At 41.7% G+C, this 101,034-nt stretch overlaps 1 protein-coding gene across 1 annotated transcript; it reads left to right on the plus strand.

The window, feature by feature from the left end:
- Window positions 1–4,643: 4,643 nt before the first annotated feature.
- cacng2a (calcium channel, voltage-dependent, gamma subunit 2a) lies at window positions 4,644–86,177 on the plus strand. The gene is made up of 4 exons (XM_031751176.2): window positions 4,644–6,392; window positions 55,185–55,268; window positions 76,905–77,045; window positions 85,359–86,177. The coding sequence occupies exons 1-4, from the start codon at window positions 6,167–6,169 to the stop codon at window positions 85,892–85,894; spliced, it is 987 nt and encodes a 328-aa protein (XP_031607036.1). The 5' UTR covers window positions 4,644–6,166; the 3' UTR covers window positions 85,895–86,177.
- The last annotated feature ends 14,857 nt before the right edge of the window (window positions 86,178–101,034 follow it).

The following is a 101,034-nucleotide window of genomic DNA, read 5'->3' on the forward strand; positions in this document are numbered from 1 at the left end:
CTTTTTAATGTTGCTTCTGCTCATTGAGGTTTGTGTGTATTCACGCATACACACCTCTCTGAAGGTCGTATCACAGCATTTAAATCTAGTTGATGTCTTGACTGAGCCAATGAAGAACTTAGATTCTTTCCTTTTCAGCCCTTCTGTTGCAAATATGTTGTTGTGCTTGCGATCGTTGTCCTGTTGACGATCCATGCTAAGCTTTAGCTGTTGGACAGATGGCCTCACATTTTACTCTAGAATACTGCTGATTTGCTCTGTTATAGATTGCATCTATAATCCAGTTTTGAGATCCCTTCCCAGACTGGAATTTAGATGAGATTCATTCCCAGGTGCCTTAATGCCCACTCGCATCTTGGATCATTTGATCTCAGTAAATCACATGATAGGTTTGGGCTTTCACAATGGGTTCACCTGAAACCTTGGCTGATTGTGACCCACACCCATTTTCACGCCTTGGCTCGTGTAATTGGGTAGTGGATCAACAGGGGGTCCATGACTCCCACAGGGCTTAAAATCTGGGACTTTCCACCAGTTTCTCGTAGAACTGAAGAAGCTTCTCGGATGAGAGGTGAAACGTCTTCAAGGAAACGTAAAGAAGTCCAGACACTTTTATTTCAAAGCTCCTTAGACTACAATGACCTGGATGACTGAGAACCTTCACAGGTAGCTGTTGGGTTGTTTGCACTTTCTGTGAGTCAAATTTTGGCGAATCTGCTGGGACATCCACTCTTGTGAAAATAGAGAGAATACAAAAGTCTTTGAGAATTAATTACCAGGAAAAAATGCACTTCAAATACCAACAATTTATTACTCTATTATTTTTAAATACCCTAGGACTTAAAAGTATATACACACACATACACCTAGAGATGAATACAAATAAAATGAACTCCTAACCATGTACAGTAACTCTTAAAAATACAGCTGATATATAAAAGAAGAAAACAACTAATTACATAACTAATCACGTTACTTAGAATAATTAATTACATATTCATTAGAGGGAAAAATCTAATTAAAATACATTTTTGTGGCCTGGTATGGCTATAGTTATAAAGTCCTAATTCCAGCTCTATTAAATGTGATTGTACAGAAATAAAGCATGGCAGTACTGCATCATTTTGCATTGTAACTGTTAAATGCAACATTAAATGTTCTTCAATCTGAACCTTTAAAAAGGTGCTTGTTTGTGTTTGCCTAATCTAACAGGTGCTGACACCTTCCAGTTGAAAAAAGGTGGAGGAACCATATGCAGTTACGTTGCACCATTGTCAGCTACTTAGTGAAACCGGTGTTCATTCTGCAGGGCGGTAAACTCTCAAGGATCTCTGCAGCACTTTTCCCTGCAAACAGACCTCGAGCTCTCATTTGCCCTCTCTGCCAGGATTTGGGTCGCTGTTCACTTTCATTAAGCAATTATCCTTGACAGGCGAGGAGGACTCGCAAATTTAGGCCTTCAGAACCACACTCGCACTGGTCCCATGTGCACTCTTTATGCCAATCTGACAGTAACTCAGCAAGCTGCAAATCCAGCCCTAATCGGGAGCTTGTTAGAGCCTCCCTGGAGCTTTGGGTCCAGGACGGCCTTTGGGAAATTGTGCTCTGGGGTAAAATAAGATTTAAAAAAACAGAGGCTGTCTTAAGGGTGGTCAGACTTTGAACATTTGTTTCCATCCTCAGTAATTAAATCTGATTAGATTGAATGTCTGGGTAAAGAAGCACCCATGGGTCAGCAAATTAGATAGCACAGTGAGTACTTTGAAGGGGGTGAATTTTTTTTTACAATATATAAAGTCAAGGCTTTGCAATTTCAGAGGCTGTCTTTGTATTTTTTCAAAGATACGTTCTTGGGCAATCCTATATCAAAGTTTTTAAAATATCATTATTGCAAATAATGCAATGGGAAAATTCCCAAAAAACCCAAAAGCTTTAGAATAACAAATGATAGTTAGGAGTAAAACTGCAAATTTCAATTCATTTTCAGCGGAAATGACACACATTTGAGCTTAACTATGGAGTCGAGCTCACACAGATATTTTTCTTTGTTTCTGGCGAATTTATAGCAGGTGATAATGCACACTGGCAAACAGCCCTTAACAATTAAAACTGAAATATACATTTATGCTTGCAGAATGAAGATGCTCCAGTCAGAAACCTTCAACATGTTATTGTTTTATTTTAGAAGAAACTTGTCTTTATTTGTATATTTGATGACAACTTTTTATAATTAACTATTTCTTTTTTTGAGTAATGGATGTAGAGTCTGTACCTACAAATACATTCTTCCTTGAATATTGTGTGTGTGGCTTTTCAAAAGCCAAAAGATACATATGTGTAATTAAAAGTAGCCTTTTTGCAGTTTCTTCTATATTTTTAAGGGGGGACAACAGAAGACAGCCTATGCTAAACTTTTTTTCTTTGAAATTTTTTTTGTCTGTTAGATTTTCACATTTACACATTTGATACATTCCTATAAGTCCCATTATTTCTGTACTGTATATGTGCAGCGAATTGGTGTTGGGTTTAGCCCTGTCACTTAAAGCAGATTCAAACCTTCCTGAGATCTTGTTGATTTTAAGCTGGCTCTAGGTGAAAATGAGACACAGACAAAGATGTATTAACATGAACAATAATAAAAGCATAAAGAATAAACAAAAAATTCCCCAGTTTAGCATTGTTTTAAGGCCTTTTTTCCCCTACTTCTACCTAAAGACCTAAAACGACCTTAGCAATCTCAAAATCAACTGTCTTAAACGATGTGTTTCAGGAACATACTGACAGAACTCTGTGGCCTACTTAAAGAATTTTATATAGCTAATTAATTTCATAATCACTAGTCATTATATCTGCACTGATAATCTCAGTTCGTAAAGTGACTGAAGTGGTCAGTAATCGTGCAAAACTTGAAAACAATAAAGAGGCCAAGGTATAAAATGACATAAAACAAAAATACTGAAATAATACCACAACATGACTTATATTTTTATTCACTTTTTTAATTTTTTTGTTATTTCATGACAGTACACACTCAGTTAACTTACATCCTTAAAATGTTTCACTTACTAGCTGTAAATCACAGAAGTACATTTTTATTACTGTCTGTTGCTTCAGTAATGTGAAAAAGTACAGTGTTATCACATATAACTATTTTCCTTTTTTCAAATAGCATGTTCACATCAACTAAGTGATCAAATAAATGCATTTTATTCGAGTTTGAAAGGTTCGAAGAGAAAATACAAGGGCAACGAGACACATGAAACATGGACATTAAAATACTATATGATTTTAAAGGAAAAGTAAAAGGACAAATTCATGGTAGGAAATATTGGCACAAGTAAATAATATTCATTTTCAGCGCAAACCTTCCCAGAGCTATAGGGCTACATATGGAAACTGGGGATCAAAATTTTAGGAAAAAGGAAAATCTAAGGAGTCCGAAATGAATCCACCTCGTGGCTTGAAGATTAAGTGACGTTAAAGTTAAGTATGATGATTCTTGTATACTTTTAATTTAAGTTACAACTTAGAGCTTTAATTTATAGTGTGTTATTTTGAAAATAAGGTGAGCACCTCTACTTAACTGAGAAAATAATTTCATGGGGCCTCAGACGTTCGATGTCTTTGGATTAAACGTTTTATCAATTGTAATACACACGTTTGAACTCCAGGGGGCGACAAACTCCACGAAGGGACAGCAGCGCTTCAGGGAGCTGTTCTTTCAGCACCAAAGCCTCTCTCACAACACTCACACAACATCGCTGTGCTAATGCCGCACATTAATTACACAGGAGCCCGTCATTATGAAAATAAATAAATAAATAAAAATAAAATAATAATTGAATGTACCGCTGGGTTCATATCTTCAAACCCTCAATGTCAGCCAAGCCTCATTCACTCTCGCTACTAAGCATCATTAATAAAAAAAATCGCGTAATCAGACCACGGATGTCTGCCTGTAACGCTGTGCGCTGTAGCTGAAAAATCGACGCTTTTAGTGACAAAAAACAAAACAAAAAACAACAAAGAAGCGAGAAAAGTGACATTTAGTGTGGCTACTTCACAGAAGAGTGCGAGAGCTGCAACGATTGGATCTGGCGATAATCATCACAATAAAGCCATTAAATGCGTAAATCTCAGCATGTGTGCACAAATGCAACCCACCATTGAAGGAGAGAGAGCGAGAGAGAGGTAGAAAGAGAGAGCGCGAGGGGGGAGAGAGAGTCCACCATCGCAACACCCCCTCCTTCCGTCCCCTCCACCACTCACAGAAACGGAATTAAAAAATCTTTAATATCTTTCCAGCAACTGGCCTCCATTGCTGCAGCGCTGAGCGCGCGCACAGACGCCGACACTGTGGGCCTTTAAAGCGTCGCCAGAGCGGAAGGAGGAGGAAAGTGACCCTCCGATTCAAGAGCGGCTTCTTTACACTGACATCACTCAGCGTCCGAGGAAAAAGGGGGGAAACGGCTGGAGTGGATATGTTGAATGTATAGCGCTGCTCACACTGACATCGTGACAACACCGGCGCTGTCCGTGGATCTGTGCGAGTCGCTCTCCTGATTGTGTAATATCATTTTTTCACCCCCTTCCTGCAAAAGCGGCCGAACCTGCACCCGAGAGCGCAGGAGAGAGAGCAGCGGCAGAAGCAGCAGAAGAAGAAGAAGAAGAAGAAGAGGAGGAGGGGGAGGCGAGAGCAGAGGGATCGCAGCCTTCATCAGAATTTATTTTTTCTTGTTATTACATGGCGCAAGGGCTATACAAACGGGACCGTCCTGGGTGTGATACTGCCACGGTGAATTTGGATATCCACGCAGCAGCAGCAGCAGCAGCAGCAGCACCATCCTCCTCCATCCGCCGAAGAAGCACCGTGGGTTGCGGCGGCGCCCACACCGACTCCTCATCCTCCTCCTGCCGGCTCCATGTCGAGTGATGGTCGGCTTGCCTTGCTGGATGCTCCCCGCTCTCTCCGGATCGTCGACCACCGAACCTCCTCTGACCGCAGACCCCCATTTTCGGCGGAAACCTTCCCAGAGCTATAGGGCTACATATGGAAACTGGGGATCAAAATTTTAGGAAAAAGGAAAATCTAAGCGGTTAATTTAATTTTTTAAAATTAATTTATTACTATTTTTGTTAGGTTTACGTAGGTTTCGATCTGGTTTTGAGCGTGTGTTTCTTTGCGCCGGCTACTGAATTAATTTAGTCGTTGAGCCTTGATTTCCTCATTCCACCGGGTTGATTTGTGAGAAGCCAGATTTGCTTTTAACCTCACAACAGGCTGTTATAAAACACGCAGGGAATCGCTTTTATTTCCTCTCGACAGGACTCGAAACGGTCCGTTTCTTTACTCTTCGCTGTCACCACTAATATGATAGATTTAGATTTTGTCCTTCGTTTCCTTCCCCAGTTTATTTTTACTAATAAAAGCCACTAGAATAACACTATTAATAACAACAATAGTCTTTAGAATAGCTCTATTTCTGAATTCTTACTAGTAAACGCAATGTTATAGCCTTTGACTAAAGTAACTTGTTGTAACAGACGTATTGAACTGTTGTACTTCAAACCTGCCATTACTCCAACACCGCCCCCCTCCACCAGCCGTCTCTTTGCTCCATTTGAGCTCGTGTAAATTCAGCTCAGTGCTTATAGCTGTGATCTCTACAAGTCAACGAACAGGTTGTTTTTTGACCGGCCTGTACAGAATAAGCCTCGCTTTTGTTTTTAGGCTCCTCACAGCTATTCTAGGCTTTAATTAACCCGTCATAGATCTGTGTTAATAATCACATTTGTAGCTTTTTTTTTCTTGCTGCAAGTGGCTCCAGTGCTGGGCTCCATCTGCAGCTCCAGGCCTGCTGAGGTGCTGTCATCCTCTGCATACCTAATTTTCCCCCCATCTTTTTGGGTGTGAAAGTTAAAAACAAACAGAGAGGAGAGACTTCACCGCCTCTTTCTCTCTCTCCCCCCTCTCTCTGCCATCCTTAGTTTTTTCTCTTGTTTTGGTCCTCACCCAAACGCAACCATAAGGTTCCTACCGCATCCTCCGCCTCCTTCTTCCCTCTCCTTCCGCTCGAGTATATCCCGTTTTTTCGGTTTGATTTGGTCCCGCAAATTTTCAAATATTTACTTCCTATACATCAAGAGGAAAGGGGGTCCCCCTTTCATGGAATGCGGAAACATGGGTCTGTTCGACCGCGGAGTCCAGATGCTGCTGACCACGGTGGGCGCCTTCGCGGCCTTCAGCCTCATGACCATCGCGGTCGGCACGGACTACTGGCTGTACTCCCGCGGCGTCTGCAGGACCAAGTCCATGAGCGAGAACGAGACCAGCAAGAAGAACGAGGAGGTGATGACCCACTCGGGCCTGTGGAGGACGTGTTGCTTGGAAGGTAAGAGGAAAGTCGGTTCTTCTGTGGTGCTGTAGTGCAGCATAAACTTTCCCAACGTGTTCATTTGCGTGCATTTGAAGCCGCCCGCCTAAGAGGCCTCAGCACTGCCACGACACAAGTGTACTGTGGGCATTGAACCCATTCTCTCTCTTTTTCTATGCTACTCAATGCAAATGAGATCCACTGCAGAGTTTGACTGCAAAGGGTGTTTAAATGTGTGTCAAAGGCCAAAAGTTCTCTTAGGATACTGAATACATCACTGACCTTCTTGGTGCCTCAAATGATACAATCTGATAGAAGGAAAATAAAAATGCAACATGTGACCTGGCTGCTGCTTATGAGCTTTTATGTGTTCAGCTCCTGCATTCACGAGGAAGGAGATTTCTACCTTATACCAAACAAATCAAAGAGCTGGAAAGATCTGACACCATCATTTAGGTTTCATGTTCTAAATCTGTTTGAAATGAAATTCACTTTTTGCACTTTTCGGGTATTAGTTATGTTTTGCTTGAAAAAGAAACAGAGAAATTTCACGTTTAGCCGACATGACAATGCCATTTTCCAGCAGGGTGAAACAGGTTTCTGTGAGGTAAACCCAAAGGACTAAACAGATGAGAATGAGTTTTTCTGAATTTGTGGATGGTTTTAGTTTTCATCTTTTTAATGAACAAATCAAAACTTATATCGGTAGAAATGGCATCTGCATCTTGCCATGGATCACAAGGTCAAGAAAAGTTAGCTTGGATTCCAAAAAGTAGGCTTTCCACATAAATTCTGACTAAAACTAATGTAACTCATTAAATCTCAGCAGTTTCGAGCTTTGGAAGAAGCTGTTGTAACCTTTACCTGGTTTAAAATAAGCCCTTCCAAAAATACTTATATAAAAATCACGAAAACTGAAATGCTGCACTTCAACGGTTAATTTTGGTGTTTAGCTCCTGCAGGCAGGCTGAATCAGGTTTCCGGTTGCATAAAAGTCACCCACACCAGTCTGGAATTGTTTATTCAGTCCGGCTTTAGAGTTTAAATAATAAATTAACAACACATTCACAGGCTGTAGGTGGAGATGAACCTTCATCATATATCATGGTCTAACCCTAATTAAAGGAAGCTGCAGGAGATCTGTACCTTTAAAGAGGATGTGACACCGGGGCAGCACATTGGACAGAGTGTGAGGACCCAAAAGTCGAGATGCAGTCGCATCTGTCAGCAGGCCTGACCTGCCTGACAACCCTGATGATGGCAGAGCTGCCTGTCATGTAACCTTCGACCTCCCTGTGCCCGGTACTTTCTGAGATGTCAAACTGCCTCACGTCCTGAGTGCAGGTTTTCAGACGACCTCGAGTGTCTGCCCTGTCAGACGGCGGCGGCGTGTTTCCTGTCATGCCCCGGTAGACGCGGTCGGTGCTGACTTGGAGTGAGGTGCTGTAACCTTGTGAGGGCACAGAGCGTTACAAATCTGTTCATCGTCTTAGCTGTGAGCTCCTGAAAGGCCTCAGTGGCTGACTTCATGCTCTTCTGGCCCCTGTGATAAGCAGCACCCTCTGTTCAAAGTTTAAGAAGAAGAAAAATTTAAAGCCGCTATAATCAATATCTTTAAAATAACTATGATAAAATGGCAGTGTGAAAGAGGTGGCTTGTGGAGTAGGGATGAATTATTGACCAAGTCTACAGCTTTCCTTGGCTTACAGAGCTTTAAGGAGAGTTTAAGGTCATTATTTAACTGTGGAGCCAGTGCACCTCAGTGCTCACTACGAAACAGCAGGTTGTAAGAGACTAAACAGAGGACGAAGGTGGAGGAGACCAAAAACAGAGCAAAAAACAAGAGTGGAAATTGGAAATGTATCAGCTGGATACAAACTCGGATCCAAGTGATTTGGAGCTGGATGTGAAAATAAGACTCATAATATATTCAAAGAAAAAACAAATATGTTGGCGTTTTAAATGTTTAGACACAAAAATGACATTTGAATGATGTGTGAAACTATGTGCTTTCACTTTAAAATGTAAAAGAAGTATTAAGATTTGTCATGTTTAAAAATTCTCCCTAGTTGTGTAAAATTGACATTTCTTTCATTTTTAGTAATTATGACAGGAACAAATGAGGAAGTCAGGGGACATTGCTATAATGCCACAGAGTCCCTGTAGGGAGGAGGTTGGGGTGAACGAATATCCAAACAAAACATTTAAGCTAAATATGGCTGAACGTTTCCTGCTTTAAAACTATTGTAAAGTGCCTTGAGGCAACCATTGTTGTGATTTGGCACTCAATTTTAGTTTTCCGTGATTTATTTAGTTTCATGTCGATGTCAGTGAGTTTAAGATGCTGAACGTTTCCTTGTTGAGTCCGATGATTTGCTGCTTTTTTGTCATAACTATTAAATGTCTGAATATCTTTGGATTCTGACAGGTTTTTTTTGAAAAGCAAATCTGGAGCACAAAAATAATCAGGTCTGCTAAAAAAAAAATTAGATATGCCCGATATGCAATAACTGAAATATTTCATTCTGAAAATGAAAAGAACAAGGAGTTTAATGGTATTCAAGTTATGCCCCTGTTCCTGTTAATGAGATTCAATACAGTTACCCTTAAAAACACCTTTATTTGGTGCACAGCCCTTCTCCCGATCACAGCATTGACACCTCAGCTGTTCCCGAGAAGCTGCTCAGGTGCTGCAGTCTCACCAACACAGCTCGAGATGTGAGGGAAAAGAGCTCAGCCGGCCTTCGCCTGATAAATAAGAGGAATAACACTAAACCCTGATACAATGATTATATTAGTCGACATAGGATCACAGTTACAGCTGGAGTGTAATTGTGGCAGTGACTGGCCTTTATCCCTGCCAGGCCATTATTTAATTGGCAAACAGAACAGCACGGAGTCAAGATGAGAGCAAAAAACATCACACTTTAGACTCGCTGTGCGCGCATGTGTGTGTGTGTGTTCCTTTTGTATTAGCACAATGTGCTTCTTCCTTTGAATCCAGGATCAAAATGGCAGGAAATAAACCCAGATTTGTCATTTGTGATTCATGAATGATCCCCGGCCCAGAAGAGGCAGGGGAGTGGAAAAATGGGGCCACTGCATTTACTCAGCGGGGTCAGATTCATTTAAATTCTAATTCAAATGACTTCCTGCTCAGGAAATTGGGTCTTAAAAAGCGAGTACATTTAATTATAGGTAGTTTGAGCAATTTTATACCAAAAATTGTGAGGGGGAAATTGAAAAATAGGAAAGTATAGAGCGGATGCAGCTGGAGAGAGGCAGCGATAAGCACCAAACCCTGCCTTGTTTCAGCACATAGAGAGTCAGGAGGAGAGATATCAAGTTTACATTTCAGATGTTAATTAGGCTTCAATTTGTAGCTCTGCTCTATTAAATCAAAGTGCCAAGACGGATAGTATTCACGGTTCCCCGACTCCTCTAAAGTGAACTGGTGATCAGGCAGCGGCTGAGGCTGCAAATAGTTGAAGCGGTCGCTCCGTCCTCCTCGCAGCAGTGAATGCAGACTGTGTGTTTGGCAGCTCGGTATCCCACACATTCTGCTTACTGAGTGGACGCAGGTAGGCGACCGTTTGTGTTTGTATAACAGCTACAGAAGAAGAGAACCTGTGAAAAAGCAAAATGGGAATACCCACACTGGGTGCACCTCGACCTCTGCTCCGCTCACTGCTTGTCAGAGAAACAGAAAAATCTTTCTCCTGTGGATCTACAGAAAACTGATCATTTACTTTCCCTCAGTATAAAACTGTGCAAGTGTGCTTTGGAGGTTTGCGCTGGGTAAAACGCAGAATATCTCATATTGATTTAGCAGATGTTCACTTTTCTTTTCTAAAGCTGAAATAACTGATCAGTCGATGTTGTTTGTTGCACATTTTAGGATTTGCTGCTTTTCTTTCCCAGAAATTGATTTGAACTGTTGTTTCGACAAATCAGCTTCATATGAAAATTGAAAAAAATGTCACAACTTTCTCTCAATGAGCAAAAGTGAAGCCAAAATGAGGCAGAAATGGAAGCTGCCATCTTGCACTGATGACGGGAAGACATTGTTCAGACTTTGGTGTGTTCAGGGGCATTTAAAGAAATGCGGAAATCACATGGATAACAGTTATAACAGGATACCATATGTGATTTTTCATCACTAAATCTTTCTCAAAAACTCAGCAAGTTGTGCAACAACATTTAAAATGATTTTTTTTTTTTTATTTCTGTGGGAACTAATTTTTCCGTTTATTATGACACCGCATAATTTGCATCCAGAGCTTTTGCAGTAGCAACTTGGGACGCATTGAGCTAAGAGTGACAGAAAGCAGTTATTGCTAATAGTTTTCTAGATGCCTGGCATTTACTGAGTTTTACAATATCTATAAAATAAATGTACATATAAATCTATAAACATTTCTATAAAACAGTTACTTCTTGGGCTACATGTGTTGTGAAGGTTTTGTGTTGTTGGTTTAAAGCTTTGACTTTTGTGTTGGCTTTAGTTCAGGATTCCTGTTTTGGTGTATTCATCACTGAGTTTGAGTTTGTGCAGCATTATCTGAGCGCAGGTTTCTGTTTAGGCTTATGCCTCTAGTGTTCAGCTGTACCTCCCTCCCTCAGTTACATCTTTGTGGTCCCGTGTTCCTTTGAGTCAGTCTTGTTAAGTGTGAGTTTTCTTGTTTCTGTGTTTAGTCGTGTGTGTTTTGCTTCAGTATTTTTGGCTTCCTGTTCTACTTTTCTTTTCTCTGATGTCTTGTTTTGGTTTTAACTTCTTGCCTGTCTGATCATGTTGATTACATCCACCTGTGTCTTGTTCTCCTCCTGTTTCTGATCCTGTCTGTTGTCCTCTTTGGTTTTGTCCCTTCAGTTTCTTTGTTCCTTACCACTGTTCCCACCAACGGGTCTGTACTTCAGTTTGGAATTGCTCACCTTTGGATTCTGTTTTTTGTACTTAACTTTGACTGTGTAGCTTTACTTACTGCTTGAATAAAACCTTTATATATATTTGGATTCACCTTTAAACTGACTCTTAACAACATAAAGTTCAAGAGGCTGAGGGCAAAAACACATCTGCAGGGTCTATTTCACTACTGCTCACGAGCATTTATGTCAGCCTTACTTACAAATGATCTCATCATATCAGGAACGTGATGTGAATCATTTTCATGATTTATCTTCATAGTTAATGATTTATATTTTGGACCTAATATCAATTGAGTGAATAAATAGATTGGTAATCAATAAGTAAGGCAAATTTAGTCAAATCGTGCAGGTGCATTTATCAATATGCAGGCTCAACAGAAGTTTTTGATCATGTGGCCAACAATTTCTCAAACATGTCTGCATGTAGAAGAACTTTTGTGTGTTTCTGTGCTTTTGCAAGAACATGCACAGAATACAAAACTTTCCTAGATGTAGGACTCTTATTGTCAACTGCAGAATTCCTCATGGTTATGACTAAAGTCCAAACGGGACAGTTTGGGATGCGTCACTCTGTTCAAAGCTCTCTGGGGATGGATCACTTGCCGTCACATTCCTGAGATGTGATTGGTTCCAGAGACATCAGATGATTTCTGTTGGACCCCCTGAGGAGATCATTTTAACTGGAACAATGTCATAATCAGCCAGCACATTACAGCACAGTTACCAGTTATGTCATCGCATGGATAACACAAGCTGCAATGATGAGTAATAATTGATCAGTTGTTTGAGCCTCTAACTCTTTTTTTTAAGCAAACCGTCACTTTTTCCAGCTTTCCTATTCAGTAAATCATCTGCTTTCATGCTTTTAGGATAAAGCAGCTCTAGAAACAGGACCATCATCGTGCTTTAGGACGTTTCTAGGACTAAAAAGTGCCTTTGATGGCTTTATTTTGAGAGAAACATCAGATTCATTTTCTTTTATATTTTATGCACTGTAAGTCTAGAAAACTTTCAGTATTAGTGTGAAAATACTAATCTGAAAATACTAAGTACTATTTCTTAATATAGCTCTTGATCACTTATATGAAAACACATTAATGTGGCACATTTTTAGGAGTTTCCTTGCAAAGGTTTGGATTTTTATTTATTCTGTGTCCATCTTCCTTCAGTTTTTTGATCCTCTTGTCAAATTTTAAATTAGTTTAGGTGAACCTGGGGCTTTAATCAGTGCACACTGAACAGTGACTTACTTTTCTTTTTAGTTGTTTGATTTTATCCAGACACTGCTTTAGTTCTTTTTGGTCCTCTGCCGTTCAGCCTTAAACCAGCATTAAAAGTCCAATGACTGCGGTTGCACACACACACACACAGATGTGGTTGCACACAGTGTGGGTGCAGAGATTCAGCTGGTGAAGCATGAACGGTGCAGAGTAAACATGTGTGATGCGGATGAATTGGTCCCTGGAGGCTGCTGCTCCTCCGTCCTATCTGGGACGTCTGTAAAAAAGCCGCCTCTGCTCCCCCCTCCTCGTGCACGTCGCTCGTAATCTGAGGCATTCGTCTTCATTACAGCGCCACCCTCAGGCTCTACTGTGGCTTCAGGATGAGGACACAGTTTAGGAAGAGACGTTGGAGAGAAATGGTGGACTTCATGATGAAAGAGGGCCACATTTTTCTTTTGTGCCTGGACCTAAAGTAGTGAGAGTAATCTAAGTCTTTCTAGCTGTGTCCAAACCACAAAAGCTAAAATACAATAACTAACTAAGCTGCAAGTGAAAGATTTTTCACTTAATGTTCGCTTCTTCCAGGGTTTACACTGCCTCTCACCCTTTGACAGCTGGGACAGGCTCCAACCTGCTACAACCCTTAAACTGGATAAGCAGAAGAGGATGGATGGATGGATGGATGCTTTTTCATCTAATCATTTGATCTATAATTTAGGAAATTTCAAAGAAATACCCTTTATATTCTAAAGTCCCAGATGGTGTCCTTAAATTTCCTGTTTTGTCTGAATCACAGTCCAAATCCAAAAGAGATCAAGTTCATTCTTGTTGCATAATGTTGCAGGTGAAGAAAATGTATTTAGAATATTTGTAGCATTTTTAAACAAGACTCTGAACCCATGTTGTTTGTGAGTCTGTACATGCTCGCAACATTAATATCTTTAGCAGGTAAAATATCAACCTGTTCATCATTCTAGCACAGCCTATGTTGAACCTATTTCATCAGGGAAACATAAATATGTTTCACAAAAGCGTTTTTGTGCCAATTCACCCAGCATCTGTTGAGATCAAGTAGCATCCTCTGGGGATGAAAGCCATCGCAGAGGTGCAAAAACACTGCTGTTGAGGCTGGCTCCGAAAGTGAGTCATCCCTAAAGACCGTGTTAAAATGTCCAACTTTATAGTAGAGATACGCATGTGTACAAAAACAGGGCGTTTTTTTGTATTTTGTTCTTCATGGCAGCTCTGTGAGGGCAATTTCTTTAAATTCACTGACACAGGCAGCTGTAGAGTATAGCTGCTGGCTAGGCTTCAGTTTAACACACACTTTGCTAACATGTTTGCTACTAACAGTCAATCCAAAAATTATCACATCTGTCTGCAGAAAAGCACCAGAGCAACATCTGTAAAGCCAGGTTAGCCATAAAGCTATGCAGAGTTATCAAATCAGGGAGGTGACATTTTTACAGCCGTTTATAGTCGAGGTATCAACAAACTGATCTCCGTCAGTGGATATTAAAATGTATCCAGTGACTGATCATTCAAATGGGTGCATATTAAGTTGGCTGTGGCTCAAATGGTAGAGAAGGGCATCCTCTGATCACAGAGTTTATTGTTCTATCATCTCCAGGTGTTAAATTGGCCCTTAAATATCTGTGCTGCCAGATGTGTATGCACTTGTGTGTACTCATATTGCTAAGGTGCTACATATATGCTACCCAGCATGCTTGAATTTTGTGTTGCTACTCAGGTTTTCTTCATAAGAGCTCTAAAGAGTCAAAGGCAACATGTGGGTGTGTCTTTTTGTTGTTTTGTTAAGAGGTGACTTATTATAGGAGACTTACACAGCTCCTGTCCATCACCCCAGATCACAGTTCACCCTTCCTGCCTCATGATTTTATGTATTTGCATGTGGGAGTATCTGTGTACTGCACACTGGTGCATCTGAAAACACATGTGGGAGTCATTTGTGTGCATATTGTGCATGTTTGAATAGTGATGTTTGTGCTCAGTGCATAACAGAGAGGCAGGATGAGATAAAAGGAGATAGCAGTGCAGAGTGGCAGAAAAGAGCAGGATTAGTCTCATAGTCCAATCAGATAAGGATTACCCAGCTGGAGCATGCCCACCCAGGCTAATGCTCCGGCCCTAAAGTGGCATTACACTGTATTATGACACCGATCCACTGTACGTACAGCTGCATGGGCCGGATTACAGTTACAAGTCAAGGGCAGCGTAGATGGAAGCGAATATGGCCACTTGTTGGAGTAAAAACTGAGCCCCCTCTCCTCTGACAGTATCGCTGCTCTGGGCTGCCTCCCCCCTTCATCTGATAACACACTGTGTAAAGTGACTGAGCTCTATTGCACTGCACTGTCAATGCTGTGCAGCTGGCGATGGATGGGCTTCATTTTGCCCTCACCGGAGCTCCGCTGAGACAGCACACAGTCACTGACGAACATGACTATTTTATTGGTCTTCACCTTGCCCTCTCTATTGCCCACTAAGGCCAAATTACAGACCAGACATTATCAGATTAAGCCTGCAGACAGTCTAAGAACAGTGCAGGACTCTGGCCTTTGGCTGTGATGCCGTTAAGGCTGTCGTTTATAATTCTCACAGCTACAACCAACAGACTCAGATATCAGTGTAGAGTTTATTGATTACTTGTCTGGTTGAGATCATTAGACAAATACAGTCTGTCTTCAGTTTATATTAAATCCGATATCTTTATCTTTTGTTTCAGATTGCTTTAAGTCTGCTTGGTTTGCCCTTACTTCTGGGACCAACATTTTTAAGTTTGCTTTACTCCCGGGGTCAAAAACTCATAACAGTGCAACAACTTTACAGAAATGGGCCCAAAATGGGATCCAAATAAACACAAAGTAGCATCCAGAGAAGTTTTCTTCCAAACAACATTTGGAACAGATTCTTGTTGCTAGCAGCGGTCCTTTAACTCCTTACACCATGGAGGTCACTGCACCGAGACCAGGCTGATGAGAATTAAAGAGGCTGCCTACTACTACTAAGAAATTGTTCTCCAGCGAATGAACCCTTGTACATTTGTAAGACTTTTGTTTTTGTTTTGTTTTTAATGGATATATTTCCACATTTTGCCTCATTTAGTAATAAAAAAGAATTCCTGATTCGCGGCTATTAATAATTAATATTTAAGGTGGTATTTTAGCTGTCAAGTACTTTGTCACAGTTATGTAAAGGAGCTGTGTAATCACTTACCTTTCCAGTAAGTCTCTGGTATAGCACCAGAACCAGTTCTTCACCTGCTGCAGGTTCTGGTTAGAGCAATCGTCTAGCATGCAACTCCAGAGCAGAATAAACACTTCAATCCACAGCTGTAGTCTGAGATGATGGATTTCAAGTTCAGCTGAGTGACTGTGTGGAAAGGGTGCTCAATGATTGAAGGCTGCCACAATCGACTGTGGTCAGCGAGACACCCAGCAGGGACACACAAGACAGCAAAGGCGTAGACTAGTCCCTTGGTAGTGACTGAATTTTCAAAATATGACAGAGGGTGGCAAATCAGTTGGAGTTTCAATCACTGTCCTGGACCAACGAAAGAAAGCTGTAAATGAATAACGCTAACACGAGCAGCCAATTATGCTTTGGCAGCAGGTAGAGACTGTCCCCACCTTACACTACTGCCTGAACTCTTTCTGCACTGACTCCACTCACTCACAAGTTCTCCTGCTTCATGGAGGTGAACACTGCATCTGTCCATGTTTTGTTAACCAAGAGAAGAGAACCAGAAACATAACCACACACAAAGCATTTAGATAGCTTAACACTTGTAGGAAAGTTTTATTCCATTTACAGTGCTGAAAATACGCAAGCCAACTTAGTTTTATGTATAAGTATGCATGTATCATATAAACTGTATGTGATATATGAGGATATATTTCTGTTGTGCTTTGGAGAGCCATGAAAAAAATACAATCGTAGAACAGAAAAAACTGAATTTTACATGCTAGTAACAGTAAATAAATCATATGTTATAAATATTAATTTCCTGAAATACAAAACAATTTGAAAACAAATGTGTTGAATAAATAAGTAATGGGTTAAAAGTTAGTTAAGCATTTTCTAAGAATGAACAAAATGTGGTTAGACTGAGGTTTAAAGCTACATTTTAGACACCTCAACTTTAAAAAGCTAGCTTAAAAAAATAAATTTAATTCCCAGTAAATCAAAGTTTGAAAAAGCATTAGTGCTGAACAACGATAGAACCAAACACATCCATCATCAGTCTTATTATTAGCCATGTCGATCATTACATATCCCCTCTCATTCTCAGACAGATCCCTCGTAATGAGAAAAACATTTATCCTGAATTATAGCAATCTCGAGAGAACCACAGAGGTTTAAGGCACGCAGCAGACATCATTATGATTCCCTCCTTGTACATTAATAGTCATGGCTCTTTGTGAAGCAGCATTCGGCTGTCCTGATGAAGTCTCTGAGATTAGATGGACAGCCAGAGGAGTGTGATGGCACGGTAATTGGTTTAGTGTATGATTAATGCCTTGGATGGCTTTGATCGATGAGAGAGGGGCTGTAAACTTCGGTAGCACTCTCCCATAAATGCTGTCGCCATGGAGATGCACCCCACCCACCTACCCACCCGTACTCCAGATATGCGCTTCAGTTATAAATTAGGAAAAAAGTAAACTACAAAGCATTAATGACAGGACATGCTTTGAGGAGGAGAAACATCAGTTATTATCCGCTCTGACCCCCAACACCTCCTCGTCCTCACAGCCAGAAGGGCTGCATGTGTGTTTCTGTGTGTTGTTGCCACGTGATATTTTTAGCTGCAGTTGGTCCTGTTGGGTGGGGTCTATCTTTATCCTACATGACCAGAGAACAAATCGATATGAAACATACCCAGGGCCAATCTTTGTGTAAGCAAACTGTGTGGCACCACAACTCAGCAGAGCACGAGATACAGGGACTGCTGGCCGCCTGCTCCTAACTCCACATATTTCCATGACAATTGCATAGGACATATGGATTTGAAACAGAAGGCATCTCAAATCTATATTTTTAATAAAGATTCTGATCAACATCTGCTGGTATAAGAATTGTGCTGTTACCACAACATTGCATTGATGTGCTCTCTGATTAAAAGCACTTTATGCAGAGATGTATAAAGAACTGCTGATTATAATCTGAGCCCCTGTTTTTATTATAAAAACCAGGCAGTGTTTCAAACTCTAAGTAAAAACTTTAAATTCGAGGAATTTACAGTGGCTTACAAAAGTATTCGGCCCCCTTGAACTTTTCCACATTTTGTCACATTACAGCCACAAACATGAATCAATGTTATTGGAATTCCAGGTGAAAAACCAATACAAAGTGGTGTACACGTGAGAAGTGGAACGAAAATCATACATGATTCCAAACATTTTTTACAAATAAATAACTGAAAAGTGGGGTGTGCGTAATTATTCAGCCCCCTGAGTCAATACTTTGTAGAACCACCTTTTGCTGCAATTACAGCTGCCAGTCTTTTAGGGTATGTCTCTACCAGCTTTGCACATCTACAGACTGAATCCTTGCCCATTCTTTGCAAAACAGCTCCAGCTCAGTCAGCGTTTGTGAACAGCAGTTTTCAGATCTTGCCACAGATTCTCGATTGGATTTAGATCTGGACTTTGACTGGGCCATTCTAACACATGGATATGTTTTGTTTTAAACCATTCCATTGTTGCCCTGGCTTTAAGTTTAGGGTCGTTGTCCTGCTGGAAGGTGAACCTCCGCCCCAGTCTCAAGTCTTTTGCAGACTCCAAGAGGTTTTCTTCCAAGATCGCCCTGTATTTGGCTCCATCCATCTTCCCATCAACTCTGACCAGCTTCCCTGTCCCTGCTGAAGAGAAGCACCCCCAGAGCATGATGCTGCCACCACCATATTTGACAGTGGGGATGGTGTGTTCAGAGTGATGTGCAGTGTTAGTTTTCCACCACACATAGCGTTTTGCATTTTGGTCTCATCTGACCAGAGCACCTTCTTCCACATGTTTGCTGTGTCCCCACATGGCTTGTGGCAAACTGCAAACGGGACTTCTTATGGTTTTCTGTTAACAATGGCTTTCTTCTTGCCACTCTTCCATAAAGGCCAACTTTGTGCAGTGCACGACTAATAGTTGTCCTATGGACAGATTCCCCCACCTGAGCTGTAGATCTCTGCAGCTCGTCCAGAGTCACCATGGGCCTCTTGGCTGCATTTCTGATCAGCGCTCTCCTTGTTCGGCCTGTGAGTTTAGGTGGACGGCCTTGTCTTGGTAGGTTTACAGTTGTGCCATACTCCTTCCATTTCTGAATGATCGCTTGAACAGTGCTCCGTGGGATGTTCAAGGCTTGGGAAATCTTTTTGTAGCCTAAGCCTGCTTTAAATTTCTCAATAACTTTATCCCTGACCTGTCTGCTGTGTTCTTTGGACTTCATGGTGTTGTTGCTCCCAATATTCTCTTAGACAACCTCTGAGGCCGTCACAGAGCAGCTGTATTTGTACTGACATTAGATTACACACAGGTGCACTCTATTTAGTCATTAGCACTCATCAGGCAATGTCTATGGGCAACTGACTGCACTCAGACCAAAGGGGCTGAATAATACACACACACCCACTTTTCAGTTATTTATTTGTAAAAATGTTTGGAATCATGTATGATTTTCGTTCCACTTCTCACGTGTACACCTTTGTATTGGTCTTTCACCTGGAATTCCAATAAAATTGATTCATGTTTGTGGCTGTAATGTGACAAAATGTGGAAAAGTTCAAGGGGGCCGAATACTTTTGCAAGCCACTGTATTTCAGTGTGAGATGAGAAAACTGATGCCACGCTCATGTGAGTGGAGCTTGCTTTTAGTCTCCAACAGCATCAAATACTAATGTTTTGTCAGAAGTTCACAGAATCACAGAGAAACACTAAAGGTGAGCTTGGTGTGAGAGCTGTGATCAATCAGCTGCGGCAGCAGGGAAACAGATAGGGTGTTCCTTCCACCTCGTCATGTATGGATGCTTCTTTGGTACCCCTGACTTTTAAACTCACCGGGTACATCTAAACATCATTTTTTAACATGCACGAGTACGGCTGCTCCCAAAGAATGCATCCTGGTAAACAAACAAGTGATTAAAATATAAGCAGGCTTTGCTGCTTTTTCCAGCAACATGACCGTTGGTGATGTTCAGCATTGCTCTGTCCAGTGAATTAGGATAACTTGTGCATATCACACTTTTCTAAACAAACAGCAGTATTTTACACGCTGTGATGTGAAAGCATGAGTCAGTATGGTAAATATGACACTATAGCCATTTGTCAGCTAGCTTAGCTTAGCATAAAGACAGTAAACATTGGGAAACTGGATATGTTCAAGGCAGCAAAATGACTCTGAATGCATCATAGCTTCATTTTGTTTCTGCACAAGAGCTGCAAGGTAAAAGAAACAGGTATGTCTGACTAAGTGTTTGCAAAGTGCAACAGTTTCATTATTTTTTTTCATTGTTTTTTTGCTAAGCTAAACTACCTGTAATTTGGCTCCAACTACAGATGTACACAAAAGATATCAAAGTGTTTTCAGTTTGTAAAAAATTATTTGTGTTTTCATTTGCTGCAGCTTTTTAGAGTTGAATCTATTTGCTTCAACTAATCATTGGGTTTTTTTATGTGTCCATTTGGGTATGTTTTGGATATTTTACAAGAAATTATGCCAAAAATCCAACATTTAATGCTTTGTTGTGTTTTGGATTCATAAACTGAATTTCTGTGGATTGCAGGGATTTTGAAGACAGAATAACATGAGTAAAAAGATTTTTTTAAATTTTCCTTCCAAACAGAAACACTCTGCAGTGTTTGGATATCGAGCACCAGCACAGTCAGACTTCTCAGCCATCATGTTTTATTTGCTCTCAGCTGCTGTTTATTAAAGACATGTTATCCCCTCGAAAATGTAAAGTTTGCATGTTAAAGTGGCTTGAATAACCACTCGATTTTCAGTAGGATTGCACTCTGATTACGTAGAATTGATCCTCTTACACTGGAAGTGTAATTACCAGCAGGCCTATCTCTGACTCCATCGCAGTAGAGCTGCTCTCTGTTCCACCTCGCCGGCCATATCCTTAAGCTGTGGAAACATCCCAAAGAGACCCTGTAGTAACTGATAATTAACTGCAGATACAATCCATTCATTTAAAGGAGGCACAATTCACTCTTTTTTCCTGCAATAGCACAGAGAAAGCAATCTTCCTTTTGATTAATTGGTGGTGTCCGTGGTGCAGTTCATTTGCAATCTATTACAGTGTATTTGCTTTGTGTCAGAACACAGCCCAAACACACTGCATCATCTCCGAGTTGGTTGAAGGTCTGAAGCAGAGTTGGTCTGTTTGGAGGTTTTACCCCAGCTCAGTTTAATACTGCCTGCTGATATTGATACTAATGTGATAACAATAATAATAATAGTGGCCATGACTGTGTAATGTAATTGTGTAATGGATATGCAGCATGAGGTAAGCATTCTGTTTTACCCACACTTGCACTGTAAGAGCTCGTGTTCAAAGAAGTTCTCGTAAAGGTTTGGCTACTTCTTTACATGTACGTCGGCCTTTATGAGAATATTAGCATTCAGTTTAGTAGTTTTGAGTTCATTTAATCTTTTTACCGTACAGCTCTACATCTATATATCTTTATATGTCTATGTAGATAACTAGACATATAAATTATTATGATTTTTATCATTTTCATCATCTTTCACATAGAAATACCAAATATAAATTCCAAAAGTGTCTCTGATGCTCAAAGCTGAAGATTTGCTGACTCCTAATTTACTGTGAGTTTTGTACTGGCTAAAAAGAGATAAATATGGACCCTGGAAATCTCTATTTTAAAAAAAAAAAAAAAAAAATTAATGTAGACTAATTTTTTGAAAAATCACCCAAAGATTTTAAACAAGCGACTGAGACCAAAAACAATTAAAGATACTTACAGAGATCATAAATCACATGAACAGGGATATTCTATATGATCTGGCAATTAGAAGAATCCAGGTTTAAGATACTTCTGTAGAGGTATCACTTTGACCCCCAGATTTAAAAAGTTATTCATTTAGAAAATGTCACGATTAGTAGTCATGTTCACAAAAGACCCAAAGACAGACAAAGCTGAGACAGACAGGCAGGTGGATAAATAAAGGAGCTTTAGTCGGGAACTTCTGGATTAACAGAAAGTGCTTCACAGTGTGGGAGGAAAAGCCGATAAACTAACAAAATCCAAAAGAACTAAACAAATGTAGGGAGCCAGTAGGAGAAAACAAGGGATGACTCCCCAACAGGAGGATGATGAGACAGAAGGAGAACTCACAGACTGTATACACACCGGGAAGAAGACGCAGGTGAACTTTCAACAGGATTTTTTTACTAATAAGAAACTATAACTAGATTCCTGTAAATGTTACGTGTTCTCGTATCACCGCAGTATAAAGTTTCTGCTGGTTCTCCTGAAAAAGTAGCTGCTAGGATGCTGTGTTTAAAATGAATCATTATATACAAACAAACAAAGCAGCACTGAAGAAAGCAGACAGAGATGTTCCCACCTCTGCAAAGCCCTCTTAACACCCAGTGGGAGAGCTGCTGACACCTCTGCGACTATCACGGAAGTCTTGGACTGAGGTGATGGGAGGTCTGGGTCAGAGGAGGACGTACGGAGGTAACGCCAGCAGCGCAGTGCATGACAGATGGAGGCGCGAACACAGGGCAAACAAAGAGGGCAAGGAGGAAGTGAAAAGACAACGTGATGCAGTTTCATAAGGTTACACAGCCAGAGAGGGCGAAGATGATCCAGTCCAAGTGGCCCAGCATAGTATTCAAAGTGTATATACAAGGCTTTATAGTGTATTTAGATATCAAATGTCTTTGGCATTTGACTGTGATTGATTTGTTTTCTGTGCAACAATGCAAAGAGACCAGACAGAGTTGTAATTTCAGACAGACAGTTGAGCCAATGGGATTGATTTCTATTTTGTTTTTTATACTGCAGGACAGAGGCAGTAACAGGTTGCTCGTTCTCACCCCTGGCCTCGTTTTTTAGGTCACTTCAGTTCTCAAACAACCCTATAACCCTAACTCTGTATCTTAGAGAAAAGTAAAATGGACCAAAAAGTTTTCGATGTATCGAAATGTTGGTTTTCTTTGTTCTGTGACTGACGAGAAACAATAACGACAACCAAAAAAACTTAAATTGATATGTTCTGATTGGATAGGGTTGAGGTTGTCACCGAAAATGATAAGTCTAGCTAACAGTATGACACAGTAAGATACTGAGACAAACTGAGGGCTTAAATACACAGTTAATCAAGAAAAGTGGACACAGGAGAGTGACGAGACACAGCTGAAACTAATTAAATGAGACAAGGAAGTAAAAATGAATACAAGGCACAAGAGACAGAAGCTACGGAAATAAAACAGGAATCAACTGAAACATGAGAGCCAGAGGATGGAACTAAAGAAACCAACCTTGAATATCTGCAGTAAATACAAATAGAAAACTCAAAACCTCATAAACTATAACAGAAACCTGAAACTTGTAACTCAAACTCAGAGCACTAAACAACCCAGGCCCATGACAACTGTATTCAATTTGATTGTCTCAGTATCTCCAATCCCTTTAAGCCACCTTTCTTCTGGGTGGCCCTTTAACACCATAAGGATATCCAAACTCACTGACATCATTCATAGCCAAGAGTAAAGCTCTTGTCTTTAATTTTCACACAGTCCGAACGTATTGTTTTATATATATATATAATGGTATATATCTGACAGAGAAACAGGAAAAGCGCTGTATGTTCATCGTCATCCTGGATGTTTGGGATGATGATCTGCCTGGAAGAAATATTCTCAAATCTTCAGTAGCAGCACCTCAGCATTGAGGACAACATGAACAGTGTTTATCTCGGTGCATAAGCAGTAATTGGAAGAATTTTGAAATGGTAATCGGAACATTGTGACATGTGCAAAAAGTGAAAACTATGTCCTGCTTTCATCTACTTCAGTAACTAGCTGACCTCTGGCACATCTGTTCAGTGCTTGTTCAGTGATTGTTTTAAACACAATCTTTCCGCAGCTTGAAAAAAGCCATTTATTTCTTTTCACATTAATACAGCAGGCATGAACAAGAACAGCACAGAAATTAACCAGCTTGAAGAGTTTACACGGTAGCATTTGCACCCCTCTGAAATCAGGTTGCTACTGCACATACTAAGACCTCAATAAGAATAAACAGGGTCGTTATTATTCCACGTGGGTTTTAAAAATGATTATAATGGGATTGCAGGGTTTTCATGTTAACCTGTTCAATCACACCTCTGCTCTCAGTCAGAGAAATAAAGCACAAATACTAAATATTCCACTTTGTGTCAAAAAATGTAGAAAGTTATCTCTCCTGCAGCTGTAAAACAATAAAAACAGTTTTCTGCTCGCTTTATACTCGCTTTATTTTTTTACCCCCAAAAAATATATAGTTATTTTATTCATTTTTAACCAATTTTCACTTTTTTAGGATTAAAAAAAACTTCTCTTAAGCAGCCACTCTTACACAGTAGGTTTGGGTCCTTCGTGCCCTTTGGTGGCCATGTTGGAGCGAAGCCCCCCGAGGCTGCCCGCCTGCCTTAGAGGACATCAGAGCTGCCTGTCAGTGTGACACTGCTCAGATGGCCATGTTTACTGCACTCCAGAGTGAGTATTTACTGCAGTCGACAGGGCTGGCAGACCCCACTGTCACAGCAAATGGTGCTGTTGGGAAAACAAACATTTGTAATGAGACTGTGTCTGTCAATTGAGGCTGCGGAAAACCACTTCAGTCCAAAACACGAAGGAGAAGTTACGCTTCAAGTTTAAACTGGGAGCAGGTCACGTTCGACATCCTTGGTTTCGTTTGGGTGCATTTTGGGCCGATGCTGAACGTGACCTGACTCTCATTAATTTAGATGCTGTTGGTTCTACCAATCGCATGTCGAGCCGGAGCAGCTTGACGGAGTGACTTGGGTCCTTAACCTGAAGGATGATGATTTAATATGCTTCCCACATGAAATGATGTAAACCTGGTGTCTGGGAAAGGCTGACACATGATTATTCATGTCTGTGGCGGTATGTACTGTGACTCCAACGCTTCCACAAAGCCTCAGCTGAACTGCTGACGATGCTGCTGATTTTTGCTGGGATAAAAAAGACCGTGCCTCACTAATCTGCAGATCAGAGCGAGTCAGGGAATTTGTCAAAATGAAGCTGCTGCTGTTATCATCGCTACATCCTGATGTGGGCAAGGATAAGGTGTTGCTAAGTCCACTGAAGAAGATGATGTAATTTCCAGTCGAGCACGCTTATTTTCTCCTCCCCCCTCTCGTCTGGCCTATGCTCGTACGTGTGTGTGTGCGTGTAGGCATGTATGTGAGCGATCACCTTCATGTCTCTGTTTCCCTCAGAGCAGTAAGAAACAGAATGAATATTTAATGAGGAGCAGCGTGGCTTCTCTTTGCTGTGTCAGATCACTTTCCAGGACAGGGAGTCTCTCATGATCATAGCAGCGTGCATACAGGCAGCCCAGAGTGTGAAAAGTCACACACACATACACACATGCACACACATGCATGCACACAAAATCAGACTTTCACCTGGAAATAACTGCAGTTGTCATGTAGAGTCTGACTGCACATGCATGTTTTGCTCCCTTCTTTATGAGTGACACTGCGTCTTACAGTTCTGTAACCAGCCTTTTTATTGTGTGTGTCACGCCATTACATCATCACAGCCAGGGCCGACGCTGTGCCGGTCTTTAGGATGACGGCATGAACAAGTTGTGAAAATGAATCTATTATTTACCCACAGTGCTCTTCATACCGCTCGCTGCGGGGCAGCTTGGCCTGTGAAGTCATCTCACAATGCCTTAGTATTACCACACATCTGGAAATAAAATGAAAGTAAGAGCCTAAAGGGCTCCTCTTTTCAACCCACATGAATGAACTGATCATTGAACAAAATCAAATCGTCTTTGCCATCATTGGTAGCGTGCATATTTCAGTCAAATTAAGACTATAGGCCACAGAAATGTACACAGCCACTGAAATGCTTTTACATGTTGTAGGTGTGCGGTCAGCAGGAATAAGACATGAACAGTCTTACTCTGTATTTTTTATTTAATTTCAGGTTTAAGTATGGCCCTCAAAAGTGTAGCTGCACAATCTTCAGCTTTTTAGTTTTAAGCAGGACATAGCAGATAATTTTTCAAAATTCTTACGTGTTTCAGCTTTTTATCTCATTTGGTACACAAATAAGCCACTACAGGCAAAACACATTCCTTCATATAACTCCCACTGTCTGTTATTTTTAGTATTTTATTCAGATTAACCTCTTCAAACTATGCTGTTGTTCTTTGAAGGCCTCATTCTGAATGCAATTGTCCACCATTTGAAAGCATAAAACTATGTGATCCGACACTTAAGACAGAGCACAACGTTTTGTTGTATGTCATATTGAATTGTAGCCTCAGTTTCCTGTTCTTAGTTGAGAGGAGTGGCACCCGGTATGTATGTTTCGAGATGCCCTTCTGCTTACCTTGGCACGAGTGGTTGTTTGAGTTGCTGTTGCCTTCTTGTTTGGCCCATCCTCCTGTCAGACCAGTCCATTTCCATGTTCATTCACTTAAATCACCTTTCTTCCTCATTCTGATGTTTAGTATGAACCTTACAAGGTCATCTTGACCTTATCTACACTCTTAAATAGAGTGAGTTGCTCCCATTTCATTGGTTGATTAGATATTTTCATTCATGGGCAGCTGAACAGGTGTACCTAATGTCATGGGCCGGTGACTGTATGGGGGTTAAATAATGTGATGCAGACTTACTTTTACGTAGATATTGCAATACTGCTTCCAGTTTTGTGCTAAGCTAAGCTAACTGGCTGCGCTCTCCAGCCTCATATTTACAGAGTGATATTGATCTTCTCATCGAACGCTCCATTTGCTGAGTAAAAATGCAAACTTTGCTCACAGAAGACAACAGGATCCCCTTAAGGCAACGCCGGCACAAAACATGACTGCAGCCATGTGACTTGGACACACATCCATCTTCCATGTCTTTTTGTGTCACATTACAGTTAATTCAGTTTTATTCTTTAGAAAAGTCAGATTCCTAATTTTACTGAATTTAAAATGCCAACTATTTATCAGTTGGTTCTCGTGGACTTTTTAGGGCATCCTTTTAGTAGATTTCAACCATAAACACTCCTGTAAAAGGATCATTTGACATCGTCTTGCACTTACATTTTGGTTTCTACGTTGTCAGAGCTGCATTCTTCATCTGGAGGATTTTTCTTTGTGCACCTTTCCATCTACTTTAATTTCATCGCCCGTCGCTGCTGCTGAGTATGTGCCCTTGAAAGGTCATTTGACAAACACGACATTTGCTGATTGTTCTACACATTTAATTTCTCTCATTTACTATGTAGAGTCAGACATGCTCTGTGTGTGATTGTCAGCCAGCAAATGTAGGTCATACTCCTCTCCCAACGCCATCCGTCAGAAATGTGCTTGTAGTACACAGAGAGACAGGCTCGTCAGTGCAAACACTAACCACATACAGGCTTAATTAAACTGATTACCCAACAGAATTAAGTGCCGATCAGACAGCCTGTCATCTTCTCTAACCCGACCACCTTCCATTGCTTCTCAGAGGCCACAATATTAAATTTCCTTAGCAGCTGTGTGCAGATTTAACTGAAGAAAAAAAAAAAGAAAAGACACAGAGGAAAGATGGGAAGAGAAATGAAAAGAGGCAGTGAAGAATTGGTGGCGGTGAAAACGGTGCACAAGACGATGTTTGTCTTATATCAGGGGAGGGGAGAGGGAAGATGGAGGGTGTGGAGGTGAGGGGGTGGGTGAAGGATGGAGATGGGCTGTAAGCACACACACACACACTGTAGCTATAGCATTTACATAGATGTAATGAAACAGGGAATTGGATGAATGCATGCCTCCATCCATCTAGCCATCTTGCCTCCCTCCTTTTTTTCCCTCCGTTCCTCCTCCCAGCATGCCGCGCTGCTCGCCGCTGCAGCAGGGCAAGAGATGACATGTGGACACTCAGTGAATTGCCAATCTCCACCGAGAGAGAGGGGTGGAGGGGGGAGGTGAGGTTTGGGGGGGGGGGGACTGAAGGGAGGTGGTTTGACGCATCCAGACTGCAACCATTGGCTTCTTTTTTCCTACATTAAAGATTAGAAGGGAAAAAGAACTGCAGAGAAGCATTACACTGAATACTGGATGTGTCCCCCCCACCCAGCCAACCCCTCTCCACACACTCCTCTCCCTCTCTCCCACAACCTCACCCCTTTCCCCCCTCACACACTACCTCCCCCTCCCCTCCCCCCATACATACTTTTAGTTCAGGAAGAGAAATCAATAGCCACAAATTAATCATTCTGCCTTGGGCCGACCAAAGGAGGAGGCAGTTCGGGGGTGTAGAGGGTGGGGTGGGGTGGGGTGGAGGGGCAGAGGACACTAGAGAGGGGTGTTTAGAGAACTACAGAAAGGTATAACGAGTGCTTTCTCAAGATTGTAAGAGTTTGTGGAATTTGGGACCACACAGACACACGCATACACCCACGCACACATACAACTAAACAAAGAGAGCTAAAACTCTGTGGCAGGTGCAAGTAAGACATTGCTGCAGATGGCCACTCGTCCCTGAGCCTGGTTCTGCCGGAGGTTTCTTCCTGTTAAAAGGGAGTTTTTCCTTCCCTCTGTCGCCAAGTGTTTGCTCACAGGCGGTCGTCTGATTGTTGATCTTTTCTCTGTATTATTATAGGATCTTTACCATATATATAAAGCGCCTGTAAATAAATAAATAAAATAAAAGTTAATTGAACTGAATTGAACTGAACTGAATTTGTGGGGGGCATTTGTCTGTCATCAGTTTCCTTGTTTCACAGGAGAATTACATTATATGGACAAGATATTGGGACACACCTCTTGATCTTTGAATTCAGGTGTATCACTCACATTGCCACAGAAAGAATGGGTCATGGGTCTTCACAGTGAGCCAGGTTACTTGTCAAATTTAAAAGATCCAAAGGGCATTAACAACACAGACACGATCAAGAGATCCAGCTGAAACAGTGAGGCTTAGCACACGGCTGCTCTGCTCCTTGTGACGCCTGTCAAAGTAGCTACGTCCACAACTTTAAACCTTACCTTACATAATCTCAGTTATAGTTATAAGAGTTATAAAAAATAATCCGCCTTACAGTCAACAACAAGTGAAAGATCCCTGATTCAGTCCCAGAAAGTGACACAAATACCTTCAGGGGATTGCTGCAATCGGACATGTGGAGGTACCTGCTGCGGTAACCCTTGTTCAAGGCAGCTTTTTTTGTGGAGATTATTTTAACTTTTTACTTAACTCTGTTGTGTTATAGTTGCTGAGAACAAACTCAATATGATTTAAGCATATGCAATAAGATTGCGGGTCAGCAACAACACAGTGTGACACAGCTTTCCTTGACTCGAGTGATGATGAAAGAGTAACCATTCCTCAGTGATGTATCATACTGAGTCACCACACTCAGGATGAAGGTACAGGGTCCCGCCTTTGCAGGCTTCTCATTTACACCTTCTAGTATGACACTGCTAAACACATCCAGGTGATATGAGATTTGTGTTGCTTGTTCTTTGTGGTGCTTTGATCGTTGGTGGCAGTGTTTTGGTGTTAAATTCATAAAGTGTCTGTAATTATGAAGTCTTTTTTGTTCTGTTGTTGTGGGTCCAACAGTTATCTCAGATACAAAGAAAATTTATAAAAGTCAGTTAAGTATGTCGGTAGACGCTAGGTAGAAAGGTTTTATCATACCTGTCTGTAAACATGCTTTTTAATGCAGTTTAAGTCTGCGTTCTTTTTAATGGCCACCAGGGGGCAATATATCTGGTTGTAAATTACTCTTGGCTTACTCACACTGTGACGTTTGTAAGCACTTTATAGGCTCAGTAGCCCGTAAAGTTAACCCAATATAGATCATTTTGAAAAGCACATGAAATTAATTTTGCAAAGTATGCTCATTATTAGAGTCACAAAGAAGAGTTATTAAGGGTAGGCTCATTGGTCAATGACTAGTGATTCATTAGCCAGAGTCTCCCTTGGTTTCACAGTTAGATCCACTCCCTCACACTTCATGTCTGGTTTCAAGACCTGGACTTCACTAACCAGTGGGGCACGATTTGATATCCCTGTGTTGGTGTTTTCCCTACATCATCATAACATCGGCATTGCATCTGACCAATCAAGTTGTCCGGGTACTCAGTTAGCGTCAGCTTAGTTAATGCTATTAAAAATGCACAACATGAACTCCAAGCCTCGAGGGCCGGTGTCCTGCAGGTTTTAGATGTGTCATTAATCCAACACAGCTGATTTAAATGGCTAAATTACCTCCTCAACATTTCTTGAAGTTCTTCAGAGGCCTGGGAATGAACATGTGATTCAGGTGTGTTGACCCAGGGTGAGATCTAAAACCTGCAGGACACCGGCTCTCAAGGCCTGGAGTTCGACACCCCTGAACACCAGCCAGTAGGTGTCATCTTTTATGAAGTCTGTGGTGGGGATTATCTTCTCCATGGAGCCTGCCAGGAGGCCATTTAGGGAACTGCACATTTTTTTGCACTAAGGCGTTGACATTTTTAAGCTGTGCAGGTAATCACTTGTCCCTAGTATGGAGAACAGGTTTGTAGTCCTCTGTTCAACGCAGATGAAAGGCAGTTGGGATCATTTTGGGTCTTTGAGAACATGTAAAAATAAGAAACCATCTTGCACGGTGCCTGGTGGGTGCTCAGAAGTCACTTTTCATTTTTGTTTTTCTAAAGCACTTCCATTTACGACACAGCACTTGATATATTTTAAAATGAGGGTTGAGACTTCATAAAAGTGAACAACTCTGCATTTTAGTGTTCTGATATATTGTACTTCCTCAGACAATTCAATTTGCGATGCCGAGCATAAAGCAGCTGTCTCGCAGCGCTGGAATTTGTCTCTCCTGCTGATGTGTGATGTCGGGCTGAGCTACAGAATTGCACCTCAGAGAACTTACTGTAATTGGCAGAGATGGGAAAGGTGACTTTGACAGTGTGAGCATGCATTTTCTGATTCCTAACTGTTATCTCTGCTTTTAAAATGGAGCTTGGCTTCACTGGAAAAGCTTATATCCTTTGGAAAGATCCACAAAGTCAGTGTGCCGTTTGCTGTCGATAGAGCAGCTGCAGCTTTGATGACATCAGACTCTGAGGCTGAGAGAGTGAGAGAGGTTCACGATCACAAATATTGATCAGCATGTCCAAAGCCATATGAATCATGTGAATTTGTAAACTGAGTAATGCTTTCACTTGAGAGACATCCAATAGCATAAAAGATTTTTTTTTATGTTGGCATGAGATATTGTGTTTACAGTAAACCACCATTACTCACTCCCTCGAGCTGTCCGAACTCCTGCTGTCATATTCATCACTGCTTGCATCTAACTGCATCTCCCCACATCACCTTTACTGGAAATGAGTTTGCCTTTTATGCCTCTCTGTGCATTTGTATCTCTGCGAAGACTGTGTTATCTTTCCGTAATAACCTTATCTGCTAAACTGCACAGGTGTTGCTGAGGTCTGCACTTTTCAAGAACAAGGAGAAGCTGATCGAATTATTTAAATTCACTGAAAACTCTTTTTAAATCATTTTCTGGCAAGAGACTGAAATCCACATTTCATGCACCTGTAATCAGGGCTTATTGTCTTTTTTAAAGGTTAGCACTATTACCCCCCAACAGTAGAATATATACCAATGGGTGGCATTACTGTAATGCATGGTATACATATTCAGGATGTTACTGGAAAAATGGAAAGTTGCACTTTTTTATAATAAATTTAGGATTTGAATGGAAAAAATACACATAGTTGGCACAAACACACACACACACACCATATAGCTTGACAAAAGAAATTGGTAAACTGTTTAAATTTAGCCTAAGGTTATAAATCCATCCTTTTTCTGCAACTTATCCGTGTCGGGTTAAAGGGGCAGCAGCCTAAGCAGAGAAGCCCAAACCTCTTGCTGCCCAGTCAGCTCCTCCAGCTTGTCTGGGGGACCGTCGACAAAAGAAAGAAAACCAAGGGACCAGTTCACCCTGCCCAGAATAGGGTTATGGTGGCCCCACCTTGGACCTCGAGGGAAACCACCTTGTGGCTGGGCTTTGTACCATGTACAGCATAGCCCTGCTCTCTAAATAGCTAGATAAATAGCAAAAATAACTAGCTAAAGGTATCCAATAGCTAAAGGTATCTGACAAATAATTACCTAAAATAGTCATATGGGCAGCTGTATAAAGGCACTTTTGTGTCAGCATCCTCTACACTGTACAATAGTGTTAAACTGCTCAGTTCATAAGTCATGGATTGGTCTTACGGGTATGCTGCCGGTAATTTTGCAGAGAGCAAGGCAAGAAGCATCACTTGATAGAGGTTTCAGAAACTAAAGGAAGAAAGGAGCCCACAATATTTTAAGTATACAAAAGTGGGCTGAAAATTTCCACAACTCAACCTGAAGCTTGTCTTAAAGAGGAACTATGTTCCCGATCTGCCAGTTCTCGCCGCATTCAAAACGACAAGTACTTTGTTTGCCTGAGGAAAAGCCTCTCGCTCGCACACACTCACAGTGGTGGTAGTGGTGGGAGTGATTTTTCACTAGATGCTTTTAAGAAGAGAGGAAACAGAAAGGGAGATGAGGGCATTGTGAGAAAGAAAGGAGAGCGAGGGTGTTAAGATTAATATCATATGCTGGGTGGAATCAGGGTGGTATCAGGCACCAGGCAAAAGCAAAGAGAGCACAGGCACCTCAGTATGAGCATAACGTACAAAAATGAAATGTGGCAGAGGAAGCCAGATGAACACAAAGGAAGGCCGTAATTTGTGTAAAATTGTACAATTTAAAACATTTAGTAACTGATAATTTGTCAACACAGCCATCATACTGTTGCAGGGAAGCTGCTCCTGATGTAGCAGAACACGAGGTAGATTTCATGACATTTCTCAAACAGTAAGAAATCTTTTCCATTGCTGCAGATTTCTTCCAGGCACTGAAATCCTCCCCAACTGTGTTCTAACTGTGTTGTGACTAATATCTCTGTTTACTTCCTCCACCTCTGAGCCCATAAAAGGACTCCAAGTTCATTCTTGATCCTTAAAAATCTTGCATAAGATGCTGATCGCACTGTTGTGGACTTATCTCTCCACATCACAAACAGTTGGCAGAGAGCGACTCAACCTCTTTTGGAGGATGTGGTATAACTGAGCCTTTTCCGGATGATGGTGACTTATCGGCCCGTGTGTTATTAGCCAGCGATGGAATCCAAAACATCCTGTTTTCACTGCAAAGAAAGACTGACATATGAACATAGACTGAGTCATAATCACTGTAAATGTAGCCAACTGTAAAAAGTATGTCTCACTCCCCCTTTCAGGGAATATGATTGGGGCTCTATTATTCAGGACTGATGCTCGGACAGGCTGCAGAACATTCACACTTTTCAACACACATCAGTGCTGCAGCAGAGTGGCTGGCTTTGAGCTTTTCTTGCTATTTTATGTTAATTTTTATGCTTTTAAACAGCTTGAGAGCTATATTATTCAACTTTGTCGTCATCCACAGAAACAGCACAAACCATCAGTGACGTGTAGTCCTGGTTTAGCTCTAGATGTTGTGTCCTTCTACTCAGCAAGTCTTTCTACTCAGCAGCGATCATGAAACATTTTTGGACACTTATTTGTAAGGTCATTGTGAACTATTATATCATAAGGATATAAATACTAAATGCATCTCGAGTCAAATATGTGAAACTGGTTATCTTCCTGTATCTTCCAATACACTGTTGGTGGAGTTCTGAATATATTTATGCTCCACTTTGTACCGGATCACTTCTGTGTATGTTTACAGTTCAGGGATGCAGCTGAAAATCGCATCCAGTGACCACAAAAACCATTTCTGGTCTGCTGGTACAGTGAAATACTTTCACAGTATTTCTTTTGAAAGTCTCTGAACATCATTGTCTTATCGTCCAACCACCAAGCTCCAGATAAGTGAGGTTAAAAGTGAAAAAGGTTGATAGGCTTGAATTTTGCAGCAGTCTTAAAATTGACTTACTCTGCCCTGAGTTTCACCTCTCAGAATACCTTGCTACACCTTCTTATGACTTTGCTACACTTTACGAGGGACCAAACACAACTTGTGCTGTATTGCTATCTCGTTTTCTAATTAAAAAGCCTATATATTTATTTTTAATTTACAGTACTTTATATATGTTCATAAAAAGGCAAAAGGATACGGTATCCATTAAAGATAAGACAGTAGAGGTGTGTCTGTGTGCTAAAGACATCATTATTATTTTGTAGATAGATATGCAGATCCCAGTAACTCAATTTATTATAATATGTAATGAGACAATGTAACTACGAGTTTCCCAACTGGTTACATAGTGACTGCTTAGTCAGACACATTGGATTAGAGGCACAGAAACAGACAAATAGCTGTTTAGCATGTTTTTTATGCTGTGAACCCAAATCACACTTTCCCCCCAAACCTAACCGCTTCATTTTATGCCCAAATCTAAACATGCAGTTTAACGTCTTAACACCTAAGCCTAACCAAACAATTAGAAAAAAGCGAAAAAAAGAAAAAGAAAAGTGATACCAGACAAAACTAGAACTTTCCTGTTTGGAGGGTGTGCGACTTTTACTGTTCCTAACATTAGAAATCGATGTTAAAATGGTATCTTTCACTTACACAACGGCACTGTGTTAAAACATAACACAGTGAGGGGGTTCCTGACCGAGCGTCAGTGTGGGACGAGTTACAAGTCAGAACTTTAACAGGAAGTGCATTTTCTTTCATAACTGATTTTTATGCCTGTGTGAGATGGTGAGTGGGCAGGTGGCTGGATACACAACATTTTTTGGGCAGAGATTGTGTGTTTGTGCATGCGTGTGTGTGCGTGTGTGTGTTGCTAAGAGCAGCTCTGAAGAGCATTTAACAAGCCGGGATGGTGATCAGGACCCCCAGTGCCCTGCAAACACAACCGTGAGTCAGCCTGGACCACAGGCCTGTAGTCCCGATCATTTCAGCACAGATCACACAAACAGTACAAAATACTAGCTGGATGGAATCATACACACTGGTGCTGCTTTTAAATTATTTCAGCATCTACTGAATGGACTGCTATAAACCTTTCCACAGACATTAATAGATGTTGAATTTTATGTGCCTTTAACATTAGTTAGCACTGTCAGTGGTCTGGCAGAGCTGTTTTCATGACCTCACCACCCTCGTGACAGTCTTGTAACTTTTTTATTCCGGGAGCTTTAACAATGCTGGTTTTTACTTTGTTTGTGGTCTTGTAAATAGTTTATATTTTATTTACCATACACTGACAGTGGGCGGTGAGCACTGTGCCTGAGTTCCAGTTTCCTCCCACACATGCGTTTCTGTTTATCCGTTAGCCCTGTGGTGAACTGACAACCTTTCCAGAGTGTAGCCAGCCTCACACGCTGGTCAGATAGGCACTTGAGAGAATTGATGGATAGATGGGTGGGTGACTGGGTGAATGATGTGAAACTGGGTGATTGCTTCTTGTGCTGGTGATATAATTTGAAACCACAGTTTGTGCATTAGTTATGGGGTGTAGACACATAGTACTGCAGTCCTACCTCCTGCTGGGCCAAAATACCTAATCATATTCTACATAAAAGGTGATTAGCTCATTAGCTATCAATTATAATGACTCCCCACCCTAACCTCCACCCCATATGGTAGCAGAATGAGGGGGAAGTTTTTGGCTGACTGCAGCCAGCTACTGTAACTAGGAGTCATTGATTTTGGCTTAATTTCTGGCAACTTTCATTCACCAGATCACAACAACAGTCAACTCAAGGTGCTATATTTCACTCATAAAGTGACTTTATCTCACTATACTTGCATGTCATTCATACAGTCCATGCACTTATTTATCCTACAGACCAGTGCTGTTGTGCGCTATGTGCACCGTGTAACAGGGCCGTGCTCTTTACCCAGCATGCCCTGGGAGCATCACTGACTTTCTTTCTCTTTATTTACATTTAAATTACATTTTAATTGACACCTTATTCAAAGTGACTTCTCTGGGTGAACGGGTTGATGGTTCAGTGTCTTGCCCAAGGAGACACAGACAGAAGGTCTCCATTAATCTGCAGAATAATGTTTACATGTTTACAGTATTAAAATAAAAGAAACTTAATTGACACAGAACTGAATTGTAGCTGAAAAAGTAGATTTTTATGTTACTATAATACAGTAGTGTTTTATTTTCTTTGGTTGTGGATGATCAGGTAATATATTAAATTCACATAAAATAGAATTTTAATCTCTGTTCCTGTATTTAACCATCTGCTGAGACATAAAGTAAAACTCATGCTACCTTTTTGAGTACCATACTTTAGTGCAGAGGCTTAGTTACTCGAGTAATTGATTAGTCATCTCTTTTATATAATTGTTTGGGTAATTTTAAGGATTGTCTGCTCTTATAGGATCATAAATTCAGCAGCTGCATTGATTTGGACTGATGATGTGGCAAACAAGGAATTTGGAGGCATCAGTTCCTATTTAACTGAGCAAACGATCAATCTCTTAATTAAGAAAATAATCAGCACATTAATCAGTTAGTAAAATAGCCATTAGTTGAGGCCGATTCCTCCAAACAAAGGAATTCTAAAATAAATTCTGAAAAGCACAAATCATGATGAAATGCACAGATCTTTCTTTTTCCAATTAAAGATATTTTAATAAGATTAACCACTAAATTTGTTCGTCTTTGGTAATAATAGTAGCAGGCCTGTTTCATTTCCCCTGTCTTGCTGCTCATACAGTGATGGTTATAATCCAGAGAAACAGCTGCATCGACTGCCTTTGATTTGTGATCTTTTACAGTCGGCAGTAAAAGTAACCACACCCCCACCCTGCAGATTTGTCCGCAAGTGTTCCTGCTGTTATTAATGGTGGTCAGGAGTCCAGTTGATTTAAATAAGAGTGTGGCACGTTCATAAGATCAATGGGCAGCTGTTTTAAGAGGGAATTTATAACGACCACGGACTGTCCTGCTGTGCTCACTGTGCACATTTTGCGCTGATACCGTGAGCTCACTTGCAGGGGATGTGATGTAAATCATAGAAAAAGGCCAGCAGCGGAGGTCAGATCATTTAGGATTTCATCACAGCCAAAAGAGCATCAGCAACTACTTCATCATCACCAGCGCAGAGAGGTGAACAATTCGCGGCGCAGATACCTCAGCGCTGCTGCCAGTTTATTAAACTGAGCGGAATTGAGTGTGATGTTTTCCAGGCTGTGGATATAAACCCGAGGTGAGAAAGTTTAAAGGACGCTTTGTTCTCCTGCTCAGATGCAAAAGCACAGCTGCAAGCTTCACCGAGAACACAGAGAGATTAGAGCTCAACACACACAAAGAGCGTTACATCACCCTCGTTTCTGCGCAACAAAAAGTTTGACAAGTTGATCTGATTAGCTTCAGCTGACCTAAAGCGATAAAAGCGAAGACGCGTGAGTTAAAAATGGACAAGGGAAAATATCGATCGCTACTTGTTTGTGAGGAGGATGAAGTGTTGCTTCAGAAATGATGTGGGCCTGAACTTGAAATACACTTACAGCAACTTTCTAAAAGTTCTTCTGAGCTGAGATGTGTGTAAACTGTATTAATTAGATCTAGTGTGGAGTTTGTGCTGCTCAGATTTAATTAGTCTTTTTTTAGCAGAAAATATGAGCATCAGATGGTTTTAAATAAAATTTCATTGAAAAAAATCCAGGATAAATTTAGTTTAGATACCTAAAAGTGCCTCAATGTGGACTTAAAAGATACATTAGAATGCTGATACTAAGGTGGCTGCATTGGTGGGTCCAAATTTCAAGGTTGTGGACCAATCAGTGCAGTAAGTGAATGGATTAAGGGACTTGTTCTCAAGAAAAATGCAAAATAATGACCACTTCTGATGACCCAGTGTGAGTGTTTCTGCTGTTTTCTTTGTCTTCTAAGCTCATAGATGGATGACTTGGAGTTTTTTGGAGCAAATTTGAGTATTTAGTCTTGGGCTTTAGGAGCATTTTCTGGCAATTAACAGACCAGACAGAAGAATTGATTACACAATTTTGAGAAACTGAGTAGTCTGTATCTAAGGCTGGAACTACAATTGTTTTCATTGATTTATCGATTCATTTATGTGGTGTTAAAAAAAGCCCAAGATCAGTTGCTGAGCTCTAAGAGCAAAAATCTGCATTATTCAACATATTACTTATTTCATCTGCTCCCTTTAGGGGTCACCACTGGGGCTGATCTACCTCCATCTCCCCTGATCTCAAACAGCCTCTCCTGTCACACCAACGCATGCCCTGCATGCCCTGCATGAACTGCCTGGCAGCTCCACATTAAATGCCCTTTGTCCAGTGTAGCCAGTATCTCTCCTCTGCATATGTCCAAACCATCTCTAACTTTGTCTTTCGTGACAAAAAAACAATAGCAAAGTAAAGGAGACCAGGGAAGGTTTTTTTCTGGAGAAATAGCTGAAATTATGGGTGATTAATATTTAATAATGTAAATAATGTCTTAATTGGTCTGCCTCTTCTCCATTTGTTGCCCCTCATTATACTGGCCACAGTCAGGGGTGCTGTCAGAGTTTTTATAAGAACTAACACTATTCTTTTTTTTTCATTTTGTTATTTTTTTCAATCAGTGATGAAGCCCATTAAATAATAAGCAACTGTTATGTGTGGGTGATAATCCCTAGCCAATCCCTTGGCTCTGGGATAGCTAATAAATTCATGAAAAGCCCTGAAAAAATTATTTTAAAAACAATAATAATTAATTTTTGCATTGACCCATCAGTCACACATTTGCAGGGCAAGCCTTGGTTGTTTAATTGAAAATGACTCATGCAGTTCTAGAATGTGTGTTGTACAGTAAATGGTGGGTTTTTAGGTTGTTGTTGTTGCCCTGGACTGCCGGACAAAGCTTTTAAATTCATGCCACTCCATTAATTCAGGTCTAAGGGATTAAGAGTCGGTTTGTTGGAGTGCGGCACTGTGCAGCAGGCAGGAGGCATCTCAGTCATGCAGAGAAGATGTTTTATGTCCTGTAGCAGCATGGCATGTATCCTGTACCTGCCCAGTTACTATTCTTTTCTTTTTCCTTTTTTTTCATGTTGGCCAACAGCTATTAGAGTATTCTGCCCATTTACACAGCACCTGCACTTAAAACAGGGGCATGTCTTTTGTCTTCTGTCCGTAATTTAGTTCCTCCACCAAAGCCTTTCTCACAAATGGAGTTTGGAGGAGAGATTTCATAGAATTAGAAGACTGTCTTATTCAAGCTTTATTCCCCACATTTAAGTAACGATGACCATCACTATCTGATGAGGCGTTGTACTGGACGAGTTCTGGCGTCCTCAGAAGAGCTGTTAGAATCATGTAACAGAAACATGAAACAATAATTAGTGACACTGTGGTATTAGCAACATTCATGTTACAATTAAACTGATCCCTGTTGCAGAGTATAAAAATGGAGGAAGCATCCATGCAGCTCTTATTAAGACTAAGCTGTTTTAAAAGTTCTGTGAATAAACGTGCACTGGTTCCATCAATTTCCATCAATTTTAGATGGTGTGGAGACATCAGCCCTGGTTATGTCAGGTCTTGTGTGTGGAGGCGTGGAAGAGATGACCCAAACGCTGGACTCACGGTGCAGAAATGATGAGGGTTTATTGGGAGCAGGTGAACGAACAAAGCAGAACGGTAGGAGTGACTGGCTAACTGAATAACTGAGAACTAACGGGAACAACAACATAACATCAATGACACGACAAAGACCAGGAGAGAACTGAGGACTTAAATATGCTGGCTGAATAATGACTGATAGATGACAGGTGAGTGAACAGCTGAACATAAAGAACTACTGATAAATGGGAAGAGGGCTGAACATAATGAACACAGACCAAGGTTAACACAATAAAACAGGAAGTGGAACCGGCAGTAGAGAAACGGTGAACGTGAACTGAAAATACTGGGTCAACGACCCAGAAACCCTGACAGTACCCCCCCCTTCAAAGGCCGGCACCCGACGGCCAAAAGAAAGAAAGCCAGAACAGGGCGGGCGGAGGGGGCCCAGGACGGAGGGACGGAGTCCAAAACAAAGACAGTTCCGGTGGGCGGCCACGTGGCCAGTGGCTGAGCTGGAACAGTTCCGGTGGGCGGCCACGAGGAAGACGGCGGCGGCCACTGAGCCGGTCCGGTGGGCGGCCGCGAGGAAGACGGCGGCGGCCACTGAGAAGGTCCGGTGGGCGGCCGCGAGGAAGATGGCGGCGGCGTCCAGAACGTGGCTTGGGCGATGGCATGGCAGCCGCAGGACCAGGCGAGGCTAACGCAGAGGCAGAAGCTGGACTGTGCGAAGCCGAGGCTGGACCAGGCGAAGCAGAAACCGGAGCCGAGGCTGGACCAGGCGAAGCAGAAGCCGAGGCCGAGGCTGGACCAGGCGACGGCATGGAAGCCGGCGGTGACGGAGCAACAGCTTCGGAGGCTGGGCCAGTAGGAGCAGAGGCCTCTGGCTGGAGACAGGCTGGGCCAGCGGGCGCGGAGGCCTTTGGCTGGAGACAGGCTGGGCCAGCGGGCGCGGAGGCCTCTGGCTGGATGACAGACTGGACTGGCTGGAGAGGACAAGACTGGATGACAGACTGGACAGGCTGGAGAGGACAAGACTGGAGGACAGGAGACTGAGCTATAGGGGCCTGAGGAACAGGAGACTGAGCTATAGGGGCCTGAGGAACAGGAGGAGACTGGACTACGGGGGCCTGGAGGACAGGAGCAGACTGGACTACGGGGGCCTGGAGGACAGGAGCAGACTGGACTACAGGTGACTGGACAGGAACAGACTGGGGAGCAGGCGAGTGAACTGACTGAACTGGAAGCTGAACAGCAGGCAAGTGAACTGACTGGAGTGGAGGCTGAACAGCAGGCAAGTGAACTGACTGAAGTGGAGGCTGAACAGCAGGCGAGTGAACTGACTGAACTGGAAGCTGAACAGCAGGCAAGTGAACTGACTGGAGTGGAGGCTGAACAGCAGGCAAGTGAACTGACTGAAGTGGAGGCTGAACAGCAGGCAAGTGAACTGACTGGAGTGGAGGCTGAACAGCAGGCGAGTGAACTGACTGGAGTGGAGATGCTAAGGGACGAACAGAGGGGGGTGTGGCTGACGACGGAGCTGAGGCGAGTGTGGCTAATGGCTGAGCTACAGACTGAGCTAGTGACGGAGATAAAGCTACAGCCTGGGCTAGTAAAGCTGGTGCCTGAGCAGGAGAAACCTCAGCTAGCCTAACCAGGGATAGTGCAAGGGCGTGAAAGGCTGGATCAGGAGGTGGATGAAGTGGTGGACTGACGGGCGGAGAGGCTAACTCTTCTGAGCCCTTGGGGAGGTCAGGGTGAGTTCTGGCTGCCCTCAGCCTGGGCGCTGGGACAGGCACGGGAGGTGGCTGGACACCAGTCACCCCCACCCGAGAAACAGGAGCGGGTGTGGAGGTAGACTGGGTCGTAGCTGCCCTCCTCCTGGTAGCTGGCACTGGTGTGGGTGTGGAAATAGTGACTGGGTGTGTGATGCTGGTGGGTTTATCAGGGATTGTTCTGGTCTTTCTGCCACCACTATTTACAGTCTTTGGGGATGCAGAGCAGAAAAAATCTTCCCAGTCCACAGAATCCTCCAGGAGGGAAACATCCCGTGAATCAGAGATAGGTTTATTAATGGTTTTAAGTGGAGGATCAAATGAGGAGGGTGGAAAACAGTCACTGGAGCTCACCAGCGGGAGTTGCTTAAAACAGTCCATTTTAGGGCGGCGTGTGCGCCGCTTTCTCCGTGAAGAGGAAGCGGCCGGGGTAAACAACGAAGCCTCTGGCGCGGTAGCCTCTGTTGAGCCGAGGTGGGAGGCGTAGCCGCTGTGCCATGGCGAGGTTGGAGGTTCGGCGAATGAGGCGGCGGGTGTGTGAGCGAGGAGCGGAGAGGCGAGAAAGGAAGCGGCCGCAGCGCGGCGTGAAACGTCCACTCTCCGCGGCGAATGATCCGGTGCAGGTGAGGCAGCAGGTGGGGGAACGCGGCGTCTCCGAGGCCCGCCCAGAGCCAGGCGAGTTCCCTCGAAGATGTGCTCTCGCTCCGCGAAGAGCCGCTGTTTCTCCTTGAGCTTCTCCGTCCAAATGGAGAGCGCTGCCTCCTGCCGCTCAAAAAGGTCCGAGTCCGCTGGGTCAAAAGCGGGTCGTGTCATTCTGTCAGAAACCAGAAACCCAGAAATCAGATCCAGAAACCCTGACAGGTTAACTATGAAAATGTCACTTTTTAAGTTTTGTTATGACTGTAAAATGCTACATTTTATCTAAAAATCATTTCTGATACTTAAGCACACACACAGGTAAATTTAGCCTCTGTCTTGAGCACTTCAGTCATTCCCATCTTGGTCTTTGAAAAGCAGCTTGCTCTGCAGCATGTCAAGCTTTATCATTAGGGTTAACCCTAACCCCTAACCCATTAGATAGAAGGCAGGTTTAAGGGAAATTCAGTCAATGGCCAAGACCTAATCAAACAGTGTGAAAACTAAAAATGTTTGCAGAAAACTGCCAAATGTCAGCCTCTTTGTCAATAGTTTTGTGTGCCTGTAACTCCTTCACCCTTTTCAATTTTCAGACTGCAGGAACAAATATCCTTTATAATCGTCCTGTTGGAAATAACTTCACCTGAAATCTTAATTCTCTGTGTTAATGAGTCTACTTTAACTGCAGATCATTTTTGTCTTTTGAGAAAACCTCATCCATGAGCATGTTTATGTTTACATGTTCTCATCGTACTTGGGAATCTAACAAGGCTGAGTTGTGCATTCGATTGGCTGATGTGATGCTGTGATGTCATAACACGAGAAGTGAAATACTCATACACAACAACAAGTACAGAGCAAACACCAAGCCCTTAGGACTGGTTGTTGTGATTGACTCTTCGTTTTCCCTGCATAATGAGTGATTTGGGTTGACATCACCCCATTTATGAGTCAGTGTAAGTTACTTCAGAGCATCCTAATTTTCATTCTAACGCTGAATTCTCATGATTTTACACCAAGTTTGGCAGACTGATGCTGAATGCTGTTGGTCAGTGTTGCCGCTGAGGAACAAATTATCCTGTTTACCACTCTATTTATATAAATTTGCCTCTTTTTTTCTGTTTCCCGGTTGCCTCACACTTTCCACCTGCAGCAAAACTGCATCCACCTCATTGCAGGGATATTGTTGTATCACCTGTGCTTGTGTGCATGCTGTGCTTAAATGTGTTTTTTCATTCAAATAAACACTTAAATAAGTGATTTTACTGGTCGGCGACATCCCTAAAACTCTAAAACTACTGTACTGCTGAGCACATGCGAAACAGCTTTTTAAAGCATGCTTTATGCTTTAAGTTTCTAAGGAGGACCAAAAAGATTCAAACCCGTTTTTCCCCCCTATGGAGATCATTATATGATTGTGATTGGCGTAGGTGAGGTGTTGCTTTTCCAATTGTTGTTATTCGTGTGAAGTGTTTACTTGGCCTGTGTTCTGGGAATGCCTCTCCCTGTGGGTGCTGCTGAGGGACTCTTCTAAGAACTGGACAGCTTTCACCCCGTCTGACCAGAAGGCTGTGACGCACTCGGCTGCAGCTCCAGTGACTCACTGGTACTCCTGTTCCTGGATCTGTGAAAGCTCGTTCTCTCCTTCACGGCGGTTCCTGCCCTCCCTGACCTAACAGGTCCTGGTGTTTCCACACGTCTCGGCTGTGATGCACAGATGGACCACAGGCAGGAGAAATCCTTCCCACTTCCTCTGACATGAGGGTGATGGTGCTCATCTTGTCTTCACTTATAATACAGCAGGAAGCCAAACAGTCCACATTGAAAGCAAATAAATTGCATTTAGCAGAAATTCATCAAAATATGAGCTCAAAGCTGATGACTGACAGCTTTCAGCTTTTTCTAAGCCTGTTTTAATTTATATGCCTGCCAGACGCACCTTAATCATTGGCCTCAGCTTCTTAAACAAGAGCCAATCAGTTCCCAGATTGCTGTGTAGTACCATAGTGTAATGGCCACATAGTTTACTTGAGGGACAGACAACAGTATCTTGGCCACAGATACTTTGACGTGCAGAAAGGAGCAGTCACAGAATCAATCCACTGACTTTCTGGCTGGTAAATGACCCGTTCTACCTCCTGAGCCACAGCTGCCATGATTAAGTTTTAGACTTTTTGATATCACTTTAATTTCACTAAACCAGCAACTGTTTGACCTCTGAAAACTATCCAAAATGTCTAACAAAACGTCAGATTTTTCTGGTGTTCCTTTATAGAAATCCACTTCAAATCAGCAGCACCTCCAGCAGCTCCAACAGTAATACTGCACAGCGATGGTTCAATATTAATAATCTAATGATGTCATCTCATATAGAGGGATAAAACTAGCACTTTGATTTTTCATGCAAGGCATTTGCTTCTGGAGTGTTTTACATTGCTCTTTATTATTTGTAATGTCATACTCCAACTGTTATCTATTATGCTCCTACTGTTCTGCCAGACCAATAATATTCTAATCTAATAAAATACTGTGCAGTTTACATAGCCAAATAATGAGTGAATGAGTTGTTAAATATAAATGGCATGTTTTCTGATCAAAAGCCCCTTCCTGTTGTCGCAGCTACCATTAATCTGTGATTCCAGTGCTGGAAAATAAGAGAACTTCTAGATTAGATACGATTAATCTACACCGTGCCTGAAAATGATCCTCCCACTCATTTCACAGCTCCTTACTGGCCAGAGTTCGCATCACATTCATTTTTGTGAAATCAATTCTAAACTATGAAAGGTGATATATATATATATATATATATATATATATATCGCAAGGACAGATAGTGGTGTCTGTTGTGAGTGGTCAGATCTGCTGTTTGTCTACATTCATACTGAAAGAGCAGTATGAGAGAGCGCATTTAATTAGAGAATACGAATGTCTTTGCTCTTGTCAATTTTCCTTTTGCAAAAAATGTTTTTAAGTGAAAAAAAGAAAAAACATAACAAAACAAAACACTGTGTAGGTTGAACGTGGAAAACAAACAACACTTTCCACTAAACACCAATGTTTTGTTGATCCATCCACCACCTCGACCTCCCCACAGACTACATGCTTTATGAAAGCATCACCTGTCTTCCATGTAATGTCCCAATATCATCTCCCAATATAATTTCTATAAAAAGCAGAGGGTGGTGACACTTGCAAAAGGCAACTACATGCTTTCCTGTTGCATAAAACAGCTTCTTTTTTTTTAACCATCGAACTGGCAACTGGCCCATTTTACAAGCTCTCTTTAAATGGCTGTAACTCCATCACCATTTGTGTTAGAAACAAAATTCAAATGGTTTCAGAAAGAAGAGACAATGAGCATTTAGGGCATATTTGGTGTATCACAGTAGTACAAAGCATTCACAAGGTACTGTTGTCTGAACACAGACAACTCTTGCTCTCTGTGCACGTGGTAAAATCTGCTCTTTCTAGATTTTACCATGGCCTACAATAGCCTGTATAATATCTGGGTGATAAAGGGTTAACATAAGACACATTCATTTCAAATTTTGAGCAGTATTGAAAGTTAATAAATTTACTCCTGAAGATGGTTGAGATGATAAAAACTAAACAGAACCTGTGACAGTGGCTACATGTTGAGCTCTTCTTGTGCAATAGGGCAGCAAGCAGAATATAAAAGTAGAACACTATAAATAAGGATGGCTTGAAGAGAGGAGTCAAGAAAGCAGTGAGGAGAAACAAGTATGACGGAGAGGGTCTGGCCTCACTGAGGGTTCGCAGTTCCTTTGGTAGTGTATCACAGGTGATCTCCTCCCTATTTCTTTTCCATCAACACATCAACTCAGGAGTAAACAGACACACAGTGCTGCAGCGGCTCACAGACAGACGCAGATGTGGCGTTTCAGATCAAAAGCAGTAGACAACTCAGCCATTCAGGGCAGAGAAGAACGCCTTTGTTGGGCAATCGCTCGGAGTCGAGCTGTGGGAGGTCAAATGACTGTCTAACATCTGTCAGTCATCCTCCAACGAGCTGAAACCTGACGGCACCTTGCTGCCTCCATTAGTCTGCCTCCCACATCACCTGCAGCTACAGCTGCTGCGTTACATACCTGCCAACCTCTCAGCCTGCAAGATGCATCTTTATTTGCCAGGCTGCCAATATTGTATTCCTTTTGCTTTCTGGTTAACTTTTCACAGCTAAGACTCCAAATGTCCATGACAAATGTCTTAAAGGGCCATTTCCAACTCCATATTGTTCATTTGTAACGTCTACTAGAGCACCTTTGCATTCAGTGACTATAAGATAATGGTCTCTTTCTAATCACCTGCTCACAGGTTATTAGCAGCTCAGTTTCACTTACAATCTAGAAAGCAAAGATCAGAAACTATGATTACAGTTTATAAAAAGAATGATGAAAGACAAACTGAATGAGGAGTTAGTGACTATATAGGAATTGATATCAGTGGCATTCTATAAAAAAAAAAAACCTAAACATTTTACATTAATTATTTGTACTGTGGTTGATTGGAGCTTAGATGCCAGCTTACAAAATACCAATTTTGCACTTCTAAAATGGAATGTGTGTGATTTAAGTGCCATTTGAGCCTCTTCCTCTGCCTCCTTGATTCACCAACACAGGTGAGGGTGGTGTGGGTGGAGGCAAAAAAGCCTTCACTGTATCCAGATCTGAAGCCAGGCCCCGTTTTGCAGTTATCAAATGAAATCTCTTGATGGCTGATCCTCACTGCAGTGATACCTTATCTGCATATTTCAAATCCGTTACAAAAGTGCATAAAGTGTCATTTAACTGTGTCTTTAAGTGTTAGCAACAGTTCTGCTCCAGTGCTGACATGAAAAAAGCCCCAGTATTGTGTGTGTGTGTTCATATTGGGAGCGATGGTGCACATGAGCCTCCCAGCCTTAGCAGGGTCATTACCAAGATGAATATAGTGATTATAAGGATGAATAAGGTGTGATTATGATGATGAATAAGACGATTAGGGATCTTGTCACTGCTGCTAGGATGGCTGTTCATTAGGAGGGAGATGATGTCAATGTGTAACATGCATGAACCCATTACCTTTTCATCCACAGGGGATTTATTTGCTCATACCTGTGCATGCATCCACATGGGAATGCCGCAATAGTGTAACTGCAGACCAGAGGAGACCATTTGTGTTCATTTGTGAGGTTAAATGACCCATATAAGCAATATATCTCTTTCCATCCATGGTGTAATCCAACAGTAAGTTTATATGTTTGACCCGAAAGGACACAAGCATACCTGACTGCCTTTGCAGGCTTCTGTGTGGAGTCAGCGCTAGCTTACAGGCTGCCGTGCTGGTACTATAACAGCTGCTGACTAATGCTGCATGCTGTGTCACTGAAGCCGCTTTGTGTCCAGGGGTTAAAGACACCTCACCGGCTCCAACCATGTGATACCAGATAGCTATATCCATGGCAACCGCAGCGAATGGTTCTGATGTCCACATGGCAACGGCTGCTGTAGGGACTGAGGATGGAGGTGGGAGGAGGAGGATATGGAGGAGGGGAAGGAGGGGTTTCTGGATGCTGACGCACTCAGTGGCTGCCTGGAAAGTTTTCGAGAATGCCACCCACTGGCAAATCAGAAGTGGGCTTGAATCTCCCTGTCTCTAACTCTTTCTCTTTAAACTGCACCTCCTACTCAGTCAAGTCCTCCTGACCCCCCCTGCAGCCCCCCAACCCCCCACCCTCCCCTTCCCATCATGCACCTCCTACGTGTTTGTGTCTCATCAGACCTTTGTCTCAGTTTGCAGCAATGTGGCAGCAGTTATCATGCTTGATCACTGTTAGAGGGTTTCATGTGTGGGCAGGCGTGACCCGGACGTCTCTCTCCTCTGCCATCCAGGAAAGATTTGTCCAGTTCTGTGTAATTGTTAAGATACTGCTGGTACCACCACTTACTGCAGACACTGATGAAAGTTTGTGACAGTCTGTTAATTTAGGTTTAATCTTAACCCACGTTACATTTGATTATTACTAATTTGATCATCACATCATTAGATATCAATCAACATTAGCTAACTGGAGCCTTATGTTTGCTTTTCATGTTGCTCAATAACCAGCCCACATACCAGTAAAAAAAATGTTACCTCAGTAAAGGTCCAAATATATATTATTTTAGCTTTAAATTTTATTTACCTTCAAAGTGAAGAACTCTAGACTGCTGTAAAGTTTCCAAAGCAAGACAAAACGGAGCAGCCATTTTTTCCTGCAAAGTCCGCTCTAGGGGGCGGAGCTTCCGGAGATAAAACATGACTACTCCGTTTCATTTCAGCATAATTCATTCTGATAAATTGATAAGCCTTGGTTCCTTAAACAATATATAACAAGACAGGGAAGTCCTTACATGCAAATTCAACAACTGCCTTATTGCACTTTTTTCAGTGTGCAGTGTTAAAGTTTTCAGTGCATTATGGCAGCAAGCAGAGGTCCAATTACATCAACAGTTAGTAATGCCCTGTCTCAAGCATTTTGGCCACTTTTAATTTGAAACCAGATATGAATGATGAGTGAGGGTTGAAACTGACTGCACGTTTGTGCAGTAGAACTTGTCAATCTCAAGTTAAAACAGACTATAAATCATGACCTGCTTTATCCCCTGTTTCACTCTTTATAGGAACCAGATTTTAAAAACTAGCATCATGGTGTATTGGATCAGACTTGCAACAACGTGTTGAGACCATAATCTCATCAGGAGCTCATATAGATCAAAAGAGAAGCAAGGCCATTTTTCCACAGATTGGATCATAAACAGCGTTTTCAGCCAGAGCAGTTTCCTCCTGCTGGCCATTAGAAAGAACGCAGGTTGTATCTTTCATATATCATATATCATCTATGCTTCTTTGTTATTAGAAACACTTGATTTAAACAGAGCTTAGTTTGAAGTTAGACAGTACTTTAGGAAATAATGCTCTTTGAATAACACAGCGATAGGGAGGCTTTTCAGTCAGCTTGATAGATGAGATGGATTTATATTTAAACAGCTACTCTAGCAAAATAGTGTTGGGGGACTCGTTAGGTTAACGTGTTACTCTAAATTGGCCGATATGATTGCAAATGGATGTCTGCATCTCTGTAATAGACCTAACTGATCACCTGTCCAGTGTGTCCCCTGTCCCTCGCCCACTGTAAGCAGGGTAGACTCCATCCCATAAGCATCCCTATTTGTGTAAACAGCTAAGAGGGATAGGGTGGAGTCATCTTGGGTGTGCAGAAAGTGTAACCAAGCTTTTTGTTCTTTTATATCACATAAATTAATCAGCTACTCAATGAAGATAATTGTTAGCACAAATTAGTTTGATTAAACTTAGTAAATCAATGATGAGGAATTTCTGCAAGTTTTAAAACAGCTTTCACTCATTTCTTCCCCACCTTTCACTGAGGTATGAAAGTCCAACTCAACCTTCTTTATTTAGACCAATGATAAGTGATCCCCCTTGAGTCGCTTTCTCAGATTAAACTTCTCCAAAGATACACAAGTAAACTGATCTTCATGTGTCAAATAACTGGAAAGCTCAAGCAGGAATATTGATGCTCTTCTGCACTGGATATAAAACCAGATAGATGAATCATACGTGGTCATGGTCCTTGTCACTGTTATTTCATCTGCATTTGTGGATCTCACCTACTGCTGATGAAACTGTTGTGTGATATGTTGGTTTAATCACTCAGAAAAAGAAGGAAAAGTAAGCTAAAATGCCTCTGTGTGTGTTCTGTCAGGCTTTATGCAGTGACTTCGATCATACTATGTGCAGCAAAATGGAGATTAACTCACAGTCGAGGAGGAAGAAATGACTCAAAGCTGCCTTAAAACTTGAAGAAATTTCTCAGCAGCAGGCCAGAAAACTGCCTGCGAGAATGATGGCAAGAGAGAAAATAGGAGTTAGTGTTTCCTGTTCTTGTAATAACCAGGAGCCAGGGCCCATGCTTGTGCTATCAGTAGCATTAGAAAAACTTTCTCAGCTTCGTCACGGACCTTTTTTAACCAGTCAACACCTAAACTTTGGAACAGATCCACATTGGGTTGAGCTCTGCCTCAGCTGGAGCTGGTCCAATATCCTGCACCTAAATGTGAACATCACCCTGGGGAAAGCTTGAATAAAGAGTAACATGGCAACATCACCAGACCAACAAGAGCTCCTCCTTGTTGCTATGTGTATGTGCCAAAGGGCCGTGAAAATGAGCCTGATGCTGGCTGGATAAGCTCCGGTCCCTCAGGACTAGACTCTGAGCCTTGCTGCTGTGGGCAACTGTAAATCTGTACGTTCACCTTCCTACCCCCTCTCATTGCCACACACACACACACACTGTACTTCACTCCTGAGTGTTTCTGCCTCTCCAGGCTCTGTGGTAATGAGGTGCTTTATGACTGCAGGGGACAGGAGGGGACACAGAGGACATGGGGTTAGCCCATAGCTCATTCCCAGTATAGGAGGAAACGGCGGTCAGTGGTGTCTGGGCTGATTGAGTTAGTCAGGATAACACCCTCTCTGGACAACCCTCAAAGACTTCCCTCAACCACAGCTAAGGGTCCATGGAGGGACTGGTGATGGCTCACTCCCAGCAAGAGATCACAGATAAACCTGCTCTATCGTTTTATGGCGGCAGCTCAATAAATCATGGTCACTTGCTGCTTTTCAGTCCGGCTGAGCAGGCTGTGGTTATTTTAATACTCAGAAGTCTCAGAGAGTTTCATTTTTCATCTATTCTGTTAAGTTATCTGAAGTCCTTTGAGGATTTTTATTTCATTTTATCTGTTCATCCTTCATGTTATAATGCTTCTCTGCAGAGAAATTGGTTTTTATATTAAAATTCCTCTAATTTTACTCCTTGTTAAACACACTGACATGCACCGGACAACACACATTAAACCTCCAGCGTGTTTTACAGTGAAAGATCAGTTCCCATTTTAATTTTAGCTTGTTTTTAGCATAGCTTGAGGCCTGACTTTGAGCTGCTAACATGGCTAAAATCAGGCTGCTCAGCTTGTTGAACCATAAGTAGAGTCATTTTGGTCCAGGATGAAAAAATACTAAACGGCTCGTCATTTAATTCAGTACAACAATTCATGGATGACTTGTTAATTGTCGGTTTTAGAAAAGGGTATCATTTCAGTCCCACATACTTTCTGCTGTACTTTACAGAGCTAATAGCTAGATCTTTATACTCTAACAAGCTAAATAAAGCTAAATAAATTTCATACACACTGGAATGCTCATGATATTCAGGATACATGCTAAAAACTTGGCAAACAAGTTAGATTCAACTAGTGAAGTGTAACTGTACATTCTCGTGGTTTCGTCCGCTAGTGTGTGTTTGATTCGTGGCGCTGCAGCATATAAGAGGCCTGCAGCAGGCCCTGCCCCTCACACATAGGCTTCTATAGAAGGAAGCTTTTTTTGATTGGGGAATAAATCTTTTTCATCTTATTGAATTCGCGGTCAATATTATTAAGTAACGTGTTATTGCTATTTTTTTCCACTTACTTTGACTTCATGAAGTTTAGACTTGAGCCATACTGAAATTTTCTAAAGTCCTTGAGTCTTTAGAAAATGTTTGTACCTTCATCCTGGCTCAGTGGGGAAAAAAATGAAAATCCAGCCGCCTTGTGATTTTAAACACAGAGCTCTTCGGTTACTCGGCATACTGTGCTGAAAGTACAAGAGCTTCTCAGTGCACACAGGTGTTTCTCTTCAAAGTGATAAGTGTTTTGACCCACTGAACACCTGAGTCTTCAGTAACACCTTCCCATTCACCAGCAGTCCCCCTGCCAAAGCTCCTAATGGCCAAACGGATCTCTGCCCATCGTGCCCCTGCATTCACACTCACGTGGGGAGGCCTCTGAAATGAAAATGCCATTATAAAACATTTACCAGCCTGCTGAGTTTACATGTCTTACAAGAAAAGGACCGTTTGGAGCGGTTAAGTGTCACATAAATCTTTCAGCACACTAATTGAAGTGGTTCCCCCAATAGGCCACTCTCCACAGCTGGTATTACAAATCGCACAACTGTGGATGGGCCAGCCAGCTGCAAACCAAATCTTACACCCACTTGATAACGCTGTTAAGACACACACATGGTGCTCTGTGGGTTGCTGCTGCTGCTGCTAGTTTGCTCAGACAGCTCCACTGGGAGTGTGTAATGTAGTCGTATGTAAACACAAGTCATCTTTCAGTGAAATATGCTCTGAGAGGAGGCACAAGTGTGTCCCTCCTCCCCTCTCTTCTCCTAGAATGGCATCTTATTTAAAGCTTATTTAGGCAGGTATGTTGAAGAGGAGGGTTGGTGGGGTTACACCTGCAGTAGTCACCAACTCACTACTGAAACTAGCATGCTACAGAAGCTACAGAAGCTTTGGCGGATTATTTTCCTTCAGCTTCAGTTATCTTTAGTGAAAAGAAATCACCCAGCAGCTGACTGGAAATTTGGTCATCCAAAGAGGAGCTTCACATCATATATCAGAGCATCAAGTGCAAAACTGTGGAGGACCGTTAAACTCTGGAGGCCCTATTCATGGCTCAGCAATTACACTGACACTCAGACTTGATGTATTCCACCTCCTGCTCCATCTTCCCTCGCTGTCCTTCAAAACCTCTCTGTTACCTGCCCTTCCTATATTTATCTCTCCTCCTCCTTCCCATTAATTGTCTTTCTGCCTGCTTTTCTCTCTTTTCGTCTTCCCCCCTCTTTGCCACAGAGCCTGTTGATGAAAATCCTTTTTATTTTGTTGTTTATTAATGGGTTAGAAGCGATAAATGAGTGGTACACTATTTCACACCTTTTGATTGTCTGAATTTATTAGAGTAGTTTTGTATGAGCAGTGCAGCCCCTCAGTTCATCCAGCGTATGAAATGTGATCGTTAGCTCCTCTTCCATTAAGCTGACTTTATTCTGATAAACACCAGGTGGGTGGAGCTTCTGTACTTCTGTCTAAATGATCCACATAGGTGACCATATTCAGAAATCCTGCAGATCCTAGAATAGAAAAATGAAAGTTTAGAGCTGAGAACAGGAATTGACTGACGACTCTTAATTTGTACTTTGAATTTGGCGTAAACAGCATAAAATCATCCTTCCTTGCATCAGTGGGTCAGGCAGCTGCTGGTGGTGGTGGTGATATAATGGTGTACGGGATATTTTCGTAGCACACTTTGACCACCTTAGTGCCTGAGCATTCCTGTTGACTATGTAAATCCCTTTATGACCAGTTACTGATCTTCTGATTAACAGGGAACCATGTCACGAAGATCAAACGAGTTTCAGTTTCAGTTATAAAGACTCTCTTCACCTCACTGCAGTTGCATCTTGATTGTAACTTTTTAGTCAAAGAAGGACTAAATATTAGGACTACATGAATGTTTTAAGGAGTTCACCTCATTCTTTAGCAACTTTTTATAGCCTCTTCTTTTCTTAGTAATCAGACCTCTTTCACAACTCTGAAGGGGAAGCTGAAGGTGAATATGGCGCGTGCCAAATGGCTGACTGCAAATTTTCCATAGATATTTATAAAAATTATATTTATAGATATTTAAATTAAATGATTTTATAATCCTTTAGAGAAAACCTGATATATAAAAGCTTATATATAAAAATTCTTTAGGGGGAACAGTGCAAAATAGTTTCAGTTTTGGCTGAAATGAAAGAAACGTGGCAGAGTGACTAAATATGACACAATTTAAAAGCAATATTAATGTTCTTATTGAGCTTTATTTTGAACACTGGTACCCAGACTTCCTTAAAGAGAACATCTGTGTGAACTGGTGATTCTCACATATATCCCATGTTTTTCACCATTCAGGTCTGACCTGTGCTTTTTTAATTGCATCAGCTCATTTTTATTTTTACTGAATTATGGTAGCATTTGTGCTACATCTGTAGACAAACTTTATAAGTGACAGTGAGACGATCAGAGGAACATTTCTCCATTCAATGCTCGTACCAGACAACAGCTGGCGCTAAGCCACAGGTCGTGATGAGAGAGTCGATCGAGGGCGCTTTGATGGCTTGTTTTGTCAGGTGACGCTCTCTTTAATATCTGAGTGGTCATCACCAGGGGGTCCCCTTCCCACCGCTGCATGTGGGCCATTCACAGAGCAATAACCGCATCCCGCTGTGCCCATCATGCCTCGCTGCCAAGACCTCCTCAGCACCATGGTAACCAACACCTGTTCCCCTAATTAGAGGGACACTGTAGGGAAAGGAGATGAAGAAGTTAATGAAACGCTAATCTGGTCCAATCAAACGGCCAGGCATCTGCCTCCTCGCTGCAGCAGCAGGTGACCATAATGGATGCCTTATGGGCGCCTCCCCCGCCACATCACCCTGAGTGACCTCATCAATGCCAGATCTCTGCACGGAGCAGACAGGCAGGGAAGAGCTGGGGGGAGGGGAGAGGAGAGGGATGCTGTTTCCTGGATGGACAGCATACCTGAACGGCGAGGTGTCAGCCAAAAAGAGATGAGGTTCTCTCTGCACGGCAGTTGGAGCAGCTCCAGGTCGCACCAGCTGCACAGCTCTTGTTTACAAGCTGCCAACTGCTGCCAGAGAGGCCTGATGCTCAGGTGTGCTTTCTAAAGTCCACTCATATGAGCTGTTATGACACTGTCTGTGTTGACCATTAAAGGAACAAAAGTGTTGTGCATGATCATACACCAGTTTGTGTTTAATTATTAGTTAGTATTGAACTCTGGCTCTTTTCCACAGTGGGACTTTTGTCCTGTCTCACTCCCCTCAGCCCCATCCAGTTGCAACAGATAACAGCCCCTTCCCAAGCCTGGATCTGCCAGAGGCTTCCTTCCTGTTAAAAGGGAGTTTTTCCTTCCCACTGTCGCCAAGTGCTTGTTCATTGGGGGTTGTCTGATTGTTGGATTTTCTCTTTATTACTGTAGGATCTTTACCTTACAGAATAAAACACCTTTAGGTACATATACTGTTTGAAACCTAAAATATTCAAAGACCAAAAAAAACCAACCATGACTTGGTCAGGACCTTTGAACCTGTCCTCCAAGTTGTGGAGCTGTGAAAATGATATTTTAAACAGTCAGACTGAGAAAAGCTAAAGAACAAAAACATGAACATGCAAAACAGTTTTTACCCTTATCTACTTCACTTATAAAACGCAACAAAACAAGTATGTTGGCATGGCCCACGTGTTAGATTCAATCTGGTACACCAGTAGTAACTGGTTGAGGAAAGTCAAATTCCTTCCTCTATAGAAATTCTTTTGGACTGAGGATACATAGTGTGTTGATGATATGGAGTGTAAAAGGTCGACGTGTCTGTCTGATATCAAACTGGCTCCAGTTGTAGATTTTTGCAGTGTTTCATTTAGAGCTCTCCTGAACCCTTTTTCTGTTTTCACTCAACAGGAAACTTCAAAGGCATGTGTAAACAGATAGACCACTTTCCCGAGGAAACAGATTATGAAGCAGACCCATCTGAGTACTTCTTACGTAAGTATATATTCAGTCTTTACTTTCACATACAGAAAAATTGTGACTTTTTTCTGTTTGTCTTTAAAGTGACTACACGAGAAAAAAAAATCACTTCAGGAATTTTGGTTCTCCTTCTAAAATTTCTTTTTGAAATTTGTCCCACTTTTTGCTCAGACTGGAGCACGGTGCCAGTCGCCGCTCTTGGCCCGTGTGTCAGCGCCGTCTCTTCCTGCCTTTAGCGTGAGGCTGGCCAGGCTGAGCCCTGCCAAGCAGCTCGTCTGTTTTTACTGCTTGGCTGTGTGTAACATAACGTGCAGTGTTACAGTCGGCTGTGTACCCTGTAAACACAGCCCATTGATTTCTGCTCTCTTTTTCTTTGTGGAAGCAAGACAGAGATGCTTGTCGAACTCATTTGCCTGCTAATCCTAAAAATCACAACACTGACTCTGAGCTCATGAGGTGCTGTTACTATCACTAGGTCAATAGTCCAATTAATCTTTGTATTTGTTTAAAAGATAAGAAATTCAATTTAGAGGTTTCTCCCCTCTTTTGTAACACTGTATAATAATCAGTAACTAATTGTTAATACTTTTATGAGCACACTTAAGCATTAAATCCTTTTTTCTTTGAGTGGATTTAATTTGGTTTGTTTTTTTTGGAAGGACAGAGGAGAAATTTTTATGGGCTGCCTTCTTTCTTGTAATGCAATCTGTTAACACAGCTTTCATAGAGAAACTTTTTTGGAGTGTAATACTGATTTTGGAAACGCATTGGCTGGAGTCCTCATATCTACACTGAAAAGTTTATAGGGACACTTGTAACTTTGTGACTGCTCCAGGCCTGCTGATAGCAGTGACTGTACATGTTTCTGTTCTGCTGAAGTGTGTGGTGCAGTTGTCACTCATGAACTGTAGATACGGGGGTACAGTTCTTCATTGCACAGCAGGAACTATTCGCACTACTCAAACTTCTCCGTGTGTATTCTGTGTGCAAAAGTGCCCCAGTGCATCCACTTGGTTCTGAATATCATTACCCCTGAGACACTCACGGCGATTCAAGAAAAAAATCATAATTTTGGCATCAATGTTGATATGAGAAAACACTAACAGACTACTAGAAAATCATAAGACAGATTGAGGGGGAAAAAAGCATGTGATCATTTGACCCAAAATGAGAAACTTGTGCCAAGAAATGAGACTTTAAGTCATAATATCCAGCAACAATTTGTCATTTTTTTAACTAAAGACAAGATAATTTTTAAGTAAGTAAGACTGGAATATGTTTAAATATAAAGCTTAACGTAAAAGGAAAGGTGTAGGACCTTTCCTTTTACTTTTTTGTTTTCTTTACAAATCTTTACATACATCTCATAGTGTTGTGGAAAACTCTAAATCATGAACAAATGACAATATTAATAAAAAATAAAAATTCTTAATAGTAATAGAAGTAGTAGAAGGAGTAGTAGTATTCATTTTTATAGTATTCAAGGTTTGTGTTTAAACTTCCTAAGAAAGCCAGGACCTTCATCATTTTTTCGTACATATGGTTTGAACTTCTAACGTGCAAACAAATTCAGGTACAGAAATATTGATAAATGACTGATTTACATGCAGACTTGTGTATATGCACCGCTAGTAAATGAGGCCTAATAGCTTGATACAGAAGGCGGGTGTGAGCTTCATCCGAGTTAAAAATATTTGAACTCTACTCTCTAAAGCTTGCCACAAATTGATGTGTAGATGACTTGGTCATATAACTATATTTTTCTGTAAGTACTGACATGTGGAATTTTTACGTTTCATTAACACTGATCATAATTAAACATAGGTGCCAGCTTTAACACTCTGTCATACTTCATAAAAACGCCAATGTCCCGAGCCCCGGTTGACCTCGTTCCCCCTGCAGCCTGCAGTGCGTTGAAACTGTAAGTCAGAAAGTGTCCATCCTCTCGTCTTCGTCTGCAGGGATTGTAATCGAGGCCTGACAGACAGCCGAACGGTGTGTGCCAGTGCTGGAGATTAAGCCCGGCCAATTAGGCTGCATTTGACTCAGCGCTCTGAGCGGTTGTTCCCGCCCGTATGCACTGCGATTACGATAACAGCTCTGGTAATGATTCTAACAATGCCACAGCCCTGGCAAAAGCAGATCACACTCATAACAAGGCATCTCTCAGGCTGAGGATGACAGTCATGGGGTAGAAGCAGCGGCCTGGCCCTCAGACCACTGATGCTCTGTGCACGCGCAGGTTAACCTCTTCCCAGGCTGTGACTGGAGGAGAAGGCCGCATTGCTCCCAGTAGCTTGCCAATTAGGACACTCACATCCATAAATATTTCAGCCTCCTTCTTATATAGGTCAGGCCTCTCTCGGTCGTTGTCTCGCTCACTCTCTCTGCATCTCTTCACCCTCACACCTCACACTCATAGTTTTACATGTCCGGAGTTGCACAGTGTCTCATGTCATCTCAGTCACGATGATTTGCAGCATTGCATGTTTTTTTTTCTCCTGTATGCACGATAAGGTCATGTGGGATGCAGTATGCGTGTCTTTCGTGTTAAACCCCAGTGATGTTTTTATACATCGGCGCTTTTCCCTTTCACGGACACACCTGGCATTTCCATAATGAGGAGTTTCACGGTGCCTCTGGGTGGCCAAAGATGGAGAAAAGCTGCCTTTGCTCTCACATGCAGCTGAGGGAAAGAGGGGATAGTTATGCAACAGGAATGATGTCACTTCAGGTGAAGGCCCGACGGAAGTGACATCACCGGCGAGCACGGCGTCCAAAATCAAGGGGACACACTGGTGATGTCATCAGACAGCATAGTGAGGAGGAGGGAGGGAGAAATTCGGTGATGTGGCTGCCGAGCATAAAACAGACAAATCTGACTTTACTGTGCTCAACATACACCCCCGCTCCACCGCACATGCACAGATCTGCTGTCCTCATGCCGACATCCACGCATGTACAAATACATACGAGCACGCCACATGTCAGTAGCTTCTCTGTGTGCGTGTTTGTGAGTGCGTGTGTGTCTGCTCCGTGAGTCCAGCTCTCCCAATAGCAAGGCAGTTTGCGCATCCACACGGGGTTATATAAGCCAGCTGAGGCACACTAAAGCGCCAGTGGGTTTTTAGATCATGCCGTGTTGGAGCTCCCATCATCCTCTGCTCTACTGGGCGCTAAGCAGCTGAGAGAGAAGAAACAGAGGAAGAAAACGCCTAGTTATGCAATCTGCTAATACTAAAAACTGAACAACGTGTAGCAATGAGAGGGAAAAATCATGTACGGGGAGGAGATGTGGATGCCCATGGATCCACGCTGGAGCAGGAAATTAACTGTTAGTCACAGGCAGGCATTTTAGTCTCTTGATATTATTTTTAGCAGTATTTAGCCTCTTCAACTTTTGAATTAGTCAAACTGTTGATTAAATGATCCAAACAAATTTCCCACGTGTGGGACTAATAAAGGTTATCTTATCTTATCTTATCTTATCTTATCAAACCTTTGTTATTTTCTGCAGTAGCAGTTTTGGGAATGTTTTACTAGCCTCGATTTAATCATCACAAAACCAAGTGATGATTGAAATTTGGACAGATAAATATACAGTGCTGTGCAAAAGTCTTGAGCCATCCCACAATAGGTGAAGCGATTTATTGAATATAACATATAAGCAAAAATAAGAGTTCATACAACATGCTCGAAGGACACAGTCTGAACCCACTCGGGCAAGCTGTCTTCTAATTTCTTTAAGTAGTCTTCAAAAAATGTTCTCCAGACTTCTTGAAGAGCATTAAAAAAATTTGGTGGCTGCCTTTTAGTCAGTTCTCTGCTGAGATGATGCCACACTGCTTCAATGATGTTGAGGTCTTTTGTTCCTCATACTTCTTATCTACAAGTTGACCAAATTTCAGGTAAAAGTATGACTTTTTTAAGAAAGCAATAAGCATTTAATAATTTTCAAATGTCTTTCATTGTACTTCTTTACTTATAATATAAATTTAAGGTCGTTGCATGCATAGCTTTGAATTTCAGCATTAGCTTACTTAGTTAAGTAGTTACATATCCATGTTAGTACTTTGATTGTAGAATAGTCATAGCTATTTGGATCTATTAACCTATAAATCATTGAAAACATGCAAAACATTAAGCGTTGTAAAATAATTTTAAAGCAGACTAGATGCAAATGTTAATACTGACACGTTTTTAGCTCTAGATTAGACATTGATTTTGCTTTATTCACAAATCATGTCAATTTACATATTTTAGAATGTCAATAATTAAAAGTGACTAAAATCAATGTCTTTATAGTACAAATGAACCATAGAGTCAGACCGAGTTTATTTATTTATGAGGTTGATATAAATATGACAGCAGTTAACTTAGAAGTCATATCACATTTTAAAAATGAGTTTATGAATCAGTGTTGTGTTTATACCATTTTACAAAAATCAGTTATTGTAAGTTTACCTAAGAACAATAATACTATTTGTATTTCTGTTTTTTTTTTCTTGTATTGTTTCTTCAAAGATCAATCCCACATTCAATTCAAGTTTGTTTTTTTTTCTGTGTGAATGTATTAGTCTGATAAGTGTACACTGTAGAACGAGGGCACAGCTGTGAGCGCCCACTATTTATTTACAGTGGCCCACAGGCGAGTAGTTTCAGCATGTGAAGTCAATGAAAGACAATATCACATGCAAAATGTTTTCCATTTCCATTTCCACTTTAATCGCAGATTTTTTGTTTGTCCAGATCCAGCCTTGAGTCTGCTGCTTGCATGCGTTGATCTGGAAGTATTCGCTGACATTGATGACAGAAGGACAGGCTTCTCATGGCCTATGTCACTCTAAGGCCTTGCGGCAGACTGGACGCTGGCCTGAACTGGCTTTGGTGTCGCCCGATAAAATCAATGGGTCTGGGGGAGGACACACAGGGGCTTGTAGGGCACAGGCAGGGGGTAGCAATCACACCAGCTTGCAGAGCAGTGCAGTGAGTCTCTAGTATGAGATTTGATAGTGTCTGTGTATGTGTGTGTGTAGAGATAGATAGGGGAGGGATGGGACCCAACAAGCTATCAAACGGGTATAAAATATGTTAATAGGTGGTGGTAGTTAGTATCCAGCCTGAGTGTTTGCTTCAGCAGGTTCCTAGTTGGTCGCTCTGACCTTGAGCATCCTGTACTTTTTGCAGTATCCAAGGCAACAAATAAGGAATCCGTTGCCTGATACATAAAACATACTGTGCTTAGACACGGGCCAATAAATTAATAGCCAATCATTTTTGTCCTGGATGACCAAGTGAATGTTAGCCCTCTAACTTTATATCTTATTAAGGGAGAATACAGAGGAAACTCAGCTTGTAAAACACAGAGGTGAGGGAGTGCGTCCTCACATTAAAATGAGATTAGCGTATACGGGACGAGCCACGGTGTTCCGCTGTCACCGGGACATTTGAAAAGACGGCCGCACCCTCTCAGATCAGTTTTACACATTTATTCATCAGTTGTGAGTCGTAACAGGCTGAAATTTCCCATCACTTGATAGAAAATTATATATGCGCGTTCTTTTTATCTTCAAACATTGAGCGGTAAAAGAGTCAGTTTTGACAGTTTGTGGGCTTTTTGTGCAGTACATAACCAAAGTGAAAATGTTTCACGCAGTGATGCAAGACAGAGGGGAAGCTGATCCATATGCAATCAAAAGAGAAAAAAATACCTCTGGGTACTAAAGAAGAAACTGGTTCAATACATGAATTCCGTATGAGATAAATTTGTGGAAATGAGCTTCCAAGTAAAAAGTAATTTATGTTGAAAGTATTTAGTTTTTCTGTAGTTTAGATAATAATTAGAATGATTTTATTCAATTCAATTTGACTTGCGTTTAGCAGGAGGTTCTTATGTGGCCCTTAGCCTGTTGTCTCTGTCATGGAGTCATGGAGGGCTTTGAAAGGGACGAGCAGACTCTTGTATTGGATGTGCTGGAGAATGGGGAGCCAGTGAAGCTGGATGAGGAGAGGTTCTGTCAAATTTGAATCTTTTTTAAGAAGACCAAAATGGCACTACAGCAATCTTACGTGAGAACTTCAGAATCAGAATCTTTACTGCCATTATACAAAAAGCACAACAAAATTGTATGCAGGCTCTTTCAGTGCAAAGAGAGCAATATAACTATCTTAATAAACATTTTTCTCTATATAGGGATTGGATATTTTTACTTGAGTTCTATGATGTTTGGGTATGAGAAAGAAAGGGGCGGAGTCTTGTTGGACTAAAGTAAGCTTAACATGAGGCATTAGTGATGTTGGCAGTTGTAACAGCAGTCTGGCAAGGAAGGAGCGCCTAACAGGTCCAGCGGGCATGTGGTGTGGAGGTTAGCTGGATAACTCGAAGCCAGTCAGTTAAATCAAACAAAAGGCCTTTATTCGTTTGTCAGCAACATAAGACCATACAAGCCAGGCCTCCACGGCTCCTACTCTGTCCGTACATACATGTGCGGGGATTGGAAGTCGCAGGCGCCAGCCCATTACAACGGTAAGGTTTCTCCTGAGAACAGAACACAAGCAGCATCTAATGTTGCCGCTATACTCACACACCCACTAGGAGACTCCCACAACTACTAGTTGTGGGACCACCTGGAGGATGGTAAACATGTTTTTTAATGGACCACCTGGATCACCTGTGACACCATCCACTTTCCAAAAAAATGAAAATAAAGATGAAAGATTAGTTTTGATCTGGAGGAGATTCAGCACGAGTTTAAGAAGATATCAGGGATTTCTACAGAGAGATCTATAAATAGTAGACTCACTGAAAACAGTCCAGAGGTGCCAGCGAACATATTTAAATCAGGTATTGTGGACATTCCTGGTTGCATTAGAAGTCTTCTGATAGATTTTCCACCCTGACAGTATCTAACACTCTAATCAACACAAGTCAGTAAATTTATTCATCATTCAATTTTCTGTGGTAATCACACGAAAAGCTTCTAGATGTGTATAGAAAGTGTGGGAAGAAGATTAAGATGAGTTAAGCAACATGGATTAAGGAAACCTGAGGAGCAGCACAGTTTGGTTCATATATCTGTTGGGTGTGTATGTGATCACACGGGAAACATGGTCACAATGTCCCCTTCTGTTTTTGAGTTATAGCTTTGAAGAATGCATTGAAAAGTGTTTTTCCAAAGCTTTGTGACGTCACTGTGTAGTTAACCTTTGACATTTTGATAAAATCTTGATCTTTGGCCACTATTTATGTCTCCATGTGAAAAGAGTCTTAGCACAATTTTTCATCATATCTATTTATAGTAAAATATGTTGTAATGTTGATTAAAATATTGGGTTTATAAAGCAGCTGCAAGCACACAAGCTTTGTACTGCTCATGATATGTGTATACTTTCAAACCTGTTTTGAGGCAGCTCAGTGGGGCGTTTCCTTCCCCGCATGTGCGCTGTTGGTCATGCTAAGGTCTGGCAGCGAGCCAGACGTCATCACACACACATTGAGGCGTGATCTGTGGGGACATCAGCAGTGGAGTGGAGAGTAATTACAGTAATTGAAATGTGTTCTGTGAAGGGAACTTTAGCTGTGAGAGCAGGCCTGTCACATGAACTGATTTCTCTTTTACAGTGTACCACTGACCGGCCTGCAGCGTTGGTATGCTAATGTGACGGTGCAGTGCTCGGTGGGAGAACTGCTTGGCTTTAATGACAGCAGGGTGAATGTGAGAAGATCACAGAATTGTATTCAGATCTTTGTCATCTGGTGGTTGAAATCAGTGTTCCAAAAACAAAATGTGAGTGTATCCATAACAACATTTTGCATCCCTATCATACTAATATGTGCTTCATAGGTCTGCTGTAAACCTGTTCAGAGTTTTCTTTCTTAAATTTGTGCCAAGGTCACCATCACGAGAGCGGATGATCTCAACTATCACAAAACAAAAATACAAGAAACTGATGTTTTTAAAAGGCTTGATAATGAGTTTTTTTTAGAAACTGTCAATCAAATTAGCCAAATCTTATATGTACAAAACTCCTCAGAACCGTGTAAACACACTTCACACGAATACATATCTATGGAAACTTTGAAAAACAAGTCAAAAGAGCAAAAACAATGATTAATTTCCTGAGTTTACATCAAAATATAAACTTGGGAAATTCAACACTACTTACTTATGCTGCAAAATGGTTGGGAAACCATTTTTGGCAAGTAAAAAATGTTTTTTATAACAGTTTTTGCTATTTTAGAGGCAATAGTGCAGCGGTCCCCAACCCCCGGGCCATGGACCGAGAGTTGAGGCTCAGGTGTGAAATTCATGGTTTTCAGGGGTTTTATCATTTTTTAGCGTTATGGGTTTTTTTATCATTTTTATCATTAACTCAGTTTCCCTGGGTCTTTTCTCGTGTGTTATGAATAAATCTTCTTTTTTTGGTACCGGTACTGGTTTTATTTCGTTGTATTTATCCGCAACAACGTAAGGCCTGTCCGTGAAAATATTGTCGGACATAAACCGGTCCATGGCGCAAAAAAGGTTGGGGACCACTGCCATAGTGCACCCATAACATGCACATTAGGGCTTCACTTAAGAAAAAGAATTATGCCTTCAGGGCCTTTTTTTGCTGGAAAGCTTTGTACCAAAAAGTGGTAAGGCATGGATAATGTTGTCATTAAAGTAGTCATGTTATGCTTTTTCTTATTTTTTGTCATATATAAAATCATAGAAGTGGATGTGCACGCTAACCATGTCAAACATTTCAAGTACTGAGGTGAGAACATGAAAAAGAAGGTTCAGGTTTCAGAGAGTTTTTTCTACTCCGCTCTGTATGATGTATGATGGGAGAGGATATTCTTGGTGATCTCAGACAGAAAGTTGACTCTGATTAGGCTGACTTAAAAATTGTGTGGCCTTAAAAAGGGAAGAGCAACAACAGCTTGTTTCAGTGAGTGAATGACCTGACAAACCGCATCAAGTCCCATTTAAGGTAAATAAGGATTATTTGAAACTATTCAAACCTACTTTCTTATTGCTATTTGTTTCACATGGGACTCAAAACCCAGTAACCTATGTGAAAGTCTGCTGCTTGACTCCACCTCCTGTTGTTGTGGACTCTGCCCTCTTTCTACCATCTCACAGCACTTCATTAAAGCTGTCTGGCAGTCTGCATTATTGCAGTTATCTATGGTCCATCTTTGCGTTACCATCCTTCAGCTGTGACTTGGAACAGATTAAAAGTGTGGAAGATCCTCAAATGATGTGACTAACTGTAGCTTAGCTGGGTTTTTTCTTTTCTGCTAACGCAAGCTGTGGTTTTTGCTTGAAATCTGTCGGCCAGCTGGGGTCTTTCTGTTTAGAATTGCACGTTCTCCATGTGCTTGCGTGGGTTCTCTCTTGCATGCCGGCTTGCTCCCACGGTCTGAAGACATGCATGATAGGTTAATTGGTGATTCTAAATAGACCATATGTGAAATACTATTGCTGGTGGCTGGTAACCTATTCAGGGTGTATCCTACCTGTCCTGTGAGACTTTAGGTATTTTCATGGTCCTTTTGACATCATTCACTTCCAGGTAATGTTTGCTGATATGCAGTTACAAGTAGTTATTTTCTGTTGTTTTGCTTAAAAGTGACTTAAATAAAAAACATACATAAATAAAAATTAACAATTCATAAATAAGAGGGGTCTTCAGCATCAATTGCGAATAAGTCTATTGTTCTTGTGCCACTTTGCAAATGCCAGTGAGTAGAACCTGCATCTATTTTTCAGTCATTTCAAGTTGAATTGCATTCTGCCTGCGATGCGTGTTGTCAAGACGGATAAGCTTTCAGAAACAGGATGAAAGCTGTGCAAGCACTCTCTCAAATTTTATATTTAGCCACCAAAGCTAATTTCCGTTGTCTGTGCACATCGTTTTACACTGTATATTTTTTGTGGGTGATTGATGCCAGGTAGATGAGGAGGGGGGAGCCTCACGGCCAGGACGAGGACGGTGCAAGGGCTCGGTATTGAGGAAGAGGAGGGGGAAGATGTGGAGGGGGATTAATAAGCGTTTGTAGTATTAAGTCAATGTGCCTGGGAGCTGAGGCACCTGATTAGCATGACCCCATCCTGCACATCAGCACATTTAGGGCTGGGGGAGGCTGATTAAGAGCCAATGCTAATTTCCTCTCAGCCCTGTCAATGAAAGAGAGAGAGGGGAAGACAGAGGGGAGGGATAGAAGGTGCAGGGAGATGCATTTGTAAAGAGGACAGTGTGCATGTTTAGACACGTGAATATGTTATACAATGCAATACAGCATATGAACAAAACTACTGGATCATCTAAATGTACAGAAACTGCTCAGCTATAGAAACCCATGCCATGAAGTTCCCGGTGTCAGGGTTTGTCCTGATGTTGATACCAGAGAAGGCTTGCTCCTCTACAGTCGTTTATATAGGTTATGTTATATATAAAAGCTGAGGCAAACGATACAGTTTAGGTTCCTATGTAAGTTTTTACTAAGATAAAAATAATGAAAAAGTGCAGTTTAGTCATTTGTACTTTTAGTTTAGCCTAATTTATCACCATTTAGCTTCATTTCAGAATATACAGCACTCAAATAGTATTTTACAGACATCCCTCAACATGTCAGGTAGTCGAGTTGCTCTGCTGATGCTGTGTAGGTTGTAGTAGTAACAACAGGAATTATAGAGCAACTTGCTGAGAAAGGAGAACTTTGCCTTTTAAGATTTGTTTAATTTTGTCTTTTTATCAGTTTAATTCAGATTTATATATATAGCGCCGAATCACAACAATAGTTGCCTCAAGGTATTTTACATTTTAAGGTAAAGACCCTACAATAATACAGAGAAAAGACCTACAATTAGATAATCCCCTATGAGCAAACACTTGGCGACAGTGGGAAGGAAAAACTCCCTTTTAATGGGAAGAAACCTCAGACAGTACCAGGCTCAGGGAGGGGCGGCCATCTGCTGCGACTGGTTGGAGGTGAGGAGAGGAACACAGGACAAAAGACACACTGTTGAAGAGATCCAGAGAGTAATAATAACTAATCAATAAATGCTGAGTGGTGTACAAACACATAGTGTGTGAATCAAGGCGAGTGAAGAAGAAACACTCAACAGCCTACGTCTGCTGCATTGTAACTTAGGGAGGTTTCAGGGTCACCTGATCCAGCATTAACTATATGCTTTATCAAAAAGAAAAGCTTTAAGCCTAATCTTAAAAGTAGAGACAGTGTCTGACTCCTGAATCCAAACTGGGATCTGGTTCCACAGAAGAGGCGGCTGAAGCTGAAGGCTCTGCCTCCCACTCAACTTCCAAATATCCTAGGAACCACAAGTAAGCCTGCAGTCTGAGAGCGACGTGCTCTATAGGGATGATATAGTACTATGGGGACTTTAAGATAAAATGGGCCCTGATTACTTGTATGTGTCTTTTGTGTGTTGTCAAAGAGCAAAGATTTAAATATATTTTACAATATGTTGCATTCTTTGCCCAGAACATTTTTATGTAGTCCATAGACAGTATGACAGAATGTAGCCACATGGGACATCACCCACTAGTTTATAAAGTTCTATGATGAAGCCTTGGCTTGAGCACTTTCAAATATAACACGTCTTATTTTACTAGAATAGGAGAATTCTTAAGAATAAGAAGTTTTGGTAAAAAAAAAAAAAAAAAAAAAAGGTACACATATACTGTAGTTTTATAGGAATCTGACTAGAATTCTGACTTCTATATTCTCAGTTTGCTTTGTGAGGCCTCAGTGGTAGTAGTTTTTTGGGGGTTTTTTCTTTTGGACAGAGGTTGCAAGTATGGAACCACTGTGACGTGAGCAGGACCAGCTGCTGGTGAAGCCCAGCCATGGGTGTGCATGGGTGTTGAGTCTCATTAAGTTGTTTGTCAGCCAGTGCAGAAGAGTGCCAGAGCTCGGACACCAGCCCGAGCTGCAGCCGTGCCAATCAATACAGTACACACAGTATCCGCTCTCACCCTGGGTCTCTGCGAGCAGGTTGGCACGCATGATAGCAGGATGGCAGGGATGGGCGGGGCTAGCCCGCTTCCATAATTCCCATCATGCTGAAGCCAGGATGTCTGTACAGAGAAGGCAAAAAGGCAAAAAAACTGCACCCAGTGTTACTCAAGCCTTAAAAAATGATATATTATCACTGCACTGTAATGATACTCTCCTTGCTTGCCTACTTTTCTGTTGTCATAAGAGAAACCAAATAGCAGCGATATACAGTGTTCCGGCTCAATAAAATCACAGTAGGTGGGATTTAGTCCATCTGGGGAAAGCAAACTTATGCGGCATTTCTCATTTCAGCTCCTGACAGAAGAAGAAGGAAAAAAACGGTCATATTGTTGGTAAATAGAAAAGTGCCAATCATCACAAGGCAAACAGACACCAAGCAGTACAAGAAGAAATCAGTTAAAGTTTGAGAAAAGCAGTGACTTTTAATTTTATTGGTCTTTACAGAACAATTTATACTTTAAACTCACATCTACGTCATCAAATGTAGAAAAGCAATGGATGTATAACAGAGAGGTAGTGTATAGTACTGTGCTGGTGCCATACAGAGCTTTCCAAATGTATCAAAAACAGGTTTACAATCCTGAAGTTTCTGGAAATCAAGCTCAACCTCCTCAAGCCAAATTATCAGCAGGACAACACCACTAAAGTCAAATATAGTATAAGCCATGATACAGCTGTTAATGTAAGTGCAAGTGAGAGCTGCAAGAAGCGTTCATCACCAGAAAAGTTGTTAAACTTATGTCACGACATAAAACAGTCCAGATGCTCCGCTCTCTGTGATGGTGACCTCAACCTAAATCAAAACTGTGACCTCGGTGCTAATCACAGGACTCCAGAGAGTATCCTTTCATGAGGTCTGAAGTCAGGGCTTCAGAAACAAAATGCACCGTGAAGGTCACTGCCGTCATTACATATTAGCACAGAGGTTAAAGCTGTCATTTGGATGGGATTGTTGAGATTGGCAGTAATTTACCACACATTTTACCCTCCTCTCTCAGCAGCGCTCTGTCAGAATTAAGCCACTTTGCTTGATAATAATCATCAATCAGACCTTTTTTATTTGCTGTGAAGATATAGCACTTGTGTAGATCATAAGCATCACTAAATGTGCACAAACAGTCATATAAAGCTAGGCGACCTTTGTATAAACCTTTCTTGGTTTCTGTAAAAGAGTTAAACTTCATTCACCAAGGTCAGGATTGTCAAATGCACAGCCTGCAAGCCAGACCTGTGGTTTTGATGTGGCAGGTGTGCAGAAGAGAAGAACATAACGTTTCCTTTTTTGCAGGGGGGGGGGACAGTCAGATTTGTTCATTAAATCTGAACATTTTCTCCATGCAGCTATACTTCCTTATGATGAAAAACAAAGCTTATTTGTTTGTTTGTTGTACATAGCTTACAGTACAACAGTTTCACTGGTCTTACCCACTAAAACTTTGCCTGCATGCTGCCCATGAACTAAAATGAGTTTGACTGTGCTGACCTAGACTACTTACAGTATTACAGCGCATCAGTATTTGCAGTGCAATCACTCACAAGGGGGAATGCATCCACAATTCAACTGTCTAAATAATCTTTTTTGTTCCTAATTTGCTTTCTTTTTTTGTTTGTTTATTTTTACATCGTTGTAACAGTACCTTTACTTGTCCTGATGCACACTCAATCATCCAGCACCTTCACATATTCTTCCACAGTGACAAAGCTGTAGCAAACCAAAAAAATCTAAACATGACCCTGAATTATTTTTTCTTTTAGAAAGAAGCAGAAAATACCATTTAAATAATCCCACACCTGGGGCAATGATCCGTCATACACTTGTAAAGAAAGTGATCCTGATGAGTTTCTTCCTTTAACCATGTTCCACATTTCAAACAAGTTCTGTGAAATCAGCCACAAGACTAAAGGTGGACTACGAATAAAAAAAATCTGAAATACCTTTAAGGAGAATTTATTAAACACTAGTAGGTAACTTTGCATGACTCACAGTTTAAAATAATCCTCATTTATCTTAGTCTTGGTGCAGTTCCTCATTTCATCCTCTAACTGAATAAAGTCATTTGAGGCCATATCTTTAAGGTAGTAGTTTTCAAACTGGTGAGATTTATGTAAGTAAAATTTTGTTTAACTGTTTAATTGTTCATTTGTTAATGATGGATGGATGTATCCATTCCAGGGTGTATCCCACCTCTTGCCTATGGATGGATGGATGGCTTTTATTATCTGAAACTATTTGAAGCTATGTTTAAATAATCCACTAAAATTTATTTTAAAAACAGCAAAAATCATATTCCATTGTGAGTTTGTGCAGATACAAATTTCTAATCAGTAAGAAATCATTTATGTATATCATCAGATATCATGCATTAATTGTAAATGTGTAAAAGAAGGACAAACAGGTAGCGTATCATAGACCTGTCTGTTCTCCACTCACCCATCCACAGCAGTGACTATTCCCTGTGTATCTGTCAGCCTGTCAGTCTCTCTGCCTGCATCCCTCTGGGGATGCTTCTCTGCTTAAGCATCCCTCCAGGCAGGATCCAAAACTCTGACGGGGGCTCAGCTGATCCTATAAAGATGGAAAGTGAAGATGTGAAATCCTGAGAATGTAGTTTGAGAAAGGACTGGTTTTAAATAGGTGGCCTCTCAGACATGCAGCCTCGCTGCCTGGGGGCATAGTTATTTGCCCAGTCTTCATCCAACAATTCCCATCCTCTGCCCTCACTGCAGGCAACAAGCTGCTCGGAGACACAGCTATGTGAGCTTCATACAAACGATAAGTGAGCACTGACACACTCAGTATTACACGGGAGAACAGAGTGCATCCTGGCATGAAAAATCTGCAGGGACTTCAGCCTTTCTTTCTGAGATAGCGCGTGGTCAGCCAAACCCAGGGGCATGTTGGCGCAGCAAACTACTGCTTGATCCCAGTGAAGGCACACTGCATGCTGGGAGGTCACTGTGAAGGTCGCTGCACTTTTCAGTGCACTGCTAAACATGGATGTTAGCACAGGGGATGCAGAGGACCGGAGTGGCACTGCAGGCCAGCTGACCTTCGAAGCCATGCAAATGAGTTGGAGCTTCTCGTCTTGGAACAACACAGCATCGCTTTCATTGCTTTCAGGATTTCACAGAAGCTTTCATACCTGGGGCACTCGTTCTGTAGAGACAAGAACGGCTCAAATATTAAAGGCTTATAAAGGGTCTGTTACATTTGCTAATGCTTATTGTGCTGTTGACTGTGCACTAAAGGATTAGTTTGCTGTGTAAGGGTCCATAAGTTGTTGCTTCATTACTATATATAAAATAACATGTTTATAAGCATTTATTTTTGGATTAATAAAAGCACATCTACAATTAGTTATCTAACCGATTGCCTTTGGGGCTAAATGCTTGTTTATAACATCCCAGTCATTCCTTTCTGGGTTTCATGTCTTGAATTTCACAGCTTGAGTACCCAATCAGTCTTGAATTTTCATGTTCATAATAAGCTCGTCAACACTAATTGTTTATTTATTCAGTTGTTAATTTTGTAGCAATTAAATTTCACATTTAGATTCAAATACTGATGGACATTTAAATTAATAAATACAATCTGTAAAGGCTTAGCAGCAGCTTTAGGAATCAAAGCCGTCGGCTGTTGTTCTGGACTAAGATGGACAAAATTCTCAGTTACATTTTGTTGCTAACTAATGTGCGTATCAACTGATTAGTGAAATAAAGTCAAAATCGGCTTCCTTTTCCTCTCTAAGTTTGTCTGCAACTGAGCCTCTCTGAGGTTTCCTCAACTTTAGTGTCACCTTGAGATCCCGCACCGTTAAACAGCCCCACTGTCAACAATCAATAAATTTGCTTGGCCCTCTATCCCTCTTTTGTCCCTGCAAATGAAGCTGATGGATGAAAAAGAGCCCCCGTGTCCTCACCCAGGTAATGTGCTGTGAATGGCCAGGTCAATACTTTCGGGGTTAACGGGAGGCGGTGAGGGAGGCAGAGAGTGAAGGGGAGGCATTTAGGAAGAGTGGTGCGTTTAGAGCGGGACACAGGAGCGGGGTCAACTCTCAGGACAACTTAATATTTAATCATCCCCCCTCACTGGTTACTCAAAACCCCACAATCCCCTGTGGATGAGCAAGGAGACAAGCGGGAGAGAGGGGGGAGGGCGAGATGACACTTTATCTCTCAAACTGCCTTGTGCTTTGACTGAGTGCAAATTAAGTGAGAGAGAGAGAGAAATGGGATGGAGGACATTTGCTGTGTGACAAAGATGGCGAGATGACTGTGTGCAGCAGACAGAGACAGACACATGAAAGAAAAATGGAAAATTCTTCATCATACAGATTGGAGCTCAGTGGCCGGGCAAGGTTAAATATAACGATAAGTACATCGTGATGTTGAATGATGGCATGATGGATGTGGGTGGGACAGGGAGCAGAGACATTACAATGTCAGGTCAGAAACACTTTCATAAAGGTGCTACTGATCCGTGAATCTCTTCAGCTCAGTCATTTTCATCCTATTATCCAAAACCAGGTGCTCCAGGTCTTTTGTTTTGATCAGCTAGGTTGAATTTAAAGGAAATGTCAGAAACGTGAACGCTCTGTAGGTCTGTTAGAGTGAATTGTTAAATGTTTGTCATTTTTATTCTTACCATTTGTACTTTAACTGTGTGTTGAAAGGAATTCTTTTGTTCTCCCCTCCCCAGATTCTCAAGGTTCTGGGTGAGGGGCTATAGTGTTTTATTGCAGATACATCCTATCTGGAAGATCTGCTTCTTTTGATGTGGTAAAACTTCCTGCCCTTTGTATGGCTTCACTGTGTTATCTAGGGTGAACCATAGATTGGGTGTGGGGAGGTTACCCTCTTTATGACCTAGGATGTTGTTCCTGCTTTATGACCCTTTTGGTCAGCAACACACACACACACACACACACACACACACACACACACACACGTATTCTTTGTTCACATGTATGTCATATGTTAATGAACCTATGCATATTCATGTAACCACAATAAAAGAGCAGTGTTACGGGGGAACGGACGAGAGCAACTGGGGTCAAGCGAAGGAACGGCGCCTGTCCAGTTCTCTCCCGTGCACGTGAAACATTAAGAATGTTGCCTACTCGTGTCTTGCTTGCTGTGTAATCACATTGCCTTCAACGTTCCAGCGAATAGGTTCAAGCTACAAACCTATCAAGGTCCTTTATAGATCAGTAATAACACCACCATGGACACAAATTTGTGCAGCAGCAATATGTGGGTTTTTTTCTCTTTAAATTCAGCATCAAACACTAAGGTTTCACATATTAAATCATTTCTGTCCATGTTGCTCATAGCAGAGAAATTTTAACAAATACCACCTCATTGAAGCTCTCCGTAGATTTTTCCACTTAATTGTTCTGATTTCAATGCCCAAAAGAGTTCTTCCTGTAATTTCTGGCACCCATGTGACACAACAAATGGAAAGTAACTTCAATGACGGGATGTTTAGTTTTAGAATCATTTGCTTGTCTTTGGTATGCTGGATGATTAACTTTAATTTTTAACTAAAATTTAAGGGTCTGATTTTATGTTTTGCATGTTTCCCTCTGGAAGGAGACCAGAGGGCAGAATCAGGAGATACTGGAGTGATTATATCGCTCAGCTTGGTGTCCCCTCAGAAGAGCTGGAGGTCTCTGTTTGCTTAGACTGCTTCCCACAAAATCTGGAGCAGCAGGAAATAGATGGATGGGATATAGGGGATTTTTGTTTTTTTTGTAATTGAATTTATCAGCATTGTTTTTACAATATAAAAGGTAAAAAATGAAGTCAAACAGTTTTTTGTTTCCATGCAGTATCTCATAAATTCTTTTTTAAGTACATTACAGGCTGTTTGAATAGTAACATCCTAAATAAAAAGTATGTCAGAGCATTCTTACATCATTTAAAAATATACAAGTGAATCCATAAATCCTAAAGTAAAGAGCATTTGTGTGACAGTGTGGGCCTTGAATTCATTGTCCCAGATGGCCATTTAGACAAACATTATTTAAACAAATCCAGTCTGCATTTTTTGAACAGATTTTTCTGTGTAAAATGTAAAAGCAGCAGTTTTTTTATTGTAATTTATTTGATAACTGTCGTCTCGTCCATGTACAGAACAGAATGAACATCGTACGTTATTTAATTTTTTCAGGCTGTTGGCAGTGTAGGAGATAACGAAAAAATAATTGTTTGTCAGCTCTGGGATCATTATAATTAATTCAATATATTTGTTTGGATCTATTAACAAACCCACCAAATGTCATATACTCATTAAAATTTAAAATATCAAATAATGCATGAAAGTGTGAATCCTCTAGGGATGAGGAGCGGTTTCACTTTGTTTTTGTTTTGGCCTCGTAGTGCCCAGAACAGAAAGGTCATGGGGTCACCAAAAATCATTAGCATTCATCCTCTGGGGGAGCACAAATCACCATACTGAATTTCAGGTCAGTGTGGTCACTAGATGTTGAAATATCTCCTCTGGACCAGCAGTGTTGGATGACACTGCTGTCCGTTACACCACTTTACATAACATCCAAAAATACAGTCATAGACTGTTATCCAAATAGGTGCTATTTTCATACAATGGTACCTTTCACACCAAAGCTGAATGTTCAGTCTATGAAACCTGTGAACAATGTGCCTCCTCCTGTGCGCTGTCAGTGGGATGTGGATCTATAATGTAAGTATTTTTATTATTTTCTCACCTGCTGCCTACCTGCATTTTGCCACTTTAACAGCTTTTTTATGTGAAAACCTGATGAAGACATATCCTTAAATGTTGGGGCTGATGATATTTCATATTACCTAATTGTCACGCAATCATTACTTGCTGTTAGTTTGTGGTTAGGTCCTCGTTACCTGGCTATACCCTTTCCACACATTATATGCTGAAAGTCTTAGTTGCCAATGTCAGAGAAAGGATGCATGTCCTATCCAAACCTCTGTGTGCTCACTTCACTTTCTGCACCACTGCTTGAATAGTTATGCAGTGTAGCCCACTCCGGCACTGCTGCTGCCAACCATGCACTGAGCTCAGCGTGAGTTTCAGTTGGTTTAGAGATACAGGAGGGAATTAAACCAAAACTCTTTGTCATGGTCTCAACAGACTATCAGCACCATGTTATCTTTCTTGTGTTTGTCCATATCTCAGCTTTATGCTAAACAAGACCTCAATTCTTGATTTTTGGCTGATATAACCAATGCATCCTCAAGCTTAGCTTTGCCGTTACCACCTTGGTGTTTTGAAAGAGAAAAGGGTGGATATGACTGAGAAACTAAGAGACAGTGTAATGTTTTATGGCAGCAACTTGTCAATAGCTGTTCCATCTTTAAACTTTATCATACTTTTTGGCCTTAGTTGGGCCCATCATTCACAAAATCAACATTATGTTGTGTTGACTATAACTTGAGACTAACAGTTGAAACTGTAACCTTATCAGGAAATTGACTGCTAAAGTCATAGATTAAGTTAACCAGTGATTTATCCCAGAGTTTTTCCCCTTAGATTTCTATACAAACAGACATTTTTTCTGCACTCACAGGAGTCGCCCTCTGCTGGCCATTACAAATAATGCAGATTTAAGGCACTTCCTCACTGGTCTTCACTTTTCAGACTTATGGCCTATATCGGTTTATTCAGCCAATAAAATTACTAAGAGACTAATCACAACATGGTTACAATTTGACAAGAACGTTTGTTTTGCCCTTAGTGAATTTCCAAGTTGCTGAGCTACTATAAGAGCTATTCAAACTGGAGCTCTGTATTGTGGATGATATGAGATATATGTTTTTAAATACATGCCTTTTTACTTTGTTTTTTTAGGCTTTACTCTGGAGTACCAACAGACTTACTGTATTTCAGTTTTGTCACAAGTGTCATATCAACACTTTGTGGGTTTTTCATCTTTGCCTATAAAACTTTAGAAGAATTCATGACTGAATTTATCGATGTTTTCAGGTCTGAATGTCAGAAAACACCCTGGGGCTTTATCACAAAGATAGACATAGCTATTATATTATCACTTATTAGTTTTAGACACTCACATCTCTTTTTCCTTTCAGAGTTAGATATAATTATATTGGGATAAGAGGGTGAAGGGATAACTTATCAGCCAAGAGTAGAAAGCTTGCTGCATCCATAGAGTGTATGGTTGCAATGCACAGACACAGATACCTGCTAATTAGTGCAAAGTAACATACAAATAATGTACTGGAATTGCCTTCATCAAAACAAAGGCACATCCTTTTTGAATGCCAGAGCTGCAGTTTTTGACACATTGATGCTGCCTTCATTTATCAGCTGTAGAGTTTGCTGCTTGGGGTTAATTGATGAAGATGGTCTTGAGTGAGATCAAGAAATCAAGCAGCAAACTCTTTTCTAATTATTATTCATTTTTTATTATGACTGCATCCATCACATACACTTTGCAGAGCCTCAGCAGTCACCCATCTTGCTGTAGTTACCGGTGAGAGCCCAGTGGAGGGTGAACGCCCTGCCAGCTGTGGCCACCACTGGCATTGCAGCTGTTAACTGATGCCAACCAGCCCACCTGAGGGCACAAGGTAGCTTTCCCACTGAGCCAGCAATCAGCCAAGAAGCCTCACGGTGCTCAGCAGGAAGGAGAAAAACGGATCAAGGATAGAGATCAAGTGAGGAGGGAAGTGATGAATGGCGGCGGGTAGGCAGGCAGAAGGGCCGCCGGGACCTCCAGCTGGTCCCCACGGAGGTTCAGGCGGCCAAGCTCCACACAGAGCCACCCAGCCCCATGTCAGCACTTTGGGGAGAAACTGAGAAAAGTGCTGAGGTGGCAGCAACGTAGGGAGATGAGGTGAAGTGGTGAAAATTTAACCAGCCTGATGAAAGTCTAAGTGTGCATGTTAAACAGGCGAGAGGGGGAGGGATGGGGGAAATTGAAGTGTGAGAGGCAAAAGTATGGCAGGAGGTGACTGTTAGAGAGAAACTGTGTGCTTCTCAAACTCTAATTTTACCTGACACCTCAGGGTGCAGTGCAGCTCCTTTATGACCCTGGTTTGACCTCAAAAGTAACATCTTATCCCGTTTCCAGTTTTTTTTTCCTCATGATAATTAGCTGCAAGGACACTGTTTTGTTTCAAAGACAGAGGCTGTATCCCTCTGCACTGCGGCCTGGCTCATATACATGCCAGAGCCTCGTAGCGCTTTTGTGGACCGTCTTTCACATGAAGCAACCGGTTTGCTCTGTGGTGTGTGGAGAAGTGTGCAAAGGAAGAGAGAGGTAGAGTCAAGCAGTGTGATTACATAAGGTTGGGTAACAGGCTCACTGTGGGGATACACACTCACTAGACAGTGTTGATGGAGTCTTTCACAGGCCTGCTGGGGTGTTGATTAGGATGTGCTCACAAACAAGGACCAGATGCTGAAATGGATCTTAATATGCTTTTCTGTCTTTGTTTGTCGCTCCCTCTGATTTATGCTCATCCCTACCATTTCCCCCACTTTCTTTTTCGCCCTTTTGGCTGTCCTCCCCTCTGTGTGTACACCAAATCACATCCCATTCTCCATTCGCCTCCCTCTCCCCAATTTTTTGTCATTGCCCCCATCTTCCACTGATTTCCAGGTGCGGTGCGAGCCTCCAGCATCTTCCCCATCCTCAGCGTCATCCTGCTCTTCATGGGAGGCCTGTGTATAGCTGCCAGTGAGTTCTACAAGTCACGCCACAACATCATCCTCAGCGCAGGGATCTTCTTTGTGTCTGCAGGTCAGTCAAACATCCACAAAATGAAACAAAATCTCAAGAATTTGTCAAAGAGCATCAGTCCAACCATCTGCACTAACTGGCTGCAGACAACCATTCACACTCACAGTTAAGCAGGCCAATTTACAATCAGTTAACTTAACATGCATGCCTTTGATATGTATGTTTGGTGAAATGGGAGAAACCAATGCAAAAACAGAAAGGCGGTGGATAAGAACCCAGGGGTTTCTTTCAGGTAACATTGCTAACCAATGCACTGCTCTTTTTCTACGTTATGTTCTGTCATAAAGTATTCGCACTGGCATTTACTGAACAACATATATTCCAGTCCTGGATTATGTTTGATAGGGCAGTATCAGCCCAATGTATCAGTCAACCTTCTGTATTTATAACCCCATTTTTGAATTCATCATCCTTCTGTTTCGTGAAAAACGTGCCATCTTTTCGCCCCAAAGCAAATAAATAACATTAGAATGCAATGAAATGTACATTTAGTTTGGGTACAAGCATGTGTACTCTAATTACAAATCAGACCTAGCTGCAAAGCAGTTAAAATTGCTTTTATTGAGCAACAAATTCACTATTTTGATACAATACAAGAAATCAATCAAACATACTGTGTTTGCTTTTGCAAATTGATGGTCACTTTAACTTGAATGACAGATATAAAAGCATACATATGTGTGAAAGAGAAACTTAAATTTGATTCAAGATTTGAGAAAAAGGTTAACTAACAGCTGAGCAGAAGAAACAGGCGACCCAAGTGGAAGCTTAAATTATTAGAACTGATAAGTGATGATCAAAGAATGATTACATTGTGAAAATAACTAAAAGTATGGGTAACAGTTGAAACAGGCAAGTGTTATTCATAATCTGTTACGATTATCTGCTTAAAGGATGGATAAACCTTAAACTGTTGGAAGCTGGAGGTTAGACTACATCTACACTGTAAACCAGATGTTCAAAGTAATTAAATAAATTAAGAAAATGTCAGCTTAATTTTTTAAAAACAGTCCTACTAATTCAAATAGCTTAAGTTCATCTAACATTTTCTTCCATTTGAATTAGTTCAATTTATTGTTTTGGATCAAACTTGACTATTTTGGCTATTAAGTGCTTGCTACTTTTACTAATTTTTTACATTATATGGCAGACATCTTTGGAAGGTTTTGATTCCTGGGGTCAGTTTGAACCCCAAATATAAAAGATATTAGTCTTTAGTCTGTTATAGCAGCTGGATTGATTTACATTCTGAGAAAAGACAATGGAGGAAAAGTAAAGTGTCCTTGTCTTTTATTTGGTGCTCAGAGGTTCTTTCACTAACATTATCCACAAAGTTTAATAAATTGTTTTTGTTCTGTTTTTTTTTTTTTTTTGTCGCTTTTATTTCTTTTTGGAACATTTCATAAACATTTTAAACATTTAAAAAACAATTGGACTTAAAGATGATTCATTTACTGCAGTTAATTTATTAGGCCATTAAAAAAATCTGCATCAACTGCAAGCTTTAAAAACAGTCAACTGACCTTTTTATCTAGGTTTTTTTTGTACTAATAAAGATTCCACTAATGCAGTAATTTCCTGTCAAATATGGAGGTCTGCCCATGTGTCTGCAGTAGTTTGATTTTAAAATGTGAGTGGGTGGGACTGAAGACTCATTGAACCACCAATGTTTGTATCACAGTAAGTATTCTACTTTTCTTTAGATTTCACTTTTTTCCAACCCATTTTAGTGAAATGTCAGCAAAGCAATTCTCATTCAGTGACACCGTTAGCTAACAGTTAATAAGCTAACAGCTAATAAGAGGAGTTCACCGTGGTAGCTGAGACAGACTGCTACATTTTTACTATAGACAGTGTGTTATTCTGAGGTATTTGATTTTTTTGTCCTTTTTTTGATACAATGCTCTCTGTCCTATATAAACATTATGATGAAGTCTTTCAAACTAAGGGGATGGAATTAATGAAGATTTCAGAACTGGAGAAAAAGTTACATGAGCTGGTAAAAGCAAAGAGAAGTTAACCTTTCGTGATATGACCATGTAGAGCAGGGGTGTCCAACTCCAGGCGTCAAGGGCCTGTGTCCTGCAGGTTTTGGACATGTCCAGCTGATTTAAATAGCTAAATGACCTCCTCAACATGTCTTGAAGTTCTCCAAAGGCCTGGTAATGTACTAGTTATTTGATTCAGGTGTGTTGACACAGGGTGATATCTAAAACCTGCAGCACACCTGCCCTTGAGTTGGAACCCCTGATGTAGAGAGATGGCTGAACGTTTTGGGAGGGGTATGTTACTGCATGTCAGGCTTTTGAAAGTCAGAATTCTTGTTTCAGTGTCTTTCAACAACATCTAATATTACCAGAATCCAAATCTGATAGCTACTTCACTCACTTTGATGAGAGGCATAGGTTCTTGTTCTCACCATAGCAAAGGTCATAACTTTAATTCAATGTGGAACTGACTAAGTAGTTTTGCTGTATTGCACTTTTTTCTTCCGATGTAGGTGTACTCAAAGCACCAACCTTCAAAGGGGTTCAAACAGAGCATGCTCAACACGTTCTACTCCAAACCTAACAGCCGTCTTATTCAGTCAATTACTTTTTTCAAATAGAAGGACCCTAAAACAGGTAAGACAGCAAAGGTTTTGGCTGAAATGTAAAATGTTAATAATGAAGAGAGATTTGAAATGAACCCCAAACTGAGATTTTGAATTCAATTCTTGAACTCACTTTGTTTTAAATTTTTGCTTTCCTTTTTCCGCGACCAGGACGAAAACCGCATTGTTCCTCCTGTATCCGAGGTTCGACTAACGGACGAACTCTCCTTTCCAGCACCCTGGCATAGACTTTCCCAGGGAGGCTGAGGAGTGTGATCCCCCTGTAGTTGGAACACACCCTCCGGTCTCCCCTCTTAAAGATGGGGACCACCACCCCGGTCTGCCAGTCCAGGGGTACTGCCCCTGATCTCCACGCAACATTGTAGAGGCGTGTCAACCAGGACAGCCCTACAACGTCCAGAGCCTTCAGGAACTCGGGCGGACCTCATCAACACCAGGGGCTCTGCCACCGAGGAGTTGTTTAACTGCCTCAGTGACCTCGACCCCAGAAATTGGCGGGTCATTCCCTCATCCCCAGACTCTGCTTCCTCCTCGAAGACGTGTCAGTGGGATTAAGGAGGTCCTCAGTATTCCTTCCACCGCCTGACAATTTTCTCAGTCGACGTCAGCAGCGCACCGCCAGCACTATACACAGTGCAGGTAGAGCACCGCTTTCCCCTCCTGAGACGCCTGACGGTTTGCCAGAATCTCTTGAGGCAGTCCGAAAGTCTTTTTCCATGGCCTCTCCGAACTCCTCCCACACCCGAAGTTTTTGCTTCAGCCACTGCCCGAGCCGCATTCCGCTTGGCCTGTCGATACCTGTCAGCTGCCTCTGGAGTCCCACAGGCTAACCAAGCCCGATAGGACTCCTTCTTCAGCCTGGTGGCTCCTTCACCTCTGGTGTCCACCATTTGGTTCGGGATTACCACCACGGCAGGCACCAACCACCTTGCGGCCGCAGCTCAATGCAGCAACCCGGCAATGGAGACGCTGAACATGGTCCATTCGGACTCAATGTCCCCGTCTCCCTCGGGATGTTGTTGAAGCTCTGCCGGAGGTGTGCGTTGAAGATCTCGCGGACTGGGGCCTCTGCTAGACGTTCCCAGCACACCCTCACCACGCGTTTAGGTGCACCGGGTCTGTCCAGCGTCCTCCCCGCCACCTGATCCAACTCACCACCAGGTGGTGATCAGTTGACAGCTCAGCCCTCTCTTTACCCGAGTGTCCAGAACATATGGTCGCAAGTCTGGTGATACGATTACAAAATCGATCATCGACCTGCGGCCTAGAGCATCCTGGTGCCACGTGCACTTATGGACACTCTTATGTTCGAACAAGGTGTTCGTTATGGCCAAACTGTGATTTGCACAGAAGTCCAATAACAAAACACCACTCGGGTTCAGATCAGGGAGGCCGTTCCTCCCAATCACGCCCCTCCAGGTCTCGCTGTCGTTACCACGTGAGCATTGAAGTCTCCCAGTAGGACAACAGAGTCTCCAGGTGGGGCACCTTCCAGCACCCCCAGGGACTCTAAGAAGGCTGGGTACTCTGAACTGCTACTCGGCGCATAAAGCGCAGATGACAGTCAGGACCCGTTCCCGACCCTGAGGCGCAGGGAACAAACCCTCTCATCCACTGGGAAAAACCCCAACGTACCGGCAGCAAGCCGGGGGGATATTAGAATACCCACCCCAGCCCGCCGCCTCTCACCAGGGGCAACTCCAGACTGAGACAGAGTCCAGCCCCTCTCCAGGAGACTAGTTCCAGAGCCCAAGCCATGCGTGAGGTGAGCCCGACTATATCTAGCCGGTACTTCTCAACCTCACGCACTAACTCAGGCTCCTTCCCCACCAGAGAGGTGACATTCCATGTCCCTATTGCCAGTCTTGGCAGCCGGGGATCGGTCCGCCAGGGCCTCCGCTCCTGGCCGCCGCCCGACACACATTGCACCCGACCCCTATGGCGCCTCCTGCGGGTGGTGGGCCTGCGGGAGGATGGGCCCATGTCTCCTCTTCGGGCTGTGCCCGGCCGGGCCCCATGGACTAAGGCCCGGCCACCAGACGCTCGCCCTCGGGCACCCTCCCCGGGCCTGGCTCCAGGGCGGGGCCCCGGTAACCCTATCCCGGGCAGGGTAAACTGGATGATGTGGTTCTGATGGCTTCATCGGGTGGGGGCCTCCAGCTCGCACTGGAACGGTTCGCAGCCGAGTGTGAAGCAGCAGGAATGAGGATCAGCACCTCCAAATCTGAGGCCATGGTTCTCAGCCGGAAAAGGGTGAAGTGCCCACTCCGGGTCGGGGATGAGTTCCTGCCCCAAGTGGAGGAGTTCAAGTATCTCGGGGTCTTGTTCGCGAGTGATGGGAGAAGGAGCCGGAGATCGACAGGACGGATTGGTGCTGCGGCTGCAGTGATGCGGACGCTGCACCGGTCCGCCGTGGTGAAGAGGGAGCTGAGTGTAAAAGCGAAGCTCTCAATTTACCGGTCGATCTACGCCCGACCCTCACCTATGGCCACGAGCTGTGGGTAGTGACCGAAAGAACGAGATCGCGGATACAAGCGGCAGAAATGAGCTTCCTCCGAAGGGTGGCTGGCCTCCCTTAGAGATAGGGTGAGAAGTTCGGCCATCCGGGAGGGGCTCAGAGTAGAGCCGCTGCTCCTCCACATCGAAAGGAGCCAGTTGAGGTGGTTCGGGCATCTGACAAGGATGCCCCTGGGCGCCTCCTGGGTGAGGTGTTCGGGCATGTCCCACCGGGAGGAGGCCCAGGGCAGACCCAGGACGCGCTGGAGAGATTATATCTCTCGGCTGGCCTGGGAACATTTGGTGTTCCCCGGATGAGCTGGAGGAGGTGGCTGGGGAGAGGAGGTCTGGGCTTCTCTGCTTAGGCTGCTGCCCCCGCGACCCGACTTCGGATAAAGCGGATGAGGATGGATGGATGGATGGATGGATGGCTTTCCTTTTTCTTTTCGCCTGTCTTACAGCTCAACCTTCAACATCGACTGTCCACTATATCCAATATCCCTCTTCTACACATTTTTAAGATTAGGCTTCAAACTTTCCTTTTTGCTAAAGCATATAGTTAGGGCTGGACCAGGTGACCCTGAATCCTCCCTTAGTTATGCTGCAATAGACGTAGGCTGCCGGAGATTCCCATGATGCATTGAGTTTTTCCTTTCCAGTCACCTTTCTCACTCACTATGTGTTAATAGACCTCTCTGCATCGAATCATATCTGTTATTAATCTCTGTCTCTCTTCCACAGCATGTCTTTATCCTGTCTTCCTTCTCTCACCCCAACCGGTCGCAGCAGATGGCCCCGCCCCTCCCTGAGCCTGGTTCTGCCGGAGGTTTCTTCCTGTTAAAAGGAGTTTTTTCTTCCCACTGTCGCCAAAGTGCTTGCTCATAGGGGGTCATATGATTGTTGGGTTTTTCTCTGTATCTATTATTGTACGATCTACTGTACAATATAAAGCGCCTTGAGGTGACTATTGTTGTGATTTGGCGCTATATAAATAAAATTGAATTGAATTGAATTGAACATACCCAGACGTCTCAGCTTTTCCTCTTTATTTGTTACTAGGGGTCAGTGGACTCAGAACAGATTACTGTCTAGAACACAGATCATCTGTTTTTACCTACCCACATGTAGTTTGTGCTCAAAACAACTACAAAATGCAGAGTTGTAGCTAAAATAATATATGGCTTTCGAACATAACTCCGACACAACAGAGGCTGCTGGGTGGTGATTAAAGATTTAAAGTATTATAATGATTTGCAGAATCTTCTGCGTCACAACTAGTACAAACCACCTTTCTGATGAAGATGATTATGATGATTAACTGGAGAGGTGATCTGTCATACAACCATCCTGTGAATTAATGAATTAGTTTGTGATCACATTCTCTGAGTCATTCAGTACGAATCAAATGAGCCATATCTGAGATGATGCAGCGGCCCTCGTTATAGTAATCTTTGACAAAAACCCAGTTCATTACCAGACTGTGAAAGTCCTTCAGAGTGACTTTGTGGAGGTCTCCCAAGAACCACTGATGAACTTCTTGGTCATGTTTGGAGTGATCTGTGCACTACACCTACTACTACAATTATTACCAAGGGACTGAACAACACTGTATTCATTGAGGGTAATCTGGAAGCTGGTAAACTGTTCCCCAACTTCGAGACTTAAACGTGTGGACCACTGTATCAGAGCACAATATCTTGTTTTTGTTTTTTTGTTTATTTATTTATTATTTTTGTTGCAATAACTGAACTACAAGAAAGTTCTGATGGTCATTATTTTGAATATGAATGTTAACCAAGCAGGTTGAAAAATAACAGAACCACGACAGTTGTGGATAAGCATTTAAAAATGTAGCATTTCATCAGTTTACAGTGTAATTAGTCACATCTGCTATTTGAAAAGTACATATCATGTCTTTAGCATTTGATATTTTTGAATATTAACAATGCAGTGTGTCATCAGTGGAGGCCAAGAAAATACTGTTGAACTGAAGAAATGTGCTTTTAAATTTAGCAGTACACAATTGGTTACCTAATTTTTTGTACAGTTTGTGTGACATGTTGTTGAGTTTTCAGTGTCCAGATGTTTGAGTTTTGTGTAATTAAAAAAAGATCACAAAAGTGAACAATAAATGTGACTGTGTTTTACTCATTCCTTTTAGGTAATGTCAACTTATTCTCATGGGAGAGATGAATGAAAACTTTAAGTTCTAGTTACTAAATATTTTTCAGTTTAATTATTAAACATTTTACTTTTATTTTAGTGAAAAGGGTAAATGTGAAATGTAATCAAAATATTAGAGTTCTGATAAACTGAAACATTTAAGTTAATCAACAAGTTCTGCTAACCTCTTTGGGTTTACAGTGTACTTTAAAATGATATCAAGTGAATATGTTCACATAAATTTTTAGTTACATCATAGAGTGTAAATGAGGGAAGCTGCTTGCTTGGCTCTGTGTAAAGGTAACAAAATCTCAGATGAGCACCCTAATTTTTACTGCACAGACACGATGTTGGTGTTTTTCCTCTCAGTATTTGCTATAAAGTACTTTTTTAAAACTTAATGTTCTACACCATCAATTCAAAAGGCCACGCTGAAACGTCTCGGGCTGCTGGTCACCTCTTTCACTGCAGCTACAAGTCACTTCTTCTCTTGCCTTCCTTTCATTTCTCTTAGTCCTGTTGCTAGGCTAAAAACCACCCGTTGGGACTCATCTCTAAAAATATGGTGTCCCTGACACACTTTCCCGACAATCCGTCTTCCCAGAAATACCATGTCAAACATTTCTGTGTGTGTGACTAAACTAAAAAGGCAAAGTAAGATATATAGATGGAGATGTAAATATATATAAATAGATCATATATTTGGATATATGTTCAGACACAGAATATATGCTTTATATCAATCTAGACAAGGCATAAATGTCCTTTTTTGCCACAGAAAGGGCAAAGATTAAGACTGTAATATCAGCCGTGTTGGATGAGGAGTTGGACAGGATTAGCAGACTGTGTACAGTGCATGAATCAGCACTCTAAACATATTTGGTGTGAGCCTGAATGTTAAGTTACCAGGATTAAAGGCTTGAGTTCATCTTGACTGATACTTTGTGTCTTGTTTTCTCTTTGTCTTTTATCTTTTTCTCCCAATAAATCGACAATTCTTCCCTTATTTTGTGCCCATCTTACATCTTCCAACGCATCAGGCCTGAGCAACATCATCGGGATCATTGTGTACATATCAGCCAACGCAGGAGACCCTTCAAAAAGTGACTCGAAGAAGAACAGCTACTCTTACGGCTGGTCTTTCTACTTCGGTGCCCTCTCCTTCATCATGGCTGAGATGGTGGGCGTCTTGGCCGTGCACATGTTCATCGACCGCCATCGACAGCTGCGAATAGGGGCGCGCGCGGCCGACTACCTCCAAGGCTCGGCCATAACACGGATCCCCAGCTACCGCTACCGCTACAGACGCCGCTCGCGCTCCTCCTCCCGATCCACAGACCCGTCACATTCTCGCGACGCCTCGCCGGTGGGCCTCAAGGGCTTCAGCGCGCTGCCATCCACGGAGATCTCCATGTATACGCTTCCCCGGGACACCCTCAAATCCTCCGGCACACCAACCGCCACCTACAACTCTGAGAGGGACCACAACTTCCTGCAAGTCCACAACTGCATCCAGAAGGACTTGAAAGACTCGAGCCACACCAACACAGCGAACCGCCGCACCACGCCTGTATGAGGGAGTTGACACAGGCCAGGCCAGCACGGCGGAGACCAGGAGACACGGGAACCCCTGTGGGTGGAGAACGCCCCAGGAGAAGATGGATTTCCATGTTTATAGACATTTGTTCTTTTGTTCAGCTGCATGACTTTTCCATTACCATTGTTGAGAGAGTTTCAACAAGTCTGCTGTGTTCCTGGATTGAATGGCAGAGGACTGAGAGTGGGTCAGGATGTCCCAAGGAAGTGAGCTCTGTCAGGTATTTTTGAGCAGGGTTTGTTTGTGAGGTTCAGGGCATTGACAGGGAGGGTGGGAGGGGTGGGCATTTATGAGACAAAGAATTGGTTTCATCATTTCATTGCCCTTTGGTTTGACAGGATTGCCCCACAAGTTTGGTTGGAGCAACAGGTCAAGCTCCCCCCTCAGCCAGCCTGCCACCTCTTTTATTTACTGACTGATTTGTTCATTTTTTTTGCATTAAAACTGTGAATTGTTACAGCTTGGGATTCAGTAAGAATTACCCCAATCTGTAATCTCTAACAAAGGTACTATATATATATATATATGTATTACTTTTATAAATAAATTATTACGTTAATAATCAAGAGATACAGACTTTACCGAAGCAAAAAAAGAGAAAAAACACACACACAAAAAAAAAAACGAGTTAACTAAACCAAGTGCTGTTGGTAATACGAGAAAAGACTCTTTTAGTATCCTTTCATTCGAAGGTCAAGAACAAGAGATGGTCCTTCAGGTAGCAGCAGTACAGCAGCCGATGCCACCACAGGCAGACGCAGACAGTAGAATAATATCTTTTAATAGAACCTTCTCGTCTTTTTCTCGGTCCCTGTTCACTTTCTTTTTTTATATGGGGGGGTCGTAACGCGAGAGTCGAAACCCCTTAACAGAAAGAGCCAACAAAAGGGGGTTAAAGGTCACACAAAGCGAAGACTCCAAACACGACTTCTGCTAAATAAGAAAGGAAGGAGCAGAGGGCAAGGAAAAGAAGAGGACGCCAAACACAAAAATAAAAACAAGTTAAATATGAAATAGTACAAGAGAAGCTAAGTGACTCACAATTTCAGAAATTAAATGCATGCTATAAAATTACAGCAAATCTGCTCTTGAGAAACTTAAGTTTTAAAGGTTAATAATTATTAAAGGGGGGGAAAAAAGCAAAGGCGCTAAAGTATTAATGTTTTCATGTGTATTTTTCTTATGTTTTTTATTTATTTATTTAGTTCATTACTGCTTTTGTGAGACGAACCAAACAATCTACATGGAACAAAACTGCTTTTTTAAATGGTTTGGTCGATTTCTTTATAAATATATAAATATATGTATGTATGTATGTATTTTATTTTTAAAACTCACACAGCCTTAGTCATTTCTTTGTTTCGTTTGATTTTTAATGTGTTGTTCAAATTGAAAATGAAATCTTTAAAGGTGCCAAAACCGAATGATCCTATACTTGGATGCATCAAGTCCTGATGAATAAAATACGAACCCTAGGGGGAACAAATCATCACGTTTCACTGCGTGTCTCTACAACACCTTCTTGTTTGTCGCACTTGTCTGTCTGTCACATTGTGATATCTGAAATGTTGGTCTTTATTAGAGAAGACAGGAAATACAAACAGAATCAGGCTTGAAAGGAAAGTATTTGTCAAACAGAGCTGTGGTTTTTAGCTCTTTATAATGTTTTGACTTCAGTGTGAAGGTGACTTTTTAGTCTTTCATCCAAAATAGATAAGTTCAGGAAAACACATGTCTCGAGGTGCTTGATGACATGAGCTAGACCCCATGATATTAAAGAGGGAACAATAACAATTCCCAACAAGCAGAGCTTGGCAACTGTGAGGAGTAAGAACTCACTTTTAACAGGAAGAGACCACCTGCAGAAGCAGGCTTAGGGAGAAGCAGAGATGTGTGACATGCCATGCCATTAAAAAAACCTCAAAGACATGATGTAATGGCAAGTGAACAAATGGGAAGCAGAGAAGAAATGCTAAGTGCATCATGCAAAGTCTCCCCACCAGCTCGAGCCTATAGCAGCATAACTAAAGGGTGATTCAGGGTTCTAAGGATAATCTTAAAAGTAGATGACATACCTCTCTTCTAGCTGTTGCACCATGGCAGGAGCCTGGTAACTAAAGGCCCCGCCTCCCACTAGAAACTCTAGGAACTACAAGTCTGCAGTCTTTTTGGGGAGAAAGATCTTGTATCTGGATTTACAGGAAGCCAATATTTAAGAAAAGAGACATATAATCACTCTGTGGTTCCTCACTGTGTTATTGGAGCCCAAGGTCTAATACTGATTAGACGTTATGATTCAGAGATTTTTAGGACAACATATAATAATTTCAGTTTTGTCAGTATAGAATAGTTTAACTAATTTATTTGTGTTGTCTGGCTTCATAGAGTACTACAAGTGCATATTCAATGTATGCAGTGGTTTTTGTTTTCTTTTGTTTGTTTGTTTTTTCAATAATATCAGCTAAAGCTTTTATATATATAACGAGAGAGGAATCAGTCCTTGTGCAGAACCCTGGTGAACTCTAACTCTGACTAACTTTTAAGGACTTTTGAAGAGTCCTGATTTATTGGAAGAAACTGGAATGTATCAGATAAACAGGATTCAAACCAACACTATTTACTACTGTGGTAGACTGAAGTCTCTGTAGTAAAATGCTTCCAAGAAAAATGTCAAATACTGGAGGAGAAGCGCAGAGGTGAGTAACATCCACATAGTCATTTTCTCATATATTTTTTATTTGAAGGTTTAATTATTTAAGAGTTTGGCAAATTCAGTATTTCACAAGGAAAGAGGAAAACTACAATAGATGCAGATCCTATAATTACAAAACAAGATTAGGTGAAATGTGGAAAAATATTGTGAAATTATGGGGAAAAGGTTCCTCTCTAATGCAGGCTACTCCTTTTCAACACGCAAGGCTGTAAAAAGAAGGCCTTTGTAGTAAAGGGTTGAAATCCGTTTTTTAAACCAATCAGCACTTGACCTACAGCCTTGGTACAAGGTCTCACATCTGCCTATAGCCAAAGACACAAACAGGTCCAGGATCAGAAATCCTGTCAAACTTGCGGTCTGAAGCTTCAGCTGTCAGAGAGAGACTGTCAGAGACTGAATATAGTTTATATTTTTCTGCATTTTGGAGGGTACACTGAACAAACTATAATCTGTTTCTGTTTACTGTTAGCCATCAGATACACTGATGATGAAATTCAGAAAAAATGATTAAGTCCACTTTAAGCACACACTGCTTGGCCAACAAAAGTCACTCGGATTAAATAGGTAACTGGATAATTTCTGGAGTGATTAATGTGCTTAGGATGGCAACAGGATATTTAACACTTCTCAGTCATGACTCGTTTCTACCATACGCTAATCTCAGGTTTCTTCAGCTGATCGGGTCTCGCTTCAGCAACGTTATGTGGTGAAAAAATTAGGTCAGCTGACCACCTAGATATACTGAATGGCCAGGCTTTTCCATCAATCGATTTTTTTTCTTCCCTGATGGCACAGGCATATTCTAAGATGGCAATGCAGGATTCATCAGGCTCAAATTGGGACGGTGTGGTTCAGGGAGCATGGGGCATCATTTTTCACACAAGGATCGGCCACCGCAGAGTGTAGACTTTAAGTCCAATGAGAATATTGAAAATCTATCATCAATGCAAGATTTTGGTAAATAAATAAATAATGCAACATTGGACTGAAATAAATGTTTTAACTCTGCATACAGACATTTTTTTCATCTTTTCTTTACAGAACCATTTTGGTGTTAACCTTATATAGTATATGGAATAAAGAAATGCTGTCAGGAGTTTGATAGAGGGCTATTTTTCAGACACTGAATTTCTGTACAAAATATTTGCTACTTGGCATCTTCCTTCTAAAAAATATTGGCATCAGCCTTCATACACCCATAAAAATAAAAGCTGAGCTGTCAGACATAGAACCTTGTGTGCTCTGCTAAAATCAGGGCTTCAGCCTGCTGTTGTAAAATTGTGTTAACACGCTGTAATCGACCACTGGCAGCCACAATCCAAAAATATCACCATCGGCCATCAAATGTCTGACTTTACCGTGTGTAAAGCATGGCAATATCTCTGTTTAACAAAAAGCAGCTCAGACCATAAATTTACAAAACAGGCTGTCTGGGAGTTTTAACTCTTGTGCTTTACAAACACAGCTCTTTTATACAGTAGTGAGCACATTTGTTCCTCTTTCCTTTCTTTCTAAAAAGCCTCAGAGAAGCCAGCATGTTCGAAGCAAACAGCAGCGGCATCTTTCTGCATCGAGGCATCCCCAAGAAAGAAACACGGGTTTGCAATAACACAGTTCTACCGGAGGTTTGCCTGCAAAGAGAACATCCAACACCTTTCTACACCACCAGCCTAAAAGCATTGCTTTCAGAGCCTAAAACACTGCTGCAAGTGTGTATGAGCGTGTGAAGTGCTAACAGACTGTACGCTGTTGAAGCAGGTGTACAAAGCAAATCTATTTGTGAGACAAAAGGCAGATTGTTCTTCAGCATGTGTTTCTTGTGCAGAGACAAGTCAAACCACTGAAATAAATATAAATAAAAGGATTTGCAGACTTCTCTGTAAAAATATGCTCTTAGATATCCTCTAAGCTCTGGACACTTTCAGATTCATCAAATAAGAGGGCAGAGAAAAGTTTCTCTTTAAAAATGTGCTGAGATCCTAATAAGCTATTATCTGAGTTCACAGACACGAGCTGCTCCCCATAAATTTGAGGGGAAAATATGTCAACGTAGCAGTCTAAATGAATAGGGCTTCTTTATGTATAGCCTCCTTTATTCAGAATTCATAAGCAGAAGCCATTTTACAAGCCTGGATTACATTAAAGAGAAAGTAAATGTGTGTGTGTCCATGTGTGTGTGTGTGCGTGTGTGGCGTGCACATCCTGGGGAGGCGGCTTAGAGGTACAGCTTCCTCACAAAGCAGCACCTGGCCTCAGTGCAGCTGTCTGAATGTCACATTTTTAATATGTTTTAGGAATGAAAAAGTCTTTTTTTATTATTTTTTTTACTTTCCCCTCTCAGCTTTGCCCAAGTATATCATCTTCATTTTGTCGTGCTGTCTTTTCCAAATCAGTGTCTTGGCTTGTCACGCTATGCAGTGATTTGGACCTGCCAGACAGTAGGCAGACACAGGGCCATAAATGTCTGTGAAACAATACATCAACTGTGGTATCACAGATTGGAAGGGCAAGGACAAGTTTAGCCCTTATTTCTAATTTGGAGAGAGTTTAAGTTGTCACCTTTTAAATCATTGTTATTCAGGAAAGGTGTCCTCAGGCTTCGCACTAGGTTTCAGTCTTATTTTACACAAATACTGACAGTCCCTGAAAGTTCCAATACATAAATTGTGGTTGGAAACCAAAGCCTGTTAACACTTATTGGCCAGTTTGTTAGGTAAACTTCTTCACCTACTTGTTAAAGCAAATAATAATCAATCACATGTGAGCAAGACAACAGACTGAAGTTCATGGCATGGTTAGTAGACACACTGGAGGAGTTTTGTCAGAGAAGACATAACCACTTGTTACAACTAAAGTATGCAGAAGAGCATTTCTTGAAGCAGCAGAAGACTAAGCCAATTTGGAGAAAAGTCCACATTCACTAGATCTTAGTCCAACAGAGCACCGTCAGGATGTGGTGGAACAGGAGATTCACATCCTCTGTAGCTCACAGATGTGTGATGCTGTCATGTCAACATGGACAACAGTGGCCTTGCCCATAGAAAACCCATATAGAAGCAAGAGTTCCCATAGTCCATGTAGGATAAACGTAACTTTGCCCCATGCACATAGCTCCACAGTTCACCTACAGCTACACGCTGTGGGCCCACAGAGGCAATTTTATTCATATAGCGCCAAATCTCAACAACAGTTGCCTCAAGGCGTTGTATATTGTAAGGTTAAGACCATACAATAATACAAAGAAAATCCCAACAATCATATGACTCCCTATGTGCAAGTGCTTTGGTGACAGTGGAAAGGAAAAACTCACTTTTAACAGGAAGAAACCTCCAGGCTTCTTGAACCAGGCTCAATTCTGGATTTAACAGGGTCAACGAAAAGAAATCAATACAGGAGAAATCTGCTCTCTCTTTCTAGTCCCTGTAAGTACTCTTCCTGCAGCATTTTGGATTAACTGAAGGTTTTTCGGGAGTTTTTGGGACATCCTGATAATAATGAATTACAGTAGTCCAGTCTAGAAGTAATAAATGCATGAACTAGTTTTTCAGCGTCACTCTGAGACAGGATATTTCTCATTTTGGACATATTGTGTAGTCCTACATATTTATTAAATACGCATTGGAGGACATATCCTGGTCAAAAAAGACTTCAAGATTCCTCACAGTGTTACTAGAGGCCAGTGTAAAGAGTAAACATCTGGCTAGACCCTGCATTTCTAAGATTTTTAGGACCAAGTACAATAACCTTGGTTTTATCTGAATTTAGAAGCAGAACATTAGATATCATTCGGGTCTTTATGTCTTTAAAACATTCCTGCAGTTTAACTAATTGGTGTGCGTTATCTGGCTCCATGGATAGATAGAGTTGGATGTCATCTGCATAGCAGTGGAAATGTATGCTATGCCTTCTAATTATAGTGCCTAAGGGAAGCATGTATAATGTACACAAAATTGGTCCCAGCACTGAACCCTGAGGAACTCCATAATTATCCTTTGTGTTTGAAGAGGACTCTCCATTTACATGAACAAACTGGAGTCTATTACATAGATATGATTCAAACCACTGCAGCGCAATACCTTTACTACCTACCGCATACTGTAAATACTGTAATAAAATGTGTTATTAGTATCGAATGCTACAGTATCTAAAGTTGTACGCAGTGAAGAAGTAAAGATCTTAACAAGATAATCACATCTGTAGGAGTAGAGCTCAGGTAGCAGTTCTGCTCTGTGTTGGCGGTGAAGATGATAACAGTGGGTGAATTATATTGTTACACTTAGTTACATCACTTTCAGAAAGACATCTACTGTGATGAAATCGATTTCCCACTGCTGTGTAATCCATTATTGTAAATTTAAATTTTATTAGGAAATGATCAGACGAAAGAGGGTTTTCAGCAAATACTGTTAATTGTTCAGTTTCTATGCTATATGTCAGAACAAGCTGTAGAGTGTGATTAAAGTGGTGGGTGGGTTCTTTTACATCTTGAAAGAAGCCAATTGATTCTAATAATAGATTAAATACCGGGTTGAGGCTGTCATTTTTAGTATCTACACGGATGTTAAAGTCACCCACAATAATTATTTTATTTTTTAAAAAGTCCTGAGATTCAGGCAGAAGCTCTGAGTAAGACCCAGGTGGACGATAGAACAACAACAAATAAAACAGTTTTGTTTGTTTTTTTAGTTTTCTGGCTAGGGTGGTCAAAGCTAAGCATTGGGCTATAAATGAATTAAATCTCTGTCTGCGTCTTTGGTTGATTAACAAGCTAAACAAGTCACTGCTGGTACAACTGGGGAGGGAACCAGAGAAAAGAGTCCAACGTTGTTTTGGTAAAGTTACACAACGACTCAATATTAATTTTAGTGAGCTCCAATTGATGTAACCGGCTGTCATTACTGCATTATGAATTATAATTTTACAGAATTTATGTTTACCCTTAGCCAGCAGTTTTAAATTTCCCTCAGTGTCGCCTGCTCTGGTCCCTGGAAGACAACTGACTATTAGAGGAAGTGCAGTTTTCCACTTGCTGAATGACAACTGTAAAGTAGAACAATCGGAAGACTTTAAATGTTTACATATTTGTTAAAACATCTTCCTCTTTTCTTCAGTTTCATACAGAGAGTAACTAGATGAATACACAGTTTTGTTTTCTTTGTATAGCAGGAGTTGTGCAGAGGGCCTGTATTGAGCGCTCTAGCACCAAAACTAATGACAGCTTCACCCTGCAGATACAGTAAATCATCACTAAAGTTTGTCCATGCTTTAACAATTAAGACAGAGAGCACAGTCTGAATCTAAGGAAGCAAATAAATAATCCTGAAAGTCAGTGAAAAGTCCTCAGATTTGACATCCAGGTAAACTGGAGTGCAAATTAGTCAACATCATCAGGCTCCTCTGCATTTAACCCTCTGCTCTCCTTCATTTTCCCCTCAGCTTCCTCTCCTTCCCTCCCTCTCTTTCTTTTGTTCCTACTGTGGCAATCAAAATGTCTCTGCAGTGCTGCACGATCAAAGACGTGGAGGGAGGGACTCTGGAGGAGGTGAAGAGGCCTCACCCTGCCTGGGTTGAGAATATTAACATCGAACACACTGGTTTTGTCTTTTTGCCAGAGCTTGGCTCTGTGTCTCTGGCAAGTTGCAGGTTACCAAACCATCAAACCCACTGGTGACCTTTGTGTGACTTTACTGAGGAGCAAGCTCCCACTGGAGCTGTTCCTCCCAAGATGCCGCCAACGTTATACTGCTAAGAAGCTCACAGTAGAAGTCCCACATTTACTCTCTGAGAATTAAATGTGTGTGTCCCACATTTACTCTCTGAGAATTAAATGTGTGTGCAGATATCCATGAGTGTTTGTATTTTTTTTCCCATTTCATGAAAACACTGGATCTGCATGAGCAAGCATGTGTGCGGGTACATGTGTGTGTTGTTTGTGCTGACCATGGAAGAGTTGCTGACAGCGCTCACCTCGGGTTATTTTTGGGTCATGTAGAGTTGAATAGCAATGGAGAGCTTTAAGCAACCAGCTGAAAAGAAAAAAAAATCAGTGGAGCAAACATAGTCTGAAATGACACATTCACATCACCCCCAGTGCTGATACGTACAAGCAGCAAGAAGCTTCATCATATAGACCAAAGAGCAGTCTAGGCTGTGTCACTGCTGTTTCACCAACCATCTGACGCTTTTAAATCCAACTCTGAATAGAGGACAATTTTTTTTTTAAAGACGACGATATAAAGAGGAAGAACCTAAGTAGGCTACAGCACACAAAGTGCTCTGGGACGCGTGAAGAAAATGCAGTGTTGTGCTCTGCCCTCTGGTGGTACAATGGGAGAAGGAGTGCAGAGCTGCTGCCTGCTCCATCAGCTCAGGGAACGCCGTGTCCATGAACGGGCCTGGAATACTGATGCCACAGTGCAGGGGTGCAGGAGCTGCAGTCTGGCAGGCCCCAGAGAAGCACTCAGATTCATTGTCCTCTACAGAGACACAGACAAAAGAAGACCACTGACTTGTCTGTGAGGCCTTATAGCCCTAATCAATGCTGAACGCGATATGGTTGAAGAGTTTTAAGCCTCAAAAAAGCCAAAAATGTCTACATCATTTGATGCCTGGGAGGAAGAAGAGAAAATGCTCTCAGCTTGTTTATGCCTTTTTTCCACACTTTGAATTTAGGCTGAAGGACCCCCAAAAAATACTGTAAAATAAACTTCATAACAGTAAAATAAAAGTCCCAACAGCTGTGATGAAGCTCACAGTTAAACTGTAACACTGTAGCAGCACACTTGTCTGACGTCTGCATACCAGTTCAACTGACTGGTGGAATAAATACTGGAAAAGTAAAGACTCACCTCATATTGTCTAATATCCTATAACCTTATAAAATAGAGGTCCCTCCACATTGTATGTTAAGGTAGGAGAAAGATGCTAAGATACATTCGGCCACGTCAAGGAGGGAATGATACTGAAAAAAATACTTTAAGGTTTTTCATAACTCAAAGAATAAAGTAACTGAACATTGTCACTGATGAACAATGTGTGGGGATGTCTTTGATTTCAGTGGGATTGTCCTGTGGTTTCTTCTTGCTGGTTGGATGGGGTACTGAAGATGATCAATAATCAGTTACAGGTTTGTTTTGATTTTAGTCTTATTTATTTGGAGCATGAACTGACTGAATTAAAAAAAAAAAACAAGGCAGCCACTTATAGCCTTCAACTAAGACGGCTGTAAGTGGTTAAATAAAAAATCTCTAGCAGTCTTCAAATACATAAAAATACTCTTGTTAATACTAGTTAATTACTGGTTAATCTGTGAAATAGAGCAACTGACCTTCTCTCTGAAACTTGAGACTGCAAGGTTTGGAATGCACTGGGAAAAATGGATATTCTACCAGACTGTGAAATAAATAATTTGAAAATTTTGCCTGTTTGTTGTGTTAACCATTACCTTCTTATGCTTTTGAGGAACTAGGTCTTTGGTTATGAATGAATATCAAGTTGCTCCACTTTCTGGAGAGGCCTTCCCACATATGTGACTCATGAGCACCTTTTGAGTATAAAAAAAACCAACAAGCATAAATGAACTGCTGACCTTTTTGCATAATGATGTGATCCATTTCTTAACTGTTGTTCTTTTTGGTTTCTGATGGCGGATGAATTTTGTAGTGTGACTCATGTCCTGCCTGTTGCTGTGTGATGGTTCAGATGTTCATAACACAATGAAGTTAAAAAGTATAAAGTGTGATTGAGAGTATCAGGATAACCACATACTGACGATAATACAGAATGATTTATCGATACTGTGTCAAAACTGGACTTCTAATATTGCGAATAACTCCTTTAGCACATTTGTGCTCCATTTTAAGGTAAGTTAGGTTTTACCTCACAAGAAATATAAAAGATGAAGATGACTGAAACCCTGAGATCCTTGCTGATTCTGTGTCCGTGTCAGAAATAATTAGGAGTATTACGAGGTGCTGAAGTTACCTGTCTCTGGATGGTGTTTTTAGTTCTGTGTGGTTTTGGGGTTTAGGGTTCTTAGTGAATATGTAGTATATAGGGGCTTTGGAGTTCAGGAAGTCCTCCTGCATCCGACAGCTTGGTCCTCACCCTTTATCTCCACACACTGTGACATTACTGCTGTTTGTCACATGCCAAATACATTTTCTAACCTTCACGTTGGGAGTTTAGCCAGGAGACGAGCCATAAAAACACATCCTTAGGCCCTTTGAAAGCTGCACAGCCAAGCAACATGCTGCTACAAAATACTCTTTTTTTAAAAAATTGTGTTGTATATTTGATTGGAGGTTAAAAACCATTGGAAAATACTCTCCATAACTTTAAAATGGAGAGATTATAAACATAAAAGCGTAAAAGCAACAACTGGAAATTTTAAATGTTTGGTCGTTTTACCCCAAATCTCACATAATTCTTTATACGTTTAAACAATAATAGTCAAAAGGAGAGTTTGGTAGAGAGAATGTGTTTTGCAAAAGTGCTTTGTGGCTTTATTTAGATTTGATCATTACTGATGAGACAATCTACATGGCGTCCATCAGGTTAGCTTTCACACATTGCAAAATCCTGATCACTGAAGTGAGACGCATCGCCTTTTCCTTGGAGAGCCCTGCTACCTTTAAGCTGTATGTGGATACAACAGTACAAATGCAGAAAGCCCTGATTAAGATGATTAAGATTTTCCAAAGTTGGCAAAAAATGTTTGTGTAAGAGCTGAGAGCAAGAAAAGGATGAACGTAACAGGTTTTAAAGGCTTTTACGAGATTAATAAATACAAAAAACTGTTGATCATGTATCTGTTGAAAAGGTAAAGCAGTGTGAGAGTCACTGTTGGACCAGTTGTTGCCTGTGGCCTCCTCCGTGTGTAATAATGGTCCTGAGCGTGTGGTCGTCCCCTCCGACAGTCTGTTCTTCTGTCAGACGCCACGCCACGGCGCCACCCAGCCACTTCCCCAACACTGCAGGACGGCCTGCCTCTGACTCTCTGCCAGCCGGACGTTGACGATGCCAGCAGGCACACAACACACAGTTGCACACACCTACTTATATGTGCAAGCAACTGCGCACACTCTCACACACTCACATAAATCAAATGCTTGGCCCTCCTCTCCGCTGTCCCAGCATGCACCCTGGTTACCTGGCTGCTGTCCCACTAAGAACAGCTGCTACCACAAGACTGGACTGGAGGTTCCACTGCATGGTAGCTGACACACACATACATACACACAAAGACTCATATAAAAGAGCCACAAACAGTACTGGCTTCATTCATCCCCAGCTCTGATGTAAGCTCATTTCTGGTGATAGAAGACTAAACCAGAAGGTAATAACTTTTAATGGGAAGATAATCCACAAAAACAACCACAACAAATAAACATAAGCGCAAAAAGATGATTATAAAGATACAAAAAAAAACAACAACAACAAAAAAGTAAGAACAAGCAGAGGGAAAATAGCCAGAAATTGATACAAAATGACCAGATTTTTTTAATGATAATAATGTATGCAGAATTAATGTAAAAGACACAAAATACACAAAATTGCTAAAACATTGATACAGAATGTCCACATAGGCAATAAAATGACAATGAAATAACATAAAATTACTGAGACACAAACAGGCACAGATGCATAATTACCATTAAAGGATGCAAAGCAATCAAAGACCGCACAGACAGAAAACAAACCCAGCTTGATGCAAAACTAAGAGATACAAAAATTACCAGAAAACACACACAGTTACAACAAATAGGCAAAAATCACCACAGAGATGCAAAACAGAGGCCAACTGATTCCTATAGTAAGTAAAAAGTGAAACAGAATAACAATAAAATGATAGAACATTGCAACAAAATGAGAAAGTGGTGCAAAGTAACAAAAAACGGACCCCAAATTATAAGGAAAACATACCTTTTTTTGCAAAGGACCTAATCATAACCATAAAATGTTGCAGGACAACTGAAACATAAAGTAAGAGAGAAGAACAACAAGCACAAACTAACAAACACGGCCCAAAAACAACGTCCATAATGTGACCTGACCACAAACAACTGTAAGTACAACAAATAAGTGTTTATTTCTTTCAGTCTGGTATGTTGCTCCTCTGTAGGAGGGTCGGGGCCTTTTCCATGTCACAGTGCAGCCGTGTCTGCTTTAAAAACACTATTTTTTCTTAAATTCCTTTCCTACCTGCTTTCTTCATCCTCGGCTCTGAAGAGAGCTCATTTGACATGATGTAGGACTGGACTAATAGAGTGAAATGGTGCAGGGAGGGCTTTATGAAAAGTGCACAGAGATGCTGTTTGAGCAGATGCACGGGGTCATAAAGTTAGTGCCTGCTGGGACACCTGGACTCATCTGAATGGGACACAGGGAGCAATTAACGGCATTATAATTCTGGCCCTTTCAGCGTCACATTTAGCAGGGAGGCTGGGGGGGGGGCGGGGTTATGTAGAGCTGAGCTCCGCCGCTGCTTTGATCTGCAGCTCTGCTTGTGCTGCAGCAGGGCAGGGGTCAGAGCCCCTGGAGGTGATTATGTAAGAGCGGGCCCATCTCCATGACTGTCCTCTGGCCACAGTGACACGGGGCTTCACCCTGCTTCCGCCTCCTGCTGCTTCAACATGTACATCAGAAACACTTCATCACAAGTGTCCTTTGGAGGATGTGGAACTGCTTTGGTGGAGAAAATGTCAAATTCTTGAAATGCGGCTCAACAGAGAACGATCGTACGTCAACTCTTTGAGCTTTCAGGTTAATAGGAGGTGGGGGGGACCTTGAAAGTCTTCACAGTAGATCCACATTTTTGCTAAAAGTGCTTAATATTATGCAGGGATGTCTCAGAGAGGCGTTTTGCAGGGCATCTAAATGGCCTAAGAACCCTCTCAGGGTCTTCCTCATTACCTGCTGAAGAGGTGTTTTCAGTTTTTTGGCAGTGATGAGTCGGACTGGATGATGCTGGAGCTTAATTACTGTACAGCGACTGCTCGAGTTCTGATGTCAGCTGAATGCAAGCATTACAGCTCAAGGACACATATAGCCTGTTAAAACATGCCATGTTAGCGAAACTCGGTGTCTTTCCGTCCATCAGTTCTGCATAGGTGGCTGCTCTCATCACAGCTGACGCCGACCTTTTCAGCTGCAGAGACGGGACGCACTTAACAAGCTCAGTGGGCACATTAAACTGTATGTAGCTCACTGTATGTGCATTCACTCATTCCCTGCAGTGTTATGATGTATACTCTGGTCATTTCCATTCTGCTTTATGGAGAGCTTTATGAGATTTTTTGCACTTTCAGGCTTCTTCACCTTGAAGTTAAGAGTTGTTGTTTTTTTTTTTTTTGCTTGCTTTGCTTTGAATAAGGTCTATAACACAAGAAATGTTCATATTTTGTTCTACAACATGAGGTATGGAAGTAAATACTTCACCTGTGAATTGTGAAGCTATTCCGAAGCTGTGCCAGAGAAGGAGTTTCATAACCAGACAATGACACTACAAAAGTTTTCAGGGACATTCGGCGTCATCACGCCATGGAGATGGTGACCTTAAAGTCAGCGATCATTGTGTCGTTTATTTCTAACCCTCATTTTTCTTCTTGCCATTGCATTTATGTGTCAAAAAATCATGATATTATCAGATTATCTTGTTGAACAAAATAAGTATCATAACATCTTTTTTCCTCACTGCTTATTTTTGTGATCAGCTTGTGGAAAAATCCAACCAGCTTTTGTAGTGAGGGAACCAGGGCTACGCTAATTTCTGTGTTGGCCTTGCAGTACTCTCTCTGTACCCACCAAACTACCGAGTTTGGTGAATATTTGTACACGTCATTATTAGTGGGGATACCAGGTTCACTTAACTACTTGCATTATGTTCTTTTTCCTGTTCATCACTGTATCGGGCTGCTTTAATCCTACACTCACTGGCCACTTTATTAGGTTCAACTGCTCAATCACATGGCAGCAACTTAGTGCATTTAGACATGAGCAGATGGTCAAGATCACCTGCTCAAGTTCAAACCAAGTGTGGGGAAGAAAGTTGATTTAAATGTCTTTGAATGTGGCATAGCTGTTGGTGCCAGACGGGCTGCTCTGATTTGGAAACTGCAAATCTTCTGGGATTTTCTTGCACAACCATCTCCAGGGTTTACAGAGAATGGTCTGAAAACCAGAACATATCTGGGTGAATATATTTTGTTAAAGTCAGAGCTCAAAGACATTTCATACACCTTGTATAAGCAGTTCAGGCTGCTGGTGGTGAAATGACGTTGGGAAAATTTTCAGCCCTCTTAGTAGCAACTGAGCATCACAGCCTGCTTTTATATCATGTCAATGTCTTTGTCACCACAGTGTACCCATGTTCCAATAGTTTCCAAAATGATTTCTTGGACATGAC

The sequence above is a fragment of the Oreochromis aureus genome, linkage group 4 (genome assembly GCF_013358895.1).
Source record: "Oreochromis aureus strain Israel breed Guangdong linkage group 4, ZZ_aureus, whole genome shotgun sequence".
NCBI classification, from domain to species: domain Eukaryota; kingdom Metazoa; phylum Chordata; class Actinopteri; order Cichliformes; family Cichlidae; genus Oreochromis; species Oreochromis aureus.

Coding starts and splice junctions, on each gene's coding strand:
- cacng2a (XM_031751176.2), top strand. CDS start 6,167: ATGGAATGCGGAAACATGGGTCTGTTCGACCGCGGAGTCCAGATGCTG. Junction 6,393..55,184: donor GAGGACGTGTTGCTTGGAAG/GTAAGAGGAAAG, acceptor TTCACTCAACAG/GAAACTTCAAAGGCATGTGT. Junction 77,046..85,358: donor GATCTTCTTTGTGTCTGCAG/GTCAGTCAAACA, acceptor CCAACGCATCAG/GCCTGAGCAACATCATCGGG.